The 142348-nt window shown below is 50.6% G+C and overlaps 2 protein-coding genes, 1 long non-coding RNA gene and 1 pseudogene across 12 annotated transcripts; all 4 read right to left on the bottom strand.

The window, feature by feature from the left end:
• Positions 1–2126: 2126 nt before the first annotated feature.
• On the bottom strand, positions 2127–120528 carry Hip1 (huntingtin interacting protein 1). 9 transcript variants are annotated; one of them, XM_040731229.1, is made up of 31 exons: positions 120344–120528; positions 47531–47594; positions 46345–46487; positions 45039–45095; positions 42347–42427; positions 40123–40199; positions 38870–38931; positions 35003–35143; positions 31446–31503; positions 27925–28000; positions 27704–27844; positions 26662–26768; positions 24393–24465; positions 23301–23484; positions 21999–22087; positions 21078–21170; positions 20369–20470; positions 20013–20156; positions 19007–19142; positions 17845–17931; positions 17440–17547; positions 17230–17366; positions 14965–15075; positions 13494–13552; positions 13250–13343; positions 12028–12128; positions 10046–10151; positions 8458–8581; positions 6511–6572; positions 5287–5395; positions 2127–4552 (listed from the first exon to the last, which is right to left on the bottom strand). In XM_040731229.1, exons 1-31 carry the CDS (start codon positions 120461–120463, stop codon positions 4500–4502), a joined length of 3099 nt encoding a protein of 1032 aa, XP_040587163.1. In that variant the 5' UTR covers positions 120464–120528; the 3' UTR covers positions 2127–4499. The 9 variants fall into 9 exon arrangements, with proteins under 9 accessions (XP_040587163.1, XP_040587158.1, XP_040587156.1 ...); XM_040731224.1 differs by having other exon boundaries at positions 21054–21170; XM_040731222.1 differs by lacking the exon at positions 120344–120528 and adding an exon at positions 94263–94760 and having other exon boundaries at positions 2127–3636; positions 21054–21170.
• Positions 67305–70375, bottom strand: LOC106021958 (annotated as a pseudogene).
• LOC121133945 lies at positions 94857–100849 on the bottom strand. The gene is made up of 3 exons (XR_005870954.1): positions 99643–100849; positions 99214–99370; positions 94857–98316 (listed from the first exon to the last, which is right to left on the bottom strand). It is a non-coding gene; the product is annotated as an uncharacterized LOC121133945 (long non-coding RNA).
• A 13160-nt stretch (positions 120529–133688) lies between the features above and the next one.
• Ccl26 (C-C motif chemokine ligand 26) lies at positions 133689–139673 on the bottom strand. Of its 2 annotated transcripts, none has more exons than XM_040731675.1 (4): positions 139555–139673; positions 136896–137046; positions 136664–136772; positions 133689–133934 (listed from the first exon to the last, which is right to left on the bottom strand). In XM_040731675.1, the coding sequence occupies exons 1-4, from the start codon at positions 139642–139644 to the stop codon at positions 133811–133813; spliced, it is 474 nt and encodes a 157-aa protein (XP_040587609.1). In that variant the 5' UTR covers positions 139645–139673; the 3' UTR covers positions 133689–133810. The 2 variants fall into 2 exon arrangements, with proteins under 2 accessions (XP_040587609.1, XP_040587608.1); XM_040731674.1 differs by lacking the exon at positions 139555–139673 and adding an exon at positions 139346–139545.
• Positions 139674–142348: the final 2675 nt, after the last annotated feature.

Below are 142348 nucleotides of genomic sequence, written 5' to 3' on the forward strand. Positions count from 1 at the left end.
TTGGGAGGGGACAAGAACCAGAGGCCACCTGCCCTGGGAAGGCAGGCACGAGGTGAAAGGTGAAATTCACTTACAGGGACTATTCTAAAGAAAACTGTGGAAAAGGTTAAAAACAGAAAGGTTAAAACCGAAAACCAACCCCATCCCTGCACATACATTTGAGAGTCTGTTATAGCTTGAGACATTAGGTCATCACCAAGATTTAATGGAATTCCTCGGTTTGTCCCTAGAATGCTGATCAGTTTGACTTAGGGTCTTCAAACCTGAGGTAGTTGAGGGTCACCTGAAAAACATGTCTGGAAGGACCTACAAGCTCTGGACTGGATGCAGTCACACCTAACCCTTCTGACCCTGGCTCCAGGGAGCGAGGCCCTCCACCACTCTGTTGGACAGTCCAGTGTTGGGCTGGACTTGGGCCACAAGGGTGGCCAGCGGCTGTTGCGGATCTCTGTTGATGGCTGCCAAGTGCTGCAGTGAGTTTCCAATCCCACAGTGTGGTCTCCGAGACCCCGAGAGGCGGAGAGAGGCCAAAACTGCTCCGGCTGGAAGGCGGAGTGGGCAAAGCTCTCTGGTGGGAGGGTGACCCCAGAAGGCAAGGCCACGCTTACTGGCAGGCCGGTGTTGGACCCAGGGCTTGCTGTCCTAGCAAGGTTCCCAGAGACGTGGAAAGGAACGGAGAGCAGCACATTTGCCAGCTATGAAAAGTTAGGGTTGAGTCGGGTGGTGGCGGCCAACACCTCTAATCCCAGCACTCAGGAGGCAGGCAGAGCACTGTGAGTTCAAGGATAGCCAGGTACGCACAGAGAAACCCCGTCTCAATCCCCCCAAAAATTAGGGGTTAAATGGTGCTGGAGACCCTTCTACAACCAAGCCACTAAGCAAGAAGTAAGCTTCCCCCCAGACATAAGATGAGAACCAATTCTAAGATGAGAGAGGTGATTGCAGACTAATGTGATCAGGATGGTAATTACTTGTGACCTCAAGTTACTTAGTATAAAGCCATGTCCATTGTGAGACAGGGTGTTTGGTTCTCCCAGTGACATGGTTAAGGGCACATATACATGCCTGATTCTAGGAATAGTGCTGTGGGCAGTACAGTCAACAAGCCATTGATGTTATAGTCTTACCTTTTGGCTTTTTTGAGATAAGGTCTCAGTATATATATATAGACCAGGCTAGACCTGATCTAGACTCATGATCCCACTGCCTCAGAATCCCAAGTGCTGGATTGTAGGCATGTACTGACAAGCCTGGTGTAATTTAATTTTCCTTGCTCAGAAGGAAGGTAGGTCTTCTTTTACATACACACACACCCTTAATCTCGAGGCACTAGAAAGCTGTGGTACCAAGTTAAATATGACAAGCAGCTGGATCCGAGTGCCCTCTTCACCCCACCTAAGTCATCATTTTGCCAGTTTTCTATCTTGAAAGCATACTGGAGTTATTTTTACTCAGATGTACCTGTGGCCATCTGTGAGTGCATGCCTCCCCTCCAGTAGAGGGTGTCGGATCCCTTGGAGCTCGAGTTAAAAGTAGTTGTGAGTCACATGATGTGGGTGCTGGGGACAGAACTTACTCTTTTTTTTTGGTTTTTCGAGACAGGGTTTCTCTATTGTTTTGGAGTTCCCTGTCCCGAGGATCTGTCAACAGGCATGCAGCAGACTTTAGTCTAAGGAGACCCAGGAGGGCTTTAAAAAGCTGTGAAGTTCCTTTTGAGCTCTAAGAATTTTCAGTGTTTGGTTTGTCCAGCCACTGGGTTAAAGACTCATGTTTAGGTAGCAGCAGAGCCAACAAATGATGGTTTAAGCTAAGTGAGACGGCTCACACCTTTAACCCTAGGACTTGGGAGGCAGAGGAAAGGGAATCTCTGTGAGTTCAAGGACAATGAGATGCCCTTACCTAGTTTGAGGCCAGCCAGGGCTATATAAGACCCTGTCTCCAAAGACAGTGGTGGTGCACGTCTTTAATCCCAGCGTTTAGGAGTCCGAGGCAGGCAGATCTCTGAGTTCAAGGCCAGCCTGGTCTACAGTGCGAGTTCCAGGACAGGCTCTAAAAGCTACACAGTGAAACCCCATCTCCAAAAACCAAAAGGTTGCATATAATCTATACATAACACACATGTATAATCTAATTACACTTAATTTTTGTTTTGAGACAAGTATGTAGCCCAGGCTGTCCCTAAATTCAGGGTCTTCCTGCCTCAGTCTCCCGAACGCCACGATTACAGGTATGCACTATCAATCCTGGCTAGACTAAGGCAGTTCTGACTTGAGTTACACTAAGAAGTTCGACACAACACCGAGCAGGTAGGAACCTTGTGCTGACGACCTACCTCGTGCAGGGGCTCTTGACTGTTTTGCTACTCAGGAAGAGATTAACAGGGCTTGACGGGCTTTTCAGACAGGTGTGTTATTCATTCACCTGTTGTTATCATATCGCTGTGCGTGTGATCTCCTCTTGCTGGGACTCACACGTGTGAATGGGTCAACACCAGAAGCAAGGGCTGACTGTGTAACAGACACCTTTGGGAAAGCTGACCTCTGCAGCGCACATGGATTGGCCTGAGTGGCACAAATGGGCCAACAATGCCACACACTGTCTGTCCTGGTCCTTGGACTCAAGAAATGCTGAGCAGAGAAACATTCTTCTGGCACCAGAATGGACCGCTTCTACTGCAGGTAACTCCTACAGCCCAATATATCGGTCATGTGTCTCAGTTGCTGGGAGTTTTAGGAGTGCTGGCTTAGAAGACACTCAGGGACAGAGTGGGGGTGGGTGGAGCCGGAAAGGGGGCTGATTCACAGTGATCAAACAATAATTAGTCTCACAACCCATCACCCAGCAAAGCCCAGCCATGTCCCGCTGGGGACAGGTTCAAGGAAGCGCTTATTGCCTGCCACCTAACAGTTACAGAAAAGAAGGAAGACGCCACCTCCCTGCCCCATCCTAAAGATCAGAAGGTCACTTAATTCCGTGGTCCATTTGAGAGTGGCAAAGTGCTGTCCGGCTGCTCGTATCCAGGCGGGACGCCTTCTGTCCCCATCCCGTCGTCATGGGAGCAGGACTGGGTAGTGGTGGGGATGGTGTCACAGTCAATGATCCTCTTTCTCCTGTTCCCTGCTCCTCAATGCTTCAAGGAACCTGCCTGCTTTGAACTCCAAGCCCAGAAATGACCACAATTGGTGCTTTAGTCTTGTCTGTGGTCTGTGAAGACTGATGGCAGAGGACTAGCCAGACACCCTCAGTCCTGACTGCTCCCAGCCTCTCGGGGCAGATGTCGCGTGAAGACTGTTAGTAATAAATATGAAGAGTCCTACCCCGAGTGGAGTTCCCTTCCTGATGGGAGCAAGTGAGTCTGCTGAGCAAGCCGCACAGGCAGCCATCCTTTTCTGGTTCAGCAGGACGCAGAAGCAGGCAGCTAGCAGAGGAACCACTTCCGGGTCCTTTACGTCTGTCCCTCCTAGGGCCTTGCCTAGGTTTGCCGCAAGGTGGCCCACGTGACACGGCACAGGACGTCTGCTCTGGGGATGTAGTGTTGCTGTCCACACCAGCCCCATTCCAGCATGTGATGGGGTGGTAAACCTGGTCACATGAGCTCCTAAGAAAAATGTCCTCTCAACAGCTGGGCCCTGGCACCTTAAAAAACAAAACAACAAAAAAACCTCTGATGCTCCCTGGCTTGTGAAGGTGGACAGAGGCCTCAGGATGGCACCCAGGGTCAGAAAATTAAAGGCACTAGCTCTGCTTCAGACTTCAGAGGACAGCTGTCACCCTGGGGGAGTGGCCTTGGCTGGCGGGAGAGCCGAGCTGGAGCACCAAGGCTGCACCATGGTGTGTGGGGGCTTCCTCTCAGAAGGCTCAGAGCTCAGGGAGGGTAGGGGTTGGAACCCTTTTTGGGAAAGTTGGCGGTGTGAAACTTTCAAAATATAAAACCAGAAGACCCAAATAACTACCTAACAATAAGCAGGAGGGGACCCTGGGAACTGCCAAAAGCGTAGTGTGGAGCGCGAGCCGTTGCTTTGGCATTCCCCGCCAGGCCACCCGTTCCCGTTCTGACTGCGCATCCAGGTGGCGTGGCCTGGATTGGAATCCAGCAGAGTTCAGATGCTCACAAGTTTGTGCAAATGACAAAATGCAAAAGACTAAGAAAGGGGTGGGGGGAGAACAGGGTGAGCTACCCCCCCAAGCTCCCAATGACAAGAAGTCTCTCCAGGAAGGATGTGACTGGAATTGGATATTAGGCAGGACAGGCTGGCCATGTCGCCGTTTTTCTGTGGACCTGAGCTTGCTCATGGCCAACACTGGCCTGCCTGGACGTCAGGGACAGAGGAAAGAACTCATCATGCATTCAACAGAGGCGGTGGCATGAGGGGGCATGACGGGCTTCAGCTTTTGCCAATGGAGGGGTCTGCGATGACCCTGGTGTGCCATGGTGAGGGCCTCACAAACGGAAGGGTGACGAGGATTTACATTCTGACACGTGGGGCGTTGGCTTGGCTCTACTCTTTTCCAGGTATTGCTTCTTGAGTAGCAGGAGGTGAAGCCTCTGTCCCTAAAAACAACCACCACAAAACATTTCACACAGAGCCTCATGCACACACGAGCTCCTCACGCCGTGTCAAGAGCACTGGCTGTTCTTCCAGAGAACCCAAATTTGAGCCCCAGAACCTACATTACAGCTCACAACTGTGTCTATACCCAGAAAATAAAAATAAATCTTTTTTTTTTTTTTTTTGGTTTTTTGAGACAGGGTTTCTCTGTGGCTTTGGAGGCTGTCCTGGAACTCGCTTGGTAGTCCAGGCTGGTCTCGAACTTACAGAGATCCGCCTGCCTCTGCCTCCCGAGTGCTGGGATTAAAGGCGTGCGCCACCAACGCCCGGCAAAAATAAATCTTGAAAAAAAAAAAAAGCAAAACAACAAAAGCAAAGTTAGCAACCTGGCTGGCACTGTAGTGACTAAGAAAGTCACAAGCTCAGTGGTCAGTGTGGAGGTTTTGTATAACACTCTGTTTGTCTGTTTGTTTCTGGCCAGGTAGCCTATGGTGACTCCAAACCCTGAATCTTCCCGCCTCTGTCTCCCAAGTGTTAGGTTTGCAGGTATGCACCACCCAGGCTAATGCTGAAGCTTGGAAGCTCTGAAATTCTCTACGGTATGTCCACCTTCAGGTTTAAAGGGGGATGGAAAGCGGAGAGGACGAGGAGGAAATGGCAGTCCAGAGGGACCCGTTCTGTTAGGGAAAGGCCGCCCCTCTGCGGTACCAGCAGTCAGTACCCAAGGCAGGCTCACCTTCTTCCCAGCCTTCGGCAACACCAGCCAGCTCGTAGTGTTTCTTCCGAAGCTCTCCCAGTTTCTGACGCTCCTTCTGCAGGTCATTTTCCAGCTCCAGCACCCTGACCTGTAGGAAAAGGGTGCGAGAGAGTCTGCCATTGGTTTAATTTAGTTTAAGAATCTTAGCCTTCTGAATGGTCTACCAGTGAGCTATGCACCCACCTCTCTGCTGTGTCTCTCAGTCTCTGAAGTAGTAGGGATTAGATCCAGGGATTATGATAGGCAGGAGCTCTACCACTGAGCCACACCCCAGTCCCTCACTGGGGGATTCTAGGCAGGAGCTCTACCACTAAGCCACACCCCAGCCCCTCACTGGGGGATTCTAGGCAGGAGCTCTACCACTAAGCCACACCCCAGCCCCTCACTGGGGCATTCTAGGCAGGTGCTCTACCACTGAACCACACCCCAGCCCCTCACTGGGGGATTCTAGGCAGGTGCTATAAGACCAAGTGACACCTGGCCCTTGTCATGCTCCTTTAGCCACTCTCTGGACTTGCCTTCTTTAGACTCACTCTGGTCTCTCTCTGTCTCATATTTTCTTCCACCATATCCATCCCATGCCCACATTTTACTGGAATCCACTGGATTGACTGAGCTATCTCCCCAGCCTGAGATGAGCCTGCTAAGGTTACAGCTCAGCCCCTAGTTTAATTCTCTTTTGAGACAGGGGCTGGGGTGTGGTTCAGTGGTAGAACACCTGCTTAGAATCCCCCAGTGAGGGGCTGGAGACAGGGTTACACGTAGCATAGACTGGCCTTCACCTCCCCAGTGCCAGGTTACAGGTGTACAACACAACGTTTGGCCTTCTCTCCCCCATTTTTCCATCTTTAATTATGTGTACCTATGTGGGAGGGGACATATTCGAGTGAGTACAGGTGCCCACAGAGCTCAGAAAGTGCTGGATCCCCTAGAACTAGAGTTACAGGTTGTTGTGAACTGAGCCACTTTTTTTTTTTAAATTAAGAGTCTTGCTATGTAGCCCACACTGGCCTTAACTCATGGCAGTCCTCCTGCCTCAGTACCCCAAGTACTGGGACTGTTGCGTGCATGCCCCACAGCTGGCTTCATTTTCCCCTGAGTTACTGTCTTTCCTTCTGGCTTCTCCCCAGGGGAATGATACTTGGGGCTGACGTGCAGGGAACGGAGACAACCCAACCTTAGACGCGGCCACGGTTTCCTTACCTGAGAATCCATCTCCTGGCGCTTGATCTGGGTCAGGGTCATGCTCGAGAAGTCCATGCTGTCTGCGAGGGTGGATACAGGAAGACCCAGTCAAATCACGTCCACAGCTGCCACTAGCGTCGAGGACAAGGGCAATTCCCCACTGCAGAGCTCCGTCTGCCCTTTGCCACCATAATGGCTGCAAGCTGAACTGCCCCATAGGCTCTTGTTTGGAGCACCTGTTCCCCAGCTGCTGGTGTTATTTTGGGAGGCTGTGGAATGTTCAGAAGCAGGGCCCCAGAGGCATGCCCTTCTTTGTGTGTTTATTAGTGTGTATACAGGAGCATGGCATGTATGTACATGCGTGTGCGAGGGTCTGGGAGACTGAACTTGGTTGTCGGCCTTAGTGACAAGCTCTCTTTCCCAGTGGGACTCTCACCACTCCCTGGATGAGAAGGGCAATCGCTATGGAAACATGTGGGGAGTGTTTGTGGGGAGTTTCTAGACGAGGTCAACTGAAGTGGGAAAGCCCATCTTAGACGCAGGCAGGAGTCTTTATTCCATGGGTTGGGTTCGGGACCGAATTAAAAGGAGAAAAGTGGAAACTAGGTGTGGATGACTGTAATCCCAGCACTAACGGGAGCAGAGGCAGGAGGATCTCTGAGTTTGAGGACAGCCTGATCACGTAGTGAGTTCCAAGCCAGCCAGGGGCACACAATGAGACAAAAAAACAGACAAAAAGAGAGCTTTCAGGCTGGAGAGACGGCTCAGAGGTTAAGAGCACTGGCCGCTCTTCCAAAGGTCCTGAGTTCAATTTCCAGCCACCATATAGTGACTTACAACTATCTATAATGAGATCTGGTGCCCTCATCTGGCCTGCAGACATACTCGCAGGCAGAACACTGTATGCATAATAAATACATAAATCTTAAAAAAGAGAGAGAGCCGTCAAGCAAGGTGGGGGAGTGTGGGGACAAGCGTTCACCGTCCTCTGCTTCCTGACTGTGGGTCCGATGTTAGCAGCGGCTCCACGCTCCTGCCCCCACTCTCCCCACCGTGGGCGGCGCCCTCACACCGTTGAGCCAAAGCAAACCCCACCTTCTCAATGGTTTCGTTTTTTCTTTCACACTTATTAGCGTGTGTGCACACACACTTGTCGTGCTGTGAGAGTGGACACCAAGGGGAGGCCAGGGCTCTTCGTCCACCACGTGGGTCCCAGGCATGGAACTCAGGTCACCAGCCTCGGCAGCAGTCACCTCTGAGCCATGCAGCCCAAATCCTTCCTTTTTAAAGTTGCTTTTATCAGGGTCTTTGGTCTGCCCACGATAATGAGAAAATTAACCAATTCATTGGTAACCAGGGTCTGACTCTCTGGAGACAACCAGACCTCTATCGACTTTTCTCTGACCCCAGGGAAGTAGCGGGCAGAAAAATCTACTTAATAGTCTCCACTCCAGCCAGGCGGTGGTGGCTCACGCATTTAATCCTAGCACCAGGGAGGTAGAGGCAGGTGGATCTCTGAGTTCAAAGCCAGCTTGGTCTGGTCTACAGAGTGAGTTACAGGACAACCAGGGTGACACATCGAGACCCTGTCTCAAAAAACCAGGAAAAAAAAATCATGCTTAGTGAGACCCTGCTCCAGGAGATCAGCACAGACGCAAAAAGACCCAAGGGACAACCAGGCCCCACACATGCCAGGGAAGCATTCCACATCCTTCCTAAGAAGGCATCCAGGAACATCTGGGTGAGGTGGTGCACACCTTTAATCCCTGCACTCAGGAGGCAGAGGTAGGTGGAGCTCTGTGTGTTTTAAGGCCAGGACTACAAAGTGAGGTCCTATCGAGAGAGAGAGAGAGAGAGAGAGAGAGAGAGAGAGAGAGAGACAGACAGACAGACAGACAGACAGACAGACAGACAGAACTGCATTGAGATCACGGAGAAAGAGATCCAGAGCGGCTGAAAGGCTACCTGTCTCCTCAATCTGAGATTTGCCAGAGGTGGTTGAGGCCACCACAGCAGCCGTGGCCTGGTTCACTCCCCGAGAGGCCTGCTGCAGCTGGGTCAGATTGAGGCTGCCCTTGTTAGCTTTTACCTGCCGGGACAAAGGACATTCATGCTCACAATACATCAGAAGCAGCAAGGATGTGACCAAACAGCTGGCCTGGTGGCCCTCAGCAAACAGACTGTTGTCACCAGCCAACCTCTCTAACCACTGCGGGCCCGGCCCCTGACACATCTGAGTGGGAAGTGACCCTGGCAAGGAGGTTGGGTTTCCCTGCACTCCAGCTTGCACGGCTGCTGGAAGAACTCTTCCGTGTGTGGGAAAACCTGGGGTCCAAGAAATGAGGGTGGAGTAAGAGCACTCATGGGGTGCGGTTCCGGGTCACTGTGGATACAGTGGTCAACAGCTTTGCGTGTGGTTAAATGGGGCTGCGGCTCATGGTCAGAGATATAGGAGGGGCAGGCTTTGGTTGCATGGGCCGTAAGGGCCATGCCAAGTAACCTGTAGTCCTCGCTAATCAGCTTCATTACCAAATACTTTGTTTTTTTTTAACACAGGGTCTCGCTTTGTAGCCTTGGCAAGCCTAGAGCTCAATATATAGACCAGCCTTTGCTTCCTGAGTGTAGGGGTCAAAGGCATATGCCAGCATTCCTGGCTAACAGACACCGTGTCTGGTGAACAGATACTCTTTTGATTTTGGATATTCGTAATGGAACCCAGGGCCATATGCTTTACCACTGAGCCACACCCCAGCCCCTCACTGGGGGATTCTAGGCAGGGGCTCTACCACTGAGCCACACCCTAGCCCCTCACTGGGGGATTCTAGGCAGGGGCTCTACCACTGAGCCATGGCCCCTGTCTCTTACCAGCAGATCTGGAGCAAGCGCTTTGTCAATATCCTCAGACCATGTTAAGTTTGTGTTTATTATTTTATTTACGTGGTATCTACGTGTAGGTGTGCATGCCATGCTATGCTCATGGAAACCACGAGAACGAGTCTCGGGGGCCATTTCTCTCATTCCACCATGCAGGTCCCAGGGATCAGACTCAGACCATCAGATCTGGCACCAAGTGCCTTTTCCTAACTACGCCATGCCACGGGCTCTGCTTGAAATTTTTATTCTGAACCAAAGTCTTGTCAGGTTGCTCAGGTTGGCTCTACATTCACTTTGAGCTAGCCTTTAACTTCTAATTCTCCTGCCTCATCTTCCCAAGTAGCTGGGATGACAGGTCTTCGTCAACCTGGTCCACTCAATGCTCCTTGAATGATGTCATTGTTACTGGAGGCTGGCATGCCTGGGACCCTCCAGAGCTGCCTATTGATGGTGGTAAGAACAGCAAGGCCTACATGCGATGAGCTGGGTGGAGGGGCCCCTTGCTGCCATATACGAGGCTTTTTAGAGAGGTTGCTATGTAAACCTTGAGAGGCCAAACTTTTATTCAGGACCCAGCCGAATAGTGCTATGGATCTTCACCCGTCCTTGCGGCTGGTTCCAGGGCTCGAGCCCTCTCTGACTTAGCCTCACAGTGTGCTGGAGCACCAGCTGGTCCTACCTTGGATGCAGCCACAAGCTGGGCTGTGCTAGCAGCAATCTCGTGTGAACACACCATCAGTTCCTCGAACTTCCCTTTGCCTTGGACCACGAGATCGGCAGCATCCCTGAGAGCCCAGAAGAGACAGGAAGGATGAGGTTGCAGAGAGCAGAAACCATCAGGATCCCATAAGTCCCTGGAGGCAGCCTGCTTACTCTACTCCTATGTTGTCCTGGGAGACCTAGGTCCCTTTTAAACTGCCAGTAATAGTCACTTCTTTTTTTATTTCTTTGTGTATATATGCATAGGTGTGTGTGCCTGTGACTGTGTGTGTGTGTGTGTGAGAGAGAGAGAGAGAGAGAGAGAGAGAGGGAGAGAGCGTGTGGAAGCAAGAAGGTCACCTCAGATATATATATATATATATATTGGTTTTACGAGACAGGGTTTCTCTGTATTGTTTTGGAGGTTGCCTCCCGAGTGCTGGGATTAAAGGGGTGCGCCACCACCGCCCGGCCACCTCAGATATTTTTATTTAATAAAAAAGTTTTTTTGAATTTTGAGACAGGATCTCACTATATAGCCCTAGTTAGCCTCAAACTCACAGAGTTCCATCTCTTTTTGCCTGCCAAGTGCTACGATTGAAGGCATATGATCTTTCTTTTGTTTTTGAGACAAAGTCTCATTATATAGTTCTGGCTGTCCTAGAACTCACTCTGTAGACTAGGCTGGCCTTGAACTCACAAAGAGCCACATAGCCTCTGCCCCCTGAGGGCTGGGATTAAATGCATGCGCCACTATACCTAGCTGAGACACTGACATTTTTGTTTTGTTTCGTTTTGTTTTTTTGAGACAGGGTTTCTCTGTATAGCCCTGGCTGTCCCGGAACTCACAGAGATCCACCTACCTCTACCCCCCAAGTGCTGGGATTAAAGCCATGGGCCACCAATGCCCAGTGAGACTCTCTCTCTCTCTTGGTTTGTTGAGACAGGGTTTCTCTGCATTGTTTTGGAGGCTGTCCTGGAACTTGCTTGGTAGACCAGGCTGGCCTGGAACTCACGGAGATCTGCCTGCCTCTGCCTCCCAAGTGCTGGGATTTAAGGCGTGCGCCACCAACGCCCGGCCTGACACTGTCTCTTAATGGGAGTTAGGACTGGCAGATTAGGCCTACACCAGCTGGCCAGTGAGTTCCAGGCACCCTCCTGCCTCTGCCTTCCCAGTTCTGGGGTTACCAATGCATGCCACCACATACGGCTTTTTATGTGGGAGGCAGGGACTGAATTGAGGTCCTCAGGGTTACCATGCATAACTGCACGGCTAACCCATCTCCCAATCCCACTGTTCATGTTTTAAAACAATCACGGGTTTCTAGATTTTTTTTGTTGCTGTTGTTTTTTCAAGGCAGGCTTTCTCTGTGGCTTTGGGGGCTGTCCTGGAACTCGCTCTTGTAGACCAGGCTGGTCTGGAACTCACAGAGATCCGCCTGCCTCTGCCTCCCAAGTGCTGGGATTAAAGGTTGCGCTAACACCACCCAGCGTGTTTCTAGATTTTAAGAACCTTTTGGGTCAGGTATGATATTGTATGCCTTTGATACCAGCGCTTGGGAGGCAGAGGCAGGCGAATCTCTGTGAGCTCAAGGCCAGCCTAATCTACATAGCGAGTTCCAGGCTAGCCACAGACACATAAAGAGACTCTTGCAAAAATCAAAACAGAGAGACCCAATACCAACACCAACACCAACAAGCTTTTGGGATGACTGGGCTCGGCAAATTCTCCACCATTGCTCTAGTCCATCAGAACTTTACACTCTATTACTATATAGGGTTTTGTTGTATAGCCCAGGGTGGCCTCTAACTTATTATTCAGACTCAGCCCCGAGTGCTGGGGTTACAGGTGGGTACCACTACAGCTGGCTATGAGATGGATACTTTTCTCTCTCTTAGCAACTGTCTGCGGTGACTGGAATGGGGAAGGGGATAGGGGGAGCCTTGGAACCGGACACTTACACCATGATGGTAGCTCCCCAACCAACAGCTTTGGAGGCAGATATAAGGCCTTCTGTCCACCGAGAGTTCTTTGCATAAAATTCTTTAGGGGATGCTGTACCCTATAGAAGCAAAATATAACAGCTTGGTTAGTTATTTGATTTTAATCTTTAAACACATTTCACGTATGAGTATTTCGATTGCATGTACATGCACCGCATGTGTGAGGAGGTCAGGAGTTACAGGTGGTTGTCAGCAGCCATGTTGGTGCTGGGAACTGAACCAAATCCCCAGCATTTTTTAAAACAATTTATTTAGTATATACAGTGTTCTGCCTGAACGTATGCCCACACACCAGAAGAGGGCACCAGATCCCATAACAATGGTTGTGAGCCACCATGAGGTTGCTGGGAATTGAAATTCAGGACTCTGGAAGATCAGCCATCTCTCGAGGCCCAGATCCCCAGCTTTTAAAAAAGATTTATTTGTAATGATTATTTGTGTGTCTGTGTAAGAACAGGCAGGTGCCCAGTGATGCCAGAGGCTCTGATGCTCTCGAGCTGGGGCTGCAGGCAGTTATGAACCACCTGGTGTGGGCGCTGACCTGAGCTCAGACCCCAGAAGGCCAGGGAGTGCTCAGCCATCTTTCCAGCTCCTAACGTTTTTTGATTTGAGACAGGGTCTACATGTATAGACCAGGCTGGCCTTGAACTCACCTCCCAATACTAGGACTAAACCGTGCATGATTTTATGCAGTTTGAGATGAAATCCATGTTTTCATAGAAACCAGGCAGGACCTTTCCAAATTGAGCTACATCTTCAACTCAGGAAGGCGGTTTTGAGAGAAGGCCCAGCTGTGTAGCCCATGCCAAGGTCAAACTTGAGATCCTCCTGCCTCAGCGTTATGAGCATTTGAGTTATTTAAGGGGTTAAGTATCTGCAGGGCTGGGAATCTATAGGGAACCTGTCTCCCATGTCTGAGGGATGACAGTACCAGGTTTAATCCTGGGATCCACCCCGTTTCCCACTCTCCTCAGTTGGTCCCTGAGGACCCAGGAACAGTGTCAAGTGGGAGCAGGGGCTACAAGGCGCTGACTGATTGCTTCCTGAGGGCAGCAACTCTCAACTTCCCACAGCGGCTGGGAGATTTCCCTAAGAATGGCAGATCTGCCCGAGATGGGTGCCCAGCGTAAAAACCAGATTCCGGCACACGGGGAGGAGCTGACACCACCGTGCCGCTTACCCTGCCGCTTTCCACGATCTCCTTCTGGAGGTCCTTGGAGGCCACCACGAGGACCTTGATGGCTTGCATCAGGCTGGTACAGGAACCAAGGATCCTAGTAAAAAAAAAAAAAGGGTCTGTGACTGGGACACTTCCTAAGTCAGGAAAACCTTGGAGGGAAGCTGGCTGGTGAGTGACAGTTCACTCTGGGTCTTGCTTTCAGGGGACCTTGCTTACCTACTGGGACCACAAGGCTCACACTGACCTTTCGTTCACCTCCAACTTGACTCCCGTGTCTCCTGCTCGGGATTTACTGAGTATTTCCTGTTAAAAAGAAGCATGTCTGGTTTTCTCTCCCAGGCTTCCTCCATACTAGGCAGGTGGTTTGTCTGATAAGCCACAACCCCAGCCCCTCACTGGGGGATTCTAGGCAGGTGCTCTACCACTGAACCACACCCCAGCCCCTCACTGGGGTATTCTAGGCAGGTGTTCTGCTAAGTTAGATCTCAGCCACTCACTGGAGGAATTCTAGGCAAGTTACATTTCCACCCTAAGAGGCATGGTTCCCAAATGTATCATGAACCCTGTCTTGATACACTGCCTCGATACACCAGATCCAACCATGTGTGGCAGCACAGAAGGCTGAATCTAGCTATCTTCATCTCTGTCCTTGTGAGCCCGAAACCCCCAGACCTCTCATCTCCCGATGGAAGGCAGCTGGAGTTCACTGCTCAAGTGAGTGAGAGTCTTGTCCTTGGCACTCGGGCTGCTGTGCATGAAACACCAAGAGCTGTGACACCTGACCACCAGGGGCAGCTGCTCTCAGATCCACAAGACACGTGCTCACACAGGGCAGGGAGTGAGTCTTCTACCAACGGAGCCATATGAGACCTTTCCAACAGGCCCCCCCTCAGTGTCTCCTGAGGGATTCTTTGACACCTATTAGGCTTCCTCTAATGGTTTATTATGACAGTGATGGCTAGCTCTGTCAACCTGACGACCTAAGCTCACTCATCAAGGCCATGCTGGCTTGTGGGATGTCTCAGTTAAGTTAACTGATGGCGGGAAGACTCAGTCACCGTGGGCAGCACCATTCCCTACACAGGTGGCCCTGAACTGTGTGAGAGTGGAGAAATCTAGTTGAGCACAAGCAGGCAATCAAATACATACGTATAATGCTCTCTGCTCTTTACTGTGGATGGGATAAGACGAGCTGCCTCCTGCTCCTGCCTCGGTGACTTCCCCGTAGTGCCCTCAAACTGTAAGTAAAAATAGACCCTTCTCCCCTAAGTTGCTTTTTGTTAAGGTGTTTTATCACAGCAACAGAAATGAAGGTAAGTCAATGGCCATTCTACAGAAATAGAATCTAAATCCAAGCCAGGTGGTCTGAAAATTGAGCCCTGGGTGGCCTGACACCAACACATCCAACCTCGTAGGAAACTGCTCATCGTTCTTCACAAGGACCTCATTTTCTTCCCTCACTGATGCAGTGACCCTGGCCTCTGATTATTCTGTGTTCTTCTCCTCTTCCTTTTTGAGACAGAATCTCACAGAGCGCAGGCTGAGGACAACCTTGAACTCATGAACCTCCTGCCCCCACCCCACCACAGGTCTGCACCACCACACCCGGCAGTTCTGGCTGCTTTGGCAGGGGACTAGGACATTCCCAAGGCGCAGCACTGGCCGAGGGAGCGGACGGGAGTGTTGCTGTGGGACATCCTACGGAGCCCCCTCACCTCTATCCGGGCGGTGGCGGCTTCGATGGCAGCTGAAGTGGCGGCCATCTCCTTGTCCACAAGGTCACCCAGCTCTTCCTGTTTTATGTCCAGGCCTCTTGGCAGCAGTTCCTGCAAGCAGTATTGCAAAGGTTAAAAGACACTGGGCATTTTCTTTGCTTTTTCCTGGCCCTATCATGGGACCCTACCATGGGAGGCAGGGTCTGTCACAGACTCCACCTGGAACTTTCCATGATACGAATGCTGGAACCTTGGCGGAACAGTAGTTAAAGATGTGTTGCTACATTCTGTTAAGCTGTAGTTAAAGATGTGTTGCTACATTCTGTTAAGCTGTGCAACATTCGTTTAGTGATGCAAAGACGTGCTGCATTCTTTTACGTTGCATTTGTTTAACTCTGTGAAGCTGTGCTACTTTGCCTGTCTGAAACACCTGATTGGTCTAACGAAGAGCTGAACGGCCAATAGCAAGGCAGGAGAAAGGATAGGCAGGGCTGGCAGGCAGAGAGAATAAATAGAGAAATCTGGAAAGAGAAGATCAAGGAGCAAGAAAAGGAGGAGAGAATGACACCGGGCCAGTCACAGCCACACGAAGGAATAGACAGACAGAATGGCATGTCAAACAGAGAAAGACAAGAGCCCAGAGGCAAAGGTAGATGAGATAACTTAAGAAAAGCTGTCTAGAAACAAGCCACGTAAGGCTGGGCACTTATAAACCGGTTTCTGTGTGGTTATTTGGGAGCTGGATGGCTGGTCCCCCAAAGAGTAGAGCAACACCACACGGAGCCTCAGGCTCCCCCTTCTCTGCGTCTCACAGGCACGCCCCGCTGGGAGGCCACCAGTCCCCAACGCTGCAGAGCCACTCAGCTACAGACACTGTGGCCCTATGATGGTTACCCTTGACTGGCAACCCGATGGGATTGGAATCACCATGGAAACAGACTTCTGGGCGTGCTTGTGAAGGAGTTTCTAGACTGGGTTAATTCAGTTGGGAAGACCCACTTGGATGTGAGTGGTTCCATTCCATGGGCTTTGGGTTTGGACAGAATAAAAAGAAGAAGAAATAAAGCCGGGCGTTGGTGGCGCACGCCTTTAATCCCAGTACTCGGGAGGCAGAGGCAGGCGGATCTCTGTGAGTTCGAGGTCAGCCTGGTCTACAAGAGCAAGTTCCAGGATAGCCTCCAAAGCCACAGAGAAACCCTGTCTCAAAAAACCAAAAAAAAAAACCAAAAAAAACCCCAAAAAAAAACAAAAAAAAAAAGAAGAAGAAGAAATAGAGCTGAGCACCAGCATCCATCTCTCTGTTTCCAATGGCGGATGCAATTTTTCCCTAAGACAGGGTTTCTCTGTGTAACTCCAGCTGCCCTGGAACTCACCTGTAGACCAGGCTGGCCTCGAACTCACAGAGATCTGCCTCCCTCTGCCTCCCAAGTGCTGGGATCAAAGGCGTGCACCACCACATTTTATTTTATTTTACTTTATTTTATTTTATTTTGTTTTTTTTTTTTTTTTTTTTACGAGACAGGGTTTCTTTGTATTGTTTTGGAGGCTGTCGGTCCAGCCCGGCCTTGAACTCACAGAGGCCTCTGCCTCCCGAGTGCTGGGATTAAAGGCGTGAGCCACCACCGCCTGGCTCACATTTTATTTTTTTAAGACCTTTATTAACAGGTGCTTGCAGCTGGGCATTGGTGGCCAGGTTGCCTGGCTGGAGAGCCCTAGGAGTCTGCCTCTGACTGCTCTGCCATTTTTCTTTTCTCTTTTTGATATGGGTTCTGCAGACTGAACTCATGATCTCATGCATTTTAGGCAATTACTTTATCCAGCGAGTTGTCTCCCTGGCCCCAAAGTTATTTTGTGGATACCCAAGACACACACTACAACTCCATGGGTAGGCATGGTGTGTCTGCGCCTGCGATCCTAGTACGTGGCAGGTAGATGCAAGAGAATCAGCCATTCCACGTTATTCCTGGATTCACGGTAAGCTCTAGGCTAGGCTGGTCTATCCGAGACCATCTCAAAGTCAAACAGAAAACCAGGCAGGGCTGGGGATGTGGCTGAATTAGTACAGAACTTGTCTAGCATGCATGAAGCGCCGAGTTCCATTCCCAGGCCACATAAACAAGGTACAGTGGTCTAACCCTGCACCCAGGAGATGGAGGCAAGAGAGGAGTTCAGGGTCATCCTTGGCTACATACAGTTCGAGGCCAGCCTGGGCTACACGAGACCTTGCCTCAGACAACTAAAAGCAAATCACATCACTAACGATACCTGGCCAATGGCCTCGATCTTGCTGAGGCAGCTCCTCATGGCTGTGCTGTCAGCTTTCTCCATGGCTTCCTCTTCCTCCAGGGAGGACAGATAGGCCAGGGTTTCCCTGCCATACTGCCTACAGGCCTCCGTCAGAGCTGAAGACAGGAGGGAGATGTTTAAATGCCTGCTTTCCTTGCTCTCAGGGGCATCCCCTCCACGGATACTCACAGTCGGCTGGCTCTGGTGGGGCCCGGAGGCTGGTGGCACTCCCCTGAATGATGGTGTCACTGGTCAAGTGGGCAAGCAGGGTTACTGAGTGCAGAAGCTCACTGATCTCTGCAGGGAAGGGAAGGGAAGTCTCAGGCCCAGTGGTGGTGTAGGGATACAGGCTCCTGCATGCAGTTACCCCCAGTGGCCAGAAGAGGGAGTCAAATCCCTTGGAACTGGGGTTTCAGGCAGCTGTGAGCAGCCTGAGGTGAGGTGGGGTGCAGGAGAACAGAACCTGGGTTCTCTGCGAGAGGGAGTAAGTACTCTTAACCCCTGGGCCACCCCTCCAGCTCCCCTTTGTATATATCTGAACCTGGCATGTTGCCCCTAGTAACAGAGCCCACGTTCGTTCTCTGTTCCTCTTACCTTCTGGGCAGGCCAGATACCGGCTGCGGCTCTTTTCCAGTTGCCCAAGGCAGCCGGAAACAGCCTTGACTTTGGAGAGCAGGTGGTCTGAGGGGAGACAGGGCACCATCAGAACAAGCCTTCTCACAATTTGCTCTACACAAGCAGCTGGGTGGGCGGGTGTCCCACTGAGAGTCCCTGCCCCCGGGGCTTTTCCCTTATCTAGAGGGAGAGCTGCTGCCTGTGCTGGTGCTAATGTGATGGACACAATCTATTTACTTTTCTTCCTTTTGAGACAGCGTCTCAGGTAACCCAGGCTGGCCTTGAAGCCACCAAGTAGCCAGGCATGGCCTTGAACTTCTGGCCTTCCTGCCTCCTTCCCCAAAGTGTTGGGATCACGGGCATACACCGTCAGACACATGGTACTAGAATTGGAACCCAGGGCTTTGTGCAAGCACAGCAAGCACTCCCCCACTGAGCCATGTCCCCAGCCTTCCAGAACTGCTTCTCACTTTACTATTGTCTCAGCGGACTGCTCACTATAGGGGCATGGCATACTCCAAGGTTTGAACCTTAAGTGTCTCTTAAAGCTCACGGTATCAATATTATTATTATTATTATTATTATTATTATTATTATTATTATTATAATTGAGACAGAGTCTCACTATATACCTCTGTCTGCCTATGGGGTGGGGACAGGTCACCCGGGGCAGATCTTGGGAATCGCTCTTCCTGCCTATTTCCTGTCTTGCTTTCTGCTTACAGCCCACCATGATTACGAACAACTCTACCACACGTTCTCACAACCACAAAGAGAGCTGCTTTTCCATGCCTTCCTCTTCACTGTGGACCAGAACCTTCTGAAACTGTGGCCAAATGAACCTTTTCTTCCTGAAGTCATTTCTGTCATGCACTACGGTCAGAGGGACACAGTAACAAACAGGACACTGGCTGAGGCAGAGGCTGTCTGTCTCACCTGCCGGGCTTACGAAGTCACAACCCCTCAGGCAGTAAGCCACAGAGCTTCTGATTTAAGTGGCCTAGGACGGAGAGCGGGCACACCCCAGGGGCTCCGGCATGCAGCTGGGCTGGGGGCCCCCGAGCTATGCTTCCTGTGGTATTCAGCCCCAACAGGAAGTACCAGGCGGCTGGGCCCAGCAGGCGGGCATCTGGAAGACTACCTGTGGACCCCGCACAGCTGATGAGAGCAGGCTCTTCAAGCTGGCTCAGCGCCTCCTGTATCGCGCGCTCCGCAGCCTTCCTGGACCCTGCCAAGAGTATTTTCCTCTGGTCCTTTACCTGCTGGCACATGGATTCCTAGAAAAAGGCCAGGGAGGTGAGAGTCAGCCAGGCACACCATGAGCCCCAAGCAGCATCCACCCGGGACCACACTGGGATGCCTGGCCTCTCATGGGGGCGTCGGTCAGCTCCGTGCAGACCTTGGTTCACAGGAGTGCACAGCGGACCAGTGACCCCCCCGGGTGATCCCCCCAGGGTGGCACGCAGATGACTTCCTGAGGATTGCTAATGTTGTCATCTTGAGTAAGAGAAGCACACCTCTAGCTGTGTCGTTGAGATTATTTCTCTGCTTTTTTTTTTTTTTGGTTTTTACCAGACAGGGTTTCTCTGTATTGTTTTGGAGGCTGTCGGTCCAGCCCGGCCTCGAACTCACAGAGATCCGCCTGCCTCTGCCTCCCGAGTGCTGGGATAAAGGCGTGCGCCACCACCGCCCGGCCGTTGAGAGTATTTCTAGAGATAGCCAGAACCCAGCACAGGTCCTCTGGCACTGAGCCTCTGAACCATCTCTCCAGCCCATATTTTACTAGGCAGGGCCTCCTGTATCTCAGCTTGGCCTCAAACTCAGTATTAAGGAGCTGAGGATAACCGACCTCCTGATCCTCCTGCCTCCACTTCCTGAGAGCTGGTTACAGGTGTGCGTCTGCATACTCGGCGGACATGGTCTGGAGACTGAACCCAGGGCCTAGTGCTCGTCAGACAAGTGCTCTGCCCACTGAGGGGCAACCCTGGCCCACACACCATTCTTCTTATCCCAAAAGAGGCACTTGGCCTTAGGAACTGTGTCCAGGGAACACCCTGGCCACCAGGCCGGATGGCCTTGAACCCTTCCCCTCCGCGGCACACCTGTCTCTGGCGTCCACGGCGGCCCAGTGGGTGTCTGTTACTTGCCTGGGCACGGGCCAGTTCGATCCGGGTACTTTCCAGCTGCTCTCTGAGGGCTGAGAACTCTGTCTCTCTCTGAGCTGCAGCAGTCACCAGGCTGCCCTGCTCCTTCTCCAGCTCGGCGATCCGTGTCAGCCACTTGGCTTCAGACTGCAGAGGTCACCATGTGGAAACGGGGAAACTGAGGGAATTAAACAGCCCCTCCCTGGGCCTCCAGACCCAGTGGCTCCAAAGGGCAGGAGGTGATTGGCTTGTCCACGTGCCTAATACTGCCTCGCAGCGTTAAGTGTGGATTAACTGGGGCCACGGGGCTCCTGGGAGGGGCTGAGGCAGCAGAGGGAGGGGGACAGGGAGTGGCTCACCTGGGCAGAGGTTTCCAGGCTGCTGTGGAGGACCTGCAGCTCTTGCCTGCTGCTGGCTAGTTCATGCTTCAGGTTCTCCAGAACATCCTGCTGCTCTTGAGTCTGAGACGGAGGCAAACCAGGAACACATACGTACATACATACATACATACATACATACATACATGTATATACACTTCCCAAGGTATTGATTGAGACTGTACTCTGCACTCCACTGGGTCTAAGTTACACGTGTGGGTGTGACGGGCAGGCTGGAAGGAAGGTGACAGCCCAGACCTTGCCAGCAGCTTTTCTTTTCCAACAGTAAGGAAGGTTAGTTTGCCAGCCATTAGTGAGAACTGATGACTAACATGGAGCATGCGATGAGGCTCTCTGATCCATGCCTGCCTCAAAGCGCAGGGGATGACTGAGCGGCTGAAGGTGCTTGCTGCTGATCTAACGATCCGAGTTCAAACCCTGAGACCCACAAGGTGCAAGAAGAGACCCTAAAGCCACAGGCTGTCCTCTGACTTCAACACGCACGCTGTTATGTGTACACGTACATGCCCCTCCACACGCACACACGCGCACACACACACATACACACACGCGCGCGCACACACACACATACGTATCTATGCACCGATAACACGAACAGTAAAAGCCCACTCCCAGTGGACACCTCCCTCCTGCGTCTCCTGCTCACCTTCCGCTGGGCCTGGTCACTTACACGTGCAAAGGAATCTTCTAGTTCTTTCTTCTCTCTTTCCAAATCCACCTGGGCTTGCCTGGCCACGGACACCTGTTTGGTGACCTCCGCATTCTGAAAGGGGAGAAGAGTGTCCTGAGATCACATCTCTCAGGCTCAACTCCCCATCTTCCTTCCAATGACTTCTATCAGACAGTGAGTGTCAAGGAGACGGACACAGAAGAAGGTTTCTCCTACCCAGAGGGAAGCCGGAATGGAGCCATGACCTTCGGGTGTCAGACTTTGGGTATTTACAAAAATACACAGATGGGGTAAGGGTGTGGCTGTCTGGTGGCCTGGGAATCACTACACAGCACCAGGGTAGCCTCAGACTCGGAGCAATCCCTCTGCCTCTGCTTCCCAAGTTTGGGGATTGCAAGTGTGATCACTCTTTGAGACAGGGTCCTCCTGTTTAGTCCTGGCTGCCCTGGAGTGCTGGGCGTAAAGCCATGTGCCTCCACGCAGGATCTTGTCTCTGCTTCCTGATTGAAATTACAGGTGTTGTTCCATCATGCCCAGCTCAAATGAGGCGTGATTCTAACTGTGACCGGCACACAAGACAGAGCTCAAGAAGACTTAACAGGCTGGGGTTAAGGTGTGAGAGCTGGAGGGAGGGCTGAGGGGTGAAGAGCACATGCTGCTCTTTCAAAGGACCCAAGCTTGCTTCCCAGCACCCACGCTGGGTGTGATCTCAGCTTCAGAGGATCTGATGCCCTCTTCTGGCCTCCTCAAGCAACTACACGCACATGCACATATACACAAACACAGACACACAAGCACGCACACGCGCACACACACAGACGTGCGTGCACACACGCACACAGGAAGAATAAACAGGAGGTCTACACTGTTTCTCCTGTGGTGTGGGGTATGCGGGAGAACTAGAGGGGTCAGAGTCCCTACCTTCCGCAGCAGGTCAGCGTGGTTCTGAACCAGCTCGCTATACTTCTCTTTCAGCTTGCTGTACCGCTGTTCGTTGGCCTGGGCCTTTCCTGCATTGGGAAAGACCAAGGTGAGGCCTCTGCCCTGGCTGGGATCCCCCCATCCTCCCTCCAACAAGCTGGGGCCCTGAATGTTTTTAACTTTCATTTTCTTTTTCTTTTCTTTTTTCCCCGAGACAGGGTTTCTCTGTGGAGGCTGTCCTGGAACTCACTCTGTAGACCAGGCTGGCCTCAAACTCACAGAGATCCGCCTGCCTCTGCCTCCTGAATGCTGGGATTAAAGTCGTGCACCACCAACACCCAGCTAACTTCCATTTTCTGAGACAGGGTTTCTCTGTGTAACAGCTCGGGCTGTCCTGAAACTCCCTCTGTAGACCAGGCTGGCCTCGAACTGAGAGATCCACTGCCTCTGCCTCCCAAGTGCTTTAAAAAAATAGACATGGTAGCCAGGCTGGCCTCAAACTGGCTATGTTGCCAACACGAGTTTGAACCTCTGATCCTCCTGCTTCCATCTCCTGGTACTGGAACTACAGGTGTGAACCACCTCACTCAGCTAGAAGTTGTCTAACTAATTTAGGTTTTTTGGGAGACAAAGCCTTGCTACACAAACCAAGCTAGCATTATGGTCACCCTCCTGCCTTAGTCTCCCGAGTTCTGAAATTACAGGTAAGCACCTGTACTACACCAGGACATAAAGGTTGTCTTCTTTAAATAAACATTCCCCTGATTCAAATTCTTCTGCAAACCGATGCCTACAAACACAGTGTGGTAAGAAAATGGTCCCCAAAGGGAGTGGCACTATCAGGGGGTGTGGCCTTGTTGGAGGAAGTGTGTCACTATTGAAGCGGGCTTTGAGGTCTCCTGTGCTCAAGCTACTCCCTGTGAGGTAGACCACTTCCTGTTGCCTGCAAGTCAAGCTGCATTAACTCCCAGCTCCTGCTCCAGCCGCTTGTCTGTGGGCGCCTGGCCGCGTCCCACCAATTAGAAATGTTTTCCCTCGAGTTGCCGTGGCCACGGTGTCTCTTCACAGCAACAGAACCCCTGACCAAGAGCGACAGCAGCCCTGTCAGCGGGGCGTCAAGGTTCACGTCTACTCTCCCGCTCAGGTCTTCACGCTGTGGCTCTCGTAGAAGCTGCCCCTCCCGGGAGAGGCACTGTGCCACCAAACCCGTCCAGCACCTAGGGCTTTCCCTCGTGGGAAGTCGCAGCGACCTGCCTTGCTCCCGCCGCCCCCTCGGTCAGGCCCAGCCCCTCACGCTCTCACGTTCTATCTCCGTCAGGCTGCGCTGCGCCTTCTCCGTGTCCTCTCGCTGCCTCTTCAGCTCATCCAGCTCTGTGCGCAGGAACTCGCAGTCATCCGTGGCCTGCCGTCCCAGGTGCTGCTGCTCCGCCAGCTCTGCCTCCAACTCGCTCACACGACCCTTCAGCTGCAGCACGTCCCGCTGGCTCTACGAGGGACACTCCAGGTGAAGGCCACTGTGAGGCTGCCCCATGGGGCACCAGGCAGGACAGGAATGGCACTCACCCATTATGGGTGATCTCTGTATCTTCAAATTTCCTGACCCACAGATCCAGCCAATCAGACAGAAAACATTTTTTTGTTGTTTGTTTTGGTGCTCTTGAGTAGGGAGCCTATGGGGTCTTATTCATGTTAGGCCAGTAGCTGCACTGCTGAGCCACACCCCACCCCCTCACTGGGGGACTCTAGGCAGGGGCTCTACCACTGAGCCATACTCCAGCCCCTCACTGGGGGATTCTAGGCAGGTGCTCTACTGCTCAGCCACATCCCCACCCCATCCCCAGTCCTCGAGGCACTCCAGGCAAGACCTCCACCAATGAACCATGCCTCCAGTCCCTCCCCGGGGCATTTTAGCCCAGCTCTCTAAAACTGAGCCACACTTCTAGGCCACCACTGGTGAATTTTAAGCAGGCCCTCTATGGCTGAGGCATACCATCCACTCCTTACCGAGGAATTCTAGGCAGACGCTCTATCACACTCCAAGCCCCGCACTGATGGATTTAGACAAGTTATCTATCACAGAGCTATGGCCCCAGCTCCTAAGTCAAGCTTTCTCAAGGACCTTATGAGAAAAACTGGTCTTCCTTATTACCGTCTGACAGCCGAGCCCTAATCAGGGCTCGCAGGGATGCTGGTACCCAGCTTAACGGCCTTCCTAAAGTCACAAGTCACGACAATGAATTCTAGTGGAGACCTTGAGATGGCCAAGTCCACTGGCTTTGTTGTGCCTACTAACTGGCCGTCTTAGGATGGGGTCCAAGTAATATCACGAGGCATGGGTAATGACAAACGCCCCATGCCGGTGAGGCCCGAGTGCGGGTGGATCTGAGCACGCACCTCAATCTTCATGCTGTCCAGCTGTCCTGTCAGCCCACTGATCTCCCTGTACAGGCGCTCAATCAAGTGGTCCCTGTGAAGGAAGGAATGGGCTTGGTGTCACTATGCCCCACCCGGTCCCGGTCCTCCAGGTAGGTTGACAGACTGGCAAAGGAGGGGGAAGCTGGTATTACTTTAGGGCCACTGTCTTAAACAAACAAAGAAGCCGGGCGTTGGTGGTGCACGCCTTTAATCCCAGCACTCGGGAGGCAGAGGCAGGCGGATCTCTGTGAGTTCGAGGCCAGCCTGGTCTACAGAGTGAGTTCTAGGATAGCCTCCAAAACAATACAGAGAAACCCTATCTCGAAAAACAAAAAACAAACAAACAAACAAAATAAAAACAAAGAAAAACAACTTTATTTTTGTTAGCAGACACCCAATGGAGGGTGATTTGGTCTTCCTCCTCCCCTCCCCTCCCCTGGTGTGCTAGAATTACAGACATTACGACTGTACCTGGTTTACATGGTACCGGGTTACCTCTGTAGGCTAGGCAGGGGCTCTACAAGTGAAACCACATCTCTAGCCCCACGGATAATAATCACTTTTAGCAGGATAAATTTTACAGTCAACTTTTCTCAACTGTGGGTTTTTTATCTATGCATTCAACTCACTGGGGATGGAAAACATTTGTGGAGGAAAAAAAAATGCATCTAGACTGACTATGTATAGACTTTGTTCTTGCCATTATTGCCTAAACAATATAGAATAACGGTCTGGTGCGATGGCACAAATGGTAAAGACGCTTGCCATCAGGCCTGGCAACCTTTGCTAGGTCCCGGGACCGATACGGTCGAAGGAGCCGTCCTGACTTACACACTAATACCACAGAGCAGAGCGGTCATTCTCTCCCAGAACAACACTTACAGGTGTATAAAGAGAAACAAAAAAACCCACAGAAATGAACGTCGCAGCAGTGATTATATTATATTAGGCTCTAGGAGTCATGTAGAGGTGATTTAAAGGGCACAGAAAGGAGGAATGTGGGTTCGATGAAAATAGTATCCAGCCTTACAGTGGAGTCTGGCACAGCGGCTGGACTCTGTGCCTGTGGAGGTGATTCTGGAGCCAATCACCTTTGATACGTAGGGTGACTGTACCCTAAACATTAGATGTCTCACCCTGATGCCCACAGGTTCACAGTGACTGATCTGGGATACGGAGGTGGGGGTCCTATTTGAGGAGTGGTTACGTGTGTCTCTGCCTGTTAGTATACACACGTGTGTGGAGGCTGGAAGAGGGTGTTGGATCCCCGGTAGCTACAGACAGGTAATGAGCCACTTAGCATGGGTGCTGGGAAATGAACTTTAAGTAGCAAGGGCCCTCCTTCAGCCACCGGGCCATTTCTCTAGCCCTGCCCCCTTTCATAGCTGGAGACTAAATCTCAGGTCATAGGCACGCTGAGAGAGGGCTCCACCGCTGAGCTATACCTGCGGCCCTTTCTTAACAGCCCAGACACTAAGGGGCCTTAATGTGGCTGAGGTGGTTCTGCAGGTGACGGTGAGCGCTCCCAAGACCACAACCTGAGTTTGTGGAGGGAGAGAAACGACTCCATGAAGCTCTCAGACTCCCACAAGTGCAGCCCTGGCACCACCCCCACCCCTGGACCCACAACACACGCAATCACACAAAACAAATATAACAACACAAAATCTTTTTCTTAAAGAAGTGCTTTGCCAAAGATATGGCTCAGCAGTTAAGAGCACTGGCTCTTTCAGAGGACCCAAGTCCGTTTCCCAGGACCTACACTGGGCAACAGAGCTGTCTGTTAATCATAGCTCTAGGAGACTGAATACCTATTTTTGGCCTCCATGGCCACACACACACACACACACAAAACACACACTGGCGTCGAGCAGTAGGAAAGATACCCAACACAGATTTCTAGCCACTATACAGGCATACATAGGCAAGTGTACTAGCACACCCATGTGTGTGTGTGTATATATATATATATATATATATATATATATATATATATATATATACACATACATATGTCTACTGCCCCACACTTAAACACACACACATAAACAATCACATATACAATCAGATACCAAACAAAGGAAGTGTAGGGCAACTATGGAATGACACTAGAGGTTGACTTCTGGCATAAACACACACACACACAAACACCCACGCACTCGCACGCACGCACTCGCACACACACACACACACAGGCAGAATTCAATCTCCCTTCTAAGCCATGAGCTCCCAACCAGCACGGACTCACTTCTCATCCTTATTCACACCGTTTTGATTGTTGAAATTGAAGGGGTCGCTGCTCCACGAGCTGCCGAAGATGTCATCAAACTTGTTGTCAAACGAGCTCTGCAGAGACTGGAAGGGTGCGGGGAGAGCAGAGAAAATCGTCTGGGTGTGGGCGCAGGGTGGGTGGGCTCTCGTGCGGTTCACTATTTTATTATTTTTTAGGCGGGGCATACTATGTAGCTATGGCTGGCCTGGAGCTCACTCATACAGACCAGGCTAGCCCCAATCTCTTAGAAATATCCCCCTGCTTCTACCCCGAGTACTGGAATTAAAGTGTGCGCTGCTGTGCCTGGCTCCTTCCTTCCTGTCTGTCTGTCTGAGTGCTTAAACAACACTTTCTAGCCTGCATGTATGTCTGTGCATTGTGTGCGTGCCTGGTGCTCACACAGGTCAGCAGAGGGTGTGGACTCCTTCAGGACTGGAGTTAAAGACGGTGGTGAGCCACCCCATAGGTGCTGGGAATCAAAGCAGGTCCTTTTCAAAAGCAGTAAGCACTGATAATGGCTGAGCCAACTCTCCTGCCCTGTGCATTTGGGGACAGGGTCTCATGATGCACTATGTGGCTGGAGTTGACCTTGAATCCTTCCTTTCCTGCTTCCACACCCCAAGTACTGTGATTACAGGTTTGTGCCGCCACCACACGCGGTGCCGACAAACTCTGTGTCCTTGATTTGGCTGAGACCTATCCAAGGTCACTCCAGGAGCCCAAGTGCAGGGGTGCAGGGGGCTCAGCCTTATCTCCCACTCCTTACGAGAAAGAGGGCCCAGCTAGCACTCTGGCAAACGAGTGCAGTTGCACGCATCTTCGATGCAGAGGCAAGAGGATGTCGAGAGCCCAGGGATTCGAGAACAGCGTGGGCAACACAGTGAAGACGCCGTGTCTAAACATTAAAGCTGAGCAGACCTCGTCTGAGCAGATACACCCATCCAAGCCAGGAGCCTCTCCTACTGTCTGTTCTGGGGGCAACTGGATGGGCCAAGTTCCTGTCCCAAGGGTCCCGTACCTGCTGGGAGGCACCCATGTCCATGAGGTCATCCTTCTCCAGGACAGGCTCGCTGTCTGGTGATGCCACCTCCGCTGGGATCACCACCACAGGGCTGACGTGCTCTGACAGGGCTGAGGCTCGGAGGAAGTTGGGTGGATTCTGGAGGAGCAAGACACAGCTTTACAGGATGCTCACATGCCAGGCCCTGGGGCTGTGCAGAGCCCAACAGATGCACTCACCTCAGGCAGCTGGGGGATCTGAATGAGCCGCTTGAAGTACTGTAGGTTGCTGGAGCGCTGGAACAGATCTTTCAACCTGGGAGTGCACGAGCATCTCAGAGGTGCTGGGTGTGGGCGGCTGCCAGGCCCAGGAGTGCACGGGACACCTCCCCAGCATTTCCACCCTCTGCCCACCTTATAGGCACAAGCCCTCCAAAGAGCCAGGGCTCAGGTCTGACACTATAGGGCCAGGGAGATGGCTCAGTGGGTTAGTCATCTTAATAAAGAAGCAAGCCTGGCGACTTGACTTTGGTTCCTGGAAGCCACACGGAGGTGGAAAGAGAGAACCGACTCCATGAAGCTGCCCCTGATCTCCACACTCATGCCACCTTGGCACCCCCCCCCCCCGGTCTCTGTCTCTCTCTCATACACACACAAATTAAATTCTTAAAATGATATTACAGACTGACGTCTTTTTGTTTTTCGACCCAGGGTTTCTCTGTGTAGCCCTAGCTGCCCTGGAACTCGCTCTGTAGACCAGGCTGGCCTTGAGCTCAGAGATCCGCCTGCCTCTGCCTCCAGAGCGCTGGGATTAAAGGCGTGCGCCACCACTGCTGTGCCAGACTGAGGTCTTTTACAGTGAGTTTTCAGTCACCAGTGATGAGAAAAGAGTAATTAACACTGCAGATGCTGATGAAGACTGGACAGTCTCAGACATGGTCAGTCTTGATGACAATTCAATGGGACCTAGAATCACCACGGGGACACGCTTCTGGGTGTTGTCTGTGAGGCTGTTTCCCTGTTTCCACGGAGCTTTAAGTGAGATCAGGAGAACCCCCTTCCCCCTATGAATTTGGATAGCACCATCCCTCTGGGCTGAAGAGGGAGAACATGGGCCCTTCTAGAAGGCTCAGTGGGTCAAGGCATTTACTGCCAACCTGGATGACCCAGGTTCAGTCTCTGGGGCCCACAGGGTGGAGGGACAGAACTTGTGCCTTCAAGTTGTCCTCTGATCTACACACGCACACTGTGGCACAGCCCTACAAAGTGAATAAACGTTTCCTGACGGTGGAGGCAGTGCAACTGGCCGCCTGCCCCCATGCTCCTGCCGCCACGCCTTCCCCACTGCGATGGGCTGTACCCTCAGACTGTGAGCCTCGGTGAGGCATTCCTTCCTTAAGTGACATTGTTATTCATTCTGTCACAACAATGACAAAACTAGAAAACTGCCCAGTCTCCCAAACTCATTTCTTCATGGTTGTGGACTACAGACAACTGTTGGCAGATTTCTCTTCCTAGGAATAGTTAGCTTGGATGAGCACATTACTCCACCGTTACTTTCACGCCATGCTGGACTGTATCCTCAAATTCCCTTACGCTGCTTTGTTTCATGGATTCTGTTACAACTGGAAAAGGAGAATTCTATTATTCTATTCTATTCTACTTTACCCTTCATTCTTCCCACTCCTTTCTTCTAGTCTATTCCGCAGTGCTTGGGGCTTGGAAGCCATGGCCTCATGCATGTTACACAAGCATTGTGGCCCTGAACCAAACACCAAGCCCCAGACAGCATCTCCCTCCTCGTCAAGCCTCTCACCTGAGTGGGGACACCAAAGACCAAGAAAGCCAGCATAAAGGAGAAGCTGAGGTCCCAGCAACCTTTGGTTGCAGCACAGAACTTCTTGCTCAGCCCCACCAACTGACCCCCTCCCCAGGGTCTCAACACAGCCCACAAGACCCCAAGGTTAAAGTGCCCCTGTGACGTTCCTACAGCTTTCCCTGAACTCCAGGACAGTGAGGCTTCCAGGAAAATTCGCCTCTGTGTGGGAGAGAAAATGAAGCAGCTACTCATAGGAGACGTTTTTCATGAGCTAGGGGAAAAAAATGGAAGGAAATAAAATGAGCTGACCGCACGCCCCCGTCTCTCTGGGTTGGTGCCAACAGTAATAGATGTTAGTGCTTTTGCAAGCTACTGGAATTTCACATTCCAGCAATCCAGCCCCAGTGCCCGTCTCCTAGGATTTGGTAAGTCATTCATCATAGAAGGTGGACCAGGCTTCCCCAGAGGATCGAGAAAACTAGGGGGTTAGTTCAACCCTGTGTTTGTCCTTCGGCTGCTCCCTAGGAAACCAGCAGGCGAGGCACCAGCTGGGGATTTAGAAGCCATGGTCAGGGATGAAGATGTTAACGGGGAAAACAAACGACGTGAAGATGGCTGCCTCACAAATGAACAGTTCACAGGACAAACCATGATGGTTAGCTTGAACTGGGATCACCTGGAAAAAGTCTCAACAAGGGACTGTCTCGATCCAGCTGGCCCGCGGGGGACTGTCTCGATTGCTAACTGATGTGGGGTGACCTAGCCCCCCGTGGGCGGTACCATTCCCTGTTTTGGGCCTTGAGTTGCACAAGGCCAGGGAAAGCTGTCTGAGCAACAAGCATGCCCGCATTCACTCTGGCTCCGCTCTCCGATGAGATGTGGCTAGACGCCTCAAGTTCCCGCCTTGACTCCCCTGAAACAGACCCTGGAACCTGGGACTCTACAGCAAGTAACCCCTTATCCTGAGGCTGTTTCACATCAGGGTATTTTATCCCAACAGACATGAAACTAAGACACCGATATGATACATACACACATGCACATGTATGTATATATGTGTATGTATACATATACATGGCTCAATAGCAAAAAATGCAAATTCAAACTACATTGAGAGTTTTTCTCTCTGAAGTGTGAGGTGCTATCATCAAGAAAACCAACACTGAAAGCCGGGCGTTGGTGGCGCACGCCTTTAATCCCAGCACTCGGGAGGCAGAGGCAGGCGGGTCTCTGTTGAGTTCGAGGCCAGGCTGGTCTACAGAGCGAGTTCCAGGACAGTCTCCAAAACCACAGAGAAACCCTGCCTCGAAAAACCACAAAAAAAAAAAAAAAAAGAAAGGAAGGAAGGAAGAAACAATGGGGGTGAGAACATGTGGAGAGAAGAATTCTACTCCTCGATTGGTGGGTAAAATGGTACAGCCAAGGTAGAACTCAGTATGACTGTCCCCTGAAAAGACTAGAAATGCCGTATGGTCTGTCTGTGACATGGCTTGGCATCTACCTGAAGGAATCTAATTCAGCACACCCCAGAGATACCGGCACACCCAGGTTCGCCATGGTGCCATTCACATTAGCCAAAACCCGTGTGCATCGACAGATGGATGAAAACAATGTGATCTACTTATAGGATAGGGGTTTCATTCAGACTAAAGAAGGACGAGAGTGGGTAGAGGAATCTGTCAGTAAGCCTGAGACCTGAATTAAATCCTGAGTCTCACACCTAGTGGAAGGAGAGAACTGACTCCTGCAAACTGTTCTCTGCTCTTCATACGCGGGCCAGGGACTCGTGCGCATGCGCGCGTGTGCCCTCTGCCCTGCCTGGTTGCTTTACCTGAGTGCGGGGACCCAGACTCAGGCGATCGCGCTTATGCAGCAGGCATTTTACCCCAGCTCTCAGAGAACGCTCTGATCGGACCTCATTCCCTTCTCTAGAGCCACTTACTTCGTGAACTGCTCCATAAAGCGGTCTCGGTGGCCCTGCAGGGTGTCCGCTGGAAGACCTGGAGGAAATCGGAAGGAGCGCCTGAGCACATGGAGACCGGGGTCAGGCAAGCCACACTGGGGCTGAGGCAGGGGCCGGCCAGCCCACTCCGGCACCCCTGAGGTTTGGGGACTAAGGGAATCCCACAGGAACGGCAGGATGCTGGCTATGTTCCCCAGGCTGGCCTTGAACTCCTGGACTCCAGCAATCCTCCAGCCTCAGACTCTCGAGTGCCCGGAACAGCAAACCCTGCCACCGCGCTGTGCTTTCTCTTTGTTTAGTTGAGACAGGGTCTCACACTGTAGCCCCGACTGTCCTGGAACACACTGCACAGCCCACGCCGGCCTTGAACTTATGACGGTCCTCCTGCTTCTGTGTGCCAGCAAGCTTGCTTTCACTTGTTCTGGAACGAGTGATACAATCACGAAGCTCGTGTATAAACTATGATTGCTGAAAGTGATGAACGTGAGCCAGGCGGATGGAGAGCTGAAGGTCAGCCAGGACTACATATGGAGACCTTGTTTCAAAAAACAATCTAGAAAGGGTAAAATTCGACAGGGGAGGGAAATAGCTCTTGACTTCTACTCCAAAACCCCTGATCTCAGTTCTACTAGGAATAAAAACCAGAAAAAGCCAAATTGAGGAAGATTCCACTTGGTTCTCCTGCCTCCACCTCCCTAGGGCTGAGACTGCAAGTGTGGGCCATACCGACCTCTTATGCGGTGCTGGAGAGGGAGTGCAGGCTTTCACACATGCTAGGCAAGTCCTCAGCCAATAGAGCTGCACTCTCTCCCTGTAACTGATATGTTTCTAAGCTACAGACTCTCCTTCTCTTGGGATTTGGTCCACCCTGCCTGCTTCCTGTAGGCACACCCTATGGCACCAAGCCTTTCTAATCCTGGGACAGAAAATTGCAGTCACCCTTGGGGTAATCGGAGTGATGCTATTTCTCTCGTCCAGTCTCAAATAACCAGGCTTGGCTGGAGAGAGAATTAGGTAGAGCCAGGTGCTGCCAAACCTGATGAGTTAAGTTTTTTGTCTTTGGGACTATAAGATGGAAGGAGAGAAAGGACTCTTACAAATTTACAAGTGTATATGAGCACAAGCACGTGCACGCGCACGCACACACACAAACACGCCAAACAAACAAACAAACACATAAATTAATGAAATAAAAAGGTCATTACTTGTGTGTGTGTGTGTGTGTGCGCGCGCGCGCGCGCACTTTTTAAGTTCACTTTGTTTTTTACCCCCCTGAGATAGGGATTCACTATGTCAACTGGGTGGGCCTTGGATTCATTGTGTAGCCCTGGTTGGTAGTAAACTTCCCATTCTCTTCTAGAACCTCCAAACTAGGATTCCAGGCATGCATCCCTACGCTCAGCCAGTTTTACGCATCTAAGATACACCCTTGTCCTTTCTGGGCTATGAAACCAGAACAGTATCCATTCATATCTACAAGTTTTTGGGTGTCCTAACATGCTGTGGGCATTCTTCAGGGGCTGGGAATGTGGATCAGGGTAGAGCATAGTTTAAAATCTCCATCTTTAAATGCGGATTCCCCAGTAAGGATTTACAGTAGCTTTACCTGGGAAATCCGCATTTAAAGATGGAGACTTTAAAATATACCAGAGACATATCCAAAGCCAGCAGTAGCCTGATTTTTAAAAAAAATTGATTTTGTGTGTGCGCCCGAGCACCCAAGTGTGAAGGTCAAAGGTCAACCTGAGCAGTAAGTTATTTCCCTCCATCATGTGGGTTCTGGAAATACAACTCAGGTCATCAGGCTGGTGGCAAGTACCTTTCTTTCCCCTGAGTCATCTTGCCAGCCCTCCCAACCCTCCCAACCCCTTCAGGCCCTGTCAGCCTACCCCTAACCACACGACAGTCCAGCCCAGTGTCCCACATTTCAAACCAGGGCACCAAGGATAAAAACTTCTGCAAACCATCAGCTCTCAAAATACTTTTTTTTTTCTTGTTTTTTTGAGACAGGGTTTCCCTGTAGCTCTGGAGCCTGTCCTGGAACTCGCTCTGTAGACCAGGGTGGCCTTAAACTCACAGAGATCCACCTGGCTCTGCATCCCTCGTACTGGGATTAAAGGCGTGCGCCACCCTCTCAGCAAATTATGCATTTTCTTTTTTTCTGTTTTGGTTTTTACGAGACAGGGTTTCTCTGTATTGTTTTGGAGGCTGTCGGTCCAGCCCAGCCTCGAACTCAAAGAGATCTGCCTGCCTCTGCCTCCCGAGTTCTGGGATTAAAGGCGTGCGCCACCACTGCCCGGCAATTATTATGCATTTTTCTTAAGGGTGCAGAAGGGATCTGCTGCTAAGCAAACCCCTTGGATTAGCCCTGATTTGTTTATTGCTTTATTTAAGTGTCTCACTATGTAAACAAGGCTTGCCTGGAACTTGCTCAGGCTGGCCTTGAACCAGCAGAGATCCTTCTGCCTTTGCCTCCAAGCTACTGGGACTATAGGCATCAGATCCAGCTGTATTTAATTTTTCTTCATTGAGTGGATGAAACTCAGGGTATTATGCATGGTAGTTAAGATCTCAACAACTAAGCCATGCCCCCAGCCCCTCACTGGGGATTCTAGGCAGGGGCTCTACCACTGAGCCACACCCCAGCCCCTCACTGGGGGATTCTGGGCAGGTGCTCTACCACTGAGCCACACCCCAGCCCCTCACTGGGGGATTCTGGGCAGGTGCTCTACCACTGAGCCACACCCCAGCCCCTCACTGGGGGATTCTGGGCAGGTGCTCTACCACTGAGCCACACCCCAGCCCCTCACTGGGGGATTCTAGGCAGGTGCTCTACCACTGAGCCACACCCCAGCCCCTCACTGGGGGATTCTGGGCAGGTGCTCTACCACTGAGCCACACCCCAGCCCCTCACTGGGGGATTCTAGGCAGGTGCTCTACCACTGAGCCACACCCCAGCCCCTCACTGGGGGATTCTGGGCAGGTGCTCTACCACTGAGCCACACCCCAGCCCCTCACTGGGGGATTCTGGGCAGGTGTTCTACCACTGAGCCACACCCCAGCCCCTCACTGGGGGATTCTGGGCAAATGCTACAAACCACACCTTCAGTTAGGTACCTACTGCTAAGCTATACCAGCCCTGCAGCTGTTTGCTTTCTATTTCTCCATAAATTCCATCTGTTACAAGGAACTGGCTTGTGATGGTTTGGAGGTCACTGCATTAGCTCATGTAAGTGTAGGTCAGGTAGGTCAATTGTGCTCTGCGTGCGTCTAAGAACACAGGAACTTTTGGTGAATGGTGACAGGTAGAGCTGGAGGTGAACATTGAGTGAGAACCCTCCTAAGACACAGGTCTGCAAGGTCAGGAGCTAGACTGGGTTAAATCCAAAGCTTGGGCTTCTCCCTTCCATTCTCAGAGGACCAGGAACCCCAGGCTCTTAGGACCAGAGCAAGGCCGAGGGTATTTCGTGAGCTGCTTGCATGTCTCTGGGAACGGCCTGAAGCTCACACAGAATGGTCGAGGCTGTCATACTCACAGGAGTGGAGCTTGAAGAGCAGCTTGACAGTGTAGTCGTAGAGGTGACTGCAGTCCAGGATGACCTGGATCAGAGGTGCGAGGCGGCACTGCCCGGCTGTGGTCACGGATACCGAGCGGGACATGTCCAAGGAGTTGAACACTGTGGAGGAAGATGGGGAGAGAGGCCACGGTGAGGCAGAAATCCCTGCAGCGAAATAGAACCGGGGTGGTGACACACAGCCAAGACTTATCTGAGCGTGCACTCTGTGTTTCTGTGGAACTAAGAATGGAACCCAGGACTTTGCATACGAAAGGCAGGGATCCACTGTGGGATACTCCTTCACACCGTGTGGATATGTCGCTGTGATTGTTTAATAAAGAAGCTGACAGGCCAGTAGCTGGACAGGTGGAGGTTAGGAAGGGCAGGCAGATAAAAAGAGAATGCTGGGAAGAAGGGGGAGGAGCCTGAGGAGCTAGGTAGACATGCAAGATGAACTTGCTGAGTTGAAAACAAGGCACCACCATGTAGCACAGCACTTAAAAGAAATGTGGGCTAATTTCAAGTGTAAGAGCCAGTTAGCAACAAGGCTGAGCATTTATAATTAATGGGAACTGGCTGGTGGGACAGAAAAGTCCGACAAAATTCTACTGTTGAGCCACATCCCAGGCCCTCACTGGGGGATTCTAGGCAGGGGCTCTACCACTGAGCCACATACCCAGCTCCTCGATGTGGGGATTCTAGGCTGGTGCTCTACTGTTATGTCCCCAGCCTCTCACTGGAGGATTTTAGCCCAGAGCTCTACTCTTGAGTCATGGTTGTAATTCCTCTGGGGTATTTTAGGCAAGCACCCTACCACTAAGCCATACCCCTAATTCCTTATTGGAGGATTCTAGGCAAATGCTATGATCCTGAACTGTACCCCCTGCGATAATTTCATGTTGCCACAGGATCTTGCTATATAGCATGAGCAGGGCTCTATCCTCTCATCTCAGCCTCCCAAGGGCTGGGTGACGGGTGCATGGCCTGTGATTGACAGGTGCAGTGACTCATGTGATTCATTCAGCCCTATGATACCTCACCGGACAGGTAAGGAAATACGTCCTAAGTCACTTGACGGTAGTCACAAGCCTAAGACGTACTTGTGCGGAGTCCACGTGGCCACTGACGGGTGGAACAGATACACATTTGCCCCTGATGGTCAGAAAGCTCGATGTGTCATGACCAGGTGAGAACGACACTCTAACTTTGTGTGGAGCCCCACTGATACCTCTGAGATCTGCCCCAAGTCTGAGCAGAAACACTCAACACATTTTCTTTCCTGAAATAGGGTCTCATGTAGCCCCGGTGGACCTGAACTCAATATGCGGCCGGGGCGATCTTGAGTTTCTGCTCTTCCTGCCTGCATCTCCTGGGTGCTGGGAGAAGTGTGGACCATCACACATGGTTTATATAGTGCCAGGGATTTGAACCCAGGACTTCGTGCATGTTAGGCAAGCACTCTACAAACAGCGTACAGCTTTCCCCTAAATGTCTTATTCCAGGCATCTACTCACATGACCTTATTTTATACTCCGCCATTGGGTACCTGACTATAGGCTGCCACCTCACCCCCGCCAGGGTTGACTATCTTTCTTGTACTGGCTGCCCACCGTCCCTGCGGATTATATGTAACACACAACACAAGACTTCCTTGGTGTTACCACATGTGTGGACAGTCCATGGGTAAGCACAGAGCCCTCATGTGTTTCATTTTTCTGGTCTGCAGAGACCCTGTAAGTGTGTTTGTCTGGTGGCTTAGACAGAGAGACTCTCTCTCTCTCTGACACACACACACACACACACACACACACACACACACACACACACACAGAGAGAGAGAACCACCCTAATTAAAAGGTAGTTTTTTCTTGACACAAATTGAAAGCAATGTCACTGCAAAGCAGCCATCAGTGTCAAGCTTCTGTTTGACAAGAACTCACAGCCACTTCCATCTCCTTCCGGGAATGGGACTTGACCCCCAGCAGCAGCTCTAGCAGTGACTGCAGGTACATCTCTCAGCCTGGCCAGGCCTCTAGACACTCTTGTGGGAAGCTCTGTGGTGACGATCGCCCAGGGTCTGCTGAGACCAGCGAGGAGCTCAAGAGCGCTCTGCCTTTCAGCTTTGGCTGTGTGGGTAAGCATGTGTGTGTGCGTGTGCCTGTGTGCATGTATGTGTGTGTGTGTCTGTGTGCATGTATGTGTGTGCCTGTGCCTCTGTGCATGTGTGTGTACATGTGCCTGTGTGCATGTGCCTGTGTGTGTGCGTGTGCCTGTGTGCCTGTGCCTGTGTGTACGTGTGCCTCTGTGCATGTGTGTGTACGTGTGCCTGTGTGCATGTGCCTGTGTGTGTGTGTGCCTGTGCCTGTGTGTACGTGTGCCTCTGTGCATGTGTGTGTGCGTGTGTGCCTGCAGCGCGCATGTGGGCTGGTACGGATGGCGGCCACAGGGCAGCCTCAGGCGTCCTCAGTTGCTCCCATTCTTTTTTGTTTGTTTTTTGAGAAAGTTTCTCTGTGTAACAGCCCAGGCCGTCTTCACTTTGTAGATCACGCTGGCCTCAAACTCACAGAAATCCACCTAACACTATGCCTGGCTTTAAAAAAAAAAAACAAAAAACCCGATAGGGTTATTAGGACTAGAGAGGTGGCTGAGTGGTTTAGAGTGCACACTGTTCTTTCAGAGGCCCCAGGTTCAGTTCCCAACACCCACATAAGGCAGGGTGGCTTACAACCATCTCTAACTCTATCTCCAGGGGATCTGATGCCCCCTTTTGGCCTCTGCAAACAACTGCACTCATGTGTACATACCCCAACACAGACCTATATGCATTCATGATTTTTAAAAAAATCTGTGTGCACGCTAGGCAAGCACTGTACTGGAATGAGCTGTATCCCGAGCTCAAGACAGACTCCTCTTTTGTGGAATGTTTGTTTGACTATGCAAAGATGTTTTGCATTTGTTTAAGTAGAGAGGGATTGTGTTGGTTTATATTGTGGCCTATTTGTTTAACTATGTAAAGATGCATTCCTATTTTACCTTAACTGCTTAAAGGTACCTGATTGGTCTAATAAAAAGGTGAATGGCCAATAGTGAGGGATGAGGCAGAGGCGGAACTTCTGGGCAGGGAAAGTATGTAGGAGGAGCTATTTGGGCTCCAGAGAAGACAGAGGGACACCAGAGGCCAGACAGAAAGACACAGAGGAAGCAGGAAAGTAGGACACACACAATGAATGAAAGGTAAAAAGAACTGAGGCAAAACATAGAGGAAAAGAAACAGGTTAGATTAAGTTAAAAGACCCAGTTGGACAAGCCTGTGCTAAGGCCAAGCATTCATAATTAATAATGCCTCCATATCTTTATTTGGGAACTGGCTGGCAGCCCAAAGGAAAATCCGATTACACTCCCCTTCCGAGCAGAAAGCATGCCTGTGTAGATGCTCAGCAACAATCAGACGGACCGGCTGGAATCGTGGCCACCATCCAACGACTGTCAGCAGGGTCAAAACAGCCTCTGGGAGCTTGGAGGCCAGGAGGGAGGGGCAGAGCAACCGGTCTCCCTATCTGATATGAAATAACCGACTTCAGAACTATGTGAGGAGAGGGCAGAGGCTGACAGTCAGCTCTGCTAAGCAGGGGTAACAAGAGGGCTCGGCCTGCTGGACGTGCTGGTGCAAGCCTGTTAATACCAGCGCTCAGATGGTCGAGGCGGGGCTGCTGTGAGTTCGAGGACAGCCTACGCCACAGAGAGTTTGTCTTTAACAAAACTAAAAGGGATTGAGCCAGGTGAACCACACGGATCAGGCTGGGAGTCCGGTGACTGAGCCACACGACGGTCTGGGAAGAGACTCACCTGTCTGGAAGAGGTTCAGTTCGCACTCCAGGTAATCAAACATTTCCACCGTGAGCTGAAAACTGGCAGGAGGAAAAACCAGAAATCAAAGTCCATAGTCCCGATCCCCCTCACCCAGTGCCGAGCATAAATCTATGACCTTGAAATCAAAGTCCATAGTCCCGATCCCCCTCACCCAGTGCCGAGCATAAATCCATGACCTTGAAATCAAAGTCCATAGTCCCGATCCCCCTCACCCAGTGCCGAGCATAAATCCATGACCTTGAAATCAAAGTCCATAGTCCCGATCCCCCTCACCCAGTGCCGAGCATAAATCCATGACCTTGAAATCAAAGTCCATAGTCCCGATCCCCCTCACCCAGTGCCGAGCATAAATCCATGACCTTGAAATCAAAGTCCATAGTCCCGATCCCCCTCACCCAGTGCCGAGCATAAATCCATGACCTTGAAATCAAAGTCCATAGTCCCGATCCCCCTCACCCAGTGCCGAGCATAAATCCATGACCTTGAAATCAAAGTCCATAGTCCCGATCCCCCTCACCCAGTGCCGAGCATAAATCCATGACCTTGAAATCAAAGTCCATAGTCCCGATCCCCCTCACCCAGTGCCGAGCATAAATCCATAAATCCATGACCTTGTACATGCTAAGCAAGAATGATACTGCTAAACCGGGGCCCCAGCATGTCATTGGGAGACGCTAGGCAGGTGCTCTACCATTGAGGAGCCACGCCCCCAGCCCCTCACTGGGTCGTTTCAGGCAGGGGCTCTACCACTGGGTCACACACTTGCCCTCACTTGGGGAGTCTAGGCAGGGGCTCTGGCGCTGAGTCACACCCAGCCACCAAAGTCAGGGTTTCACACCTCCCCAGGCTCTGTCCTGCTTCCCACCCTGAGCATCCCCGTGGGAGCACAGCTGCATTCTTGCCTGCACAGACATACACCCCAGCTTCCTTCCCGGCTTCTCTCGTGAAAGGTATTTAAAGACTAAGCCTCTCAAGGTCCCACAGGAGAAAGAGAGATGACAGGCCTTGGTCGGGGTTTAGGTTGGAGAGACTAAGACAGAGAAACCACGTCCAACTGCGTCTGGGCTAGGATAACAGACAGACACAGCGCTAGCAGCAAGGTCACCCGGGGACTCCTCACTCCAGCCTGCCTCCCACCACTGGGGCCTCCCGCCATTTCCAGGAGCAGGAACCAAAATCACAAAAGCTTACTTCCCTGCCGGGCCAGGGGGAGAAGGATGGCCACTTACAAGTTGTTAACATCACTTTCTCCGGCCTCGTCCAGCTGTCGGTCACTCATCTGAAGGTTGCCTGGGAACCTGGGATTCTGGAAGGGAATTTGGGTGAAGGAGGAGACGGCTAAGCGGCAGAGTGCTCGTTTGAGGATGCGGCTTACGGGGGGAGTGAGTAGACACAAGCTGTCTACAGTAAGTACGTGCAGCAGGTTCTATGTCAGCGACACTTTCGAGGGAGGCACGGTCAGTCTACCTCACAAACACGGGCCCCTCAATGGATCCCAGGAAAGAACACTGTCCACTGTCCACGACCCATCGTAAGGGCTGAAGGGCTCTCTCCTGGAACACTCTCTAAGCACGTCCTCCCAAGGCACAATGAGATCCAGCATGTGAGCATGCTCCCCTGCGAATCATCCGGAAGCCCTGGGTGGCAGACACTCAATTCTCATTCAGTCTCCTCAGCCCTGGCCATGTCCCAAAGCTGCTACTGTGAGCTCATGGGAGTCTGGAAGAGACAGGCCCACGTCCTCAAGTGTTGTGTCTGCTTTAAGGCATGGTTTCTGTGGAACAATCTTTGTACACTGTAAATATGTATTACTTTCATTTGTTAATTGGGCAGGAGAGCCAGACTAGGAGGATGCTGGGAAGGAGGGAAGAGTCTCAGGAGTCACCAGCTAGACACAGAGGAAGAAGGACATGTACAAGATGAGGTAACAAGCCATGAGCCATGTGGTAAAACTTAGATAAGAGATATGGGCTAATTTAAGTTGTAAGAGCTAGTTAGTAATAAGCCCGAGCTATTGGCCTAACATTTATAATTAGTACTGAGTCTCCCTGTTGGTTACTGGTGGGCAGGGAAGAAAAGTCCATTGACACAGGGTCCCGTGTAGCCCAGGTGGACCTGAAACTCACTATGTAGCTAAGGACAGCTTTGAACTTCTGATCCTTCTGCCTTCCCCTCCTGCGTGCTGGGATTAGACGTGTGCACACTATACTAGGTTTATGCAGTGCTGGGGATGAAAACCAAGGCTTCATGCATGCTAGGTAAGCACTCTGCTCATTTAGCTACATTTCCTCTTGGATTCAAGAGATCCCCCTGCCTCAGCTGCTGAAGTAGCCTAAACACCAGAAGACATGGAAACAGACTGTAGAAAGAGAGGTGGCCATTACATCAAGAGCTACTAAATTCCAGAGTGACTACTTTGACATGGAGCCAGAACAAGGTGAGAGTCCATGTATTTTTGATTTATCATGTGTTATTTATTTATTTTTGTCTTGTTTGGACCTGAATTTGATGCCTGGAGCTACAGGGTAGGAAGGGAGAATAAACTATACTTCCCCCTAGTACTTTAAAGGAAACACTTTATTCATTAACTACTTTTATCTTCCAAGTGACTTTAAAAAAAGATTTATCTTTATTTTATGTCTATGAGTGTTTTTCCTGCATGCATGTATGTATGTGCACCATGTGTGTGTTTGGTGCCCAGAGTGTAGAAAAAGACACTGGATTCCCTAGAGCTGTTGTGACAGACAGCTATGAACCTCAGTGTGGGTGCTGGGAATTGAATCCCATCTCCCTTGAAAACACAGCCTGTGCTCTTAACCTCTGAGTTATTTTTCCAGTCCTGAAAACACTGCCTCTTCTAAGTTGTCTTCTGACGCCACCTCCCCCCTGAAATAAATAAAAATACAGCTTAAAACGAAAGGCCAAGATAGGCCTGGAGGAGAGGCTCATCAGTAGACAGCGCTGGCTGGGTTAAGTTCCCAGAACCCCCATGGATGCCCACGACTGTCTATAACTCTACTTTCAGCGGATCTGCCGCCCTCTTCTGGCCTCTGTGGGCACTGCATGCCCATGGTGCACATACCTACAAGCAGACCACACATACTACAAACTATAAATAAATCTTAAAATATGTACATAAGTCAATGTTTGTCATTTTCCTCAGGAAGCACCACCCACTGCAGGGTTGTTGCTACCCTGCTTGTGAAATGCTTAACAGAATGACCCCACGAACATAGGTCAGAAGTCAAAAGGTCACCCTGGGATCATTGATCACATTGTTCTGTTGATTTCCCCTTACAGAGTTGGGTCATAGCACCCTGGATTCTTGAGGTCCCACACTGTTCCCTAAAGTGATAATAAAGACCAGGGAGGGTCTGGAGGGAGGGCTGAGGGAGGGCTTGGAGGAGGGACGGGATGAGGGAGGGGGGGCCATGGAGCATGGCAGGTGCTTACTTTGGTGTGGTACTCCATCCTTGTTTTCAGCAGTTTGAGGTAGATGCTGCACAGCTGTCCATACCCCTCGCTCAGGTGGCCCTGTGTGGAGGAAGAGAGGAGGCTACATCAGTGTGGAGGCAGGGCTTTCTCTAAATTCTTTTTCTTGGCTGCTGGTGTTCAGTGGTTCCAGGCCTGACATGAGTCAATCCCTGGGACCCACATGGAAGGACAGGACTGACGGACCACCACAGGCGAGGTGTGTGAGTCGGCCTGCTACATCACTCACGTGACCCCACCCATCCCAGCACACACAATAAACAGTTTTTAAAGGTGGGGCTGAACCAGGCGGCGGGGGCCCACGCCTTTAGTCCCAGCACTCTGGAGGCAGAGGCAGCTCAAGGCCAGCTCGGTCTACAGAGTGAATTCCAGGACAGCCAGGACTGTTACACAGAGAGACCCTGTCCTGAAAAACAAAACAAAAACACAAAAAAAGACGGGGCAGAAAGATGGCTCAGAGGGTAAAGGAATTTGCCACCAAGCCTGATGACCTCAGGGTTCCACTTGGTAGAAGAGAAACAGTGGCATGCATGTACCCCTCCTTACACACACACACACACACACACACACACACGCATGCGTACACACGCACACACACTCATATACATGCACACACACCCATACATGTACACGCACGCGCACACGCACGCACCCAAAAAAATAAAGGGCGTTCACCCCCTGCACTGCCATATGGAGGAAATCCTTGAGAATATTCCATTGAGATTTCCTCCACCCAGTCCTGTGATGAAGAGAAGTAAAATCCAATGTTGGAAGGAGACCCAGAAGACACTCCCCAGGGGACCTTCCCAGAATTCACAAGCTTCCAGCTGAGAGCTTAATTGAGAGCGATCTCTATAGAGGCGAACACAGGTTCTCTCTGGAGAGACCCGTCTTTGTTACTTACTTCAAAGAATTGTGTTCCCAGGAAAACTGAGGAGCTCCCAAGGGGGAAAAAAAAGGCACAAAAGGAAAAATAACTAAAATCCACCAGAAATGCCAGATGGCCACACAGATCTCTAAGGACTGATGATGGGATTATAAGAAGCAATATACAGCACGGGCCTCATTAACATAGCTAAAATATTTGCAAGGCGTAAGACATCTTGTAAAGGGGGCTGGAGCGATGATGGCCCAGCAGCCGGAGTGCATGCAGCTGGTGCCGAGGACCTGAGTTCAGTTCCCGGCTCCCCAGTGCCTGTAACTCCAGCTCCAGCAAACGACTCTTTTGACCTCCATCTGCACCCCATGCACACAAACGAAGAAAAATATTTTTTTAAAAAGCTATTGTACAGGAATCCCAGCACCCACCAGGGAGGCTGAGGCAGGAGGATACTGGAAATTGAAGACTACTCTGGGTTACAAAGTGAGATCCACAATGAACCCATAAGAAAGCAAGGGATGAGATAAAAAGAATTAAAAAAAGGTATGGGGAGACAGCTCTATTGTTAAGTTTGTTGAGCAAGTCTGGGGGCCTGAGGGGTGTCTTCAGCACTCACAGTACAGGTTTGCAATCTCGGTGTCGGGGAGGCAGAGATGGGAGGATCCCCAGGGCTCACCAGACAACCAGCTTAACCTAACTGGTGAGCCACAGGTTCAGTGAGCCTGTCTCAAAAAACGAGGACGGCTTGGTGTATTGTGATGGTATAAGCCTTTAATGTCAGCACTCAGGAGACAGAGGTGAGAGGATCTCAGTGAATTCAAGGCCAGCCTGGGCTACGAGGTGAGTTCTAGGACAGCCAGGACTACATAGAGAGAGAGAGACCCTGCTAAAAAAAAAAAAAAAAAACCAAAAGACAAACAAAAAACAAAACCCAACAAGGTGGACAGCTACTAAGGAGCGACGCCCATGGCTGACAGTGTGTCTTCACACACACAGGCATATACTCCGCCTTCACCCCCACCTGCGTCCCCCCTCTCCACAGAAAGCCTATAATCCTAGTACTCAGGAGGCTAATGTAGGAAGATGACAAGTTCCAGGCTAGCCTGGACCATGTGTGGAGATCTCAAAGAAACAATAAATCTTTAGCTATTTTTACCTTATATTATTACGTCTTATATTATTATGCCTTTGTGTGCATACAGGTCTGTGCACTACCCGTTTGCATGTCTCAGGAGGCCAGAAGAGGTCACTGGATCCCTAGTGGGCCACCATGTGGGTGCTGGGAATTGAACTCTGGTCCTCTGGAAGAGCAGCTAGTGTTCCTAACTGCTGAGCCATCTCTTCAGCCCCAAAACAAAGGGATCCTAATTCCATGATATGGAATTCAAGTCCCCAGGCAGGCTCTGGGAACTTGGAATTTGCCTGGAGCTTACAGGGACTCAGGCAAGGCACCGTAATGTGAGGACACCTTCAGCTCACTCCTAAGACCCACAGAAGAAACTAGCCAATCATGGGCTAGATAGGGATGCACTTTAGATGGTGGAGCACTTGCTTTCCCCAGCTCTGGATAAACTGGACTTGGCCATGCACACCTGCAATCCCAGCCAGGAGGGTCATGAGTTCTAGGTCAACCTTAGCCATGTAGTGAATTTGAGGCTAGTCTGGGTTCCATGAGATGATGTCTGAACCAAAGGGCAGGAGGGTAACTTGTTCTATCCCCTTCCCTGGGGATGAGGAGTAGGAGCCCCCCCCCCCGTTCATCTCCATACTCACCCACATCCTGCTCATGTCGCTTAATTCACTTTTGTATCTCAGAGAGTCTTTTAGCACCTAGAAAAGAAGGAAGAGCCATGAGAGGAGGCACGGGTGGTCAGAGAACAGTCTACCTGGGCCTGGGGCAAAGGGATGTACCTGCCTCCTGTGGGAAATCAAAGATGAGGGGTGTGTGTGTGTGTGTGTGTTCCTGTGTGCATGCTTGTGTGTGCATGTGTGTGAGGGTGCCCGTGTCACAGCATACATGTGGACAACTTTCAGAAATCAGTTCTCTCCTTCACCTTGGATCCCTGGGATTATCTTGCTGGCTTGACAATCGCTTTTGATAGGGGACAGGAGAGATAACGGGGAACTTCCATATTCTATATTATAAACATCATCAGTGCATACACAATGTTACTGGCTTCAAGCAGACACCGTGTATTTTGAGTGTAACACTGCCTCTTTGGCCCAGGTGCCTCTGGAACAGGTCGACACCAGCAGACATTAACCTAAGTATTTCAATAAACATTTGAGCCCAGACACCCATGAGGGAAGAGTGCAAGAGGCACAATATCAGAAGTGGGACTTTCTTTTTTTATCAGAAACACGGCTGATCACCTGGCCAAAGGGGCAAGGCTGAACCCTGAAAAGCCTGACAGCCTTTGTCTCCACCCCCTCCTCGCTGTATAATCTGATGGCTCCACCCCTTCTCGCGGTATAATCTGCTGGCTCCACCCCCTTCTCGCGGTATAATCTGCTGGCTCCACCCCCTCCTCGCGGTATAATCTGCTGGCTCCACCCCCTCCTCGCGGTATAATCTGCTGGCTCCACCCCCTCCTCGCGGTATAATCTGCTGGCTCCACCCCCTCCTCGCGGTATAATCTGCTGGCTCAAGATGAGCTGGAGCACATGGTCTTCTCCAACCGCTGGATCTCTGGATAAAATGGTTTTAAAGATACAATTCCAGGGGCTGTAGAGATGGCTCCGCAGTTAAGGCTGTTTTGCAGCTCCTGCAGAAAGAACCCGAGTTTCCCAGCACCCACACTGGGTGGCTCGTAACATCCTGGAATTCCAAGTCAGGGAATCTGATGCCCTCTTTGGTCCTCACCGGGCACCTGGACACGCGTGGTATAACTCACACAGACACACACGTGTAAATAAAAATGTCTCTTTAAGCTTCAGTTCCCGTCTCTGCTTGCCGGCATCGAGGGCAGCAGGAACGGAAGTCAATTTCCCTTTCCCAGCACGCCCGGGTGGGGGTGGGGGGGGACGGACGGGACGACACAAGACAACAGGGGGGACGACGGGGGACGGGGACACTCACGTTGGGATGTCCGTCTCGGAGGAGTTTGTGGAAGACATGGCAGAACTTCCAGCACAGCATGGCATTGCTGGACAGGGGCAGCCGGTTGACCACGGACCAAAATGTCTGCGCCCCTTTCTCATGGTGGGTGCCCAGGATGCACGGTGATGGGAGTTAGGGAAAGCAGGGGCTGGTGGGTGGTGTTGGCAAAGGAGGGTGGGCGGGCACTGTTCACCACTGAGACCCCCACACACAGTTCTCCGTGTTTGCCCTGGCAGTCTGGAGGCTGACGGTGCTAAAATACCACCTTGCTCTCTATTTTGTAACAGTTTCCCCTGAAAGGAATTGTCTTTTTCAAAGCTGCATTTAAATGCATTTATGTACTATTAGGTGTCACATAGGTGCACGTGTAGACGTTGGAGGGCAGCTTGTTGACCTCAGCCCCTCAGGCTTGACGGCAAGTTCCTTTACATCTGCTGAGTCACCCATCCTACCTCCCTCTCACCTGCCTTTTTTGAGGCTGGACCAACATTTAAGTAGCCCAGGTTGTCCTGGAATTAGTATGTTAATAGAGGATGACCTTGAACTTCCGGATCCTCCTATCTCCACCTCTGGACTTCTGGGATTACAGGGGTGCAGGACCACACCTGGTTTATGTGATGCCAGAGGCAGGGGCATCTGGGAGAGTCCAGAGTGGAGGTGACCAGATTGAGCTGGACCATGGCGGGGAGGGATAGGATCAGATCAAAAGGCCAGGAGGGTAGAGAATGGATGACTGAAAAGGCCAGGTAACCAGAACGGGTGGATTGTGTAGGGAAGGGCGTCTGGGGAAAGGCAGCCCAGTCTCTGGGCTGGAGAGATCAGGGGGTGTGGCAGCCAGCAGAACTGTTAGCAGGTAGGGTACGGGGAGAACCTGGTGGGGGAGAACCTGGTGTGTTAATGAACCCCTCAATTAGTCATTTGTCCTGGGTTTAAGACTTCACTAACTAAATACATACAAAAGGCCTGGGCTGGATGGCCTCCTGTGTCCCTTGCTAGGCTGGGTCTGTGGTTGGACTGGAAGTGACTTCTGCCTGCAGGCTCCTGCCCCAGGCAAGGGTTACTTTTCCTGTTGCCAAGCAAGCAAGAAGCCTCTTCCTGACCTCAGTTCCCACTATCTGACCCCCTTCCAGGGTCAGCCTCCCAAGGACTGCATCCAAAAGGATATTCCTGGCATGCTTTTCCTTCACGGCCACCTCCTGCGTGTTAATGGCCTTATTGACGCTGACAGTCTGCAAAAACAAGATGGGGGAGGGGAAGGGGATGAAATAAATGAGCTTCCAAGAGTGGCTGAGACCCTTCCAACCTCCACCCCTTCTTCCTCCTCCCCTTCCTCCAGCGACCCTTGGGGTTTCTGACTGCCCCGAGACCGGCCAGGGCCCTCTGGATCCTCTGGGGACCCAGCTTGTGGGCAGAGGGGCAGAGGTGGGCAGCACTCCCAGACCAGCTGTCCCAGGCTGTCCCAAGGGAGCAGGCTTTGCTGCCTGGCATTGGCTGTGCCCAGCTGCTACACCCGCCTGCTACTCGCTGGCTTGGCACAGCAGCATGGTAATTAAGGGGCCACACAAAGGAAGGCTTTTTCATCCCCAGGGAAACATTATTCCTCAGGGTACAAGAGGAAGAGATGCTGATGTCAGGGAGAGCCACTGTGGCCTGAGACTGACCAGCCAGCCATCCCTCTGCCGCCTCCAAACCTTCCCACCAAGGACTGGCAAGAGGGTTCAGCGGGGAAAGGCGCTTGCCCAGCAAGCCTACAACCACAGTGCCATTCCCAGGACCCCCATGAAGATGGAAGGGGAGACCCCACTCCACTGAAGTGGTCCCCGACCTTCTCGAAAGAGCTGCGGCATGTACCAACCCCCCATAATAAACAAAACAAAACTTCCATGGGCTTCCCCGGCCCTCCACCCACTCCTGGCCATTTTCCAACTCGAGGGCAAATCCCCCTTTCCTTCCTTAATTACACAGAAAAACACCAAATAATTCCTTTCCTGTTGTTTTCAAAATCTTGACAAAGCCCACAGACAATAACGGGCACAAATGCTAAATGGTGTCATCATGTGGGCTGTTTTGTTGTTGAAAATTTTCAAAGGTTTATTATTTTTTGAAACTATGTGATTGTGTGTGTCTGACGACTGAGGGTGTGTGCACATGAGTGTGTCTGACTGAGGGTGTGCACATGAGTGTGTCTGACTGAGGGTGTGTGCACATGAGTGTGTCTGACTGAGGGTGTGCACACATGAGTGTGTCTGACTGAGGGTGTGTGCACGAGTGTGTCTGACTGAGGGTGTGCACACATGAGTGTGTCTGACTGAGGGTGTGTACACGTGAGTCTGTCTGACTGAGGGTGTGTACACGTGAGTGTGTCTGATTGCTGGTGTGTGCACATGAGTGTGTCTGACTGAGGGTGTGTGCACGTGAGTGTGTCTGACTGAGGGTGTGTGCACATGAGTGTGTCTGATTGCTGGTGTGTGCACGTGAGTGTGTCTGACTGAGGGTGTGTGCACATGAGTGTGTCTGACTGAGGGTGTGTGCACATGAGTGTGTCTGATTGCTGGTGTGTGCACACGAGTGTGTCTGACTAAGGGTGTGAACACATGAGTGTGTCTGACTGAGGGTGTGTGCACACGAGTGTGTCTGAGGGTGTGTGCACATGAGTGTGGATGCTGGAAGAGGCCTGGAACGCTGGAGCTAGAGTTGTGAGCAGCCTGACGTGGGCACCGGGAACTGAACTCCAGTGTTCTGTACAAACTGTGTTCTTACTCCTGAGCCACCATCTAAGCCTCTGTTGTTTATTTTTTCTAAAAAGTTACTTACTTACTTATTTGTTTATTTAGATTGTGCATTGTGGAGTGGGGGAGGTGCCTGCCTGCCAAGGTGCACTCATGTAGGTCAGAGACCAACCTGTGGGAGTTGATTCTTTCTTCTCACAAAACTCAGATCACAGGCTCAGTGGAAGCAACTCCAACCACTGAGACCAAGTGCTGACTCTCTTTATCCATTTATTCTGAGGTAGAGTTTTACTAAACTGCCTAAAACTTTTTACCCTCCTGTCTCAGCCTTCTGGGTTGCTGGGATTTTTCCCATTTAAAAATATCACTTGGGGGCTGGAGAGGTGGCTGTATGGTTAAGAGCACTGGCTACTCTTCCAAAGGTCCTGAGTTCAATTCCTAGCAACCACATGGTGAATGAATGTGGTGCTCTCTTCTGATCTGCTGGCATATGTGCATTCAGAATGCTGCATACATAAGAAATAAATCTTAGAAGCAAAAAACAAAACAAAAACTACTCTTGGATTTTTAGCCCGCCTGTGGTGGCGCTCGCCTTTAATCCCAGCACTCAGGAGGCAGAGGCAGGAGGATCTTTGTGAGTTCAAGACCAGCCTGGTCTACTCTACAAGGACAGCCTGCAAAGCCACAGAGAAACCCTGTCTTGAATCCTATCCTGGGGGTGCAGGGGCGGGGCTTCTGGAGAGAAGGCTTATCAGTTAAGAGCACCTGCTGCTCTTCTTATAGAGGACCTAAGTTCAGTTCCCAACACTCTGCTGGACTGAGTGCATCTGCGCACGCGCACACACACACTGCTGGACTCTGAGTGCATCTGTACACACACACTGCACTAAATGGCATACGTCTGCTATTTAAAATGTTGCATGTATATCGGTGCCCCCCACATCTGTCTGTGCACATGTGTGTGCAATGCCTGAGGAGGCCAGAGGGGGTACATTTGGATCCCTGGGACTGGAGTTACAGACAGTTGTGTGTCACCATAAGGGTGCTGGGAACTGAACCCCGGTCCTCCGGCAGGGCAGCTCCTGCTTTCTTTAGTACTGTATTTAAGGGGTCACCGCCTCCATGTCTGGGTCCAGCACAACTGAGAAAGACCGGGTTTTGCACTGGGTTTGGGGAAGAAGCCAGGTTTTAATACTTTTCTTATTCCTGCCTAACAAAAGCAACGGGAGGGAGAAAGGACAGACCCACAGTCTGAGGATGCACAGTCCCTCACGGTGGGGAAGGCATGGCAGCTGGAGTGGGGGCAGCTGGTCACATTGTATCCACAGCCAAGAAGCCAACAGCGACGATGCTGGTGCTCAGCTGGTCACATTGTATCCACAGCCAAGAAGCCAACACAGACGGATGCTGGAGCTCAGCCCACTCTCCACCCCCACCCCACCCCACACCCCCTGCCAGTCTCAGTCAGGGTTTCTCTATGTAGCCCTAGCTCTGTAGACCAGGCTGGCCTCAAACCCACAGAGATCAGCCTGCCTCTGCCTCCCAAACGCTGGGATTAAAGACTGCACCACTCACTTATTTTTATTCAGTCTAGCAGGAAGGTGCCAGCCCGCCCACATTAGTGGGGGTTCCCACCTAAATTAACTCAATCCAGAGACTCCCTCACAGACAGGCTACAAGGGCTTCTCTCCGTTGACTCTGGGTCCTGCCAAGTTGACAACAGGTATTAACTACCGAGCCAGCAAGAAGGCTCAGTGTTCTAGACCTGCCAAGGAGGAGAGAAACAACTCCCATAAACTGCTCTCCGGCCTGCACACATGTATGCACGTACTTCACTCCAACCACGAACACACAATGATAAATGCAAAACAAAAAATGTTAACTATCGTAAGTCACTTGGGGCACTTCTAGGGCCCCCGCCCTAGCTGTTACTCCACATCCTTTCCTGTAGCTGGGGGCGCTCACAAGAGCTCATTCAGCGTTGCTAGTGTGACTGTCGTACTTCCAACACTACTGACCAGTGTGGAAGGGCCTATGAATCAGAGGCCCCACCGCGGCTCTTGGCTGTGCCTCAGATCCTGTAACTAAACCTGTCAGGGCTCCGAGGCACAAGGGAGGTCTGCGTTTAACATTGTCCAGTTTTGGGTTTTGTTGAGACAGAATCTCATTTATTCCAAGCTGGCCTTGAATTCACTATGTAGCAGAGAATGGCCTTGAAATTCTGGCTTTTCTGCCTTCACCTCCTGAGTGCTGGGATTACGAGTGTGCTCCATCATGCCCTGTTTATTTGGGGCTGGGCTGGAACCCACAGCCTCACGTACAGTAGGCAAGCGATCCACCAAATGAGTTATATCCCCAGCTCCCCACCCCCCAGTTTTGAGATAGGAACCCACTAATCCAGGCAGGTCTTGAACTCGAAATCTTCCAACTCAAGTCTCTTTAGGATTACAGATACGTACCACTGGGTCTGGCTCATAATGGGCTCTTTAGAGCAAGCTGGCTGTGGCCCCTGCTTGGAGGTGCTGGCCTGTAATCCCAGCTCCTGGAGGAAGCTCAAGCAGGAGGCTCCTACTCTGTAGGTACACCTGGGCTACAGAGTGAGTTCAAGGCCACTCCAGGCAGTACTAACACTCTAAAAAGAAGGGGGTCACCTAGAACCCTCAGGATGTCTGTCACTTTGAAGCTTCTGGGGTAGGTGTTCCCATTAGGTCCAGTTTCTCCAGATGACACCCTCATGCCTCACCGTACATCCTGCATACTTCTTTTTTTTTTTCCCCCTTTGGTTTTTCGAGACAGGGTTTCTCTGTATTGTCTTGGAGCCTGTCCTGGAACTCACTTTGTAGACCAGGCTGGTGCACCTGCCTCTGCCTCCCGAGTGCTGGGATTAAAGGCGTGCGCCACCACCGCCCGGCTCATCCTGCATACTTCTATACCTATCTATTGCAAAGACAGCATTTGGGGCTGGTGAGATGGCTTAGTAGGAAATGGTGCTTGTTGCTAACCCTGGCAGCCTAGGTTCAATCCCCAGAACCCACACAGTAGACTCCGGTATATTGCCCTGTGAACTCCACACGCACACACCTCTACCTCTCATAAATAAGTAAATGTCACTTTAAAAGATCAGGAGCCAGAGCCGGGTGTTGGTGGCGCACGCCTTTAATCCCAGCACTTGGGAGGCAGAGGCAGGCGGATCTCTGTAAGTTCGAGGCCAGCTTGGTCTACAGAGCGAGTTCCAGGACAACCTCCAAAGCCACAAAGAAACCTTGTCTCGAAAAAACAAAACAAAACAAAACAAAAAGATCAGGAACCAGGCAGTGGTGGCGCATACCTTCAATCCCAGCACTAGGGAGGCAGAGACAGGCAGATCTGTGAGTTTGAGGCCAGCCTGGTCTACAGAGCGAGTTCCAGGACAACCTCCAAAGCCACAGAGAAACCCTGTCTCAGAAGAAAAAAACAACAAAAAAGACCTAAAGGCTACATTTTTACAATTTTCTGTAGTTGTCAAGCTACAGCTCAACAATTACGATGCCCCTGGCCCTTTTGTTTTAAAGACAGGGCCTTACATAGCCCAGGCTGCACTAGGAAGCACTGTGTCATCCAGGCTAGCCCCTTACATGAGCCTCCCAAGGCCCAGGGACATAAACACACACACCACCACACTCAAGCAACAATGCCGCACATATTTAACAAACTGCCTTTCCCCAGAAAACTGAAGTCCAAGGGACCGAGGAAGACGTCTCAGCCAGTACAGTGCCTGCCGTGCAAGGGACCGAGGAAGACGTCTCAGCCAGTACAGTGCCTGCCGTGCCAGTACAAACCCCAAGGTCAACCCCCAGTGCCCACGAAATCCAGGTGTGGTGCACACCTTGTAACCCACTACCCCATTTGGGAAGTGTAACACGGAGACAGACAGATCTCTAAAGTTCACCGGTCAGATGGGCTCTGGGTTCAGGCAAAGGCCTGAAAAACCTAGGACAGAGGGCAGCCACGAAAGGCACTTGGAGTTGGCCTCTGTCTGCACACGCACACACCACTGCAAACACGTCTACACGCCACACATACACATATGGACATAGGACAAAGACACACATTCGGAGTATAGGCTCTGGCTTCTCCTTCTACGCGGCCCCACACCTAAGGCCGGGCAGGGAGGAGTCCCCAGGCCTCGAGGTTGCCTGCTCCCATACACTACGCAGTCGCTGCCTAGACCCTGAGAGAAATCATTTGGCCTGGAGGGATCTGGGTCTGCAGGCGGGTGCCAATGCGTTCGGAGGGAGGGGGCACTCCCAGGGCAGAGGGCGGAAGCTCAGGGCTCTGTCTCACCTCTGGAGGGGGGTCTAGGTTCGAGAACATCCCTTGAGAACACCCTGTTCTCTTTACTCCACTGGAGTCACACGGGACCTGAGGCCAGCAGCGGCTCTCCTGAAAGAACAGCATTGTACAACACTTCCTGGCCCAGCTGGTCACCGAGAGCCAATTATCAGCAGGCTCTGCAGGAAGGGAGGCTTTCTCTCAAATTCTCTTCCTCCCTCTCTAGTCCTCTCTATTTACAGGCTCGCTCTGGGCACACCAGCCTGGATGTGGCCAATGGGAAGCTTTTGAGTCTCACTACTGAGGGGGCAGTGGAGCCTGGACTGGCTTGCGGGGTTGACAGGATACTGTCCGGTCACGCACACAACTCTGGGCTGCAGCCTGGCTTTTGTAACCCAAAGGCCAGGCTAGCTTGCAAATGTTAGCAGGGGTGGGCAGAAGACGTGCCCTGGGTTGGGATGCAACCCTAAGGCAAAGGGCCAGAGGAGGACCAACTGCTGAGGTCAGAAAGAACACCCAAGAAAAGGGCAGGGAGGAGGGAAAACAGAAAGCAAAGTAGAAGAAATGTGAAAAGCTGGCACTGTAACTCAGTGGTAGAGCCCCCGCCTAGAATCCCCCAGTGAGGGGCTGGGGTGTGGCTCAGTGGTAGAGCCCCTGACTCTACCAGTAAAGGGCTGGGGGAAATAGGCCAGCAACAGAGTTCTCACTTATAATAACCTGGTAGAAGGCCGGGGGCTGGCTCAGAGGTATAGTGCCTTTTTTTGCATACAGGAGCCCCTCAGTTCAATTCTTATATCACAAAAAAATAAAAAGAGGGGCTAGAGAGATGTCTCAGTGGTCAAGAGCCTGGCTGCTCTTTCAGGGGACCCAGGTTTGATCCCCAGCAGCTACACGGTGACTCACAACTGCCCCAAACTCTGGTTCCAGGGAACACAGTCCCCTCTTCTGGTCTCTGCAGTTATCAGGCGCGCGCGCACACACACACACACACACACACACACACACACACACACACACACACACACACACGGCGCTCGGATACACATGCAGGCAAAACACCCATATATGTAACAGAAAAGGAGAGGAAACTCATTCGTGCTCCTTTTAAATTGGTTTTGTTTCCTTTCCCCTTCTTCCATTTCCACTTTTCTTTTCCCCTTCCTGCTCTTCCGCTTCCCTAGCTTGCTTCTCTTTAACAGGAAATACTCAGTAAACCCTAAGCAGGGTAAAACGGGAGTCAAGTTAGAGGCGCACAGGAAGTCGGTGGAGCCAGTGCTGACGCTAAGTAAAGGATGTTGCGCAATCCCGCGGGATGGTTCCCCGTACGCTGTGGGCGGTGCCTAATCCAGACACTCTGACAGACAGGCGGGAGCTCACCTTCTGGGTGATTTAGGTCCTGCTGACAGCAGTAGCCACCATGCCATCTGCCTGGAGGAGGTACTGCATTTTCTCCACCATCTTTACACTCACTACCTAGCGTAAGTCCTCCCGCTGGTGGATGCTATGAGAAGTGTCTCCCACACAGGATTTATGTGTGTAAGCAGTGGTCCCCAGCTGGTGGCGCTGCTTGGGAAGGTCGTGGAACCCGTAGGAGGTGGAGTTGCTCTGGAGGAAGCGGGTCCGTGGGGGCGGGCTTAAACTCTGGCCCATTTCCTGTTCACATCCTGCTTTCTGAGCGTGTCTGCAGTGTGAGCAGCCGGGATTCTGTTCCCATCATGCCTTCCCTGCCCCCTGTCCTGGTGTTCCGTCGTGATGGAATGTGCGGAAGAAATCCTTTCTCCATTAAGTTGCTTTCATTAAGAGTACTTTTTTTTTTAAAACAACAACAGAAAAAGGAACCAATAGAGATGCGGAACAGCCTCCCTGGGCCAGGCGGACGGCTGCTCCTCAGCTAACGAGGCTCCCCTGGGAAGCTGCAGAGGGAGGCGAGGTCTTCCTGGAGGAAGTGGGCCACTGGGTATTGGGGGTCACACCTGAGGTTACAGCTGGCCCCCGGTTGAGCTGAACTCTCTGCTTCCCAGTAGACAGCGAGAAGTCCTGACCACAAGTTCTTGTCACCGCAAACTCAGCCCCACGCCTTCACCATCAAGGTGGACTGTGTCTTCTCAAACCATGAACCACAACAAACCAATTCCACCCTTGGTTACACGTCAGGGTTTGGTGATGGCGACGGACAAGGCACAGCCCCGATAAAGATTTCCATATTGCTGGCTGTAGTCCTTGCCAGGGCCTCTGGGGAAAACGTTCCCGATGGACGGGGCTGGGCTGTGTCTGCCCTCAAACCACTGCGTTGCCCAACAGCCCTCTTCCCTCTCCGTGCCCCATTTCCACAGCTGGTGGGAGCTGTGCCTCTCTCTCCCCTGCTAAGTGGGAAACAGGGTTGAGATGGGTGGCACAGGAAGCTCTCAGGACCCAGCTGCGTCACTCACGGAGCTGATTCACCAGTGACCCGTCTGTCCCATGACCGAGGCAGGAAGTACTTGCTGCAAGCCCAGCAATGCCAAGGCCCACTGCTTCCCCTCCCAAACATCCTCTGCCTTCCTAACTGTTATTCTAACTCCACAACAGGCACCCTTATCTCACACCCATATTACTGTAGAATCTGTGCTCTGTCTCTGCCCACAGTCAGTTCTCAATAAAGTTCCTAAGGCTGGGAGATGTGGCTCAGCTGTAGAGCCCCTGCCTAGAATCCCCCAGTGAGGGGCTGGGGTGTGGCTCAGTGGTAGAGCCCCTGCCTAGAATCCCCCAGTGAGGGGCTGGGGTGTGGCTCAGTGGTAGAGCACCTGCCTAGAATCCCCCAGTTAGGGAATGGGGGCGTGGCCTAACTGTAGAGCCCCTGCCTAGAATGCCCCACTGAGGGGCCGGGTGTGGGGTATGGGACAGGCTCAGGGCCCCAACCTCAACACAACAGAAAAAGGAGAGTCCCAACTTCCTACTAGCAGATATTTAGCCTAGTCAGAGCTGAAAGGACAGAGTCTGTCAGACAGAGAAGAACGAGAACCTGATGAAGGGCATAACTGACCTACCCCAGCGTGAGGCACACAGGCTGCCTATTTAAGGTACTGGCAGGACAGAAGACATTCGGGGAAGGGACATTCCAGGGCTCTACACACCATCTCCCCCTGCCCATCATGGTCTGCGGTCACATCCTCGCCAGCCACACTCTAGGTCACAAAGCGGACACTCCTGGGGTCTCAACGGTTTTTAAAGTGCGGGGCAGAACATCTGTTACGCCTGAAACATCCGCCACAGGCTCCCGTTTTGAATGCTCGTTCCCTGGCTGAAGACGCTATTTAGCAGAGGCTACTTTGGGGTCTGGCTGAAGGAAGCAGGTGTTAGAGGCAAGCCTTCGAGGTTGTAGCCAGGTCTGTGGTTTCAGCCTGCCTCTGCTCCCCCCTCAGCCATGATGGACTGAAACCCTTTGAAACCATGACATACCCTTCCTCCCATAAGCTGCGTCTGTGTGGAATTTTAATCACAGTGAGGGCAAAAATAACGAATACAGTGTGTTAGCCGTGAAAATAGTGCTTGGCTGTCATTTCTGTTGTGAGTCCCAACCTGGCTATAGTGGATGTCCCCCGGAACTTAACTCTGCTCCCCCCCTCCCCATGGCATTCATCTGGTCTGAGGAGGGGACACACTACACATCAAACCCTCTTTTAGTTTTATCTTCTCCCCTTGACACAGTATGTAGTCCAGGCTAGCCTGGAACCCGCTATGTAACCAAGAATGAGCTTGAACTCCTGACCCTCCATTGCCTCCGCCTCCCGAGCACTGGGATTATGAACATGTGCCACCATGCATGGTTTAATGCAGTCTTCAGATCAAGCCCGGAGCTATGCAAGAGCTCTGCCGACGGAACCATACCCCTATCCTTGATTCTCCTGCCTCAGACCTCTAGACTAGCTGGGGTTACAGGCAGGTACCACCATGCTGGATCTGCAGAAGAGCATTTCATATATGATGAAAGAACTCGGCAAAAGAATGACAGGGAGCAAGAGGGGGAGAGCCCAGGCACACAGAGAGAAATATAGAGACAGTGGCCATGCGGAGAACGGGGGTTCCCTCGACTCTGAAGAGCACATCTTGATTTTTTTTAAAGTCAATGTAACTTTTCATGGAAAATAGGAATTGACATTGAGCACAAATTAAGAGATTAATTATTCACTTTACAAAAGAGACTGGTATCACTTGCCTTTAAATAGCAGTCTCCGCGGCCGGGCGTTGGTGGCGCACGCCTTTAATCCCAGCACTCGGGAGGCAGAGGCAGGTGGATCTCTGTGAGTTTGAGACCAGCCTGGACTACCAAGGGAGTTCCAGGACAGCCTCCAAAGCCACAGAGAAACCCTGTCTCGAAAAAAAAAAATTAGCAGTCTCTGCTAGTACATTTAAAATCGGGTTGTGTTTACAGAAGTGTGATTTACACAAGACCACATCTGTTACATAAAGCTCAGGAAAAGAGCTCCTCTCCCATGCAGCCTCCAACTATAGAGCCAGCCCAGAAAGACTGTCACCTGCCTTCCCGAAGCTACCCCAATCTTAAATCTTAATTAAGTCTTCAGGGGCCACTCCAAGTCTCTGGTCTCCTTCAACTTTGAAGAAATAGCCCCAAATTCTTCGCCCATTTAACACACTTTTTTTTTTCCTGAGACAGGGTTTCTTTGTGTCGCGCCTGGGTGTCCTGGAACTCGCTCTGTAGACCAGGCTGGTCTCAAACTCACAGAGATCCTCCTGCCTCTGCCTCTCGAGTGCTGGGATTAAAAAGGTGAAGGTATGCACCAATGGTGAAATACTGAGACTACATTACAGGGACAAGCAGGGACTTCAGACCAAAATGATGGTAGCTTCCATGAGGTTGTGGCAACGGGGGAAGTGACAAGCTTGTGCTGGTCTCATAGTTTATTTCTTCATCTGTGTTTTCTTTTCCATGCTAGGGGCTGAACCCAGGGATTGTGCAAATGCTACTGAAATTGTTTTTCACATGTGTAAGTGGTGTAGTGCACATGCGTATGTGCATGCCTTTGTGTGAGTATGAGAGAGCAAGAGAGAGAGAGTGGGAGAGCGAGTGAGGAGGCCAGAGACTGATATTAAACGTCTCCCTTGAGCTCTCTCCCCGCACCTTGTATTTTGAAGCGGGATCTCTTATATGAACCCAGAACCTACTGCTGTGGCTCATCTGGCTGGCCAGCTTACTCCAGGAGTCCTGCCTCTGACTTCATCAGGCTGGGACTTCATCAGGCTGGGACTACGGGGTTTTACCTGGGAGGACCAAAGTGATTCTTAGGCTTGCTCAGCGAGCCTTTCACCTGCTGAGCTGCCTCTCTGTGCTAGACATTGTTTTTAAGACGGAACTGACCTGTGATAGCTGACAGGCTTTTTCATGGACGCTGGGTGAGAGAGAGGGAAGAGTCAAAGATGACACCATGTGTGGTGGTTTGAATATAATTGTTCTCTCCCCCCATAATCTCAGGGAGTGGCACTATTAAGAGGTGTGGCCTTGTTGGAGGAAGTGTATCACTGTGGGGGCTGGCTTTGGGGCAGCTATGCTCAGGATACTGCCCAGCGTCTCAGTCAACTTCCTGTGGCCTGCAAGACATAGGACTCTCAGCTCCTTCTCCTGCACCATGTCTGCCTGCACGCCTCCATGCTCCCCATCATGAGGATAGTGGGCCGAGAACCTCTGAAACTGTAAGTGAGCCACCCCAATTAAATGTTTTCTTTATAAGAGCTGCCGTGGTCATGGTGTCTCTTCACAGCAATAAAATCTCTAAGACACCATGAATATCTTCCAGAGGAAATACAGGGACCAAGTTTACTACCAACAAGACAGAGGGGTAGGTATGGTGGCTCATGTCTGTAATTCCAGCACTCAAGGGTCTGCGGCAAGAGAATCCCAAGTTAAATGCCAACATGGGCCACACAGAGAGTGGAGTCAGTCTACGCAACATAGAGGTCCTCATTCTCAAAAATAAATAAACGAGGTAGAAGGAAGGATGGCAAAAGTTTGCGTGAGGACACAGGAGCTTGCTTTCAGGAATGTTAAATAAAAGCAACCTATCAGATATCCTCACGCGCTATAAATGAGCAGACCAGCAGGCATTCTACGAACTGACCTACATTCCTAGCCCAGGGTTTCTTTGTTACAAATGGAGAAACCAGCAAGTGGGGTGTGCCACATATGGATTTCAGAAGAGTTCTAGCGGGGCTAGGGATATGGCTAAGAGAGAGCATCTGACTAGTGTCCTGGCTGGGTTATCTTGCCAATTTGACACAAGCTAGAGTCATCTGAGATGAATAGACAAGCCTGTAGACATTCTTCATGAGTGATTATGCGGGAGGCCCAGGACAGCGTGAGTGGTGCCACCCTGAAATGGGTGGTCCTGAGGTCCTGAAGAAAGCAGGCTGATCAGGCCACTACGCAGGGTTCCTCCATGAACTCTGCTTCAGTTCCTGCCTCGGGCTCCGCCTGACTCCCCTCAGTGATGGAGTGACCTGAGAGTTGCCAGAAGAAATATTTTCCTCCCCAAGTTGCTTTTGGTCATGCTGGGTTTTTGTTGTTGTTTTTGTTTAATCAAAGCGAGACAAACCCTAACTAAGATAGAATTTGGTACCAGGAGTTGGGTATTGCTATGACGGACCTGATTGTGTTTTGGAAGGGTTGGAGAAGGACTCTGGAACTGTGAGCTAGAAAGGCCACTGAGTGTTCCGAGTGTAATGAGCTGTCGTGGGAACTTAGAAGATAATACTGAGAACAACGCAAATGATGGAGGCCTGGCTTGTGGACTTGCAGAGGGACCTTTGGGAGCCCCTTAATGACTCAACGGGGACTGTCCGATATTTTGAAGAAAGAAGCTGAGGTTCTGGTCAGCTGGGGCTGAGAAACTGGCTGTGATTAACAAGAAAGCACTAAAGTGAAACCTTTGCTTTGCTTGAATAATTGATACTGATTAGCCAGGGCTGAAGAATCAGCTGTGATTAAGAGGAGACCAGCATCATTGAGGTGATATCTCCTGGGTGCATTTCCTCAAGGCTCGCACACAGAAGCTGCCTGAGGTCCAGGAGGCCAAGGCTGCATCTCATGGGGCAGCCAAACCTGATCATGTGCTTTGGAAGCACGAAGGAGTCATGAAGAGCAGCTGAGGCTTGGCACCTCGAGGAGCCAAAAGAGACCAATGGTGGACGTGCAGCCCCAGCTGAAGCAGAAGCTCCGGGATCGAAGGGGAGATGGGGAGAAGCTGAGGTTTGCACAGTGAGATAGCATCGGTCCCTTCCCGAAGAGAGCTCAGCGGAGGTTACTTGCAAAAGAGCGGCCCGGCTGCAGAAGAGACCCCAGCATTTTGGAGATGCCAGTACCGTGGGCTGACCAACCAAGGACATCGGCAGGTGTGGAGCGGAGCTGCCGGAGCCAGCCGGAGCCAGAAGACAGCTGCTCCAGCCCCACGGAGCCTAGAAGGCCACGACTGAGTCCCAGAAGCCTGACGCCGGCCGAGCTCACACTGTTGGGCTTGGTTTTACTTTGCTTTGACTGTAACTGTGCCCTGGATCTTCCTTTCTGAAATAAGAAGTATGTGATTTTTTTTTAATTTTTTACAGGAGCCCACATTTGTGAGCCTTTGAAATTTTAGAGCAATCTTGAACTTTGAAAAAGACTTTGGATATTTTAAAGTATTTTGGATTTTTTAATGACTATGCTTTATATTGCGATATATCATATTCATGTGAGATCTTGGGGATAAAAAGGAAAGGTCATAGTTGAACAGTAATGTGTTTGTGCGTCAAGGTTCAATTGTCCCCTCCCCCCTTTGTCAACTTAACACAAGCTAAAGTTATCTAAGAAGAGGGACCTACAGTTGAGAAAATATATCCATGAGATTGACTTGCAGGCAAGCCTGTGGGACATGTTCTTAGCGATGACATGTGTGATCCTGGTATATAAGAAAGCAGGCAGAGAGCTGGGCGTTGGTGGTGCACGCCTTTAATCCCAGCACTCGGGAGGCAGAGGCAGGCGGATCTCTGTGAGTTCGAGACCAGCCTGGACTACAGAGCGAGTTCCAGGACAGCCTCCAAAGCCACAGAGAAACCCTGTCTCGAAAAACCAAAAAAAAAAAAAAAAAAAAAAAAAAAAAAAAGCAGGCAGAGGAAGACATGGGGAGCAAACCAGGAAGCAGCATCCCTCCACAGCCTCTGCTTAGTTTGAGTGCTTGCCCTGACTTCCCTCAGTGATGGAGTTTGACCAGGAAGTTGTAAGATGAAACAAGCCCTTTCCTCCCCGAGTGGCTTATGGTCACTGCATTTTATTACAGCAATAGAAACTGAACACAGACACCTAGAACCCTCAAGTGAGGGGTTGAGGGGCACCGTTGCTACCAAAAGCAAAAAGATGGAGTTGGATGTGGCACTTAATTCCAGCACTGACTGGAGAGAAGGAGGCAGAGGAAGGCGCCCTGTGAGTTCCAGGCCAGCCTGGTCTACGTGGCGAGACCCTGTTGGGGGGTTTGGTAGGTTCCGAGTTAGATTTATAAACGCGGTCCGCATCAACACAGAGACAGTGTCTGACAACACATCATCTCTCCAAAGGCTGGACACACATGAGAAGTCTGGGACAAACCGAGGCCGTTCCAGAAGGAGATACAGAAGCAAATGAGGAAAAGGAAGGGGAAGCAGCTGTCAGGGAAGGGGAAACCTGGAGGGTCTTTCACACAGAGCGTCAGAGTGTACGGTGTGGCTGAAAACTGACCTTGTGGCATACAGGCACAGTGAGAGCAGCTAGGCTGCTCGGGTCCCTTGGAAGGTCCCTCTCAGAGTCCACGGAAGACAGGCAGGGGGCAGCTCCAGGCGGCTAGCTAGTCTCAGCACTATTCCTACTGCTTTCTGGGGTGAAGCAGCTAGGGGACCCAGCCGCAAAGAGGCAGGTCAGGGTTGGTTTGATTCAAATGGAGAGATGATAACGTGTTTGCACGTTTAGGGGTCACCAGGTCTACTGGACAGGCACAGGTGGCCCAGACAGTAAGGGCTGTGCAAACTTTTGAGGGACAGTGTCTTCAAGGGTGAAGAGGAAGTGAAGCCGAGCTTGGGGGGGCGGGGTCGGGAAGCACAAGGTACTGGTGGCTGCATGAGACCCTGCACAGGTGCCACTGGATAAAGGAAGTGGCATCAGCCTGAGCCCTCCCTGCTCTAGCCCAGTTTCTCCCCCTCCAGTCAATTTCTCTCTCCCTCTCTTTCATTCTCTGTTCAGCTTCTAAAATGCTCGGGCCCGGATAGACCAATGCTGGAACAATACTTTGGCATTCTTCTTCCTCTCTGAGGAGCGTGCTAAGAAGAGAGACACAGTTGGCTGCTGTTTGCTTTGGGGGAGACAGGCAGAGACAATTCCACAGCAGGGGGCTGGCCTGTGATGAGCTGGCTGGCCTAACATGTGTTAGATCCTGGGTTTGATTTCTGATGTGCATGCATACACATACATACACACACACACACACACACACACACACACACACACACACACACACACACACACCCTTAACCCCTCCTAGCCTGCAATAGATGCCGGATTCAAGTTTATACATTAATTCATTTCTCTTTTACAGCAACACTGGGTCTAATTCTGCAGAACAGATGGGGAAACTGAGGCCCAGAATGGTTCAGTAAACTTTCTGGCCTGGTGTGAGGGCTAATCATCACTGCCAGCTTGACTGGATTTCACGTCACTATGGAAACACACCTCTGGGCACATTTCTGAGCTCCTTTGTCAGGTGTTTTTTGCCACAGCAATGGGGAAAGGTAATGAACATACCGCCCATTGCAGCTACATTCCTTCTGGCCTGGTGAGCTACGTGGGTTTTGCCAGCTTAACGTAACAGGATTGTTTTTGGAAAGAGCGGCCTCAGTTAAGGAATTGCCTCCATCAGATTGGCCTGTTTTCTTGATTGATGATTGATTGGGGGGGGGGCGCAGCACACGGTTGGTAGTGCCACCCCTAGGCAGGTGGGCCTAGGTTTAAAAGAAAGCAAACTGGAGAGGAGATAGGGCTGGAGAGATGGCTCAGTGGGTAACAGCTTTTCCAGAGGACCTGAGTTCAAATCCCAGCACCCACACAATGATTTACAATTTTCTGTAACTCGAGTTCTAGGGTATCCAACGCTCTCTTAGCCCCCTTTGGGCAGCAGGCAGGCATGTGGTACACATACACAAATGCAGGCAAAACACCCACATAGACAAAATTAAATTAAAAATTAGGAGAGGGAGGGAGGGAGAGAGGGAGGTCATGAGAACAAGCCAGTAAGCAGTGTTTCTCTGTGGCCTCTGCTGCAGTTCCTGCCTCCAAGTTCCTGTCTTAGTTCCCCTCTACGATGGACCATAACCTAGATGATGGGAAAAAAAAACAAAACAAAACCTAGTTGCCTTTTGGTCACGATATTTATCACCACAGCAAACAGACAGCAAACTAGTATATCTGGGAAGGACAGTGCAGTCATTTCCATAGATGAAAACACACTGCCTGATGCCAAGCCCCCAGTTTGGGGACACCAACATACCAGGCAACAGGAATGTAAGCCTCACTGATATTAGGTCAGAAACTAAAAAGTATAACTGGGTGTACTGGCATACATGTCTGTCATCCCAACCCTTGGGAAGTAGAGGCAGAGGGATCAGGGGTTCAAGGCCACTATCAGCTATCCAGTGAGTGCAAGGCATATCTCGAGAGGGGGTGGGATGGGTTTAGGCATTAATACAAGAAAGGACTGGGAAGACAGCTCAGCTGGAACAGCATGAAGACCCAAGTTGGATCCTTAGAATCCGTTAAAAAAAGTGGGTGTAATGGGGTGTGGCACACATTTGTAATCCTAGCACTGAGGAAATGGAGGAGGTGGATCCCGGGATGCCCTGGCCAGACAGTGTAGCCTAATCGGAGAGCTCAAGTCCAGAGAAAGACCGTGTCTCAAAGAAACAAAGTAAACCGGGCATTGGTGGCTCACACCTTTGATCCCAGCACTCGGGAGGCAGAGGCAGGCGGATCTCTGTGAGTTCGAGATCAGACAGTGCTTCTGAGGAATGTCTCCTGAGCCTGTCCTCCGGCTTCCACACGCATGTGCCACCAAATCTACACACACACATGCTTGTGCACACAGAAAGAAGAGAAAACGTGAACCAGTAGTAAAGGGTATGGCCACCCTCAGCAGGCCATGGGATGTCACACCAACAAGGCAGGGGCAGGGTGGGTCACCACCCCCCCTCTGACCACAGAGTTAGTGTAAGCCGGGGAGGATTCTAGAATTTTCTTGGGGGAATGTTGCTAAATTTGGAGGCACATTTCATCATCAGCTGCAGGGCTGAGGTTTGACTTCCTCAGAAAGCGAAGCCACCAAGAACTCTCACTTCTGTGTCTCCAGGACCAAGGGGAACACTCCTTTAGGGGAGGTGAGAGGGACATAGGAGTGTGGCAGGCGGCAGCTCATCCCCCACGCCCGCCCTGAACCTCCAGGCCTGTGGGTCTGCTGGTTATCAGCTCAGGGTGCCGACCGGCCCCCACCCCCACCTCCATTTCTGACAGGGTCTCACATAGCTCAGCTGGCCTCGGACTCGCCATACACCTTCCAAGTGCTGGATACAGGTGTGCACCACCATTCCCGGTTCATGCTGTGCTGGGGACTGAACCCGTGGCTTCATGCGTGCTGGCCAAGCATGCATTCTTACCAGCTGAGCAACATGCCCAGCTCAGAACCATCTTACTAAAGCACAGTTCTGGCAAGATGGCTCAATGGGGAAAGGAGCTTGCAGCCACCAAGTCTCGATGACGCGAGTTTGAGCCCTGGGACCTATGTGATGGAAGGAGAGAACCGACTTCCCCAAGCTGTCCTCAGACCTCTGGGCACACCTACACACATGTGCACAAAATAAATAAAGGCATAATTTTAAAAATGTGTCCCAGCACTCGGGAGGCAGAGGCAGGTGGGTCTCTGTCAGTTCGAGGCCAGTCTGTTCTGGGCCAGCAAGTTCCAGGACAGCCTCCAAAACAATACAGAGAAACCCTGTCTCAAAAAACCAAAGAAAATGTGAAGCACTGTTCCAACAGTAGCACGTGCTATGACTTGGGTAAGAGTCCCTCACAGGCCTTTGTACTGAAGGTTTGGTTTCCAGCCTGTGACAATTTTTCTTTTTCAATACTGGAATTTGAACCAATGGCCTTATAGATACTAGCACTGTGCCACTGAGCTGTATATCCAAATCTCACTAACTTTTTGCAAATCGCTATTTATTTTTGAGACACCATCTCATTTAGCTCAGGCTAGCCTTGCCGTGCAAGCATGAGGGCCCGAGTTCTGTTCTCCAGCGCCTAAATAACAAAAGAGAAAGGCCGGGAGCAGCTGTGTGCCCATCCGCATGCGACTCCAGGGCAGGAGTGATGATGGAAAGAGGAGACAGGACACAGAAGGGAGGATTGTTGGGGACTCCTGAGCTTCACATTCTGTGAGAGGCTCCGTCTTAAGATAACACACCTGAAAGCCGGGCATTGGTGGCGCACGCCTTTAATCCCAGCACTCGGGAGGCAGAGGCAGGCGAATCTCTGTGAGTTTGAGGCCAGCCTGGTCTACAAAGTGAGTTCCAGGACAGCCTCCAAAGCCACAAAGAAACCCTGTCTCGAAAAACCAAAAAAAAAAAAAAAAGGTAACACACCAGAAAGCAATAGAGCATCTGAGGTCTCTCTCTGCTCCACAGTAGAATACATAGGCACATAAGTACACAAACACATGCATGCTACACACCATTATGGCCTGAATGCACAGGCACAGACAGACAGACAGACAGACACACACACACACACACACACCACTATGGCCTGAATGCACAGGCACAGACAGACAGGCAGACAGACAGACGCATGCATCATTATGGCCCAAGTCCTTAAAATATAAAGAAATGAATTTTAGCTGTGCACGATGGCACAGACCTGTAATTCCAGCACTCAGTAGGCCAAGGCAGGAGGATCTCCGGTTTGATACCAGCCTGGGCCACACAGTGAAACCGTCTCTTAAGAAGCAGTAGATGGATACGGTGTCTCGGTGCACACATGAAGGCCGCACAGCGACGGTGGCCGGCGTCGGCACATCAGCTCCGCTGGGTACACTGCAGCCCTCACTGACTTTTTACCAAGCATCCTGCTTTGTGCCAGGCAGTGATCCACATGACTTTACGGACTCTGGTGAGTACACTCCTCAGCCCTGGAAGGTTCTAGAGACACAACAGGGAGGGCTCCAGCACTTGAGGAGTACAGCTCTAGAGTTCAGTCATCCTTGGCTAGGCAGTGAGTTTCAGGCCAGCCTGAGCTACCCAACAGATCCTTTCAAGAACAAACAATCGAACAAACACAAAGGGGCCAGCAAGATGGCTCAGCAGGTAAAACCGTTCGCTGTGTAGCCTGACAACCTGAGTTCAATCCCCAGAGCCCAGGAAAAGGGCGGAAGAGGGGAGAGAGCCCACTCCACAGTTGTCCTCTGACCTCCACAAGCACCCTCCACAAAAACAAAAGCGTCTCACCCACACAGTAATAACTGGTTTAAATTAAATAAATAAAGAGTTTGCTTTTTTGTTTGTTTGTTGTTTGGTTTTTGTTTTGTTTTTAAGGTGTGAGTCAGCATTTAGGAGGCATGGCAGGCAGATCTCTGAGAGCGAAACTAGCCTGGTCTATATGACAAGTTCCAGGCCAGCCATAGTGACAGTGAGACTCTGTCTATAAAAGAGATGAGAGGGAAGAAGTAAGAGGGAGAAAGAGAATAGAAGAGAGAGAGAGAGAGAGAGACAGAGAGAGAGAGAGAGAGAGAGAGACAGAGAGAGAGAGAGAGAGAGAGAGAGAGAGAGAGAGAGAGAGAGAGAGAGAGAGATGGGTACAAGACCCGATTCTGTCCTTCACGTGGGATCCTCAGTATCACTTTTTTTATATTGGGGGAGTAGAAAAGAAAACAGCCCCTATCCTGGGCCCTATTCAGTGGCAGCTTCTTGTTCCATACAGTTAAGGGATACTTTGAGGAATAAAAGTTGTTTGGAAAAACGGCTTTGTAAGCTGTGATGGGCAGGAGAGGTGAAGTGTGAAGGCCCCTCACACCCTCCATCTTGCCTCAGACTATGTCCTGGAACCCTGGGGCGGAGAAGGCACTACTTTCATTCCTGCTTCTTGGGATGGTTGACAGTCATGTAGCCACAGAGAACCACAAGCAAAACAGCGACACGCCCAGCACGTTGGCGAAGACGGCGGGCTGCCCGTCCGTGATCACCCTGACCAGCTCCACTAGGCTCTGATGCCACCGCTGTACAAGCTCCCAGCTTCACACTTTCCCGAACGCTCGATTTCTGTCTATGAAACAGAGCTCCCTGTTTCTGCCCTGCCTCCCTGGCAGGTATGAGACGCTTCATGCACCGTTGGGCATTGTGCAAACACAAACTGTTCTACACATCCACGCTCTTGCCAGGACAGAGACTGTCATCTGCTCCCCAAATGTCAGCAGCTTGCTCTGTCTGTGGTCAAAGTGGGTGCCACCATCCGCCCCTGAATGGCATCTGTACTTCACCCCCAGGTTCAGCATTCAATGGCTCCCCCTGGGGCAGACATTATTCACCAGCGTCATTAGCTGGTGAACCCATTATCCCCACTCACTGGTACCCTCATTCAGAAATGATGAAAGCTGGGAAAATTGACTCCCAGAGCTGTCAACTGAAACACAGATGAAACTCTACTCTTCGGGCCAATCAAAGAACCAAAGGGTTATGGGAAGAATCAGTCACCTTAGGGTCCAAGGAGGCTTTGGGTATCATATTATCACAATAACCACCATGTAAAAATGTTTTCTACTACAGGTGTATCTGGGAATGGTGGCACATGCCCGAAATCCCAGCACTTGGGAGACCACGGAAGGAGGGTTGGGAGCTCCCAGTCAGTCTCAATCATGAGGTGATAATCGTTCTGAATTAAAAAAAAAAGATTCAGGGCATAGCTCAACAGTAGAGCACTTAATACCTCAGTGAGGTGCTAGGGACATGGCTCAGTGGTAGAACACAAGCCTAGAATCCCCCAGTGAGGGGCTGGGGTGTGGCTCAGTGGTAGAACACCTGCCTAGAATCCCCCAGTGAGGGGCTGAGGATATCGTCAGTGGTAGAGCTCTTTCCTAGAATCCCCCAGTGAGGGGCTGAGGATATTATCAGCGGTAGAGTTCTTTCCTAGAGCCCCCCAGCGAGGGGCTTGGACCATGGCTCCACACTACATTTGCAAGGTTCTAGGTCCCATCCCCAGCATTTCAAACAGTAAATCAACAGACCGATTTCCAGTGGTAGCCAGCTGTTTATTATATTTTTGTTATTTTTTCTTATTTGTTTTGTTTGAGATAGGGTCTGGCTATGTAGCCCTGGCCGTCCTAGAACTCACTATACACACCAGGCTGGCCTCGAACTCACAGAGATCCGCCTGCTTCTGCCTCCCTAGTGCTGGGATTAAAGGTGTACATCACCACACCCGGTTACCGGTTTGTTATAAAAATTTCACAAGCAATCTGTTTCCGACAGTTTTATGTCAACTTGACACAAGTTGGAAGGGAACCTCAATTAAGAAAAGCCTCCATAACATCAAGCTGTAGGCAGGCCTGTACATTATTTTCTTAGTCAGTGATACACAGGGGAGACCCCAGCACATTGTGGTGGCACCATCCCTGGGCTGCTGGTCCTGGGTTCTATCAGAAAGCCGCTGAGCAAGCCAGAAGCAGCACCCTCCATGGCCTCTGCATCAGCTCCTGCCTCCAGGTCCCTGCCCTGCTTGAGCTCCTGTCCTGACCTCCTTCGGTGATGAGCAGTGACGTGGAAATGTGAGACAAACAAACCCTTTCTTCCCTTGGTCGTGTTTCATCACATCAAGAGTAACCCTCAGCCGGGCGTTGGTGGTGCACGCCTTTAATCCCAGCACTCGGGAGGCAGAGGCAGGCGGATCTCTGTGAGTTCGAGGCCAGCCTGGTCTACAGAGCGAGTTCCAGGACAACCTCCAAAGCCACAGAGAAACCCTGTCTCGAAAAACCAAAAAAAAAAAAAAAAAAAAAAAAGAGTAACCCTCACTAGGACACAATCCGAGGACAATTCTTAAGAACATATGCAAAGCCTTCATTAAGTGGAATCTACGTTTTAAGCATGGAAGAAAGTTTTTTATCCTAACCTACACCAGAATCATCTGCAGCAAAGCTAAAAGCTAAGGAGTTTAGCAAGACTTGCACAAAATCATGCAGCACTTAGACAAGGTGGCCCAGAGGGCAAAAGGTGCTTGACTGTCATCTGAGTCCACAAAGGACCCCCATGGCAGAAGGGGAGAGAGGTGACTCTTACAAGTTGTTCTCTCTCTCTCTCCATATTCATATATATGTAAATTTAATTATTTTTTAAGACTCCTGCAGAGAGTCAGGTGAACTTTAATCTGGCAATAAAGACCACCATGGGGTTCAAAACCTCAAGACCAGTAATGATAGGTTCTCTCAGGGATGTGGCTGGGATAATGGGTTAGGGGTCACAGGGCTACCAGAGTGAGGTTACCAACTAGACATGGCTCAGGGAGGAAGGGTCAGAGCAGAAAGCAACCCAGGCCTCCTGTGGGAGGGGAAGCAGGCACAGAGGGCTCGGGTTGGGAAGGCTCTCTTAGCTACACAGCCCAGGGTCTGTGTTCTTCACAAAGAATCAGGGACAATGGTTTCTGGGCTGGGCACTGGGGGCTGCTCAATGATTAATGAGAATCAAGTATCCCTTTTGTTTAGACTCCAAGCTAAAAGGGGAGAGAAGCCATCAAAGCGCAGCCTCTGTGCCTACAGTTCCCAAGAGCCTCGCCTGTCCCGAAGCTCAGCGCCGGGGCTGGCATTTGAGGCCTTCCTGGGCCAGCCACAACGAACCAGCCAGCTGTTTCCTGATCTCCAGTCTGTGCCCATTCTCACCCAATGGGCTCTGCCCATTCCGCTGCCAAGGAGCAATGCCTTTCGATGCTCTAGAAGAACCAACTCCACCCAGCCCTCCAGAGCCAGTCAGGCCATTTTATTTTATTACTCTGTGTGTGTGTGCGTGTGTGTGTGTGTATTTGCACATGTGTGCACTTGTGTGCGTGCCCAACCCTGTGAACGCACGCAGAGGCCAGAGGTTGACATCAGGATCTCTTCCTCAATCACTTTTCCACTTTTTGTTTTGTTTTTTTTCCGAGGCAGGGTTTCTTTTGGAGCCTGTCCTGGAACTCACTTGGTAGACCAGGCTTGGTCTTGAACTCGCAGAGATTCACCTGCCTCTGCCTCCCGAGTGCTGGGATTAAAGGCGTGCGCCACCACCGCCCGGCTCCACTTTTTGTTTCTAAGCAGGGTATCACTATGTAACCTTGGCTGGTCTCGAACTCACTCAGCTCCACCTGCCTCTGTCTCCACGGGGCCGAGATCAAAGGCGTGCACCACCACACCCAGCTCTACATTACTTTTGAAACATGATCTCTCACTCTGATCGGGTAGCCTGGATGGCCAGCAAGCTTCTGGAATCTGCGAGTACAGGGTTGTAGCCACCTTGCCTAGCTTGCATGTGCATGCTGGGGATCCAAGCCTGCGTGTATGCCTCTGAGCTAGCAACTTTACCCACTGGACTGTTTCCCAGGTTCTGTAGTCCAGGCTGGCGTCAAACTCACATAAATCCAATCGCTTCTGCCTCCCAAGGGCCCAAGTGCTGGGACTAAAGGTGTGTGCCACCACCATCAGGCCCAACTTATTTTTGAGGACAGGATCTCCCAACTGGCCTGGAGCTCCCTGATTCCCAGCTCCCAGAAAGCCCCAGTGATCTGCTCGAGACCCCTTCCCAGAGCTTGGATTACAACTGTTCATACTCCACCCAACTTTCTCCCCCAAGTCTGTCTCTCTTGTGCAGCCTCTGAACTCTGCTTTTGAGCCTCCGTGGCCCTTTTAAACCTTCTGCTCAGAGCCCGCACAGACAGCTGCCTGCTGTCCGGCCTGTCTGCCCCAGGGAGCAGGAGGCCTTGGGCTCTCTTTGTTTGTGTCCTTCATCTTGGTATAACAATGATAGGAACTAAACAAATGCCATGGAATTTACGAGGGATAGACAGAAGCAGAAGTAGTGTGACTAAAGACAGGGATGGGAGCTGGAGAGATGGCTCAGAGGTTAAGAGCACTGGCTGCTCTTCCAGGGGTCCTGAGTTCAATTCCCAGCAACCACATGGTGGCTCACAAACACCTACAATTCAATCTGGTGCTCTCTTCTGGAGTGTAGGCAGAACGCTGTATATGTAATAGATAAATAAATCTTAAAAAGAAAAAGACAGGGATAGGCCAGGTGGCTGTACTCAAGATGGCTCATTGAGTACAGGTGCCTGAAGACCTGAGTTTCATCCCTGGAACCTGCCTGACAGAAGGAGAACTAACTCCTGACAAATTGTCCTCTAGCTACCACACATATTCTATGGCATATGCATGCAGACACACAGACGCACGCGCGCGCGCACACACACACAAATAAATGGGATATTTATTTTTCCTGACTTTTGGAGATAGGGTTTCTCTATGTAACCCTGGCTATCCTGGAACTCGCTTTGTAGATCAAGCTGGCCTTGAACTCAGAGATCCGCCTGCCTCTGCCTCCTGAGACTAAAGAAGTCCCTGACCCTGGCACGTTAGAAGGAACGTGAATGGAAGCTCAGAAGCCGTCTGGAGTAGCAGCTACAGGACGCTAAACTACAGCGCAGACATGTGTCTTGGGACCCTAAACTACAGCGCAGACAGGTGTCTTCAGTGTTGCTACGACACCTTCAGAAAACGCCAGGCAGCCACGTTTCCCACCATGCTGTAGAGAGGACAGCTGGATGGAGTCGGGTCTCTCCTTCCACCGTGTGGGTCCCTGAGATCAAATTCACGTCATCAGGCCTGGCAACAGGTGCCTCTACCCACTGAGCCATCTTTGTAGGCCCCTACGTTGTTGTTGTGATATGTGAGCTGTGTAGAGGTCAGAGGACAACTTCCTGGAGCTCGGTCTCTCCTTCCACCTTCGCAGGGGTTCTGGGAACCGAACTCATGCAGTCAGACTCGCACGGTAAGTACTTCACCGGCTGGGCCCATCTCACCAGCCCTCCTCCCCATTCATGTTGCTCCTACACCTGTGCGGGCGTGTTGGCGGTGCCTGTGTGTGTGCAGGTCCCAGTGAGCACGTGCACATGGGGCCAGATTAAATCTCGGGTGTTCCTCGGGTGCTAGCCACATTTTTTATAACACAGCCTAGAACTTGCAAACGAAGCTAGACTGGGTAGGCCAGCGAGCCCAGGGGCTCCACCTGTCTTCACCTTCCCGGAGTCGGGAGTGCAAGCGCACACACCTGGTGTGTTTTCACAGGGCATCAGTCTCTGCCTCTCACGCTGGCAGTGTATGGATGGATTCGCTCTCCAGCCTCAGGAGGGCTTTCCTTGAGGGTTTTAAGTGGTCAGCAGTACAAACACAGGCAATGGGGGCAGGGCCTAGCCACTTGGCACTGTCCCACTGAAGGAAACTTTATCTTCACTGGAAGTCGACAGTTCAGGAAACCCCTAACCCTTACCACAGGGTGCTGACACTAAGCCTCTTGGGTCTCCTACCAGAGGAAAATCCACACCTGTCTCCACGCTTTGGTCCAAGACAGAGGGCCAAAGGTTATGCAGGGGCCAGGCGGACTTGCCTTCTCTAGGGTATGTCTGCACCCTGAAAATGCAGCCTCTAGAGGAAATTAACCGCAAACCTTCTCAGTAAGCTGTGAGTGCTCAAGTCACCGACAGCTGGGCACAGTCACGTTCCACGTCTGTTGCTGTCTCCTGCCTCCCTGGGACTCCCAAAGTCAGAGCCCGCCATTTAGGGGAGCGTACCTCTCCAATTTGCACCAGCCAAAGATGGGGAACCAAGGTCTAAGCCAGCCAGAGTGGTAGTGGTCTCCCCTGGGGAAACCTGCAGTGCCCTCCTGAGATACTCCCTCCATCCCTCCAGGATCCCCCAAATGACATCCTGACACCCGCTGAGAGTCACTCGGTTTTTTTCTCAATGAGCAACAATTTTGGCATCTCCCGCAGTATTTGGAGTGGGGGCGGGGCTGCCCTAGGGCAGGGAAGAGACCCCCCCATTCTAAAAGAACCAAAAAAAGATTAGATACTTTAACGGGTCAAGAAAGGCGAAGCTGAGGCTTACAAGTGACCACTCTATAACACGGCCTTTACGAGGGCGCGCGCGCGCGGGGTTGGGGGTTCGTCTCGCTCCCGCCCCCGCACTTTGGCCAAAGCCGGGATTTCTCCCCGCTCGCCCTCCCGGGGACACCTGTACCTCCCAGCCCACAAACCTTCCAAGTGGATTCCCAGCCCCGTGCGAGCTGGGGGCTCCAAAGGGACAGCAGCAGCCCCCGTTCCTGCTGCGCTGCCCTCCCTGCACAGCCTCGCAGGTTGACTAATTTAGGAAAGGGAGCCCGGCCCAGGGCAGCCCTGGCAGCAGGCGAGGCGGGAAACCGGGAGCCCCAGCCCCGCGGGCCAGCCGCCTCCAGATCCTTGGCCGGGTTCTCCCTCTCTCCCAGCGCTCGGCGGAGCGGGGCCAACAGGCAGGAGAATCAACAATCCAGAAAACTTTCAATGGCTCACGCTGCAGACTAGGGGGAAGGGGGGAGAGGGGATGCGAGGCGGCGGGTGGGGGCGGGGAGCTCGGGGACAGAGCCTCAGAGCTCTCACTCACCATCTTGCTCACATCCATGACTGAAGCGGTAAGGTGTCCTCCCCCACACCAAGGGAGATCCCGGGTGCCCCCCACTGAAGGCTGGCGGCGGCTACTGCAGCCCCGGGGGTGCCATGCTGCTTGCTGGCAACGGCGGCCGGCGGGGGCCCTGGTGGTGGCCGGCGGCACCGCGGCTGGACCGAGGACGGCGGGGGCGGGGCGGGGAGGGAAGGGGATGGAAGGGGAGGGGAAGGGCGCCGGCGGGGGAGGCGCGGTCCCTGCGTGGAGCTGGAGAATGTGCTCTCGGGGGAGGGGGGAGGGCACGGGGAACCCCGAGATCCTCCGCAAGAGGTGAGGACACCCCGCGATGGATTCCGGGACCCTGAGGTCCCTAGGAGCTCATCGGGGAGGGTGTGATTTGAATAACAAAAGGTCTCTTTTCGGCGGCTGCCCTGGCGGATGGGACAGGATCACTGGCGAGCCGGGAGCCGGAGGGCGCCAGGATCACTGGCGAGCCGGGAGCCGGAGGGCGCCAGGAAGTGTGTGTGTGTGTGTGTGTGTGTGTGTGTGTGTGTGTGTGTGTACACGCATGCAAGCATGTGCGAATGTGTGTGCATGCACGCGCGCGTTTCCGTGGTGGGCTCGGCGGGAGTCAGGAAGTGCGGGGGGTGGGGGTGGCAGAAGGGGCGGGAGAGATACCCCTTCAACCACGAGTGTGCACATTCCAGTGAGGGCAGGGGTCCAGCCCCTTGTCCCCTCTCCACTTGGCTTTCCCCCCCATGGACAAAGAGGTAATTGAGAGGCTGAGGCTAATCCCCAGAGGCCTCCCAACGCGAGGCTGGGGGCTCCAAACAGATGGGCAAATGGAAATGACGGTACCGGGTGTCGCCCCTTTCTGGAGGAGGGATTGGCTGCCTGGCTTCTAAATTGGGCGTCTACGCCCTCTCAGGACCCCTACCTTCATAGCCCAGCCCTGCCTCCCCACCAACTTCCCATCCTTAGAGAATCCCTGGGCCTCCGCTCTGGGAGACGCAGCTGGTGCCTAGAGCTGGACTCCAAGTGAAGGCTCCTTTGGTGTTAGGTTTCCCAAGAGACAAAAGCCTGTCATCTTCCTCCTCCCAAATCAGAGGCAGCCTGGTCCCGGTGTAGTTACCACGCCAGGGACCTGACAGTCCACTTTAGGGCCAATTCTTCATTACACACGGAGGAGACTGACCCAGAGGAGAGTGAACTGACCCCTGGTAATACACCTCAATACAGACAGTACCCCCAAGCCCCAGAGGGCTTCCAGAGATGCCCTACAGTGGGAGCGCACAGCTTTTTAAAACCTTGGTGTTTTGTATGTGTACGGTGCATAGGGAGAGGGATGACACGGGGGCTGGAGGGCACATGTCTTCATCAGTCCCTTTGTGCACATACATGTGTCATACATAGCACAGGTGTGGCTGTCAGAGGGCACCTTTCAAGAGTCCATTCCCCCCTTCCGTCACGCAGGGTCTTGAATGGGGGATGAGGCTTGGCAGCGAGTGCCTTCTTGCCAGTCCTCCGGTGTCTTTTGAGACAGGGTCTCTCACGGATTTGGCTAGGCTGACTGGGCAGAGAGTCCCAGGGAAACTGCCTTTACTTCCCCAACCCTGGGATGGCAGTGTGCCCGGCTTTTCACAGGGTATGGGAATCTGAATCCGGGTGCTCTTGCTTGTGTGGCAAGCTCTTTGCCAAGCCTGCACCCTCCCTTTAAACGATTGTTTATGTTATTTGATGCATGTCTTTTCCCAACATGTGTGTCTGTGTGCCATGTGCGTGACCCTTGGTGCCTTTAGGAGCCAGGAGATGGCACTGGATTCCCTCGAATTGAGTTGCAGATGGCTGTGAACCACAACGTGGATTCTGGGAACTGAACCTAGGTTCTCCACAAGAGCAGCCAGTGCTCTTAGTCTCGGAGCCATCTCTCCAGCCCCTGGCTTTGTTTTTTAAGATGGTCTCACTGTGTAGCCCTATAGCTGGCTTGGAACTCTCTATGTAAACCAGGCTGGCCCCAAAACCCTGGAGATCCGCTTGTCTCTACCTCACCAGTTCTGGGACCAACGGCCTGCAGTGGCCATGACAGGATCTCTTTTATGAGACAGGGTCCCCACGAAGCCCAGGCTGGCCTCCACTTTATTGTCTAGCTGAGGATGAGTTTAAGGTTTTCAAAGGAGGAAGGGATAGGCCCCACCCACTACCAGGAAGTAGACTCCAGGCCTCTTTGTACCTACCGGAAGGAGCCAGCTGGGCAGGCTAGCAGCCCCTCCCTTTGCAATCAGAATTCTTATCAATGAAGTTGGGGCTGTTTTTTCAGCAAGCCCTCTGGTGGGTGGGGGTGAGCAGATCTACAGGCAGAAGTGTGCGCAGGAGCTAGGTGTGGTGGCTATCCCAGCACCGAGGCAGGGATTTTCCGAGTAGCCTGGGCTACATAGCCAGGAGCTACAATCAAAAGATGCTGCCTCAAAAACAGTCAAAAAATTTGTGAACCATTAAGCTTAGAATTGGTTGCCAGATCAAGAATTCCCAACAGATGCTTTTTATTTAAGTGTGGAGTGTAGGCTTTTGTTGTTATTGGCTGCTTTTTATTGTTTTGGGGTTTTGTTTTGTTTTGAGACAGTTTCTCTGTGTAGCTCTGGCTGTCCTAGAACTCGATTTGTAGACCAGGTTGGCTTTGAACTCAAAGAGATCCACCGGCCTCTGCCTCCCAAATGCTGTGACAAAAGGCTTGCACCAATGCCCAGCCAAGGCTTTTTGTTTTTTAAGACAAGATCTCATATACTAGGGGTAGTATTTCTGCTTCTGTTTCTTCCTTACAAATGTGGGATTACTATTCTATTATTATTATTTACACAGAGTCTTAATTGTAACTTGTAACCCTGACTGGCCTGGAATTCACTATGTCGACTAGGCAAGCCTCAGACTCACCTTGATCCACCTTCCTCTGCCTCCAGAGTGCTCAGGTTAAAGGCGTGCATCTTTGTGTCCAACTGTAAATGCTGGGGCTTTATATATACCACCATTCCTAGTTTTAGCGATGCTTCTTAATTCTATTATTATTATTTTGAGACAGGAACTGCTTTGCCCTAGCTGGCCTAGAATTTGGCCTGGAACTGTCCCTTGAGTGATGGCATTGAAGGTGTGCACCACCATACCCAGCTGGGGTGCTTGTTGAGACAAGGTCTTGCTATCCCCTTCCCCACCCTGGAACTCACTATATATAGCCCAGGTTGGACTTGAACTCACAGCAAACCCCTGTAAGAGCCTCCAGAGTGCTGGAGTGCTGTGTGTGTAGGCAGGCACTGGAGATTCGAACATATACTCTTAACCCACTGAGCCATTTCTGGTACCTTTGTCACCTTAGATTTCGACCTAGTGACATAAATTCCCAGTTTCTGGCCTCCAGAGCTGTGAGAAGACAGGATTCTGTTTCTGTTTTTAAGGTAGGTGTGTGTGTGTGATAGAACAATTTGCTGGAATAAGTTCTCTTTCTACCATGTGGGTCCTGAGGATAGAACTCAGCTTCTCAGGTGGTTGGGCTTGGAGGCAAGCACCCTCACCCACTGAGCCATGTCCCTGGCCCCAGAATTCTGATGTTTTAACTATGGAGCTTGTGGTAGCTTTGTTGTAGCGGTTACAGGAGATGCACACGCTGCTCAAAGGTCAGCAAGTGCATCTCCTGCTTCAGCTTCCGCTGCTTGGGGGCTGTGATGTTTTCTGTAGGGTTATTGCACCCTGAAGCTGTGACAAAGGACAGGCTAACTAGAGGCAGGGCTATGACTTCATTTACAAGGATAGGTAAGGCCTGTGCATAAATGCCTTTAAAAAACAGCCTCTGGGCTGGGCGGTGGTGGCGGCACACGCCTTTAATCCCAGTACTCAGGAGATAGAGGCAGGCGGATCTCTATAGTTTGAGACCAGCCTGGTCTACAAGAGCTAGTTCCAGGAGAGACTCCAAAGCCACAGAGAAACCCAAAGTCCTGAAAAACCAAAAAAAAAAAAAAAAAAGCCTCTTTGGGCTGGAAAGCTGGTTCAGCAGGTTAAAGGAGTCAACCAGCTCCTTGAAGATGTGATCTGATCTCCGCATAAGAACTGTTGTACAAGCCAGGTGTTAGTGGCGCATGCCTTTAATCCCAGCACTCGGGAGGCAGAGGCAGGTGGATCTCTGTGAGTTCAAGGCCAGCCTGGTCTACAGAGTGAGTTCCAGGACAGCCTCCAAAACAATACAGAGAAACCCTGTCTCGAAAAACAAACAAAAAAACTGTAGTACATGCATGCCCCCCCATTCTTACAGTAATTTAATTATAATTTCCTGTCAGCCTACCTTGAATAAAAAGCAAATCCTAATCTGGTTTATTTTGCACCAAGCTCCTGAATGTTATGACCTCCTCTCCCCCCCTTGTAGTCTACCTTCTCCCAGCCTTCCACCCCATCTCTTCATCAGGCTGCTCATCTGCAACAATTTACAGTGACCCTATCTCAAAACAAAAACCATCAAGAGGGCTGGGGTGTGGCTCAGTGGTAGAGCACCTGCTTAGAATCCCCCAGTGAGGGGCTAGGGTGTGGCTCAGTGGTAGAGCACCTGCCTAGAAATACCCAGTGAGGGGCTGGAGTGTGGCCCAGTGGTAGAGCACCTGCCTAGAATCCCCCAGTGAGGGGCTGGGGTGTGGCTCAGGGGTAGAGCCCCTGCCTAGAATCCCCCAGTGAGGGGCTGGGGCTGAGGTTCAGAGACAGTGCTGTCCCAGCAGGTGTGAAATCCTCAGCACCATAGTTTTACAGAAAAAAGGCAAGGAGGCAAACATACACAGAGGCTGGCAGATTTGTCCTGGTGGAGGCTGACACCTACTGGTGACCAGATTTGCGCAGCCTAGCCCTACACATGTCACACCAAGGGCCTTGAGTACCAAGCTGGGGCGGGCAGGGCCTTGTTACAGGGTATTGTGCTGCAGAGGTGATAAACTTCAGAGATAACTGAGTGATAAGGTTACTTATTGGTAATCACACAGTCGTCCCTGCTATTGTTTTTAAAAGTAAAGCTCTGTGCAGGGCTGCAGTGTTGACAAAACACCTCTGGCCTGTTGCCTCATTCAGTCTCTGTGAGCCATCAGGGTTACTGGGGCAGAATGCAGTGCTCTGACTTCATGGACACTTGCTGATGGAGTTGTAAGGAACAGTGATGGGGGCCTCGGCTAAGCAGGGATGGGCTGGAGGTCCTCCGTTTTACTTTTTGTATATTTTGTAAAAGATTTATTTTATGCATATGGTGCTCTGCCTGCATGCACATGCATGTACAACTGCATACCAGAAGAGGGCAACAGATCTCCTTGCAGATGGTTGTGAGCCACCATGTTGGGTGCTGGGAATTGAACTCAGGACCTCTGGAAGAGCAGGAGGATTAGAAATTCAAGGTTGCCTTTGGCTACATAGTGAGTTTAAGGCCAGCCTGGGCTACATGAGACACATTTTCAAAACATACAACATGGGCTGGAGAGATGGCCCACCACTTGAAAGCTCTTGCCTGTGAAAGCTTGACAACCCTGGAGCCCACAGAACGGTGAAAGGAGAGAAAGGCCTCCACGAAGTTGGCCTCTCCCAAGTGCTGGGATTAAAGGTGCAAGCCCCTACACCTGGCTATAAGGTAAATCTTTAAAAAGAAAAAGAGAGCAATGGCCGTTCATGCATTTAATCCCAGCACTCGGGAGGCAGAGGCAGGTGGATCTCTGCGAGTTCAAGAGTGAGTCCCAGACAGCCTCCAAAAGCTACTGAGAAACCGTCTCGAAAAACCAAGGAGGAAAATGTAAAAAGGAAAGAAAAAGAACCACCTACGGATTGGTTAAGCATCCCTGTGAGGTGCCTCCAGAGATGTATCCTGAGGGCTCTGATCTAATCTATGGATTAATTATTTAGTGCGTTCATAATATGCCATTACAGAATCAGTCAGAGATAGGGGGTGGGGCCTAGTTGGAGGAAAGTCACTGGGTAAAACTTATTTTTGAAACAGCACCTTATGTGTCTTAGGCTAACCTCAACCTTAGTGTATACTTGAGGATGACCTTTAAAATTTAACTCCTGTGGTGGCGCACGCCTTTAATCCCAGCACTCGGGAGGCAGAGGCAGGCGGATCTCTGTGAGTTCGAGACCAGCCTGGACTACCAAGCGAGTTCCAGGACAGCCTCCAAAGCCACAGAGAAACCCTGTCTCGGAAAACCAAAAAAAATATATAAATAAATAAATAAAATTTAACTCCTGGTCCTGCTGCCTCCACCTCCTGACTGCCAGGGTTACAGGCTGGTCCCATCATGCCCCATTTGTGTGGTGCAAATCTCCACTGCCTTACATTCCCAATACATTCTCTTTCCATCAGTCTGAGGTCCCAGCCCATCGCATTCAGGGTAGACCTTTCCTTCTTAGTTAAATGTCTCTAGAAACACCTTCACAATTTTATTTAATACATTTTGTTTACTTATTTTTTGAGATAGGTTCTCAATGTACAACCCTGGCTGGCCTGGAACTCAATATGTAGTCTAGGCTGGCTTCAAACACAAGAGATAAGCCTGCCTCTACCTTCCAAATGCTGGGATTAGAGGCATGCACTACCACACCTGACGTGTGTGTGTGTATGTGTGTGTGTGTGTGTATGTGTGTGTGTGCAGTGTCAGAGAGAGGAAGGGAGACAGAAAAAGCATAGAGGGTCCAAGGGTGACTTGAAGGAGTTAGCATTCTGTCCTGGGGATTGAACTCGGGTTGTCAGGCTTGGTGTCAAGCATCTTTGCCATCCAAGTCATCTTGCTGGCCCAGAACTCAAGCCTACATCTCATCAAGTAGACAGTCAAGATTTATCACCACAAACAGGGGCAATAGGGTGGAGCTCAGCAACTCTCTTGGCCCAGCTGGTCCCCAGGAGGATGTCCTGGACAGCCCTGGATTTCTTGGACTCATCCTCAGAAAGACAAGCTTAGCATTCTAAATGACACGGCTGTTCCCAGTCTCGTCTCCCTCTGTGGTCCTGAAAACAGCAGACTGTCAGTAGCTCTGGCCGAGTCCTGAGCTGACCCCACAGCAGGTGCCGGGGCCTCAGGTCCCATGGTGACCTGCCACAAACAGTCATCTGTGGAAAGGACAACCCCATATGTGTCGTGTCTGCCTAACAGACCAAAAGGAGGCTGGGCTGCAAACTCCACAACTCATCCTCAAGGGCATGGGCATGGCAGCACCCAAGCCCTGGCAAGGGCAACTCAATAAAGACCTAGTTACAGGGCTGAGGGTGCAGCTCAGCTGGTGGAGTGCTTGCCTAGCGCATGAGGCCGAGTCCCGGCAGCACGAAAACAGGGCATGGTGGTGGACACCCATTACCCAGCGCTCGATATTTGGAGGCAGGTGGATTAAGAGTTCACTGTCATCCTCAGCTAGATGAGTGAGAGACCAGCCTGGGCTCCATGAGACTGTGTCAAACAACAATGGGGTGAAGAGATGGCTCCATCCATAGTCCTTGCTGAATAAATGTGAAGACCTTCCTCAGCAGCCAATGGGGGGACCTGTCTAATCCTCAACAGCCAATGGGAGGACCTGCCTAATCTTCAGCAGCCAATGGGGGGGACATGTCTAATCCTCAGCAGCCAATGGGAGGACCTGTCTAATCAGCAGCAGCCAATGGGAAGGCCAAGCATACAGTGCATGCTTGTAATCCCAGGCGCTGGGGAGGTGGAGACAGGAGGAACCCTGGAGATCCATGACCAGCCAGTCTAGCCTACTGCATTAATTCCAGGTTCAGTGAGAGTCCTTGGCTCCACAGTGAGTAAAGGTATCTGCTGCCAAACTTGATGACCCGAGTTTGATCCCCAGATACCACATGGGGTATCTGGGAGAGAACCCACTCCCAAAAATTGTCCTTTGACCTCCACGTGAGCACTGGGGCATAACGTGTGTGCACATGCGTATTGCACACACACACTATAATTTTTTTTTTGGTTTTTCGAGACAGGGTTTCTCTGTATTGTTTTGGAGGCTGTCCTGGAACTCACTCTGTAGACCAGGTTGGCCTCGAACTCACAGAGATCCGCCTGACTCTGCCTCCCGAGTGCTGGGATTAAAGGTGTGCGCCACCAACGCACGGCTACACACTATAATTTTTAAATATTTTTGTTCATTATGTAGCCCTGGGATATTCTGGAACTCGATATATAGCCCAGACTGGCCCCGAAGTCACAGCCTCTGGCTCCTGAGTGCCGGGATTAACGCCTGATACTGACCGCCTCTAGATACCTGTATGTGCTATCTGCTCATGCACACACAGAACAACCATAAAACAAAGAAGCCTAGTTACTGCTGTCTGAGCCTGCATTGGACACAATAAAGTCTGTGTAGCCGTGCTGTGCCACAGGATGGATGCTCGTCACCGGCTGTGTCTGTGTAGCCCTCTCTGTCACACAGCCTGGAGGCTGAGCCACAGGGAAGACCGTGCCTCACCCAAGCAGCCCATAGCAGTAACGTCTGCTTCCTCCTACAGCCACTGTCCATTTCTGCAAAGACTCCAATCATTTTCTTCTGACTGTCTGTCCTTTAGAAGAGAGGCCATCAGTAAAGGCTGGTCTGCTCCAGGGCACTCTCTGGGCACCAGCGGGGGATGCCAGAGCTGTCCCCGGGGAAGGCTGAGAGCTTTGGCATCAATGAGTAATGAGAAGACTGAAGGACCACTCAGAGCCAGCAAAGGTCAAACGCTCTGTAATCATCCATCCAAGGTCGGTCTGGGGCACTGCTCCCATGAGCCTAGCAGCAACATCACTGACATAAAGTGTCTGGAAGTGTGGCCTCCTAGTCTGGCTAAGGGCTGGTTGACTCCTAGGAGGGACAGCTGTGGAGTTCCAAGTGTCTTCTGGTACCCACTAAAGAGTGTAAACCCAGAGGACTCAGCCACAACATTTTCTTGTACGTCTGTGTGGGGGTGTGGGGGCCAGCAGCCAGCCTTGGGTACTGTCCGTCAAGCACCGTTGCACTGTCTAGTTTTATATCAACTTGGCACAAGCTAGGAGCATCAGAGATGTGGGAGTCTTAATCTATAAAATACCTTCGTAAGATTTGGCTCTGAGCCGGGCGCATGTCTTTAATCCCAGCACTTGGGAGGCAGAGGCAGGCGGATGTCTGTGAGTTCCAGACCATCGTGGTCTACAAGAGCAAGTTCCAGGACAGCCTCCAAAACAATACAGAGAAACCCTGTCTCAAAAAAACCAAAAAGAAAATCTGGCTCTGAGGCATTTTCTTAACTAGTGATCAATGGGGTACGGTTCTGTCTATTGTGGATGGAGCCACCCCTGGGCTGCTGGTCCTGGGTTCTATCAGAAAGCAGCTGAGCAAGCCAGTAAGCAGCATCCTCCATGTCCCCTGCATCAGCTCCTGCCTCCAGGTTCCTGCTCTGTTTGAATTCCTGTCCTGGCTCCCTTTGATGATGAACTGTGATGTAGAACTGTGAACCAAATAAACCCTTCCCTCTCCAAGTCGCTTTGCTCAAGGTGTTTCGGCACAGCAATAGAAACCCTAACTAAGACAACTGCCTACCATATTTAAGTTTTATGTATTTATTTAGAGACAAGTTCTCACTATATATCCCTAACTGGCCTGAAACTCAAGAGACCTGCCTGCCTCTGCCTCCTGAGTGCTGGAACTAAAACGTGCAAGCTACCAATGCCAGGCCCCTGCCTTAGTTTTTCAGATTGGGTCTCTCATTGGCTTGGGACCCACTGGAGGCTAGTCTGCTTGGCCAACAAGCTCTGGCCATCCACTTGTCTCCAGTTTCCTGGTGCTTGGGTTATAAAGCCTTTGTCACTATGCCTAACTTTCTTAAAATAATTTTTAAGGGGGGTGGTGTATTGAGAACAGGCTTCCAGGTCTCAGGCAAGTCCAAAGCTCACAGGGACAGGGCATGCAGGGTAACTCTAGATCCCAGGCCTCTGCATTGCAACCGTTTGAGACCCTGGTCCTATCCCAGGGTTTCTGATGTCACCTACTTCTAGACAGGCTAGGTATCAGCATTTTAAAGCCACCCCAGGACTCTATGACATACAGTCAATGCTGGAAGATTTCTTTCTGGGATTCTGGTTTTTTTTTTCTTCCTCTAGTGCTAGGGATAAAAATCCAGGCCTACACTAGTGGATTCAAGTCAAGGGGCTCTACCACTGAGCCACACCCCAGCCCCTCACTGGGGGATTCTAGGCAGGTGCTCTACCACTGAGCCACACCCCAGCCCCTCACTGGGGGATTCTAGGCAGGGGCTCTACCACTGAGCCACACCCCAGCCCCTCACTGGGGGATTCTAGGCAGGGGCTCTACCACTGAGCCACACCCTAGCCCCTCACTGGGGGATTCTAGGCAGGGGCTCCACCACTGCACCACACTCCAGTTCTTACAGTCAAGACTGGGAACAACCCAACAACCAGAGCCAGGACTCAGGAACCCTACCCTGGTCTTGGCTGGTGCCAAAGGGTACAGGAGAGGAGGAAGTGTGGGACTTCCCTTCCGGTTTCTCCTATACGGGGAATTTCCAAGCTTCTACCTGAAAATTTCCATCCCTTAGCCACACTCTATGTACCTATAAGTGGAGATCTCTAAGCCCTTTGTCCCTTGAAGATCTCTTTCTCCCCTTTATAATGCCACTCAAACATAGATGGCCAAGGCCTTTCCTGACAGTTTCCAAGTGGCTGAGGTATTGGGAAAGGATCCACATTTCCTCTCCAGAAGAGCTCTTTGATAGTGACCTCACAGAGAAGAACAGAGATCAGTTCTTCAGATGGCCCTTAACCCTGTCAGGTTCTGGGATGCAAACAGTGGGACCTTAAGTCTTCTCGTGCAGGATGTAGTGTCCAGCAGTGGTGAGGGGACAAACTGAATTCACAGAGACAGCTGAGAGCCACTCAAACAGATCCCTGCGTCAGCAACCAGCTTGCAAGTCTCTGCCAGGACCCAGTCGGCTGGAGCTCCTGGGCCTTGCCTGCTCATCAACCTGGGCGGGTTCCTCCATGCAGGCAGTGGTTTTGAAGCTCCTTGGTTGCCCAGCCCAGAGGCAGTGAACTGCATCCTCTAAGAGGCCAAGAGTTTTTCTAGGGCTCTTCCCTAAGAAGCCAAGTCCAGGATCCTATCACTGTCCATTTAGCTCATCTGTTACAGGGTCTGAGGAGTTATCCCAGGCTGGCCTAGGACCGGGGATCCTCCTGCCTGAGACTCACGAATGCTAGGCTGAGGTAGAGATGTGTGGGCAAGTGTGGACCAAGAGGACAAGGGTCCAGCTCTGAGATGCCTGTGGCGAGAGTCCCAGCATCGCATCCTTGCCCCGTGGAGGCTGGCAGCCAAGATAATTCCACACTATCACAGCTTTACAAGAAGGCAGCCCAGCCCAGCTGTCCGACAGCAGTAATTTACAAGCCCTGGGGGAGAGGAAACAGGAAGGAAGACAAGCCCCCTCCCTACATTGATCCTGGGCTATTTTTAGCTTCCTGTTCATCCCGTGCTTCTTTTTAAAGAGTCGCGGCACCGACTTCACGCAGAAGCCACCTAGCGGGATGCAGCTGTTCACGTTGGTGGCCCTGGGGGGGGGGCGTACGAGCACAGGCCTGCATGAAGAGGAGGAAGGGAACATGGTGTAGGGGTGCATGGCTGTCATTCCAGCACTCGAGGGGCTGAGGCAGGGGGATAGCTGAGTTTGAATCCCGCCTGGGCTACACACTAAGACCTTGTAGCGAAAAGGACAGTCTGGTGTGGTGGTGCATGCCTGTAATCCCAACACCTGAGAGGCTAGAGCTTTAAAGATCAAGAGTTCAAGATCATCCTCACCTACATAGCCAGTTGGGGGCTAGCCTGGGCTATTTGATAGCCTGTCTTAAAGAAAGGAAGAGGAGAGAAAGGAGAAGAGGGAATGGAGGAAGGGAAGGGCGGGAAGGGAAGAGGAGGGGAGGGGGAGGGAGAAAGGACAGCAGCGTCTTAAGTTCCCACATGCAGGAAACGCATCCTACAATTCTGAGGCCCAAGAGCCCTCTAACCCAGAAGCCCCGTGAGAGGTGGCTCAGTGGTTAGCACAGGCTACTCTCCCAGAGGACCTGGGTTTATTCCTTAGCACCCAGATAGTGGCTCACAACCATCTGTAACTTCAGTTCCCAGGGACCTGATGCCCTCTTCTGGCTTCTTTGGGCACCGGGCATGTATGTACACGGACATACATGCAGGTTATATGCTCATACACATTAAAAACAAACAAACCCACAAAAAACCAGCCCTACTCTAGAAGCCCCGAGTGCACGCGCCGCCTCTCCTTTTCACCTTGTAGTAGTCGCTCAGTTAACTCCCGAGCACCAACGTTTCATTCCGAGTGGCCTTCCAACAATCCCATCTCCAAAGCAGGGCTAACAGCGGGGGTCACCCCTGCCTCTGGGGTTGTCTTGAGACAGGGCTAGGCTTTCATAGGCAGCTAATATATATATATAGTTGTTTTTGTTTTTCGAGACAGGGTTTCTCTGTGGCTTTGGAGCTTATTCTGGCACTCGCTCTGTAGACCAGGCTGGCTTCGAACTCACAGAGATCCACCTGCCTCTGCCTACCGAGTGCTGGGATTAGAAGCAGGTGCCACCACCACCCAGTTACAATTTTACTTATCTTACATATATATGAGTTTTTTGCCTGTATGTCTGTATGCCATGTTTATGTTTCGTGCCCTCAGAGGTCACAAGAGGACGTCAGATCCCCGGAGACTGGAGTGACAGGTGGTTGTGAGCCACCACATGGGTGCTGGGAATGGAACCTGGGTTCTCTGGAAGAGCCATCTCTCCAGCTCTGTTTGTTTGTGTGAGACAGGGTGTCACTTTGTAGCCTTGGCTGGCCTGGAACTCCCTGTGTACACCAGACTGGTCTCAGACTCAAGAGAGACCCACCTACCAGGGAGCCGCCACGCCCTGCAATAACGGGTTTCACTATGGCGTTTCCTTGTCTGTAGAATGCATGTGGATCATATTCACCCCATCCCTCTCGTCCCGGGCACACTGATCCTTCCTCTTCTCGACCAATCTCTTGTCTATCACCTCCATGTCTTTTTTCTTTCCTCTTGGTGACCAGTGATTTTAACTCAGGGTGCTTACAGAAGCGTGAGTGAAAAATTATCTTAGGAGCAGGGGCACCTTACCTGTGGTTACACCACAGAAGAAAATAGCTCTCCTTCCCTTAGGCTCAATTAATTGCCCCAGTATTTTTTTTATTCCATTTTATTTATTTAGGGTACTAAGGATAGCATCAAGAGCCTTTCAATGGCTACGCAAGACAACAGTCACATCCCAGCCCCTCACTGGAGGATTCTTTTCTATTTCTGCCCTCAAACAGGACAGTTTTATGAATGGGATACTGGTTGCTTAAAGGAGATCCCGTGGTATCACAGGCTTGCAAATGATGTTTGCTCCAAATACTGAGGGCATTGAGAGAAGGGATAGGAGGGTATGGGATCCGGCGGGGTGGGTACAGAGTGGGGCAGGAAGGGTAAGGAATGGGGCTGAAGGAGACGATAGGGTAGGCTGTTGGGGGAGGGAAAGGTTAGGGTTCCAGGCTGTGGTAGGGTGTGGGGGTCTCTGCAAACACCCAGAGTCAATCTGCCTGAGGCAAGAAGGAAGTCTGGTTTAATACAACTCAGTAGCTGCTGTTGATTTCAACTTCTAGAGCCTGACATATTTTAATACATTAAGGGACAGACAGCCCTGCAGTAAGGAGGTGTTACTCATGCCCTGAAGGACAAGAAGTCAGGGAACTACGAGGGAGGGAAAATCACTGGACCACTGATGGAGGAGACGGGCGGAGAACCACAGGAAGTTCCTTAGGAGATGGAAAATCCCAGAGAAGGCCGAGGGCCATCTAAAGATGGGAAGATTTACAAGTGGGGAGTGGGGAGGAACTAGGAGTGGACACTGGTGGGGGGGGGATGACAGAGAGGGCACTGAAGAGAGAACGGGCTTGGGGGAGAGGCTGGTGAAGAGAGGATGGGGTTATAATGTCACGGAGCCACGAATTATAACAGGAACCCACAAGTTGTTCTTGCTTGGGACTGAAGGGATGGGCTCGGTCGGTGGAGTGTGTTTTGAAGGCAGGAGGACCTAAGGTCAGCGCTCCAGCACACATATAAAAGCTGCACACGTCTGAACTCCACAGCAGGGTGGGTGGAGCGCATTAGCTGGCAGCCCCTCTCTCTACTCCCCATTCCAGTATACCCTGACTGATTATCTTCTCTCTGCTTCTCGCCACTCATGCACCTAATTCATGTTCTAGACAGGTGGCTGACCAGTCCTTGGAGGCTCCAGGAGTGGCAGGGACATTGGCCCTAAAGTTCCAGTTCTGCACATCAGAAATGGAGAGGAGGCCCACACTCCAGGAAGGGTCTCCTCTTTCCAGTGTCTACTGAGAGGCAGGAGAAGGGATGAAGGAAGGTCCAAGAGAAAAGGGCAAGAAGCCAAGGTGGGAGAAATTCTTCGATAGCATCCTACTTCCTTTTCCTGTTGCTGTGATGAAATACTATGGCAAAAGCAACTTAAGGGAGAACGGGTTTCTGCTAATTTACAGCTCAGGTCACAGTCCCTGGTGCAGAGCAGTCTCAAGGTGGCAGGGCTTGAAGCAGCTGGCCACATCACGTCCACACTCGGGAAGCAGAGAGCGACGGATGCACGCTGCTGCTCAACCCCTTTTCTCTACCTACACAATCAAGGATGCAGGCAGGGAATGGCGCCGCCCGGAGTGGGCACATCTTCCCATCAAACTATGCTACATCCAGAGGCCCATGTACCAGTTGAGTCTAGGTTCTATCAACTCCACAATGCTACTCATCACTGGTAGTAAGGAGTGGATGGATGATGAGAGGTAGGCTCTGCTGTCACAGGTCAGTGGTTCTCAACCTTCCCTCTAACTGTGGTAGTGTGGTGACCCCCCAACTGTAAGACTATTTTCGTTGCTACTTCAAAACTGTATGTTGTGGGATCTGTGATCATGGTTCCAGAGAAATGAAGATGAAACACATGTCCCTTGTGTGTCTACTGGCATCCAGTGACGTCTATCATGTAAAGATGAAAACAAGATGGGTCTAAGTTACTGGTAAGGTTCACTCTTCATTACATAGTTGGGAGTTTGAGAACAGAGGTTGTTTTACTCTTTACTGGTCCTGCTCTTGCATGGTATTTAGTTAGTTAGATTTTTAGAGACAAGGTTTCTCTATGTAGTCCTAGATATCCTGAGACTCACTCTGTAGACCAGGCTGGCCTAAAACTCAGAGATCCACCTGCCTCTGCCTCCCAAGTGCTGGGGTTAAAGGCATGCGCCACTGCCACTGTCCAGCTGAATGGTAGGTTTTTAAAATAGATTTCTTATTTAGAGTGTGTGTGTGTGTGTGTGTGTGTGTGTGTTATGTATTTGTGTGCCATAGCACTCAAGTGAAGAGGACAAGTCTGTGGAGTTGGCACTCTCCTTCCAACATGATGACAGGTGGCTGTACCTGAGCCATCGCCCCATATGGTGGACTATTATTATTGTTGTTGTTATTACCATTGTTAGAAGAAGAAGAAGAAGAAGACAGGGTCTACATAGTGATTTCCAAGATAGTCCAGGGCTACAGAGTGAGACTCTGTCTCAAAAAAAAAAAAAAAAAAAAAAAGGAAGGAAGGATAGTTGGAAGATACAGACCCCATTGACTGGTAGGAGAGAGGGGTCACAGGGGCAGTGAGATGGCTCAGAGGGCAAGAGTGTTTGCCCTCTAAGTCTGGGGGCCCGCGTTTTATGCCTGGAACCCACAAACGATGGAAGGAGAGACCCAACACTCTCTAAGTTGTCCTCTGACCTCTACACCCAAGCTGTGGTACAGATGTACCCCCACCCCACGCACACATATAGCGATGGGGAAAATGGGCAGGGGAAAGAAAAAAAAAAAGGCCAGCAGAGGTTTGTTAGGGTCAGGAAAAAAAGCCATAAAAGGGTTAACTAATTCCCAGAGGCACAGGGGGAACAGGGCGCTGCACTCTGGCCTCAAGGCCCAATTAACCTTCACCATTATGCTATTCCCAGCAGCACAAAACCTTGCAAGAGGTGAGGAGGCAGAATAGGAACCCATTTATAGAGTGTGGGGACAATCTCATAAAATGGTATAAATATATGCGTCTGTGCATATGCATAAGTGCGTAGCTATTTATAGGCAGGGTATTTATAGGCAGACACTGGAAAGAAAGGCTTTAAACTGGTAACTGTGGCAAGTTTTGAAACTGTTTTTAAAATAGCTTTTCTAAAATTAATATGATTAATGGGGAATGTTATTTAAGTAGGCACAGGAATGGGCAAGTATCAAAGGCAGGCTATAAAATAGACTTTCAGGAAACAATGATGCCTTGCCAACCTACTCCGAGGGCTGGGACAAATCCAAAGTTTTTCACTCAATTCACAGATAGTGATGGGAGGAACATGAGATCTCCAAGACCTGGGTTCGGTCCAGTTTAAACCCCTCCAGCTCCCTGCATAAACCCCAGTAGAAAAACAATACAATTCGGGCCATCCAGATGGCTCAGCAAGGAAGGGTGCTTGCTGCCAAGCCTGAGGACCTGGGTTCAATCTCCCGCACCCACATGGTGGACAGAGATTCCTGCAAGTTGTCCTCTGACCTCTACATAAGCACTGTGGTATATATGTAACGTACATATGTATACATTATATATAAATATATATATACATAAAAATATATATATAGCTGAGCGTTGGGGGCACAAGCCTTTAATCCCAGCACTCGGGAAGCAGAGGCAGGCAGATGTCTGTGAGTTTGAGGCCAGCCTGGTCTACAGAGCGAGTTCCAGGACAGCCTCCAAAATACAGGGAAACCCTATCTCGAAAAACCAAAAAAAAAGTATATATATATATATGTATATTTATTTATATATATGTGTGTGTATGTATGTATACACATATATGCTTTTTTAAGGAAAGGAAGCAACAAAATTCACATTGCAAAATTGTCAAACCAGTAAGATCACAAATGCAAAACTGTAAAATTCATCTAGACTGCACTGAGCCTGTCTTACACCTGGTAAATGTCTTGGCATTGACCCAAGTCACAATTTAAATTATGGTTGCAAAATACAATGCCAATTCTAGACTATTCAGTCACTTTGATTTCATAAGATTCCAAATCCCAAATTGGCTATTTAAAGTATTTCAAATAGCCAATCTGGGGTCAGAGAGTGGCAGGCACACTCTCCACTTTTTTTTTTTTTTTTTTTTTGGTTTTTCGAGACAGTGTTTCTCCATGTAGCCCTGGCTGTTCTGGAACTCACTCTGTAGACCAGGCTGTCCTGGAACTCACTCTGTAGACCAGGCTGTCCTGGAACTCAACTTCTCTGCACAGCTCATGCTTTCTGTTGAAAACCAAGCTCTGCCTCTGGGAGGTTCTTCACACTTCAGCTGCTATTCACTTAATGGCTTTCCCAGTAATGAGGCAAAACCTGGGCTCCAGGGCATGTGTAGCTACTTAAGTCTTTGCTCCATTAACCTACCCATCAGCTAATGGTTAGACTGGGATTTCCCAAATCGTCTAGAACTAGAAACACCCTACTCTTTGCAGAGGAGCTCTGCAAGTGTGGTGGGCAGAAACCTTCAGTATGCTGCTGGCCCTGTGCTGTTTGCAGAGTCTCAGCCGAAACTTCAGACCTTCTCAGACTTTCCTGGGCAAGCACACACACACACACACACACACACACACACACACACACACACACACACACACACCAGAAAGACACACTCCCATGATTGCACACCAGAATTACATGTGCCTAGAGTGTGCACATGCACACACATATCCCTTTCCCTTTGAATTCCAAGACATGTCTCAGAGTTTGTTTTTTGTTTTTTTTTTTTGTTTTTTGTTTTTTGGTTTTTTTTGGTTTTTTCGAGACAGGGTTTCTCTGTGTAGTTTTGGAGGCTGTCCTGGCACTCGCTCTGTAGACCAGGCTGGCCTCGAACTCACAGAGATCCGCCTGCCTCTGCCTCCCGAGTGCTGGGATTAAAGGCGTGCGCCACCAAGGCCCGGCTTGTTTTTTGTTTTTTTTTTTGAGACAGGGTCTTGCTGTGTAACTCTGGCTTTCCTGCAGCTTGCTAATGTAAACCAGAAGGGCCTCAAACGCAAAAGATCCACCTGCTTCTGCCAGAATCAAAGATATGTGCACCTGGCATGTGTCAGAGCTTACCCCTGCTAGACATGGTTCTCACACAAAGAAACACTGTTTCAAAACAAAAACAAAACAAGGGGAGCAGTATCAAGTAGTCATGGATGACCTTGAACTTGTGATCCTACCTCCTCCTGAGTGCTGGAGTCACAGGCTTGTGACCACACCTGGTTATGTGGTACTGGGAAGAAAATCCTGGGCTTTACACACGCTAGCCAGATACTCTACCAACAGAACTAGCCATATTCTAATCAAAGTATTACCATCAACTCTTAATACCCTGGGACTGTAGAGATAGCTCAGGGGTTAAGAGTGGTATTGCTTTGGCAGAGAACACTAGTTTGGTCCCTACACCCTTATCAGGTAGCTCACAACTGTTGGTTACTCCAGCTCCAGGGATCCAACTCCCTCTTCTGGTCTCCCTGGATACTGGCACTCATGTGCACATACACAGAGAAACACAGACACATAATTTAAAATAAAACAAAATCTAAAAACAAACCGAATTTAACATCCTGCCTCATTTGATAGATCTGAGCTATCTGCCCCCCCCACTGACTCCTTGATGTTACATCACATCATATTTTTGTTGTTGTGTCCTTTTGTAGCCCTACTCATGATCCTCCTACCACAGGACCCCAAGTGCTGGGATTACAGGTGTGTGCCACCGCATCTGGCTGTGACCATGACCCTGAGTGTGTTACTCATCATAATAATAGTAATAATATCCAAATGGATTTCTTTGAACTCTCTTGCCCACATCTCTTTTCCTTTTAAAAGCATATCGTATGTTTATTTATGTTTATGTATATCTGTCTGCACCACATGCATGCAGTACCTTACGAAGCCAGAAGAGGGCATAGGATCCTTTCAAACTGGAGTTACAGTTTGAGTTGTTAGGTGGGCACAGGAAGCCAACAAGGGTCCTCTGTAGCTGTAGCAAGCACTCTTAACCACTGAGACGTCTCTCCAGCCCCCTCTTCTTTATCCTGCTGGGCGGGAGGCTGGTCTAGTTTTCCTAAACACAAAGCTCATCTTTCCAGGCTCTCCACACACCTTTAAAATCTCTGGATATTAGGGTGCAGCCTTTAATCCCAGCACTTGGAAGGCATAGGCAGGTGGATCTCTGTGACTTTGAGGCAGCCTGGTCTACACAGAGTGCTAGGCCAAGCCTACATAGTGAGACCCAGTCAGTCAGTCAGTCAGTCAGTCAGTCAGTCAGTCAGTCAGTCAATCATCCCTGGGTGCATGCAGTCTGGCCCTGCCTGTCTCCTTTGGAGCCCATTTTCCTACGGCTCCCTCTCCTCCCCATGCTCGATTCCTTAGCTCTCACCGTGCCCAGCACAGGGCTCTGCTTCTGCCTCTGAGCCTCTGCAGGGGATGTCTGCCAGGCAAAGTTGGCTGTCTTTGCACTGGGCTGTGAAAATGCTGATACCTGGGTTTATTTCCCTCAGTGAGAAGGAGTCCTCATATCCTGGACACAAGACACATAGACACAGACACACACAAAGACATATACACAGAGACACAGACATACACACACACTGTCAAGCCACACACACACACAGACACACACTGAGACAGACAAACACACACACACACACACACACACACACACACACACACACACACACTGTCAAGGTCCCATAGTGTCCCCTCCACACTTCCACAGGGCCACTCTAATTGTTCCTGAATCCCTCTCCACTAAACAGTGAGCAATGACGGGGCTTGCTCTCAGTTTCTGAACCCACAACACAAGTGCCCCGTGGCTTGCACAACCTAGGAAAGGAAGCTGCCTCTCTGGAGCCATGCAGGCAAAGCGAAGCTCACTGTAGAGAGAAACGGAGACCCTGCTTGTCTTGGACAGTCAGAGAGCTCTTGGTTCCCAGAAAGTACCCAGGGCAAGCACACTCTACCTGGGGTTCTGCATCTGTACCCAGGACAAGCACACACTCCACCTGGGGTTCTGCATCTGTGGCCTGAGAACTGGAAGGGCCCCAGGTTCGGCCTCTGCAGGGTTGAGTCCCTGGATGGTGACAAAGACAGCCAAATGTAGGACAGACCAGCTTGCAGATGCCCCCTGGGTGAGGATACCCAGAACCCAGCCCCCACCTGTCGGGCTTCATGCAAACAGACATCGACCCTGCTGTCCTAGGTTTGGCCTTGTTCCCCAACAACAGCTGCCTCCTCAGAGGCCTCAGTCCTCACCCGGAGACAGCTGCATCAAGCCCTCGAGTGGACAAGAATTCATCACCATGCGGCCCGCCTCCAGCTCCCGTCTCAACAGCCATCTCCCCCAGATCACAGGCGTGTCCTGGGACTGGAACACAGTGCCCTCAGAGCGGCCCCACAGCAGCTGACTCAGGTCACAAGCACAGGTGCTGCCTGCCAACCAGCCCACTGGGCTCTCTTCAAGGCCCCTTGGGCCTGAGGTCCCCTGGCTTAATTCCCCATGTAACCATAACTGCCCCCCACCCCCCATCTCCCCGCCCCACCCCCGTTCCTTGTACATGGCCTGCGGATGACTTCAGCAGGATGATGGGGAAATGGACCTGAAAGACAAATTCCTAAAGAGTGAAGATGCAGACAGCGTCACACATGTACCTCGCTGTAAAAGTAGTATCGATACTGCACACACACACACACACACACACACACACACACACACACACACACACAATCACACGTGTATTTATGCACACATAGAAATTGCCGTGTATATCTACCTATATAGGCATACATAACACAAATGCAATTTTGGACGGTCTTGGCTTCTGGGGCAGTCAGTTTCCATGTCAGTGACTACCTCTGTGAGTCTACAAAGAAACCACAAGAATAAAGCTGAGGGTTGCTACCGAAACACACACTTGAAGTCAGGTGTGTGTGACAGCTCCTGACCTGACACTCCAGCACTGGAAGGCTAAAAACGGAGAGTGGCTGTGAGTCTGAGGCCACCTTTGAGTACACGGTGACTTCCAGGCCTGGCTGGCTTAGATTACTAAATGTCACTAAATGGCGCCCTTGCAAAATGATTAATGATCAGCTTTTTAGTCTGGTTGTTTTTTTTTTCAAGACGGGGTTTCTCTGTGAAGCCCTGGCCGTCTTGTAACTCACTCTGTAGACCAGGCTGGCCTCAAAGTCACAGAGATCCACCTGCCTATGCCTTCCGAGTGCTGGAATTAAAGGCTGCACCCTGATGCCCAGAGATTTTAAAGGTGTGTGGAGAGCCTGGAAAATAAGAAGGAGTCTTACGAAGAAGAAGAGGAGGAGAAGAAGAGGAGGAAGGAGAGAGAAAGAAAGGTGGCTGAGAAAGCACCTTCCCTGAGGGCCTCTGCCTCAGCGCCTGCCTCGAAGTTCTTGCCTTGAGTTCCTGTCTTAGATTCCTCAGTGGAGAACTGTGACCTGTAAGAAAAGCAAAAACAAAAACTTCCTTCTTCCCCTGAGCTGTTTCTGGCCAAGGCTTTATTACATCAAGGGAGAGCAAACCAAGACAGAAGTTGGTAGGAGAACGGGTGCTGCTGTGGAGAACAGGGCCGTGTTGTTGTTGCTGTTTCTAAAGGGATGGAGAAGATTTTGGAAATCTGCAAGAAAAAGAAGTGGTTGCCTGCGGTCAGCAGAGCCCAATGGGCCATTCTGGCAGGGACTTGGAAGACAGTGGGGATGACAGCCATGTGGACTGTGGAGAAACCGCTCAAGAGGCCGTGCAGGGGAGCAACACTGGCAACCAGGCCAGAGCCCATTCCTCTGACACTAACAGACTCTGGCTGCCTCTGCCTGGGTCCTAAGCGCTTGCCTGAGGCTAAACGTCAAAGCAATGAACTAGTTGGCACATGGCTTTAATGCCAATACTTGAAAAGCAGAAGCAGGTGGCTCTCCAGTGAGTTCAAGGCCAGCCAGGGCTATACAGTGAGATGCTGTCTCAAAAACAGTAATGGACTAATTTCTTTGGCAGAGAAAATTTCAAGACACTGTGACATCGAGTCTGTGGTGTGAGTAGCACTAATGATTCTTGTTTTGTTTTCTGAGACAGGGATTCTCTGTGTTGCCCTGGCTGTTCCACAACTCACTCTGTAGACCAGGCTAGCCTCAAACTCACAGAGATCCGCCTGCCTCTGCCTCCAGAGTGCTGGGATTAAAGGTGTGCACCACCACTGCCCTGCTTATTAAAGATTCTTGTTCGAGTCTACAATGGCAATGAGCAGGCAGGGAAGGAAGAAACACAAAGTGTTCAGTTTGGAGGAAATGGGCTCTAGGGAGCTTAAAGTCCCAGGTGTGTGCTGACACAGGGGCCATCATTGTTACGGAGAAGGGTGACGGTCAGGAGGTCTGCTCCGTACTGGAGTTAATACAGGCTGTTGTGAGCTGCCGTGTGGGTGTTGGGAACCTAACCTCAGACGTCAGTGGACAGCAGTCAGTGCTCTTAGCCACTGAGCCGCCTCTCCAGCCACAGGGAGATGATTTCTTCCCAGAGTCTCTGAACCCAGCCTTCCACCCCAGTCCCAGGTCACCAGGCTTGGGTGGCTCTGTCTGCTCTATCTGCAGAGCCATCTCCTGGTCCTCAGAGACTCACGCAGCCTCAGACTGGAGCACCAAGGATGACCTTGAACTCCCGACCCTTCTGCTTCCTCTCCCCGAGTGTTGGGATGACAGGCACGTGCCCCCACTTCCCATTCTCTTCTCTAGTCGTTTTCGGGAGACAAGCTAAGAGCTCCTCCTACCCCCCTTAGCGTCCTGGCAGCTTGATGAGACTCTGAATTCTTTCCACGGCCCTCACTGGTTCATTTTCGGATGTGCTCGAGCTCTGGGGATACTATTTCGGTTTCTCTAGTTTTCCCCTGAACTCCCCGATAGAGTGCTGCCATCAGCAAAGTGCTGGGGAAACAGAGGTGGAGAGACAGTTGAGACAGCATGCTGCTCTCGCAGAGGACCAGAGTTCATGTTTATGTGAGTGCAAGCGTGTGTGTGTGTGTGTGTGTGTGTGTGTGTGTGTGTGTGTACCAGAGGCCAGCCATAGCTGTCATTCCTTAGGTGACATCTACCTTGCTTTTTGGAACAGGGTCTCTTACTGGGACCTGTGATTTGCTGACTCTCTTAGGCTGGCTGACTCCGGGAATCCACCTGTGTCTGCCTCCCCAGTGCTGGGATTATGCGTTTGAGCCACCACGCCTGTTTTGTTTTGATTTTTATTTTATTCTGAGATGGGAGGTCTCACTATGTAGTCCTAGCTGGCCTAGGAACTTTCTATGTGGACCAAGGTTCAGCCTCACACAGGCAGCCTCTACGCCTCCTAAGTTCGAGGATTAAAGGTGTGGGCCACCATGCCCAGGTGTTGTCTGTTTCAGCGTGGGCTCTGGGAATCAAACTCGGGCCCTCTAATTCAGCCACTCCCTGAGCTCACTGTTTTGGGACAAGAATCTCACTATGTAGAGCAGGCTGGCCTGGAACTTGCAACCCTCCAGCCCCAGCCTCCTCAGTGCAGGGATTAGATGTATGTGCTCCCACCAGGAAGGATCAGTTTGTGCTCTCACATGACTCCAGCCCTGCGTCCCTTCCGATGCAATGCGCTCCCAATATGCACCTCCTTGGGCCCCCACTCTGTGTTCAGCATCTACTCACGTCTTTCCGGAACCTGTTGATGTATCTTACGGGTGAAGACCCCTTTTCTTCATTCTCATTGCAGGTCTTTATCATTCGAATTTATTTATTTACTTTAATTTACTTATCAATCCGTGGCGCGGGCATGCATGCATGCTACCGTACTCATGCGGAGGTCACAGGACCGCTCTGTGGGGTCAGTCCTTCCACCGTGTAGGCTCCAGGGATAGAACTTAGGTCGCCAGGCTTATGCAGCAAGCCCCTTTTCCTGCTGAGCCCTCTCGCCGGCCCCTTTCTCATCTCTTTGTTAATATATGTAAGATGAGTCATGGAGGAGGTGTGTGTATGGCCAGTGCACTTCAGCTTCCCGAAACCCTATTACATCAAAAGACGGGACATAGATGCCAGGGCTGGGGATGTAGCCCAGTGGTACAGCGCTTGCTCAGCATTTGAGAAGCCCCAAGTCCAATCCCCAGGACCTCCAAAAAAACAAATGTGGAAATATGGTCCCTCCAGCACTCTGGGAAGATGAAGCAGGAAGACTGAGTTCCAGGCCAGCCTGGGCTGCACAATCTCTCTCTCTCTCTCTTGTCTCTCTCTCTCTCACATACACAAACACACACACACACACAGACACACACACCTCAAGAACTACAGGCAACTAAGGGCTACTGGGAGAAGAATTAGTCTCTCCCAGGTATGAGCCCCTTATTAGTTGTCCAGTGCAGGAGGTCAGTCTTGAAACCATTTACACACAAGCCACAAATATGGACTCAGCTCTGTGTGTGTGTGTGTGTGTGTGAGAGAGAGAGAGAGAGACAGAGACAGAGAGACAGAGAGACAGAGAGAGAGAGAGAGAGAGAGAGAGAGAGAGAGAGAGAGAGAGAGATCAAGTTCCATCGATTTGTTTATTTTCATGCCATAAATGTGTTCTGGGGGTTGGAGCCGGCAATCAGGAGGTCCAAGTTAGCTTCAGCTACATAACAAGTTCAAGGCTAAGCTGAGCTACATGAGACCCGTGTGTGTGTGTGTGTGTGTGTGTGTGTGTGTGTGTGTAGTTGGTTCTTTTCCTCCATTCTGTGGGGCTGAAGAGAGAACTCAGGCTGCTAGGCTCTTGAGTTCTGGGATCACAGTTGTGTAGCACCACACCGAGCTCTGCCCACTCTGGTACACTTTCAAGACGGCTGATGCCTTCATCCATATCTGCATCTTCATCTTTATCTGTATTCTACTGACCTTACACACCTAGTCCCCATCACTTGTAACCCTTACCTTGACCTTGCTTGTCAAGTCTCAGACTTTTCCCAATGTCTCCGGGTTTCACTGGACTCCGTGATTCAATGCACAAAAGGTCAGGGTCAGATGGGCGGGTGAGGACTAGGGTGAGGGACAGAGCTGAGTTCTCCATATAAAGACATGTAAGTAAGTTCTAATTTAAAAACAAATTTAAAACAAAATCAAAACACTGCGTGGGCCAAACAAAACAAACCCACAAAAGATTCCAGCCTTGGGGACGCCAGTCTGGGACTTTTGCGGTGGCATGGGCTGTTTCCCCTAGCTTCCCCTTGGCTCCATCCTGGTCCTCCAAAGCCCCCCTCCAACCCCGCCTGCCCCTGCTACTGGCTCCCTCTGGCTTCTCTAACTGAAAGACACTCTACAACCCTAAGTAGCTCACAAGTCGCTGGAGGTGATTAATCCCACCTTCTCTCTGAGTTCTGGAAGCAACTGGAACTCCACAATCAAGTCTGATTCATCCTTGACTCCTGGCGCCGGGCTCTGCAGGCATAGCTGGCTAACTGGTGAACGCTGGGGAGGGCACGCTGACATTCCAAAGAACTCACTCATTCCAACCCCAGAGGACCTCAGTAGAATAAACAAAGACGATGAAAAGATGACAGGTCCCCTCCCTCAAGGGACCAGACAGAGCTTCCGTGAGAGGAACCTCTCATTGCACACCTGGTACAGCAAGCCCTGGAAAAAAACCGTTATGTGCTGGCTGACTGACATGGAGATGAGTATTCAGGCACCAAGAACACTGTCATAGAGGAGAGACAACAGCAAAACCAGCGAGAACTCCTGGGACTACACCTGGCAAAGAGAACCCGAGAATCTCTCACTGGGGATATGAACACTCCAGCCCTAAAGAAAGACAATTGCTGCCTGTCCCAGGGAAGAACACTGACATTTCAGATTGGTTTGCAGTGCTGGGGATGAAACCAAGGGCATCATCTGTGCTGGGCAAGTGCTGTGCTGTTGAGTCACACCCCAGCTCCTCACTGGGGGATTCTAGGCAGGTGCTCTACCACTGAGCCACACCCCAGCCCCTCACTGGGGATTCTAGGCAGGTGCTCTACCACTGAGCCACACCCCAGCCCCTCACTGGGGGATTCTAGGCAGGGGCTCTACTATGCCATCTTGCCACCTCAGCATGGGTTTTTGCTGTTGTTATGATGTCTGGGTGTTTTCTTGAATAGTTTTCTTAAAAACATCAACTATCATCATTAATTATTTTGGAGCCAAGCATGCTTATAATCCTAGTACTCAGGAGGCTGAGGCAGGAGGATCACTGTGAATGTGAGGTAGCCTGGGTGACAACAATGAGTCTCAGGCCAATGTATGTTAAGACTATGAGAACTTGCCTCTAAAAGAATACAGAAGATAAAAAACAGTTCCTGTTTGCAGGCTGTGATGGTGTATCTGGTCAACTTGATAAGCTCTAGAATTATCTAAGAAACAAACCTCTCAGCACATTTGTGAGGAAGTCTTTAGGGTTAAGTGAAGTGAGAAGATACACCTAAATGTGGACAGCACCATCCACTTGGCTTAGGCTGGGGTCCTGGACTGAATTAAAAGGAGGAAGTGAGCTGGGCACCAGCATCCGTCTCTCTCTGCTTCCTGACTGTGGAGGCCACGTGACCAGCCGCCTCCTGCTCCTGCCACCACGCTGTCCCCACCGTGATGGACTGTACCCTCAAACTGTGAGCCAGAACAGACCCTCCCTCCCTCCCTCCCTCCCTCCCTCCCTCTCTAGCTCTTTTTTTAAAAACAGGGTCTCTCTATTATGTAACCCTGGATTGCTGAAACTCACTGTGCAGACCAGGCTGGCCTGGAATTCACAGAGATCCGCCTGCCTCTGTCTCCTGAGTGCTGGGATTAAAGGTGTGCGCCACCGAATCTGGCAAACCCTTCCTTCCTTTCTTTTTTTTAATTTTTGTATTTTAATTTTAAATAGCTTGTTTTAAACCCCTTCCTTAAGGAGACGCTTTTGCAGGCATTGTGCCATAGCAGTGACAAGAGTGACGCATGTCTGTCTCTTGATTGCTAAGGAGGAAAAGACGGTGAAGTATAAGCCACAAACACGAAGGCGAGGATGCTCACCACGCCAGGAGCACCGAGCACAGAAGAAGCACTTGTTTTCATTCCCCCAAAGAGACATAAATCCAGCCCCAAAGACGTGTAACCCACACCCCAATAGTCCTGTTTTTAGTTTAGGAAAAAAACCACTTGAGATACAAAAACATTAGTCCAAAAGGGTCGGGCTCTCTTAGGTCACTCTGTCCACCCAGCAGCCCAAGATGGAGCCTGGAGGAGAAGGGGGGGCTGGGAGGAGGCCCCCGGATACCATGCATGAGTGGAATTTCAGGGCTGACATCTCTCTCTGAGGCATGAGCTGTTTGTTCCCTGCTTTCTATTCTTGGCAGCTTGCTTTACCCAGAAAGATTCCAGGGCCCCCATCCCTCATCACTTGCTGCTTGTCAACCAGTGCTTGAGAGTGGGGGGGGGGGAGAGGCTGCAGGGGGAGGAGGGGAGAGAGGGGCTGCAGGGGGGAGGAGGGGAGAGAGGCTGGCAAAGGGCTTGTTCAAGGCTGGCTCCCCCATGTGGTGCCTGTGAGTCCTGAGGCTGCCGGGGGCATCTCCTAAAGTACAGCTCCCCTGAGTGTGACAGGAAGGATGCCTGTGTCGTGTTCCAGGACAGGAGGGAATTCTGTTGCTTTGGGACTTTTGTTTTGTTTACGATGGAATAACCTATATAGCCCAGACTGGCCTTGAACTTGTGATTCTCCCGCATCCATCAGGCTTCAGGAGTTCTGGGATGACAGGCGTGCGCACACACCCATGCCTAGCTCTTAGGGTATTTTTAAACAGAGCCAAGTAGGAGTGATCAAGAGATGACTGCCTGGAAACAGAAATCTAAACTTCAAGCCCCAGGCTGGCGACAGGCCTGTGAGAAGCACCTGGGACTTCAGTAATTAAAACTCTGACACCTGGCCCTGGCTCTGCTCCCAATAAAACCTGGTAGACTCCGCTCTCCTCACAGGGGGTTGGAGAGTTGTCTTTCTCCTTCTCCCCTGTGCAGACTAACACAAACAGCACCGCTCTTTAAATATCGGTGCAGGGAGGCTATATTTAGAGGCTATTTGGTCCTCAAAATAAGCCCAATTTCCTGTGGCAAGGAGTTCTCAGCGGCAGGAGAGAGGCCAGGACTCCGGGCCCTGGCAGGCAGGAGCGGCGCCCAAACAAGGGTGAATGACTTCTCCCGGATAGGTGACTGCCGTCCAAGACCTTGGAGAAAGGAACAAAGCTCTCTGAACATTTTCACAGTCACGCCGGAGAACGGCTTGCTGCAGAGTGGCCACATGGGTGAGATGCCGTGTGGCACACAGCCCTCTAGCAGGTGGGAAGGATGTGCAGTTACTCATTCATTCATTCATTCACTGGGTCATTCAGCCAACCGTGCATTTCTTCACTATTCACTCGCTCGATTACTCATTCTCACAATCACTCACCCATGCAATCACTCATTTACACACTAACCATTCATCATTCATTCATTCATCCAAGCACTCATTAATTCATTCACTTATTCACTCACTCATTTGGCGGGGGTTGTCCTTTTGTATGTTTCTCTTATTGGTTGATGAATAAAACACTCTGGCTAATAGAGGCAGGGAGATATAGGCAGGACTAGGAGATGAGGAGAATTCTGGGAGAGGCAGAGGCAGTCGCCATGTAGACTACAAAGGAGTAAGAGGTCTGCACCCCCACGTGGAAATACTTAGATTAACAGAAATGGGTTAATAATTAAGACAGAGCTAGCCATTGACCAACAGCTTCATAATTAATATATGTCTCTGTGTCCATTTGGGGCTGAAGCGGTGGGACCCAGCCGGCCAGAGAACTCTCCTTACACTCACTCATTTACTCAACTGCATATCTGGCCACTAGTCACTTACTCAGTCACTCCATCACTGATTCAGTCGTTCATTCATTCGTTCACTGGCTCTCAGCTCTCACCTAGTCAATCACTTCGTCCTTGACAAAACCTAATAGAGCTCTATGTCACAAGGCAGACAAGACAGACATCCCGTGGGAGCCCTGGGAGAGGCAGGAGGTGAAGGGAACCTGGGGTAGGGGGCACTTCTCCTGAAGACACGAGGGAAGGCGTCAGCACCTGGGGACAGGGGACAACAGCCAGCATGGGCTTCAGTCCATTCAGTGAGCCCACATGTCAGCATAACATTTTATACTACCGTGAAGAGCTGATAAGAAACAAAACTGTAAGCTAGACATGGTAATGCTCGCTTGTAATCCCGGTACTCGGGAACCTGAGGCAGGAGACTCTGTGAGTTTGAGCCAACCCAGACTATGCAATGAAACTCTGTCGTCTCAAGAAGAAAGAAGGTAAGAGCAGAACGAGGGTCTGGGACGCAGCTCCACCGGCAGAGCTCACAGAGCCCTGAATTGGACCCTCAGCATCACATGATGAGGGTGTGGTGGTATCCAACTGTAAACCCAGCAATCTGAAGCGGAGGCTGGAGGGTCAGGAACATCCTGAGCTAGTGAGTGACACTGCTGAAGACAGGAGGAAGGACGGAGAGGAGGACAAAGGTGCCACCCTGTCTGCTGCCTCTGATCATGTGGGTCTCTGCTGTCCTGGGGGCAAAGATGCTGTTGTGGCAAGGGACCACGTGTCCACTCAGCCCTTGCTGAGGATTTGGTGAGCATCACGCCATTCAGTTCTGTCTGCTGAACGTTTCGGTTTGAGATCCCTTTAGAAGGGATGCTGGAATATCTCAGGGTTCTGCACACCCCTTCCCAGCTCTCCTCACCCATTAACCAACATCTTCTGTAACCCACCTGCCTTTCAAACTGTGAGCTGCACTACTGACCGCGTCTGATGCTGCCATCTGTCCACCGCTGTGCTCTTTCTGTTCCCGGATGCAAACCGGGGTAGCGCCATATATCAGTGAACTCCCACCCAATAGTTCTTCAGGCTCTCCCCATCCTTCAGGACCTCAGCACATCTGAAGAGTCCTGGTCAGGAGTGTGTGTGTGTGTGTGTGTGTGTGTGAGAGAGAGAGTGTGTGTGTGTGTATAATCTGTATGTCTATGTGTGTATGTGGGGGTGTTTGTATGTATGTGTGTAGTGTGATGTATGTGTGTACGGTATATGTGTGTACGGTGTATGTGTGTGGGGTATGTGTTTGTATATGTGTGATGTGTGTATATGATGTCTGTGTGGTATGTGTATGGTATACATGTGTGTGGTGTATCTATGTATTGTGGTGTGTGTGTGTGATGTGAGTGTGGTGTACGTATTTATGCATGTGTGGTGCATGTATGGTGTGTGTGGTGTGTATGTATGATGTGTGTGGTATGTGTGTATATGATGTGTATGTGGTATGTATGATATATGTGTGGTGTGTATGACATATATGTGGTGTGTGTATGATGTGTGTGGTGTGTATGATGTGTGTGTGTGGTGTGTATGATGTTTGTGTGTGGTGTTTATGATGTGTGTGTGGTGTGTATGATGTGTGTGTGTGTTGGGTGTGTGTGGTGTGTGTGTATGATGTGTGTGTGATGTGTGTGTCTATATATGTAAGCTTGAGGGCAACTTTCAGAGTGTTGCTACTCTCTTTCCTCCGTATGGGTTCCAGGGATCAAACTCAGGTGGTCAAACTCTGGCTTCCCACGTCTTGAGTCAGTGCTCTACAAGAGCATGCTTCCTCTGTAGTTAAGCCGGGAACTCCAGAGCATTGCAGATCTCCAGCACCAGCCGAGTAAGAGTAAGTGCAGGGCACAACAGGACATGCCGGGGCTCTCTCTCTTGGACCACATCTGCTTCCTGTCCTCAAGCTGGCTTCCTTCTCTGCCGACATTCCGTCCCACTTCTACAATGACACTGGGCTTGCCCACCCACTTTTTAAAGATAGTGCAGCTTCACTGAAGGACCTTTTCCCTCTTTAAATGTTAATTAGATCTGTGATCCTCCAGCCTGGAGTTATATCAAAGAACCTGATGGCCTGGCAGAAAAAAATGTTCTGAACTGACTGTTGAATTGTCCTTTCAGGATAAACTTCTGGGAATGGGTGCCAAGGGTGGAATTCCAGTGTCTGATCTATGGCCACAATAAGCACACATCAAATAACACGGGTCCCCTGGGGTCCAGCAGGGTGGTTTGTCAGTGAAGTCAGGTCTGGGAGCGTGGCATACCCATTAGCTTTGTGTACACACACACACACACACACACACACACACACACACGCACGCACGCACGCACGCACGCACGCACGCTGCTTTAAAATTACATTTGTGTATTTGGGTGGGGGCACATGTGGCAGCCAGAAGACAACATGTGGCAGTCAGAGAACAACATGTGGCAGTCAGTTCTGTCCCTTCTACCATGCAGGTCCCAGGGACTGAATGCACACCATCGTGCTGGCCCAGCCTTGTTCATTTTCTGTCACTAACAAATGGCTACAAACTCAGAAGCATTATTTAGTTTCCTTCCTTCCTTCCTTTTTACAGTCTTTGCACTAATCTATGGTAAACAAATAAACATGATTGGGCAGTTTTAATCCCAGCACTTGGGAGACAGAGACAGGCAGATCTCTGTGGATTCAAGACCAGCCTGGTCTACAAGGTGAGTTCTAGGACAGCCACGGCTACACAAAGAAACCCTGTCTTGAAAAATTAAGATTAAAAAGAAACAAACAACAAGAAGAACAAAACAAGCTCAGGAAAGGTTCTTTGTAGATGGATGGTTACACTGAACTCACTGGGAAAACAGTCACTATTCGTACTTTTCCTTTTTCTTTCTTCGTGAGTGTGTGTGCATGTATGTGTGCTTCTATGTTTGTGTGTGTATGTGTATGTATTGTACATGTGAGGAAAACACTCTATCTCTGAGCCATGCCCTCAGCCCCTCACTGGAGGATTCTAAGCAAATGTTCCACAGCTGAACCACACCCCTAGTCCTCACTTTGAGAATCTAGGCAGGTGCTGTACCACTGAGCCACACCCCAGCCCCTCATTGGGGGATTCTAGGCAGGGGCTCTACCACTGAGCCATACTCCAGCCCCTCACTGGGGGATTCTAGGCAGGTGCTCTACCTCTGAGCCACACCCCAGCCCCTCACTGGGGGATTCTAGGCAGGTGCCCAAGCCTCTTCCTGGAGGATTCTAAGCAAGTGCTCTATCATCGAGCTCCTCATCAGGTGATTCATCAAGACCTCTGCCACTAAGTCAGAACCTCAGCCCCTCACTGGGAGATTCTAGGCCAAGGCTCTACCAATAAGCCACGCCCGGAGGCCTCCTTTACTTTTTGTTTTGAGAAAGTGCAAATGGCTCAATATGCACACTTCACTGGGTACTGTCTCAGTGACAACAAGAATATGGCCTAGGACCAGGCAAGGTGACTCAGAGGCAAAAGTGCCTGTCACGAAAACCTGACAAGCAGAGTTCAATCCTCAGGACCCACAGTGGAGGGAGAGAACCAAGCCCTGGTCCTCAGACCTCCATGTGTACCATGGCATACACAAGGCCATACCCCCACACATGTGCCATAACAGATAAAGAGGAAGAGGAATGCGGCCCCAGTTAAGACACACCCAAAGAAAACCAAAAGTATACGCACTCGATTTCAGCAGACATGGCTGCAGGGCTGGGCAGCAGCTCATGCACAAAGCGGGACACCGAAGAAATGTACACGGCGTGGGCCGGCAAGATGGCTCAGAGGGTCAAGGGGCTTGCTGCCAAGCCTGATGACCAGAGTTTGATTTGGGGTCCCCACAGTGAGAGGGGAGAACTGACTCCTGAAAGTTGTTTCCCGAAGTCTATACAAGCACGTGACATTCACTGTTGAGAGTGTGTATTGTAGCCTTGCGGTGGTACACGCCTTTAATTCCAGCACCTGGGAGGCAGAGACAGGAGGATCTCTGAGTTCAAGGCCAGCCTGGTCTACAGAGTGAGTTCCAGGTCAGCCAGAGTCACACAGAGAAACCCAGTCTCAATTTTAAAAAAAAAAGTGTACTGTTCTTACAGAGGACCAGTGTTCAGTTCTGAGCAACTTCATCTAGTAACTCACAACTGCCTACAATCCCAGCTCTCCAGGAAATCTGCCCTCTTCTGGACTCCTTGGGCACCTGCATTCATATGTGCACATGCACACACGCGCACACACACACACTTAAAAACTAAACATAAAACTTTAAAAATAAAGGCTGAAGAGATTGCTTAGTGGTTAAGAACACAGGCTGCTCTTCCAGAGGACCCGAGTTCAACTCCCTGCACTCACATGGCAGCTCACAGCTATCTATAATGCCTATTCCAGGGAATCCAGCATCCTCACACAGACATACATGAAGGCAAAACACCAATGTACATGAAATAAAAAGAAATTATTGAAAAACTTTAAAAATGAGTAAATAAGCCTGGCATTGGTGGCACATGCCTTTAATCCCAGCACTTGGGAGGCAGAAGCAGGAGGATCTCTGTGAGTTCGAGGTCAGCCTGGTCTATAGAGCGAGTTCCAGGACAGCCTCCAAAACAATACAGAGAAACCCTGTCTGGAAAAAAAATGAGTAAATAAATAAGGGTAAAAATAAAAAGGAACGATCCATGATGAGTTTATCTGGAAGGTGCTATGAGCCAAAAACTTAAAACACCCTGTAACAAGATCACTGTGTGTGCACATTCCTGGGTGACATCTCCCAGATGCTCCCAGCAACTCATCCTTAGCTCATCCCAGGTCATCTGTGACCCGTGCTCCTCTCTGGAACATGAGCTGTGCCTGAGACCCATGCTGAATGAATACCTCCCCAGGTCGTGAAGGGTCTTTAGAACAGCGGTTCTCAACCTGTGGGTCACGACCCCTGGGGCCCAATGACCCTTTTGCAGGGATCATCTAAGACCATTGGAAAACCCAGATATTTGCATTATGATTCACAACAGTAGCAATATTACAGTTATGAAGTGGCAATGGAAGTAATTTTACGGTGGTGGTGGGGTCACCACAGCAGGGTTAGGAAGGCTGAGGAGCCCCACTCGAGACACGCGTGTGTCCCCTGTGAAAACTCCAGCACCCCATCTGTCTGCAACTCAGACAGTGGCCTTGGGTGTGAGAGCCCTCTCTAAGTGCCCCCACCACGCTGAAACACACAGCTCACTGCGTCCACAGAGGGCAGACAGAAGACACAAATGAGCAGAAGCCAAGGACCACATGCGAAGTGTGGGTTAACGATGGCCTCCGCTTCCTGGCTACCTACCAGCTACTGCAGGACGGGGAAGCTGCAGGCAGGTACGTGACTCATAGGACGCCAGCTCTCTGTTCCCAGACGCCTTTGAGAATGTTTTTTTTGGGGGGCGGGGGGAGGCTGGGTTTGAGAAGGAACCTAAAGCCGGTGTGGACAGACAAGAGGCAAGTCCCTGCACACAGCTTCTTGGAAGAGTTCTTTTCAGTTGGTTTTCTTTGTGATCTTTTGCACATTGAGGTATCAACATAAACACAGCTGTGTGTGGTGGTGCACACCTGTAATCCCAGCACTTGAGAGTCAGGTGAAGAAAGAGCTACCTACGTTCCAGGTCTCCTGGGTTACACAGTGTATCTGAGGGCAGCCTGGGCTAAAAGAGAACTCAAGGGCAGGGTTCAGAAGACAGCTCAAGGAGTAAAGTGCTTGTCTTGCCAGCATGAGGACTCAAACCCAGCCCTCAAATCCATGCTAAGAGAGCCGAGAGGTGGCACATGCTTGGAATCCCAGCGCCGGGGAGGGTTCTTGTAGGGGTTCAATGACCTATTCCGAAGCCCCCTCTTGAAAAACAAGGTGGGGAGGGGCAGGCAAGATGGCTCAGTAGGTAAAGATTCTTGCTGCCAAACCTGGAGATCTAAGTTCAGTCCCTGGAGGCTACATGGGGGCAGGAGCAAACCGAGTCCCATAAGTTTTCCTCTGCCTCTTCAAGCTTGCTGTGGTGTGTACACACGCGTGTACATGCATGACATACACAATAAATAAATGTAATCAACAAGGCAGATGGTGCCTGAGGAAGAACTCTCCATGCATCATACCCATGTACACAGGAGCACATGCATGCATGATGTAGTCAGTGGTTAAGAGAACAGACTGCTCTTTTTGTTTTGTTTTGTTTTTTGTTTTTCGAGACAGGGTTTCTCTGTGGCTTTGGAGGCTGTCCTGGAACTCTCTTGGTAGTCCAGGCTGGTCTCGAACTCACAGAGATCCGCCTGCCTCTGCCTCCCGAGTGCTGGGATTAAAGGCGTGTGCCACCAACGCCTGGCCAGACTGCTCTTTCAGAGAACCTGGGTTCAGTTCCCAGCACCCACACTGGTCATCTCACAACTGTCTGTAACTGCAGCCCTGGATGACACAGCGTTCTGGACTCTTTGGACATCTGTGTTCTCTCTCTCTCTCTCTCTCTCTCTCTCTCTCTCTCTCTCTCTCTCTCTCTCTGTCTCTCACAGATACACACACACACACACACACACACATGAAATAAAAGGTAAAGAGAGTTCAGGAACACCTTGCGTCACACCGGGAGACCCTCTCTCAAAACACAGAAAGAAATACAGAATGATACAGACACAGAAGACATCATGGAATAGTAAGTAAACTTGGCTAACGTAGGCTGCTGGCTGGAGTTACCACTCGCTAATCTGCCCCACAGGGCACCTTTCACTCAATTGTGATTACTTCCTGTTTTTCTCAAGTTTTACCATCTGAGCAATGGGCTCTGGGTACTGATTTCATTTAGCCTGGAACCCCAGTAATTAGGAGGCAGAGGACCGAGGACTACAAGTTTGAGGCTAGTCTCAGTGCTTTCCCGGTGCTCTGACCAAATGGCTTAAGGGAAGAAGTTTACAGCCCACCAGGGATTTAAGAAGCTCACTCTGGCTCAGAGCCCACCAGGGATTTAAGTGGTGAGAGAACTTAAACCCACACTCACCAAGAGCATACGTGATGAGCACACACGCTGGTGTCTCATCTGTCTCCATCTGACAGCCAAGCATCCTCTGCTGAGGGAATGGTCCTGCCCAGAGTGATCATGGATCTTCCCACACCAACTAATATAATCAAGGCATTCTCAGAGGCTGGCCATAGTCTAGACTCTCACAGGCATGCTAGAAGTCCCTCTTCCAGGTCAGTCTAGAGGCTGTCACGATGACAGTTAACACCATGGTTTCCAGATGATACTTATGTCCTAGGAGGGTTTATACGTGTCTTCCCCCACCCCCAGGAAGAATTTAGAACATCCAAGTATGTCAGTTGGAAAAGACTAGGGAAGTCAAATCTGTGTACCCCCCCCTTTTTTTAAAAACCAGCCGCAGACAAGACTTCAGTTTTAAAAGGGGATTTTAGAAGGGGTTTGGGGGGAGGCACAGTGAGATGCGTCAGTGAAAGGGAATTGCTGTCACACCAAAGGTGATGGCTGCCACACCGAATGACCTGAGTTAGACCCTAGGACCTATGTGGTGGGAGGTAGGAACACATGTCACATGTATGTACACACTAGAATGCATGAATTATTTTTTTTTTGCAAAAAGTAAAGACAGGCACGGTGCTGACACTGTAACCCCCACACTCAAGGAGGTGGAAACAGGAGCATCACCAAGGCGTTCTTAGCTACATGGAAAAGTTGGAGGCCAACCTGGGCAGCTTGTAATGTTGCTGTCTCAGGCAAATTAAAATTAAGGACATCTGTGATGAGACTTGTGCCATGCTTGAAGCTTCCCTGTGCATTCTCAGGCGATTCACTCAACCTCTCTGAGCCTCAGTGTCTGTACTGGGAAAATGACCACAGCCATGGGTGATGAGACCCACCTTCAGCTAGGGGCCAAACCAGGTTCTCTGTGAATGTGGCCTTGGATGCAATGGGCCATCGTTGGATCACAGGCAGTGCTGGTGACCTGAAGGGCGCACACTGGCTTCCTGAACCGTCTCGCCATCGCATTAACAGTGGTAGCGGCTGTGAGTCCATCCAAGAAACACAAGCTTCCCTCTCCTGCTGTGGTCCCTTTCCCTGCACCAGTATCAGACAGCACTGCCCAGTGCAAGGAACAGGGCTCCTCCCTGCCTGTCCAGGCAGGAAAACAGGAAGCAGCCTCCACCCTGTGGGGAGGTGGAGCTGACAAATTCCCTGTGCTAGGTGGGCAATATTCCAGGCCATCAGAGCGTCTGGAAGCAGCAGCAGCAGACAGACTGGCCACAGGCCCGCTGTACCGGCCTAACTTTTGACACACCCACATCTCCTCCACGATGCACCTAAGAGAGTGGAATACGCAAGCCAGTGACCGGGGGACACAATGCAGCCCTAATCCTCTAACTCCTGGTCCTATTCCCAGGCAGAGAAGCATCCAGCAGAGTAGTTTAGAGGTTGCTAGAAATACGTACGTACATATGTATGTATGTATGTATGTATTGTTAAGGGCCAGCAAGATGGCTCACCAGGTACTTGCAGCCAAACCTGACCACCTGAGTTCAATCCTCAAGACCCACGTGGGGGGAGGAGAAAACTGATTCCTGTGAGTTGTCCTCTGACCCCCATACAAGCACTATTGCATACACACACAGAGATACACACACACACCCCGCACGCGCACACACACAAAATATGTGTATAAGACCAGCACCATATATGCCTGTACCCCTTGATTCCATGACTCAGTCCCCGAGCAGCTGGGATAAGAGATGTATGCTGTGACACCAGGTCTAATGGCGAATCTTTTATTTTTTTGGTTTTTCGAGACAGGGTTTCTCTGTATTGTTTTGGAGGCTGTCCTGGAACTCGATCTGTAGACCAGGCTGGCCTCGAACTCACAGAGATCCACCTGCCTCTGCCTCCCGAGTGCTGGGATTAAAGGTGTGCGCCACCAACGCCCAGCTTGTTTTTTATTATGTATATGCTTGTGCATCTCTGCCTACGAGATGTAAGTACAATGTCCCAGGATGTCAGGAGAGGTCATTAGCTGGAGTCACAGGAGGCTGGGAGGGTCCACGGTGTGTGCCGGTGACCACACTCCGGTCCTTTGTAAGAGCATCAGTGCTATCTATCCAGCCCCTGGTGGTCAATCTTGGTTGTCACCTTGATATTTATAATCACCTGGGCAAATCGGCTCAGTCAGTAGAGTTTGAGGCTCTTAGAACCTCGTAGGAGACATGCCCACGCTTGTCCATGTGATTCCTTTTTAATAATTTATTTAACTTTGTTTTATGTGGATGAAGGCATCAGATCCCCCTGGAAGTGGAGTTACAGACAGCTGTGAGCTGCCATGTGGGTGCTGGGAATTGATCTGGGGTCCTTTAGCAGAGCAGCCAGTGCTCCTAACCACTGAGCCATCTCTCTATCTCTTATGTGAATGTTTACCTGAGCAGAAGAGAGAGACCCAGCCTGAATGGGGTGGCACCATCCCCTAGGCTGGGGTCCTGGACTGAATAAAAAAAACGAGAAATCGAGCTGAGCCCCAGCATCCATGTGTCTCTGCTTCCTGACTGTGGACACTGCGTGACCGGCTGCCTCGCGCTCTTGCCGCTGTGATGGCCCACCACGATGAACTTTGAACTGTGGACCGAGACAAGCCCTTTCCCCTTTCAGTGGCTTTGGTGAGGTATTTTGTCACAGCAGGGAGAACATTACTTTTCTTTTGTATTTTTCTTTTTTTCAGACAGTGTCTCAATACGTTGCCCATGTTGGCCTTGAACTCCTGGCTTCATTCAGTTCCCCTGCTTCATCTTCCTGCGTCTTGTACCCAGGAGTAGAGATACAGGCCCCTACTTCTCAATTCTTTGACTCCTTTGTTTATGTCTGGCCAATGGGCACGTCAGAACCTTCTACAAGGGTCCCCCAATAGACAATGAGCCTCTCAGCCACCCCAAAGAGGGAACTATTAACACAGGAAGCCGAGATGTGGGCTTGCATAAATGTAGTAACTGGGAGACTCCCTGGACTATACATATGACCCACGTACAGCCAGACCTCGAGAGACGTCCAGCATACATTTGAGTTATATAAGGGCAAGGACCAGGGACTCTGGTGGTATCATACCACACAGAATCTGGAAATGACCTTGAAAATTTTTGTGTTTTGAGATAAAGTCTCACTATGTAGCCTTGGCTGGCCTGGACCTTATTATGTAGACCAGGCTGATGTCAAACTTACAGAGATCCCCCTGCCTCTGCCTTCTCAGTGATGGGACTAAAGGCGTGTGCCACCACACCTGGCCTTTTATTTTTAAAGATTCATTCCTGAGTGTATATATGTGTACCACGTGCGCACAGGTGCCCGTGGAAGCCAGAATAGGGTGTTGGATTCCCCGGAACTGGGAATACCAGGTGCCCGTAAGCCACTGAATACAAGTGCTGAGCTATGAAGTGCGTCCTCTTCAACAGCCCCAAGTGCACGTAAGCACAGAGCCATCCCTCCAGCCTGGCTTATTAATTTTGATTGTGTGTGTGTGTGAAGGGGCCCAGGGAGGACCTAAGAGGTTGTCCAATCCTCTGAAGCTGGAGTTTGACGTAGGTGCGGGGAACTGAGCTCGGAGCCTCTGCAACAGCAGCAAGTGCTCTTAGCCGCGGAGTCACCTCTCCAGCCCCAGCCTTCAACTCCTGATCCTTCTGCCTTCACGTCCCAAGTGCTAAGAGTAAAGACACACACTAACAGGCCTGGGTTATGTGGTGCTGGGGATGGAACCCAGGGCTTTGTGCTAGGCAAGCAGTCTACCCGCCAAGCTATAGTCTCATCCCCTAGCAAAGTCTCTTGAGAAAAGGGAGTAAGCCGGGAGGTGGTGGCGCACGCCTTTAATCCCAGCACTCGGGAGGCAGAGGCAGGCGGATCTCTGTGAGTTCAAGACCAGCCTGGTCTACAAAAGCGAGTTCCAGGACAGCCTCCAAAGAACATAGACAAACCCTGTCTCGAAAAACCAAAAAGAGTTGCTGTGGTCATGGCTTCTCTCCACAGCAATAGAAACCCGGAGAAAGGGGACCAGTAAAGAAAGAAAAGGGAGGGTGGAGGGGAAGGGAGAAAAAGAAAGACATTTGGAGTCATGGAGGCAGGCGCTGTGAGGAACAAAGGAGGGCTGGGCGCAGGAACATCTCAGAGGCAACAGGGCACATGCGGTGTGGGCAAGAGGGAGGGATAAGTGGGGTCAGGGACACAAGGGGCCAATGCCAGGCCCCAGGGTGGGGAGGGGGCACGGATGTCTTGAAGGAGAAGGTCCCCACAGAACAGGAAGGAGACATGGGGAGGTGACATCGTCGTGGTGAGGACAGAAACTGTCGGATGGAGGTGAGAGCAGAGGAAGTGGGCAGGTGTGAAACAGAAGTGGGGGTGATGTCAGCATCTCGGGGACCCCAAAGATCGGGGGGAGAAGTAGGAAGAGAGCAAGCAGGCTGGGACAAAGGCAGTTAAAACACTGTCAGCAAATAGGGTCTGCAGTCACCTAGGAGACGGATCTAGGAGCACACCTATAAGGGGGCTTCTAGACTGGGGCAGGCAGGTCCACCCGAAATACGGGCTGGGGTTCTGAATCAAAGGGAGAAATCAAACTGAGCACCAGCACCCATCTCTCTCGGCTTCCCGACCGTCTCCGCCTCATGCTCCTGCCGCCTTGCCTTCCCCGCCGTGACGGACTGTGTCCCTGTGACACCGTGAGCTACACCCGCAGCCCCTATCTGGGTCATCCTGAGCAAGTGCTCTGTGGCTGAGCTGTACCTTCAGCCTCTTCCTGCCTCTGGTTTCAACACCCTTGAAGTCTGCCGCTGTGGTCCCCACCACAACAGAGCCCCACTTCCCTGCCGACTCACACACAGCTCCTGCAGGGCTAGGCTCCATCCTACTCATCTCTGCATCCCCATGGTACAGGCCACCCCCAAAGCAGTGTTAAAAGAAAAAACATCCCGCAGAGAAAAGCCTTTTTTTTTTTTTTTGGATAAGTAAATATAGGCAGTGGCCAAGCACGGTGTGTATGCTTTAATCCCTCCAGTGGCTGACGCTGGAGGATCACATATTTGAAGAGATCTGTACAGCGGGATCTTGTCTTACGAACTAGAATTGGAGGCACTTGCCGCCAAGCTTCACAACCTGAGTTCAATCCCCAGGACCTGCAGTGGGAGGCCAGAACCAGCTCCTCCAAGTTGTCCTCTGACCTCCACGTGCAACACCCCCCACACCTACACATACAGATGCACAGAATAAATCAATAAAGGTGAATAAAAAGTCAGCTAAAGCTATTTTCCTCATCTGATCGGCAACCCTTGACTCCTTCCAGAAATATCCTCATGACCAACTGGAGGGCATCACGGTGGGCTAGGCCTACCATGGGGCATCTGAGGTTGGGTATCACGGTGGTCTAGGCCTACCATGGGGCATCTGAGGTTGGGTATCACGGTGGGCTAGGCCTACCATGAGGCATCTGAGGTTGGGTATCACGGTGGGCTAGGCCTACCATGGGGCATCTGAGGTTGTGGCTTCTCGCTCACACATCAGACTGGATGACCAAGACAAACTCTCTGAAGGCTGACGTCACTCATCATCACTCCTTATAAACTGTCACGCGCTCCCCAAACCAGGCATCATTACAGCAGCTTCTTCTCTTTTCTTTTCTTTCTTGGTGCCACGGACCAAACCAGGCCCTTGTGCTTGCGACATTCTACAGGGAGCTGAATCCTGCTCGGTGCCACAGTAGATTTTGGGAGGCAAATAACTGCTTTTCAGATCCTACATCAAATAATTAAAAAAAAAAAACCATTGGGCTGGGGAGAAAGCGCCTTATGGCAAAAGCAGGAGGACCTGGGTTCGAATTCCAAGCGCCCATGTTTTAAACAACGTAGGGCATGGCCACATCCACCTAACCGCAGTGCTGGGGGTGACTGACAAAGACAGGAGGCTAGGGCTCGCAGCATAGCTCTGGGTTAGGTGAGAGACCCTGTCTGATGTCCTCCTCTTACCTCCTCATGTGCATGCACGGGGAGTACAGGAGTGTAGACGCGCATGCACACATGTAAATAATTTTAATTAAGAATTTTTAATTACGGGGCTGGAGAGGTGGCTCAGAGGTTAAGAGCACCAGGCTGCTCTTCCAGAGGTCCTGAGTTCAGTTCCCGGCAACCACATGGTGGCTCACAGTCATCTGTAATGAGATCCGGTGCCCTCTTCTGGCCTTCAGGGCTATATGCAGTCAGAACACTGTATGCATAATAGACAGATCTTTAAATTTTTTAATTACATATTGTATAATTATACACATTTTGCCTTCTCTTTCACAAAGATAATACTAAAGCCAAATGGAATAGAGCACACCTACTATGCTAACACAGGGAGGATCGGGAGTCTACGGTCATCCTTGGGTACACAGTAAGTTCCAGGCTAGCCTGGGCTACACAAGAGCCTGTCTTGAAAACAAAGAAAGAAAACAACACTAGCCCATCAAGATGATGAAGCTCATTAACCATCTACTTGGGAGACTGAGGCAGGAAAACTGCAAACTCGAGGCCAGCCTGCGGCTCTACAGTGAGTCTGAGACAGTGTATGGTGTGTGTGTGTGTGTGTGTGTGTGTGTGTGTGTGTGTACATGCCATGCTACATACATGGACGTCATAAAATGACCTCAGGCGCCGTCAGTTTCTACATTATTTGAGACACAGTTTCTCATTGTTTGTCATGACACACCCCAAGCTCCTTGGCCTGTGAGCTTCCAGGGATTCTCCTGTCTCCTCCTCCCATCTTTCTGTAAAGAGTACTGGAGTTAGAGGTGTGTGTTAGCATGCCCCACTTTACAGGGGCTCCGGGGAATCCCAACTCAGGTCTTCACATGTGCAGCAACCACTGAGCCACCCTCCCAGGCTTCCTCCCTTTGTTAGGTCCCAGTGAATACAGAATTGACTCGGTGAGCAGAATTTAAAATAAGTGTCAAAAAATAAACATCCGACCAAAGCTTGTGCCGAGCTGAATGGGCAGCTGGGTGACGACTGGGGTACGAGTTGGTCGGGCCACTGGGAGGGACAATGGCCATGTGACATTTGGAAACAGTGCTGACAGCTGAGGAGGACAGACTTCCTGGAACAGGCTGCTCCTGGGACACAGAGTGCCCCATAATTTACAAAATGCCTTCTTGTGTATTATTCCATGCATGCCACACCATAGACCTGCAAGGTTAAATATTATGTGGATTTTGTATATGTGTTGTGTACTTAGTGTGCAGATGCATGCTCCTGCGTGTGCACACATGTAAAGCCCAGAGGTCTACATTGGGCGTGTTCATTACCCTCCATCTCTTTTCTCTTTTGACAGTTCACTGAACTTGAGTCTCACTGATCTGGCTAAAGCAGGAGCTGCACCTGTTTTGCTTTGTTCTAATGTGGATTCTGAGGATCTGAACTCAGGTCCTCATGTTTGTATGCCAAGCAGAATACTCACCAAGCGATCTTCCCAGCCCTGCATTATCCTTATTTTACAGTTAGGAAGTTTAGATTGTCCACCTGAGGGCACACAGTCCCACATAGATCAAGTCACACCAGCCTACACTTGGCCACAAAACCGAGCAGTCTCCTAGGGGCTGGTGGTGTGGCTCAGTTGGCAGCGTGCTTGCCTAGCATGCATGAAGCTCTGGGTTCCGTCCCCAACAATGCAAATAACCAACCAAGGTGGGACACCCCTGCAATGCCAGCCCTCAGAGGTGGAGGCAGGAGGACCAGGCATTCAAGAGCCTCCTTGTCTTCGTTGCTAGTGTGCGAGCAGCTGAACTACGAGAGACCGTCTCGAAACAAAAAGAAATGAACAGAACTCAGATGTCTTCCGGACCCGCTCAGGGCTGAGAGGTTGCACAAGGCAGTGTTTAAAGGTTGGGGCCACTTTCCACCTGTGTTACCCAGCAAGTTATTTAACTTCAGTAGGGATTCGATTTCCTCCAAGCAAAATGCGGCCGATAACAGCCCTTGTGAAGATTAAAGATGGCAAATAAAGTACTGCATTTAGAGGGCCTCCAACGTAATAATCAGTCACAATTATTATTATCATACCTTTGCCAATTCTCTTGGCCTCTTAAGATACCAATGTTTTTGGTTTTGGGTTACTGAAATTCTTTTTGCGACAGGGTCTCACTATGATAGCCACAGTTGGCCTGGAAGCTGCTATTTAGACCACACCGGCTTCAGCCTTGCTAGGGTCGTCTTGTTCTGCTCCTGGGTGCTGGGATTGCAGGGGTGTCTCTCAGCCTGCATGCCAGCTCTAATGGGTTTCAACAACCGAGTTAGATAGTGGTGGCTCATGCCCCTAATCCCAGCACTAGGAAGGCAAAGGCAGGGAGACTGACGAGAGTTCAAGGCCAGCCTGGTCTACACAGCCAATTCCAGGCCATCCAGTTGTTCTACAGGAGGTAAAACGAGACACTGATCTACCACTCTCCTGGGTGGGTGTTCCCTGGACAACTAGGGAAAATGTTAGTCGTGGCTGGAAACATTCAGATGCCTAAATTTCTATCACTCCATATTAAGTTCAAACTTTTTTAATTCAAGTGGTTTTTTGGTGTGTGTGTGTGTGTGTGTGTGTGTGTGTGTGCGTGTGTGTGTGTGTTGGGGGGTGTTTATGGAGCACAGTGAGCGTGTAGGTCAGAGGACAGCTTGGACGAGTCTATCTTCCTGGGATGAAGCTCTGGAGGCCAGGTTAGTTGGTCTTTACCCCTGAGCCAGCTCCCCCAGCCCTAAACTCCAACTCTTACGTCTACTCATTGCTCCAGTTTCCAGTTGTCAGAGGTTCTCAAAGGAATGAATGCTATAAAACAGCTCTAGTTTCTTTCCTTCTTTCATTAAAAAAAAGAGAGGAGTGTGTGGGTGGGGGTGGGAGAATATGAATTTTTTCCAGGAACACCCAAGGCAAATTTTCTTTTTTTAAAAAAGGGGGTCAGTTCGGAAGATCTGAGGGAAAAGCTCAAAACCCAGCTGAACCCTGAGAGACAAGTGAATGACAGTCTCTCTCCACCCTACTTTCCCTCAGGCACACGTAGTGGATCCAAGTGTCTCAGAAACAAGAGAAGGATTAAAGTCCCCCGAGTTAAAATGGTTTTCTTCCTTGCACAGTCCATTTATAGAACACATGGGCCCTCCCTATCTCTTCCATCTCGTAGAACACAACAGGGGACCAGCCTTTGGCAGAAGTCAACTGGACCTTCAAAGTAGAACTCTGAGGGCCCGGAGTGAGGGATCTACGCGCACATCTCGGGCAATGGGACCCTAAGGGTTGTATTCTCGGAAATGGATTTTACACACTGATGAACTAACTGATGAAGGCCCCACGCCTCAGGCTTGATTCAGTCCAATCAATACACCAAGCATAAAAGCTCGAGGTAAAAACGGATAGTGGTTTTGTTGATAACCACGGTGGAATTTTGGCCATCTGCCCTGGTCAGACCAGACAAATAAGGCGGTCTGCTTATTAGCAGTCAGTCGTATTTTGGGGGGTGAAAACAAAACCTTAAGTCGGGATTCTGGGTCTCACTGGACAATTTATTCCCGACACGCAAGGGTCTGACAGTTCAAGTGCCTCAATCCCTGTCCCAGACTGCATGCCCCCATTCCTCCGGTCCCCCCCGGGTCATTTTCCAAGTTGAGCCACACTTCGCATTTCCTACATTCCTTCTCATCACTCAAACCCCCTTCGGCTCAGCCGCTAAGGTCAGCAGCTGGGGCTGCTGAGAGTCAAGTTGAACAGGATGCTGAGGGGCGGAGGGAGAAGTCAATACAAACAAGAAGCGATCAGGCGCACCGTTCACACCCCCCAGGCCAGCGTCCCCACACTCGCAAAACCCAAGTGTCTCCCAAGTGGAACCGCTTCCCTTCGGTCTCCCTTGTGACCCCTGATGATGCTCACCGCTCTGCCCGCTCAGCCTCAGGGAGATCTGCAGCTCCTCAGAGTTCACTCTGATCCCCAGGCCAGCAGGGATGCCCAGGTCCCTGACCTCCCTGGGACCTGCCTAGTTCCGCACCTCAAGATGATTCCGATTGCAGCCACCTTGCCTAATCCCCTCCCGGGTCTGCAAGACCCTCACTCCCCTCCGAGCCTCTCCAGCACCCTGCACCACTCCGGGTGCCCCAGGGATGCCCCAGCGTTCTCAATCCTCACCTGAGTCCGCTCGAAGCTCTCGCGCTCTGCAGCCTCCATCCCAGCACCAACCCCACGCCGGCTCAATACTTTGGGCAGCGGGTTGGGCACCTGCTTCATGGAGCTGGCCATCCGGTCCATGTTTCCAGGGTGAATGTAGTCAGGGGCCCACGGCTGCCCCGGGATCCCCGCGGCGCCTCCCGCCCCGCCCTACCCGCGGGGATCCGGCGCTAACGGGAACAGATGTCCTCTTCCATTGGTTGATAGGGCTGTCCATCTCCCTCAGGACCCACCCCCATCGCTCCAAGAGGCTTTCCCCCACACGCCTCCTCCCACTTCGGAGGCACTCCGCTCACTTTGCCCGGCTGGCCCACCTCAGGGCGATCGGCACCTTATGACTGGTCTGAAGGCTTGTCTATTATAATTAGTGGGCGGGACCTGGCGGGCTGCTGTCCCAACCTGCCCTCCGGAGCTCCGCCCCCTACCTGGTACACCACCCCCGGGCCCCTGAAGGCTGTAGATACACTGTGTGATTGGTCTGAAGACGTGTTTGTCATCATAGCGGGGCTGCACCCGGAGAGCGGCCCGAACCTTCCCTTCGATGGTTGCACCCTACATCCGTCGCTCCGCCTTCTCATCCCCGCTAGACCACAAAAGGATCGTGATTGGTCTGAAGGCTTGTCCGTCATCGTTACGGGGCGGGGCCTGGCTGCCCCAGACCAGCCCTCGCTGACTCCACCCTACTTTGAAGCGCCACCTCCTGGGCCCTCGCAGCTGTGGGAATTTGAGCAGTAAGAAGCAGTGATCCGGCCAGCGCAACCTGTGGTTCGCATTGTTCAAACGACTCCCCGAGGGCATGGAAAGGCAGATGAAGGGAAGCTCGGCTGCACAGCTCTCACCCGGCACGCGGAGCAACTCCACATCAGTGTGGTCCGGCGACGGAGGGCTCAGTGGTCCTCCTTCAGACACATCTAATCTCTGCCCATTCTGGAGGATTGCAGACCCGGGTGCCCAAGTACTGGACTGTGACTGCGGCTACCTCCCCAGAACTTTCCAGACTTCACATCATTCTCACTTTACCTGTCGGTGGGAACCCCCGCAGCTGCTTCTTGTTAGGCAGGTCATCCTGCTTTGATTCCAGCCAAGGGCACCCACACGTACTCCTCAGCAAGAAAAAGTCGCACGTTCTCCAGTAGCAGAACAAATGGCACCGTTAAGCATTAAACAATGTGATGATTCTATCCAACTATCTGTGCAGTAAGAACCTAGGGTCTCACTCGTATTAGACAATGCTTTAATTAATCAGTGGCAGCATCAAACTCATTATGTAGCGTAGTCCCTTGAATCCCTGACTGTCTTGCCTCCTCCTCTCAAGTGTTAGGATTGTAGGTGTGAGTCACTATGCTGACTTAAAAAAAATATATATATATATGTACCCGTTTGCATATGTGTGGGTGTGCTCATGCTCACAGGGCACCTGTGGAGGTCAGAAAGCAAATAGAAATCTGTTTTCTACCATGTGGGACCCAGAGATCTGACTAGGGTGGCTGTGTGTGTGTGTGTGTGTGTGTGTGTGTGTGTGTGTGTGTGAGAACGCACTCATGCACGTGGAAACCTAAGGCTGATGTCAGCAAGCATTTTCTATATCTCTTGCATGCTACCTGTCATGGTAGGATCTCATTAAACCCAGATCTTATTGCTGTGTGGGGTGGTTTGAAAGAATTTGGCCCCCAAAGGGAGTGGCACTATTAGGGGGTGTGGCCGTGTTGGAGAAGGTGTGGTCTCACTGGAGGAAGTGTGGACTTTTGGTTTTATATAGGCTCAAGATACTGCCCAGTGCCTCGGACAACTTCCTGTTGCCTGTGAGTCAAGGTGTGTAAGAACTCGCAGCCGTTTTCTCCAGCACCATGTCTGCCTGCATGCTACAGCTTCCCGCCATGATGATAATGGGCTAAGCCTCTAAACTGTAAGGGAGCCACCCCAATTAAATGTTTTCCTTTATAGGAGCTGCAGTGGCCATGGTGTCTCTCCACAGCAATGGAAACCCTACCTAAGACACCATGGCTATCTGCACTCGTCAGCTTGCTCTGGATATACCCTGGCTCCCGCTTCTGAGATTGGACTTCAGGCAGGCTACCACGCCCACCTAGCAGAGGATCCCAGTTCTGGTGCTGAGCAATCACTTTAACTACTATGCTATCACCGAAAGAGGAGCTTATTTTGAAGCTGCCAATGATTTCTTTTAAATTGGAGGCTTTGGGTAGAAATTCACCTTCAATAGAGGCATGAAAAGGGAGCCACTGAAAACTTTTGCTGTACCACAAGTTACCCAGCCCAGATTAAAGTGAAGGGACACAGGGAGCAGTGTCACCAGTAGGCTAGTATCTTGGTCAGGGTTTCTGTTGCAGTGATGAAGCACCATGTCCAAAAGCAAGGGTTTATTTGGCTTTACACTTCCGAATTGCAGTCCGTCCTTGAAGGAAGTCCGGACAGGGTCCTGGAGGCAGTAGCCGGTACAGAGGCCGTGGAGGAGTACTGCTTACTGGCTTGCTCAGCCTATCTTCTAATAGAAATCAGGACCAGTAGCCTCACCCATGACGAGCTGAGCCCTCCCCATCAATCACTAATTAAGAGAATTCCCTACCATTGGATCTTAAAGAGGCATTTCCTCAGTTGAGGCTCCCTCTCTTCAGATGACTCTAGCTTGTGTCGGGCTGACATAAAACTCGGCAGGACAGCTGACGAGGGTCTAGGATAGAAGAGGAGAAAGTTCTACTTCTTAGGGAGTCATGAGGAAGCCTATGCCAAGAGAGACAGTGACGGGCAGGAACTCGGTAGAGAGACTGGAGAGCACCAGAGTGATGGCAGGGTTGGCTTGGGACTATGTTTGTATTAGATGGAGGTGGTCTATAAATCCCATTCTGGCGGGAAAGAATGCATAAGCACATTTGGGCACCGAGTGTTGGGCAGTATCTGCCCAAGTTACAGAATGAAAGAAATCAGGGCTGGGGAAAGGCCTAGGTAGTATGCCTTACAAGCATGAGGATCAGAGTTCAGTCCCTTGAACCCACATACAAACCCAGGTGTGGTGGTATGCACCTGTAATTCCAGCCCCAAGGGCGCAGAGGCAGGAGGATCAGGGTAGTTTGCCAGTTAGTCTAGTCTGCTTGGTGAGTCCCAGACCAGTGAAAAGCGCCTGAGGAACGACAACCGAGGTTGTCTTCTGCTCTCCACACACCTGTGCACACACACCTGCACACATACATACACACATGCACACGAACCAGGGAATGCTGAAAGCTGTTCCCACCTCTTTTTAAGCTTCACTTTAGATTATTTTTTTAAAGATTTATTTATTTATTTATTTGTTATGTATACAGTGTTCTGTCTGCATGTATGCCTATAGGCCAGAAGAGGACATTATTACAGATGGTTGTGAGCCACCATGTGGTTGCTGGGATTTGAACTTAGGACCTCTGGAAAAGCAGTCAGTACTCTTAACCTCTGAGCCATCTCTCCAGCCCCCCACTTTAGATAATTTTATATGCGTGTTTTGCTTGCATGTGCGTACATTCTCACATAAGCCAGAAGAGGGCACTGGATCCCATGGAATTAACTACAGATAGTTGTGAGCTGTCAAGTGGGTGCTGAGAATTGAACCCAGATCCTCTGCATGAACAAGTGGTCCAAACCACTGAGCCATCTCTCGGGGCTCCTGCTTCTGCCTTTTGACCTGAAGGGACAAAGGAGGGAAGGAAGCTGTCCTGGAACTAGCCAGGACTTGGATCTTGGAAGAAACGTGACCTGCCACCTGCAGATCTGTGTCCTTTGTGCAAAGCCAGTCACTGTAGGGACAACAGATTGGCAGGGAGGGGAGGGTGGTGATGGACCTCCAACCCCTCAACCTTCTAACTCCTTGCTCGGATCAGTCAGCCTCAGCTAGACGTAAAGCATGGGGAAAACAGTATGATCTCACCCCTCCTTCCAAGAACAAGTGAGGCCCCCCTCCTCTCCCTTCCCCTCCTCCTCATTTCCTTTCCTCTCCTCTCTGTCTCTCCCGCCCTCCCTTTCTCCTGTATGCTTGAGGGTGACACATGGGGGTGCATGTGACTGTGTACACATGTACACTCATCCTCCTTGGATTTGGTTATTTTTATTTATTCTTAAGGAATAGTTTCTTCTATGTAGCCCTGGCTGGCCTAGAACTTGTTATGTAGACCAGGCTGGCCTCAAACTCGGAGATCCATCTGCCTCTGTGTCATGAGTTCTGGGATTAAGTACATGTATTGCATGCTTGATTGTTTTGTTGTTGTTGTTGTTGTTTTGTTTTGTTTTGAGACAGGGTCTTTCCATGTAGCACTGGTTGGCCTGAAACTCACAGAGAACTAACTGCTGCCTCTCCCTCTGTCTCCCAAGTGCTGGGATTAAAGTAACGGTCACCATGCCTGGCTTCTGCCTTGTTTTTTTCTTGTTTGTTTGGTCTTTGTTGTTGTTTTGCCTTTTAAAAAATGGGTATTGGTGTGTGTGTGTGTGTGTGTGTGTGTGTGTGAGAGAGAGAGAGAGAGAGAGAGAGAGAGAGAGAGAGAGAAAGAGAAAGAGAGAGAGAGAGAGGAGGGTGGATACAGGTGCCTGTAAAAGCAGATCCCTTGAAATTATAGGTGGTTGTGAGTCACCCCACATGGGTACCCCGGTAACTGCTGAGCCATCTCTCCAGTCCTCAACCCCTACCTTGTGTTTTTTGAGACAGGGTCTCTCCCTGGTCCTGAGCTCATTCCCCCTACTTCTGCTTCCTGGATTACAAGCAGGAACATGTGTTTTGTCTTCTTGTTGTTGTGTATGTGTGTGTGTGTGTGTTTCATGTGGATTCAAGGAATCAGCTTGTAAGACAAGTGCTTTCCCAACTGAGCTACTACTCCCAGTACCCAAGGGAATGATTTCAATGGGAAATGCCAGGGAGGCAACAGTGAATGCTCTTGACACGCTGACCCTGCTGTCACCATTCCGTGTTCCACACTTGTCTTACACGCTGGGCTCAGCTAAAGACAGATTTAGGACTCCTCAACGGGATTTTATGGCATCAATAAACACCGGCCTTTTAAACAGGGATTAAGGGATCAGCCTACTTCTTATTAGAGTAAACCAGAATGGGAATGAGGAATTTGTGGTTTGGAGGCACCGGGTAGGGAGAATTCAGGCAAGTTAGTTTTCCCATGAAAGTCAGTAAGTCAAAAAGAAGGAACCGGGTCTGGGGGTGTAGCTCATTTGTATAGTGCTTGTCTAAGCATACAGGAAGCCCTGGGCTCCATCCTCAGTACTGAATTAACCCGGTGGCACGTGCCCATGATCCCAGCACTTGGAAGGCAGAGGCAGGAGGCTCAAAAATTCAAGGTCATCTTTGGCTACATAGGAAGTTGGAGAACAGTCTCAGCTGCATGAGACCAGTCAAAAGCAAGACAGGCAGAGAGATGGCTCAGCAGGTAAAGGCATCAGACATCCAGCCTGGCAATATGAGTTCCATCCCTGGGACCCCGGTCTTCCGTGTCTGCTAGAACCCTGAGCAGTAGGCTCAGGTGAGCCAGGAAGCTGGGGAAAGGCAGGGGTCAAACGGCACTCATGAGAGGCCAATCTTTTTTTTTTTTGCCCCCAAGAAAAGTTTAATTTTCTTTTGGTAGCTTTGTTAATTGCACAAAATCATGTTTTTCCCCCATTTAAACATTACCACACAATTCTATTCTGGAAGACAAACGTTCATTAGAAAAACAAATCGAAAATAAAAATTCTCAGCCCTAATCACCTAAATTGGTCATTTAAAGGAAAAGGGGGAGATGGGACTGTCTTTCTTACAAGCATTTTCACAATCTCACATTTTCTCCATAAAAGGGAAGAATTTCAAAACGAAAGGTGAAACAGCTTAAATAGAAATCATAAAAAGGAAGTTCACTGAATTGAAAACAATATTAAAACAACATTGGCTAACCTACAGCATCTCCGCATCCTCGGGACAAAGACAGGCTAGGTGGGGACAGAAACAGGTTCAGCATCCCAGTGAAGGAGCAATTGTGCCGACCCCCACAAGCGTTCGCTGCTCCATGGAGAGCCCGACTTTTTATGGGTTGTTTATATAAACCCCACTTCCACACCTGCAGCTCTCAGGGCTTTTGTGAACATTCTCTGCCCTTTAACCAGTGCCTGGGGTTGGGGGATGTTCAAGGTAGATTTTCTCTGTGTAGCCCTGGCTGTCCTGGAACTCGCTCTGTAGACCAGGTTGGCCTCCAGTTCACAGAGATCCACCTGCCTCTGCCTCCATAGGGCTGGGAGTAAAGGTGTGTGCCAATACCTAGCCAGTAAGTGTAATTTAAAAAAAGGGAAAAATCCTGGAAACGGGTCCTAGTGGTCTAGGTACATTATGACAGGTACTCATACAGCTGAGGCAGGAGATATTGGAGTAAAAAAACTGAGCTAGAGAATACATTCTGGGGAACCTAGTGAGATTCTCTCAATATAAAACATAAGAAGAGGTATGGAAATGTATCTTAGAGTTGGAGAACTTCCTAGAATCCCCAGTGGGGGGCTGGGGTGTGACTCAGATGTAGAGCACCTGCCTAGAATTCCCCAGTGAGGGGCTGGGGGCGTGGCTCAGTGGCAGAGCACCTGCCTAGAATCCCCCAGTGAGGGGCTGGGGTGTGGCTCAGTGGTAGAGCCCCTGCCTAGAATCCCCCAGTGAGGGGCTGGGGTGTGGCTCAGTGGTAGAGTCCCTGCCTAGAATCCCCCAGTGAGGGGCTGGGGGTGTAGCTCAGTGGCAGAGCATGTTCACTGAGGGCTGGTTACATAGAAGCTAATAATATTGTGGTTTCTGCAGTGGAGTGTTAGTAAGGAATAGTGGCACACTCCTGTATTCCCAGTGGCCAGAAAGTAGAGTCAAGAGAGTCAAAAGTTCCAGGCCAGGCTAGGCTAAAGAATAAGACCTCACCTCAAACAAATATTGTTTCAAATTTCCCTTCATTCCTTTTTCTACTCCTCCTTCCTTCTTTCCATATTTTTGGTAGGGTCTTCCTGTGTACCCCAGGTTGGCCTGGAATTCAGTGTATAGTTCAAACTGGCCTCAAACTCAGGATCCTTCTGCCTCAGTCTCTAAAACTCTGGGATTGCAGGCAAAGGCAACCACACCAGTGTGCTTATAAAAAGTGGCCTGCCAGTTGTGGTGGCCCACGTCGGTAGGATTTGTTGAAGGAGGCAGAGGCAGGAGGATTGCGAGTTCGAGGCCAGCCTGGGTTACACATTTAGCCAGGCGTTGGTGGTGCACAACTTTAATCCCAGCATTCAGGAGGCAGAGGCAGGCGGATCTCTGTGAATTTGAGACCAGCCTGGTCTACAGGTGAGTTTCAGGACAGCCTCCAAAACAATACTGAGAAACCCTGTCTGGAAAAACAAAAAGTGGCCGGTAGGTGGCAGTGGTTAGCTGCTTCTGGCATCACCATGGTGCCAGACACTGGCTTTTTTCTCACCCTTCACAGGTCTCATTCTGTAGCCCAAGCTGGCCCTGAACTCCCAATCCTCCTGCCTCAGCTTCCTGACTACTGGGATTATGGTGTGCACTACCATGCTTGACTAAGTTTTGTCCTTTCTTAAAAGAGCTTCAGGCTTTGGTAACAGACAAGGAAGACATCAAGCCTGGAGCTTTCCCGGAGCTAAGTGCACACTGGGCAGCTGGCCACGTGTTCCTCAGATGAGTGAAGCTGCCCAAGTGGAGGCAGCACAGACTTTGGAATCACGTCTGAATACTTAACATCCATGACCCTCAGCATTCTCATCTGTGAAATGGGTATTTAACCCATCTCCACCTCAGTCACCTAGCAGATTAAAGGAAATGATGTTGTAACAGATCCATCTTAGTGTGCTTTCTGCTTACCTAACAGAATGCCAGGGGCTCTGAAATGGAGAAAGCAGAGTTTATTTCTCACAGGTGTGGAGGCTGGGAAGCCCACTATAAAGTGCTGGCTCTGACGAGGGTCTCCATGACAACACGGCACGTGGCGGCACACTAAGAAGAGAGTGAGCACGCTAGCTCACATCTCTTTTCTTGGGAAGCCACTAATACCACGGCGGGAAGTCCAGCCTTATGACCCCATCTACCCTCAATTACTTCCTGCATTTGTAATTGTTTTTATCTTGCGGTAGCAAAATACCCGATGAAAGCAAGTTACAGGGGTATGTTAGTCAGTATATGTGTGTGTGTGTACATATACATCACATACATGTACATCATATACAAGTACGTCATATAATGCATATGCACCATATACTTATACACATACATGTATACGCATGCATACATGCACACATATGTGTATCTACCTATGTATACGGGATTTATTAGAGTGGCTTACAGGCTGTGGCCCAGCTAATCCAACAATGACTCTCACAGTGGAAAGTCAAGGATCCAGTAGTTGCCCTGCCCATGAGACTGGCTGTCTCAGCAGGTCTTCCGTGTCGGCTGGAACCCTGAGCAGTAGGCTCTAACGCCCGTGAGTCAGAAAGGAGGGCAAGCAGGCGAACAGCCAGAGTTTCTTCTTGTCCTTTACACAGGCTGCCCCAAGAAGGTGTGGCCCAGCTTAAGGGTGTGTGTGTGTGTGTGTGTGTGTGTGTGTGTTCTTGAGTGAGTGAGAGAAAGAGAGAGAGAGAGACAAAGAGAGAGAGAGTCTATGCATGCATGACATTCTGTCCATCTTCACCTTATTTTTGTTTGAGGCAGGGTCTCCACTCAACACAGAGCTTGCTGAGTTGGCTAGACTGTGTCACCAGACATTCCCAAGGCACCTCCCCCCCTTTCCACCTCCTCAGGGTACTGAATAGAGACATGCACTCCTGCCTCAGCTGTTTTGAGTGCGTGCTCGGGCCCCCTGCAGCCCCAGCATGGTGGAAGATGGATACAGGAAGGTGGCTAGGGCTTGCCGGCTGCCAGCCTAGCTCCCAAGTTCAGTGAGAGACCCTGTCTGGGAAGAACAAGACGCAGAGTGATGGAGCAGGAGGCCCAGCGTCCCTCTGTGGCCTCTGCTTGTGTGTGCACACATGAGCACACATGACACATACCAAAAAAGAAACGAAAACGGGCTGGAGGCACCTGTGACACAATGATTACTTAGCAACCATGAAAGGGTCCACTCCCATGGCCGGATAAACTAGGTGTGGTGGCGTACACCTGCCATCCAAGGACTGGGGAGGTAGAGGCAGGAGCATTTTACAAGTTGGAGTCCAGCCTAGTCTGTATAATGAATTCTAAGCCAGCCAGGGCTACATAGTGAGACATTGTTTCAAAAAGGCGCCAGAAGCACAAAACAAAGAAAGCCATAGGAAACTGCTTATCCATGGAAAAAGTAATCGTTTTCATAGCACACCCACAGCAGAGAGCAGGCATGCAGAAGGAATGACTCGCTCATTCAAGCCCCCAGGGTCTGCCGGGCTTTGCTGGCTGAAAAGGATGAGGCAGCAACACGCGGCCATTGCGGCGTCCTGAGCCAGCACAAAGGGCCTCCTTGCCAGCCGTCTCTGCTCTGATGCATAGATGCCGGCTACACCCAAGGGAGCCTTAATGGACTCCTCAGCCTGGCCTCCGCTGCACTAATGGATCCCTAATGGAGGAGACAAAGTTGCCAAATGGAGCAGGGGGGTGAGGCAGAAAGAAAGAGCTTTCGGTTTCTCTGGGGAACTAGCCACACTCAGCGTCTGGGGAACTAGCCACACTCAGCGCGTTCTTGGATTAGGTCCGGGGCAGGGTGTCATATAGCCGGGTCATACAGCTGAGGATGACCTTGAACTTTCGATTCTTTGGCCCCAAGCGCTGGGATGACAAGTATGCACCAGCATGCCTGGCTCCAATCCTTGGTTCTTAAATCCCAACTATTCCGTTTCTCTCGTGCTCTGGACACCGTAGTGCCTACTGAGGCCTGAGCCCATCCATTTGGGCACCTCATTGGCCGGCATTTGTCATTGCATTGTGAGGTTTCTTATTACTTTCCTCCTTGCTTTGACAAGCCGGTGGAAACCACTTAAGGAAGGAAGGGTTTGTTTGGGCTCGTGGCAAAGACAAAACAACAGCAAAAGGCAGGACCATCCACCATGGCGGGGAAGGCGCGTCAGCAACCGTGTGAGCCTGCTAGTCACACAGCACGTGGGGGACATTCCAGAATCGTCCTATAACTCCAGCAAAAACTGCTTTTAGCTGTAATCCCATACGTGACATGCTTAGCAGGCCTGTCTGACAGCTCCAGTATGTGGCTGAAGAGAAGGCTTATTGTAGATATGAGGGAAAAACCAGCCAGAGGCGTCTGGAAGGGTCCAGAGTGAACATGAGCATGAGAGGAGAGAGGAGAGGGGAGGGAGAGATGAGAGTTTGGGGGGGGGGAGCAGACCAAGAGAGATCTAGGAGCAGAGCCAGACAGTACCAAGAGGCTAAGGGTAGGGGCGGGGTGGGAAGGAGTCACAGGTCCTGAGCGAGAGTGTCCCAGATACCTTTGAGACCTAACCCTGACTGTGACCTAACTTAGCTGATGTCCATAGATCCTCAGTCGTGGGCCAGGGCTTCTGAACCTCTCCCACATCTTGTCAAAATGAACTCGAGCAGCTTTTGCGCGGGAAACCACAGGGTTAGGACGCAAGCTCACGCGCGCCTTGGCTCCGCCATATCCAGAAGATGCTGTTTTCAATCTGGTCCTCCCTGTCTCTGACTCTTACGCTCTTTCTGCCTCCTCTCCTACAGTGGTCCCTGACCTTTGGGGAAGGGTTATAGTACAGAGGGCCCGCTGGCAGCCAGTCACTCCACTGATGTTTATTCTCCTCACTCTGACCGGTTGGGAGTTTCTACACTAACCACCACCGGCTGCAAAAAGACATTTTTTTTCTGATAAGACCTGAGAGCTGCACTAATTTATGAGCAGAGAAAGACAGATTTAGAAGCCAGTTTTATACTACGTCCATTTAGCAGAATAATAGTAGTAGGTTACCCCTGGGGCCAGTGAACTCCTCAGCCATGGGTTCTTGACCAGGCCAACCATATCAGACATGTGTTTCTTCCAATGCTGAAGGGCAGATTAAGGAAGTCCAACAACACCCGAATAAAAGAATAACATATTTATTTGGGGGAGCATTCATATGAAGGTAAATAGCCGCAGCGGTCTTCTGAGCGCAGAGGTGCGGGATGCTCAGACCACTACCCAAGAGAGAGCGAGAGAGACCCTTCTCTTCCTTACAGGGGATCACGTCCACACACTGAAGCCACACCCTAAGGCTGGAACCCCAAACTATTGTCGGAACGATTTCCCGCCACACAGTGCAGCAGGCTTTAACTCTAAGCAGAAAGTGATCGGTTACCCCCACTGTGTTTATGCCCCCACGGGTATTTTTCTCACCTTGCTGAAGAGTCCTGTTCGTTCATTTCACAGCTGAGCAGACTGTTGCTACTCTTCCTCTCCAGCAGGCTACACCCATAGCATGTTCCAGTGCTACCAGAGCTAGCTCAGCAGGGAGGATGCTTCTAATCCATATACGTTTTCTTCATGTCTTCTGACATTCTTTTTTTAGAGATTTTTAAATTTTTTCATCTGTGTGTGTGTGTGTGTGTGTGTGTGTGTGTGTGTGACGGTGCCTGCATAAGCCAGAAGGCGGTGTTGGTAAGACCTGGAGAACTGGAGCTACCGTGAATTGTAAGCCACATGATGTGGGTTCTGGGACCTGAACTCAGGCCCCCATAGAAGAGCAAGCAGTACATGGTCTTAACCGAGGAGGCACATCTCCGGGTCTTCTTGTTTTTTTTTCCTAGTTATTCAGTTTTTGAGGTGCCATGTAGTTCAGGGCGGCCTCAGGCTCTCTATGTAGCTGAGGATGACCTTGGACTCCTTTTCCATTTAAGCTTTTTTTATTTATTTATGTATATGATTGCTTTACTTGCGTGATCTACGCATGTTCGCTATGTGCATTCCTGGTGCCAGTGGAGGTCAGAAGAGGGCATCAGATCTCCTGAAGCTGGAGTGACAGGTGGTTGTGAGCCTCCGTGTGGGACTGAGAGGCCTTGCAAGCACTCTTGATTGCTAAGCCATCTCTCCAGTCCCCGTGACCTTGAACTCTTGGGCCTCCTGCCTATGCCTCCCTAGGCTCACCAGTTGCCACATCCATTATGTCCGATTTTGGGGACAGAACAGGGCTTCCTGCGTGCTGGCCAAGCCCTCTACCAGGAGAGCCCGTCCTCAGGCACATTGGTTTGGTTTGGGTTTTTGATACTGGGTCTAACCCAGACTGGCTTTGAATTGACGGCGTAGCCTTAAACTCCTGATCCTTCTGCCTTCACCCCCCATAACTTGCTTGTTCACACACATTTATTACTTGTTTTCCTTTCTTGTCTCATGTCTCTACCCACTACTGATTTCTTCTGGATCAATTCCAGAATATAATATATGTAAATTCTTATCTCGATACCTGTTTCCATGAAACCCAAGTATCTCAGATAAGGACGAGGATCTTGGTCAACAAGTGCTTCCTTAAGGCCTAGTGAGAATAGCTGTTATTCACTGCTAGTAAGGGATGTTGAAGAAACCACAAACAGATGGAAAGATGTCCCGGGTCCAGTGTTCAAGGAACTGGTAATATTAGTGTTCATACTCTTTGTTTTTTTGCTGGTTCGTTTTCATTGCTGTTATTGTTGCTGTGCTCACGTAATTCCAGGTGGGCAAGGTGGCTGCCTAGGATTCCAAACATAGCAAGTGGATATAGGGAATCCCTGAGAAAGCCATACTGGTGAGCTCTGGGTTCTATTGAAAGATCCTGTGTGTGTGTGTGTGTGTGTGTGTGTGTGTGTGTGTGTGTGTGCGCGCGCACGCGCGCGTGCGTGCATGCGTGTGCACCCAGGTTATTTCTGCCTGTGTGTGCACATCTGGAGGAGAAAAATTTGTGTTCCTATTTAGTCTCTAAATCATCACCATCATCTTGAGACTATCTCATTTTGTAGTCTTGGAAGACTTGGAACTCACTATATAAACCAAATTGGTCTCAAATTAAAAAAGATTTGCCTGTCTCTGTCTCCTGGGTGTCAGCATTAATGGTGTATGCCACCATGCCTAGCCAGTCAAATTTTTAATTGCATTTATTTATTCTCTCTCTCTCTCTCTCTCTCTCTCTCTCTCTCTCTCTCTCTCTCTGTGTGTGTGTGTGTGTGTGTGTGTGTATGCGCATATGCATGTACCATAATTCACACACAGAGGTCAATGGTCAACTTTCACGAGTTGTTTCTTCTCTCCGCCAGGTGGGTCCCCAGGGATTAAACTCAGGTCGTCAGTCTTGGTGGCAAGTGCCTTTACCCACTGAGCCATCTTGCCAGTACTAGTGAAATCAAAACTTTATTTTAAAAATCTCCAATGGAAGCCATATTCTCCTTCTACCAGGACTATGAGCCTTCTAAAGGAACTCATCAGGCTCCGTGAGGACAAAGGAGCCAAGAGCTCAGTTCAGAGGTCCTTGGGCTACAACTCCAGCATTCTTCCGGGCTTTCAGCATAGAAATGTATCTCTGCACCCACTTGACCTGTGGCTGGACACAGAATTTCCTACCTCCTTTTGTAGTGAATCTGTAGGAGAGAGATAAGACATGAGTGTGGACACTCTTGGCTTACGGGAAGCTATGGTGAGTTAGTGTGACCAGCATTCTCCCCTGTTCAACACAACAACTACACTCTGACCCTGTCCCATCCCCTGCTGATCCTGCTTCTCCTGCCCTTCTCCCCTGGGACTCACATACTCTTGGGCCCACAGACCCCAGGAATCATGTCTCACAAGGTCTAGTTGCCAGGCAGTAATCTGTGATGTGACCCTACCTTTCCTTTCTCTATAACAGCGTTATTGAGACTTAATTCACACACTTTATGAAAGCACACATTTGACATGTAGAGCACCTGCCTAGAATCCCCCAGTGAGGGGCTGGGAGTGTGGCCCAGTGGTAGAGCACCTGCCTAGAATCCCCCACTGAGGGGCTGGGAGTGTGGCCCAGTGGTAGAGCACCTGCCTAGAATCCCCCACTGAGGGGCTGGGAGTGTGGCCCAGTGGTAGTACATTTGCCTAACATGTAGGAATCCCTAGTATCAGTTGGTCAGTGGCGGCTCGCGCCTTTAATCTCAGCACTTGGGAGGCAGAGGCAGTCGGATCTCTGTGAGTTTGAGGCCAGCCTGGTCTACAAAGCAAGTTCCAGGACAGCCTGGATGTTACACAAAGAAGCCCTGTCTCAAAAAATACAAAAAAAAAAAAGTGCTCTAGTTTCAATCCCCAGTAAGATAAATAAACAAATAAACTTAAAAGGTAAGTACCTGCTGGTTAATAGATCAGTCTATTCATAGACTAGAGAACTATCACCCAATCAATTTTAATCTTTTGTGTGTGTGTAAATGTGTGTGTGTGGGAATGTGTGTAGGTGAATGTGTGTGTGTGTGTTCTAAGAGTACTGTTGAGGACCAGGTCACTGTAAATCTCTATTTCTCGCCCCAAGGCACTTCCCAAAACTCAGGCGCCTTCCCACAGATGGCCTGGCGCCATAGAGATAACCCATCGCTTAACAATGCTTCCTTAACACCTGCGCTCCCTGGCGAGCTCTCCTGCCCATCTCATATCAAACACTGTCTCACCTGTCAGCCTCTCCAGTCTAACAACCTCCACCCCGTGGCCAATGCCGCAGTCCCCTACTTAAGCCTGTACAGAATTCTCATGAAACGCAGCTCGATCAGCCATGTTGTCCTGCTGTCCATCTCTCTCCTGTTTCTTGTGTCACTCATTCCAGGTTCCCCTGGGCTCCAACCCCGTTGTGCCCTGCTGGTCAGGGCAGAGTACAATCCAGAGCTTCATAATAGTAAATAAATGCTCTACCACTGAGTTATACCTCAGCCCTGCACAATGAATTTTAGAGGACAGAAAGGAACTACATACAAATATGCTACTTCATTTTTATACCTTTAAATTAAATTTTATTTATTTATTGTGAAGGGGGAAACACACTTGCTATAGTGCATATATGGAGGTCAGAGGACAATTTGCAGGGAGCCATCTTTCTGTCTCCATCACAGGGAACCAGGAGAGCAAACTCAAATGATTAGGTTTGGATGCCAAGAACTTTTATCTAATGAGACATCTCACCAAATTCATAATTTTGCTCTCTTTCTTTTTATTTATTTATTTTTTTTTTGGAGACAGGATTTCTCTGTGTAGATCCACCTGCCTCTGCCTCCTGAGGGCTGGGATTAAAGGTGTGTGATGTGTGATACCACCACCGGCTCTTTTTTTTTTTTAAGACAAGGTCTTACTATGTAACCTTTGTAGGCCTCAAATTCATGATCCTTCTGCCTCAGCCTCCTGAGTTCTGAAATTACAGACTTACACCAATGTAAGCCTCTTGCTTTTATACCCAGCTCTGAGAGCACGGCCTGCTCCATGGTACAAAAGTCATCATGTAACTATCTCTCCTGCAGAGAGGTCTCTAATCTAGCTTGGTGGTTGGTTTTAATTGTAAGGAAGTCTCTGTGGGGGACTATCTTAATGTATTAATGGAAGTGGGGAGACTTGCCCACAACAGTTGGCACTATTCTTTAGGAAAGGACTCTGAACTGTCTAAGAGCAGAGAAATCAAGCTGAACTCTATCGGGCATGCATTAAGTCATGTTCTATGCTCTTGAATGTGGTTACAATTATGACTAGCTGCTTAAAGATCTTGTTACCTTGTCTCCCCAGCAATGATGGATTGTATCTTAGCTTCAGCTGTCAAAGTAGACCTAGCCTGGGATCATCTGAAAAACCTCAATTAAAGAATTGTCCCAATAAGATTGGTCTGTGGTCACATCTGTAAAAAGTTGTCTTCATTGATGATGTGGGAGAGCCCAGCCAACTATGGGCGGCATTATTCCCTAGGCAGCCCCATTGTTAGGCAGGTGGGCCTGAACTATGTTAGAAAGCTGGCAGAGACCATGGACCACAGAGCAAACCCAGTGAGCAGCAGCCTTTCATGCTCTCTTCTTCCATTCCTGCCTGGAGATGTGACTTCCCTCTGTGACCGAGTGTGACTCAAAATAACCGTCTCTTCCCTAAGTTGATTTTGGCGATGACATTTATCATAGTGTCAGAAAGCCAACTAGAACAGACTGTAACCTGGAATTTCTTCCTTAAGTCGCTTTCATCAGGGTATCTTATCCCAGAGCCAAGACACAAAACTGAGCTACTCACTTCCCAGATTCCCATCCCGATGTCCAGTCTGTCACTGTGGACACCTACCCAGTCCCTGCCCAATGACGCAGTTGGAGTAGCAGGACCTAACACTCACATCACAACCTCATGGGAACACCTGCTTTTGGCGAGCTCATAGGAGTTCACCCAGTTATACGGGATCACTGAGTGGGTGACGCAGCAAAGCTTGGTTATGTCATCCCCACCTGAAAGACACAAAGGAGAATGAGCTTGAAGGAGAATGAGCTTGAAGGAGAATGAGCTTGAAGGGCTCCTTTCAGGGGAGGAGCTTCAGGGGAGAGGGGGAGAGGGTCCGGCTGTGTACGTACGTGTGGCAGCTCCAGGGCGGACACTGAGGAGAAAGGCCAGGAGAACTACGGGACTCACAGAGAAGAAGGTCTTCATGGTCCATTGACCTGGGCTCTTCATAGACGTCTTCTGAATTCCTCTTGTCTTGTCTTCTATGAGGCCGTGCAATACCTGAAGAACATCCCAGAGGATTTTGTGGTTGAAAACAAAGTAGCACTGGGGGGGGGAGAGGGGGGAGGTAGAGGAAGAGGCCAGAAAGAGCGTTGGATCCCCAGGAATTAGAGTTACAGATGGTTGTAAGTCACCCTGTATAGGTTCTGAAAAGTGAATTCAGATCTTCTAGAAGACAATAAATGCTCTTAACTGCTGAGCCAGCTTTTCAGTCCCTCACCTTGGTTTTTTGTTTTGTTTGTTGGTGTTTTGTTTTGCTTTTTGAGTCAGGGTTTCTTTGTGAAACCACACTAGCTCTTCTGGAACTCTCTTTGTAGACCAGGCTGGCCTCAAAATCACAGAGATCGGCCTGCCTTTGCCTCCCGAGTGCTGGGATTAAAGGTGTGGGCCACCATGCCTGGCTCCCTCATCTTGTTTTTTTTAGGACGAGGCATATCACCGGGGGGGCTTGAAACTGGTCAGCTAAGCTAGGCTGACTGGCCAGTGAGCCCCAGGGATGCATTAGTCTCCACCTCCCCAGTGTTGGGGTTACAAGGGCATGCCACCAAGGCTGGCGTTTTTGAAAACATGAGTTCTGGGGATCTGTCTTATGCTCTTGTGTTCTCGAGGCAAGCGTTTTACTGACTGAGCCATCACCTCAGACCCAAAGTAGCTTTTTGGAGAACAATTTGCTTCCTAAGAGAAGGAAATACAGACAACTCCCAAATGTGTCCCAAGAGGCAGAGGGACACCACAGTCTACTCATCAGGTGAATCAATACTCTCTCATTTGAAAATGAAGTGATATTCTAGAGCTAGGACCTGAATGTCCTCACAGCAGAAGTGTTTGTTCACACAGGATGCTGCACTGATGAGCAAAATGTTGTTAACATTGTTAACTCAGGACCATCTGTAACTCTATCTTCAGGAGATCCAGCATTCTCTTCTGGTCTCCACAGGCGTCTGAACCCCCAAGTACATACCACCTCCCCACACGCATGCACAGAGTTACAAATATTTAAAACACATTTAAAATAATCCTTTTTAAAAAAGCTAAGTGATATATAATGTCCCATCTCAAAATATATTTGGTAATGAACACCTGTAATCCCAGTCTTCAGGATGCTAAGACAGGAGGATCACAAGTTTGAGGCCAGTCTGAGCTACATAGATAAGACTTTATCTTTTTAAAAAATTTTAAAACATTTATTAATTAATGTATTTATTTAATATACACTGGTGTTTTGCTTGTATATACTCTGTGTGAGGATGTCAGACACCCTGGAACTGGAGTTACAGACAGTTGTGAGCTGCCATGTGGGGGCTGGGAATTGAACCCAGGTCCTCTGGAAGAGCAGCCGGTGCTATTAATCGCTGAGCCATCTCTCAAACCCAATAGACTTTATCTTAAAAAAAAAAAAGACAAAGCCCAGCAAGGGTGAAGCCTTGGATTTGGTTTCTAGGACCCAAAGCAAAGCTTTTCTCAACTTGAAGAACTCCCTCTCAGGTTCTGAGAGGGTGATGGGCTCTGGGGGAGCGGTTTAACCCAGTTAGATACATCTCAAAAATACACCCCAACCCAACCTATACATTGGTTTTCTTCATTTAGTTTTCCTTTATTTTTCTTTTGTGTGTGGGTGTTTTGTCTGCTTGTATGTCTGTGTACCACATGCATGCAGTGCCCACTGAAGCCAGAAGTTGGCAGATACCCTGGGACTGGAGTTGTGGACTAATGTGACCTGCCCTGAGCATGCTGGGAATTCTAGACAGGTCCTCTGGGGCTGAGCCCCACTCCTCAGTCTGTCACAGGGGGATTCTAGGTAAGCATTCTACCACTGAACCACACCCCTGCTTTTGGTTTAAAAATAACTTATTTATTTATGTGTGTGTATCGGGGGGGAGGAGAGGGAGAGGAAGAGGGAGAGGGAGAGAGGGAGAGGAGAGAGGGAGGAGAGGGAGCATGCTATAGAATACATGTGTGGGTCAGAGGACAACTTGCAGAGTCGGTTCTCTCCTTCCACTATGTGAGTCCTGGGACTTGAACTTGGATCGTCAGGCTTGACTACAAGCACCTTTTCCTGCTGAGCCATCTGGGCAGCCCATCCTTTGGTGCTTTTGAGACAGGATCTCATAGCCTTCCAGGACGACTTTTTAAAATGCGCTTTCCTTCCCCCACCCTCACGCTAGGGTTACATGTGTGCCACCGTTTTCCTGCGGTTCTGCCTATGACTGTCCCCCACGGTCAGTGACCCTTGTAACTCCTCTGTGAACCAGAGCTCTCCAGTGGGTGGGTCCATATCCGGGCTTCTGCTGGAGTCTACCTTCTCAGCACACGTGCACAATGCTCTGTCCAGGGCTTTGAGATTGTCCTCTTTTCTTTCGTTCTTCTCTTTGTTTGGTGCAGGGGATCCAGCCCAGAGCCTCATGCTACACCCTGAGTCTAGAGCATATCCTGATGGGACTCAGCCCTTCTGGGTCCTGCGCTGTTCCCGGCTGCCCCTCTCCTATGGTTAAATTCCCTGCTTCATACCCTCCAGGTTGCTGGCTGGGATCTGGCTGCATTTGTATGGATGTCCCAGAACCCCCCATCTGGGATGTTTCCCAAGGTCTGGTCAGCCATTTGACTTCTGCTGCCACGGATACCCTTCTAAAAATTCTTCTGTTGTCATGGTCACGACGATGGAACAAAACTGGCTTACTTGTCCAGGGTTCCTTCCTTATGTCCCTTGTGGTGTAGAGTGGTGTGTTCCCATCCCCCAAATTCATATGTTGAAGCACTAACACCTCAATGTGCCTGTGTTTAAAGATTCACTTTGCTTTTTGAGCTAGAGTCTCACTCTGTAGCCCTGGCTAGCCTGGAGTTCACTGTGCAGACCAAGTTGGCCTCAAACTCACAGAGATCTGTCCACCTCTTCTGTCTCCTGAGCACTGGGATTAAAGGTGTGCCCCACCATGTCTATTTTCATGTTTGTTTCTTATTTTAAATTATGTGTATTGTGCCTCTGAGTGTGTGCACATGAGTGCAGTTGCCTGTAATGCCAGAAAAGAGAGCCAGGTCCCGCTGGAGTTGTAGGAAGTCATATCATAAGCCTCCTGAGGTGGGTTCTGAGAACTCAGCTTGGATCCCCTGGAAGAGCAGTGGATTCTTTTATTTTTATTTATTTATTTATTTTGGTTTTTCGAGAGAGGGTCTCTCTATGGCTTTGGAGGCTGTCCTGGAACTAGCTCTTGTAGACCAGGCTTGTCTCACAGAGATCCGCCTGCCTCTGCCTCCCAAGTGTTGGGATTAAAGGAGTGTGCCACCACTGCCTGGCTGAGCAGTGGCTTCTTTTTTTTTTTTTTTTTTTTTTTTTTTTGGTTTTTCGAGGCAGGGTTTCTCTGTGGCTTTGGAGGCTGTCCTGGAACTCACTCGGTAGACCAGGCTGGTCTTGAACTCACAGTGATCCGCCTGCCTCTGCCTCCCGAGTGTTGGGATTAAAGGAGTGTGCCACCAACGCCCGGCCGAGCAGTGGCTTCTTAACCACATCTTGGGATATCAAAAAGCAAAGACAGAGAAGAGGTGTATCCCCACTATGTGTAACTCCAGTTCCAGGGATCTGATGTCTCCTTTGGCCCCTGTGGACACTGACACACACATGCACACACTCACAGACATATACATACACATAAAATAAAAATAATTAAGAAAATTTGACCACAGACCTTGTTTGTTTCTTTCAAGGTACTGCATGACTCTTCGAAGCAATTCTATGAGGGAGAATGCTATTTTGAAAATTTATTTTATTATTTTGGGCATGTGGGTGTTTTGCCTGCATATATGCCTTGTGCATTAAATGCATACAGTGTCCTCAAAGCCCAAAAGAAGACACCGGATCCCCTCTAATGGAGCTACAGATGCTTGTGAGTGGCCATGTGGATTATGGGAATTGAACCCAGGTCCTTTGCAAGAACAGCCAGTGCTCTTAACTGCTGAGCCATTGCTCCTGTCCAGGCCTGTTACTTTTTATCCTTCTTGGCTGTCTGAGAAAATGGAGATCCAGAGAGAACAACTGATTTATACAAGGTCAGAGCTAAGTCTGAATGTGTCATCTGTCTCGTTCTAAAGGGTCTCAGGGACGACCCTTTCACCCTGAGACCAAGCCTCCAACTCGATTCCCCCAGGCTGTGTCCACAATAGTCCACGGGGAAGTGAGGATACCAGCGCAACGGACAGATCACAGTCGGGTGGACAAGAAGAGAAGAGACACAGTTGAAGACCAGAACACCAAGCTTTCAAGAGCCCCGAGGGGGAAACACAAATTGAGAGACTGCAACATCCACAGCATAGAAATATACTGCCAGTTGCCTAGGAGACACGCAAATGTCTTCAACAGATCACTCCTATTCTGAGACACAATCTCCCAGGCAAACATGGCAGCCTGGCAATTCCCATGGCCTCCTGGGTATGTAAGTGTGTTCCACTGGTCTTGAGATTACTTAGGAGTCAGGGCTGTGGATGTGTTTCAGCTGGTGAAGAGTTTACCTAGTGTCTTAGATAGGGTTTCTGTTGCTGTGACGAAACACCCTAACCAAAGGCAAGCTGGGGAGGGAAGGGTTTGTTTGGCTTTCACTTCCACATCGCTGTTCGTCATCAAGGGAAGCCAGGGCAGGAACTTAGACAGGGCAGGGACCTGGAGGCAGGAGCTGATGCAGAGGCCATGGAGGGGAGCTGCTCACTGGCTTGCTCATTGTGACTTGTTCAGACTACTTTCTTGCTTTCAAAAAATTATTTATTAACTGGGTGTGGGAGCACACGCCTTTAATCCCAGCACTGGGGAGGCAGATGCAGGTGGATCTCTGTGAGTTCGAGGCCAGTGTAGTCTACAGAGTGAGTTCCAGGATATCCAGGGCTACACAGAGAAACACTGTCTCAAAAAACAAACAAAAATTTATTTGTTTTCTGCAAATTGTTGTTTTGCTTGCATGTCTGTCTATGTGAGGGTGTCAGGTCCCCTGGAACTGAAGTTACAGACAGTTGTGAGCTGCCATGTGGGTGCTGGGAATTGAACCTGGGTCCCCTGCAAGAGTATCCAATGCTCTTAACCACTGACCCATCTCTCCAGTCCTCTCAGCTTGCTTCTTTTTCAAGACAGGGCTTCTCTGTATTGTTTTGGAGGCTGTCCTGGAACTCACTCTGTAGATCAGGCTGGCCTCGAACTCACAGAGATCCTCCTGCCTCTGCCTCTTGAATGCTGGGATTAAAAATGTGTGCCACCAACGCCCAGCTTTCTTATAGAAGGCAGGACGATTACTAGCTCAGGAATGGCCCCATCCACAGTGGCATA

This window comes from Mesocricetus auratus, unplaced genomic scaffold, assembly GCF_017639785.1.
Source record: "Mesocricetus auratus isolate SY011 unplaced genomic scaffold, BCM_Maur_2.0 Super-Scaffold_100025, whole genome shotgun sequence".
NCBI lineage: Eukaryota > Metazoa > Chordata > Mammalia > Rodentia > Cricetidae > Mesocricetus > Mesocricetus auratus.

Coding starts and splice junctions, on each gene's coding strand:
- Hip1 (XM_040731221.1), bottom strand. CDS start 94,484: ATGTCTGTTTGCATGAAGCCCGACAGGTGGGGGCTGGGTTCTGGGTAT. Junction 47,595..94,262: donor GTACAGATGCAGAACCCCAG/GTAGAGTGTGCT, acceptor TTGTTTTTGCAG/ACTGTCAGCGTCAATAAGGC. Junction 40,200..42,346: donor GGATGGAGTACCACACCAAA/GTAAGCACCTGC, acceptor ATTCCCTTCCAG/AATCCCAGGTTCCCAGGCAA.
- Ccl26 (XM_040731674.1), bottom strand. CDS start 139,450: ATGAGGCTCTGGGCTGGATCCCCTGCACCAAACAAAGAGAAGAACGAA. Junction 137,047..139,345: donor TGTGCACGTGTGCTGAGAAG/GTAGACTCCAGC, acceptor GATGTTCTTCAG/GTATTGCACGGCCTCATAGA. Junction 136,773..136,895: donor CCGCCCTGGAGCTGCCACAC/GTACGTACACAG, acceptor TGTGTCTTTCAG/GTGGGGATGACATAACCAAG.